The following is a 128,461-nucleotide window of genomic DNA, read 5'->3' on the forward strand; positions in this document are numbered from 1 at the left end:
AACTGTTATAATTATCCATTCATCTGACAGGATTCAGCCATGTAACTAATACAAACCATCTCCTACCTGCAGACTCTGCTGGTAGACACTGAGCTATTGTCATTCAAATAAATCAAACGTAGTACTTACGTGACTGTGATAGGCAGGGAGGGATCCTCCCTCCAAAGGGGGTTTTTGAAAAGGACAATAGAAAGAATTATTGAGCTGGGAGAGGGACAAATTGAATGTTACATTTGCTCAGTACATCCCATGGGGAGGACAGTCAATACAGAATAATCAGCCCCCCAAAATTACTTATCCTCAGGATGCAGAATCCTGTGGAAAACTCTGGGTCAAGATCTCTACTTGTAGAGACTGTAGGGATCCAACTTTTAACTCAGCAAGAAACCAGAAGAAGAGAGGGTATTTTTCTCCTTAGCTCAGGGATTTAAAAGAAGGCACTCTCTCCTCATCAGTTCTCAATCAGCAGGCTTTTCTTGACTTTTCAAAAACTGCCTTATACAGTTGACCCTTAAACAGTGCAGGAGTTGGTGTGCTGCTCCTTTGCAAAGTCAAAAGTCTGAACTTACAGTCATCTCTACACTTGCTTCCTCCATATCACCTGTCTGCATCAGTGGCTTCAAACAACCTGAGAATTGTACATACTGTGGTACATATTTGTGGGAAAAAATCCATGTATAAGTGGACCCAAGCAATCCAAACCCTTGTTCTTCAAATGTCAACTCTATTTCAATCAGGAACCCATCTGTGTCGGTGAAGCAACTTTCCTCCAGTTCTCCATTGGAAAGTGGATATAACTGAGCAGGGTAGACTCAGACAGGTCTGCTTGGTTCGCTGCAGTGCCTGGACCTCCCCTTTCCCCAAATCCTTTCCCACCTCTCCTTCTCCCTTTTCTCAAAGTCCTATATTCCTAGTTTCTTCATGCAGAGAGCAAAAACTGATAAATCGCTAATACGATGTTGATTTAGTTTACTGTGTTACTCCTCTTGGCTCTGTGTATGATTTAAAAGAGGAAACCAAAATAATGTACAGATCTTCTTTGACTTACAATGGGTTCGTGTCAGATAAACCCTTCATAAATGGAAAAGATCATAAGTTGAAAGCACCTTCAATACACCTAACCTACCAAACCTCCTAGTTTAGCCTGCTTCTGCTGCTGCTGCTGCTGCTAAGTCGCTTCAGTCGTGTCCGACTCTGTGTGACCTCATAGACGGCAGCCCACCAGGCTCCGCCGTCCCTGGGATTCTCCAGGCAAGAACACTGGAGTGGGTTGCCATTTCCTTCTCCAGTGCATGAAAGTGAAAAGTGAAAGTGAAGTCACTCAGTCATGTCCGACTCTGTGCAACCCCATGGACTGTAGCCCACCAGGCTCCTCCATCCGTGGGATTTTCCAGGCAAGAGTACTGGAGTGGGGTGCCATTGCCTTCTCCGAGCTTAGCCTAGCCTAGCTTAAGCATGCTCAGAAGAGTTACACTTGCCTACGGTTGGACAGAATCATTGAACAAAAAGCCAACTTTATAATAAAGTGCTGAATATCTCATGTAATTTATTGAATACTGTACTTAAAGTGAAAACCAAAATGCCTGAATGGATGCAGGATGGTTGTAAGTGTATTGGTTGTTTACCCTGATGATCACAGGGCTGATTGGGAGCTGACTGGTAGCTGCAGCAGCTACCCTGCTCAGCATCACAAGGTGGTACCACACTGGTGGTACCACATAGCCAAGGTGGCTAACCCTGGAAAATGTCAAAACTCAAAATTTGAAGTCTGGTCTCTACCGAATGAGAAGTGCTTTTACACCACTATAAAATAGAAAACGTCCAACTATCGTAAGTCGAGGACCATCTGTATTCCCCATAATGGGGTTTAAGGAGGGAATGTCCAGGGACGGGGGAAGGGGAGAGATGGTCCCCAGTCACATCCGTGAGTTAGTATTCTCAGACCCCAGAACTCAGAGCCATGCTGTTCCAGTCTCACTCCATGGCCGCGCATGGCACTCAGCATCCCCACCATTCTATCCAGCCAGGCACGGCTCTGTCATTGTTGACCTCTGGTCATTTCTTCTTTCAGAAAGAGCCCACTCTCACCATCTACTCTGGAGCCTTCCCATCTCTGCCCCACCCCCCCAACTGTTTCCTGATGAAGAATTCACTTTTGGCTTCCTAAAATTATTAAGAGTGACATAAATATATTTGGCTTGGTGCAGGGAAGGGAAGCACTGAGAACGTAAGTCCTTATTCAAGGACTATGGCCAAATTTTCTTACTCCCTAAGAAGGAATGATGCTAAAGCTGAAACTCCAGTTCTTTGGCCACCTCATTCAAAGAATTGACTCATTGGAAAAGACTTTGATGCTGGGAGGGACTGGGAGCAAGAGGAGAAGGGGACGACAGGGGATGAGATGGCTGGATGGCATCACTGACTTGATGGACATGAGTCTGGGTGAACTCCGGGAGTTGGTGATGGACAGGGAGGCCTGGCGTGCTGCAATTCATGGGGTCGCAAAGAGTCGGACACGACTGAGCGACTGAACTGAACTGAAGAATTTCTCTAATTACCATATCTTTTTTAAGACTTGACTCAAATCTTATCTTGACTCAAATCTTATCTTCTCATGGGGTCTACCCAGAGCAATCTTACTGAAAACCACACCTGTTCCTTACCCCTTGCCCACACTCCCAATTTTCCTTTCCTTTCTGCCATAACATTTACCAGTATTCAAAACACAGCAAAATCTACTTGCACATTTTGTATATTGTTCACATCTTTCTTTTCCCAATGGTTGTAAGCTTTATGTAGTTTAGTCACTAAGTTGTGTTCAATTCTTGTAGACCCAATGGAAAGTAGCCTACCAGGCCCATGGGGTTTCCTGGGAAAGAATATTGGGATGGGTTGCCATTTCCTTCTTCAGGGGATCTTCCCAACCAAGGGATCGAACCCAGGTCTCCTACATTGCAGTCAGTCTCCTGTATTTTCAGGTAGACTCTTTACTGACTGAGCCACCAGGGAAGCCCATAAGCTTTATGAAGGCAGGAATATTTCTTTTGTCCATCAGTGTATGCCAAGTGTGCCTGACACACAGGAGGTATGTTTGCAGTTAATACTAATAATCTAATAATATGCATGTGTGCTCAGTTGTGTCCAACTCTTTGCAACTCCACAGACTATAGCCAACCAGGCTCTCTGCTGATAGGATTTTTCAGGCAAGAATGCTGGAGCGGGTTGCCATTTCCTCTTCCAGGGAATCTTCCAAACTCAGGGATCGAACCCCTATCTCCTGCGTCTCTTGCATCATCAGGACAATTCTTTATCACTGAATTACAGTTGACCCGTGAAAAGCACAGGTTTGAACTGTGTGGGTTTACATATACACAGATTTTACTTAATAGTAAATACTATAGTACCACACCATCTGTGGTGTATGGATGTGAGGGTTGAACTGTGAAGAAGGCTGAGCGCAGAAGAACTGATGCTTTTGAACTGTGGTGTTGGAGAAAACTCTTGAGAGTCCCTTGGACTGCAAGGAGATCCAACCAGTCCATTCTAAAGGAGATCAGCCCTGGTTGTTCTTTGGAAGGACTAATGTTGAAGCTGAAACTCCAATACTTTGGCCACCTGATACGAAGAGCTGACTCATTTGAAAAGACCCCGATGCTGGGAAAGATTGAGGGCAGGAGGAGAGGGGGGCGACAGAGGATGAGATGGCTGGATGGTATCACCAAATCAATGGACATGGGTTTGGGTAGACTTCGGGAGTCGGTGATGCTCAGGGAGGCCTGGCATGCTGCAGTTCATGGGGTCGCAAAGAGTCAGACACGACTGAGCGACTGAACTGAACTGAACACCATCTATGGTTGGATGAATCTATAGATATGGAACCTTGGACATGAAGGGGTGACTACAAATTATACATGGATCTTTGACTGTGTGTAGTGTTGGTGACCCAACCTTGGTGTTGTTTAAGTGTCAACTGTAATGATATAATTTAGGTTGCTAATAATAATAATAGTTGTGTGTTATTGATGGGGCTTCCCTGGTGGGTCAGATTGTAAAGAATCTGCCTGCAATGCAGGAGTCCCAGGTTCGATCCTTGAGTTGGGAAGATCCTCTGAAGAATGGATTGGTTCCCCACTACACTATTCTTGCCTGGAGAATTTCATGGAGAGAGAAGCCTAGCACAGTCCAGGGGGTCCCAATGGATAATAAGTAATCTTAAAAGCACAGCTGTAAACCGGAGAGCCGAAGGAGCAGGGATGACCACCCTGTGCTGGGCACTGCACACATTTTCTTGCTACTGCTCAGTCACTAAGTGGTGTCTGACTCTTTGTGGCTTCCTTTTCTTTCACTGTCTTCCGGGGTTTGCTCAAACGCATGTCCACTCAGTCAGTGATGCCATCCAAGCTTCTCATCCTCAGTCACCCCTTTCACCTCCTGCCGTCAATCTTTCCCAGCATCAGGGTCTTTTCCAGTGAGTTGGTTCTTGCATCAGGTGGCCAAAGTATTGGAGCTTTAGCTTCAGCATCAGTGTTTTCAATAAATATTGAGGGTTGATTTCTTTTAGGACTGCATGGATGCCCATGTTTACTAATACAGAGCTCCCCATCCCCACAGAACTTCTAGAACAAAGACCTTTAACTGACAAGACATTACCTAACAGTTAGTCTTAAAGTTTGGTCTGAGTGGTAGCAAACTAACACACCTCCTCCCTAAGACCCCTGGAAATCTCTACAGGAATAAAAACATACTTCCCTAGTGGACTTACACCCCATATGCTCTCCTCCACCACTGCACTCAGTTCATTAAGAAAACCTTCAAGGTGTTCAGAAACTCAAGCAGCTCTTGGTCAGGAAGCCCTGGGGAGCTGCTGTCTGCTCACCGAGGGCCCTGCAACAGTCCTGGACACCACTAGCAAGTCCATCACCACCTGCCATAAAGTAAATAAATCCACTGTGGTCTGGACAATTAAAACTGCATTAAAAACAATATATATGGGCAAATGGAGCCCATGAGACAAGAGCAGGGCTGCTGGAAAAGTCATTGGCTCAGAACAAGGGACTGGGTTTGGCCGGTGCATCTTACCAGGCCTTCGTCAGCCCCAATCATTCAGATCCTACTTGTCTCCTAAAATCTAAAACGGTAGCCTGAGCACTTAGGATCCTCCCTTCTTCTGAGATAGAAGGCAGCCTGTCCTGGAAAAAACTCTGGAAGAGCATACACTCAATCATTAACAACAGTTGTCCCTGAGACAAGAGCTCCCAGGAGAAGCTTAGGGGCTGACTTTTTTATTTTTAACTTTTTATTTTGTACTGGGGAAGGGAAAGGCTACCCACTCCAGCATTCTGACCTGGAGAATTCCATGAACTGTATAATCCATGGGGACACAAAGAGCTGGACACGGCTGAGCAACTTTCCCTTTCACTTTCTTTTCACAGCTGATTAACAAACAATGTTGTGACAGTTTCAAGTGATGCATGGATCCATTCTCCCCCAAAACCCATTCCCATCCAGGCTGCCACATAACACTGAACAGAGTTCCCTGTGCTGTAGAGTAGGTCCATGTGGGTTATCCATTTTAAATACAGCAGTGTGTACCTGTCCATCCCAAACCCCCTAACTATCCCTCCCCCTTCCCCCAACCATAAGCTTGTTCTCAAGTCTGTGAGTCTATTTCTGTTTTTTAAGTTCATTTGTATCATTTCTTTTTAGGTTCCACATATAAGGGATGTCATATAATATTCCACAGAAGGACTGCTTTTAAACTCATGTATTTCTGAATTTTATAAAGGTGTCAAAATAAGTAAATATTAGGGTGGAGGTAGTGAGTATGAGGATTAATGGAACAAGTCTGTATTACTTCTGTAATTTAAAAAAAATCCATCACAAGTCTCTTTTTTTAGGGGTTCTATATGGGAGGATAAAAGTAGACAGAAGTGCCATGACCGTATGGAAATTCTCAGTGAGAGGCGGCTCCAGCCTGCTCTGGTGGGTAGCGTGGAAAATACAAATCTCTTCCACTGGGGGACCCCGGAGCCACATCATCCCAGGAACCAGCGTCTCACCTCTCAGATGGAGCTGCACACCTGGGATTCTTCTGTGTGTCTTAAGCCTCAACGAACCCTGTCCCTATCCACTCCTCAAACAATTCTACCCCAGAAGGCAGCCTACTGTGTCCTCTGCCAGTCAGCCTGCCCAGGAGCGGGGCTACTCCCAGTCTATCTCAAATGATCCCTTGTTTGCAGGACACCCAGATCTGCTGAACAAACTGGTTTAAGCCCTCAAGTCTTGTTCCAACGGGATATAGCAAAGCAATTTATGAGAAGTCGTGTCTGGAGGCAACAGGAAAATGTGGGTCATAGAAGCAGCCTCCTCCAGGGGCTGGCTGTGGCGTGGAACTAGACGTCTGCCCCGGGGCCAGGCGGGGGACGGGGCTGGGCTACCTGGGCTCCACAGAACCACAGCGGGCCCCATTCACAAAGCCACACCCCGCGGCCCAGAGCCTCCGTGCTGAGGGCACCTTTTCCAAAGTGTGGCAACTCAGACATGCAACCAGAAGGAGTCTGCATTTCCCTGTGGTCAGTGTCTGTGACTGAGAAGGAGGCAAGGCTGGCATTGCACAATGACTTCCAGAACTGGAGGCGACTGTGAGGTGGAGTCAAAGGGGGATTTCAAACTGGGCTCCACAGAGGCCCAGGGGTCAGAGCAGGTATCTCAGGGGACAAGGGTGAAGCCGAGGGGTGCTCTGGGCTGCCTGTTTTGGCTTCATCGAAGGCCGATCACTATTTTACCTGTTTTCTATCTGACTTCTCCCCTGTAAATGCCAGCCTGCCTTGTGGTCCAGCCTCAGCATGGAGTCGTGTTCAAAGAAACTACTGTCCATCAAAAAAATATATATAATCCAAAGAATCCAAAATCTTTACTCAGCCTCTAAAGAAAAAGCCAAGGGGCAAAGTGCATTCTTAACGAACACCAAGGTGCCTTTAAAATCCATTATTCCTTATCTCTGCCATGTTCAATATCCTCAACATTCTCAACACAGATAGCAGCTGCTTTCTGAAATCTTACCGGCCTTCCTAGTCCTAAAGCCAGGTCAAAAACTTTCCACAACACGCAGCCTGCATGGTTCACCCACCTCTCCCCTCGCTCATGCGGTTCAGTTCAGCACTCTGTATCTCAGCTTAGTCTCCAGCTCCACTGGCTGGCACTTGGGGTTTTTCCCCCCTTGCACTATACAGGAAAGCCCAGACACTAGTGCAATAAGTATGAATCCTTCTTCCTTAAAAGGCAGGGGAAATGGAGACAGACTATGAATTACAATACAGTGTGTTTTTTTGTTTTTGTTTTCTTTTTTGTTTCAAGGCCCCACAGAAATATTCATTTTTAAAAGGATGCCACTGATCTTGTCCATTCTAAATGGAGCCTCTGGGACAAAACTTTAACAGGTAAGCACTCTCCTCTATACATTCAGTGACAAGGAGTTTATTACTTCACAAAGTAATATGCATAATTTGGGGCCAGTTTTTATTTATGGAAGGCCTTCCTCAGCCAGATTTTTGGCAGGGTTTGAGGTCTGGCCAAAGCTCTTTCTGCTTCAAAATATTTCTCCCCATCAACCAGCAGAAATGTCACCAGTCTAATGTTCCCGCACTGACTTCCCAAAGACTGGGTAAATATAAATATATTCCCTAAAACAGGTAAAACCTTCAGTCGCTGACACCAACCTCATTCTCTGAACTCAGTTCTTAATTTAGCTAACCAGGCAAGCAGCCATGCCCTGAGGCATTATGTGAAGCGTGAAGAAGGAAAAGATTCCAAAGTGTGAGGTGACCAGGAGGCAAAGCCCAGAGAGAACGCACAGCAAAGTGGAGGAGGGCCTGGAGCAGTGGGAAAGGAGTGATCCAGAGATGGGCCACGTGAGAGACCCCAGCCCGAGCCCCAGCCCCCAGAGCAAAGGCCTGACCCACCAGACACGACCACCCGAGAAGCCTTGAGCTCTCATTATTAGGCAACACTACAGATCCAGGTGTAGTTTTTTTTGTCTTTAACTTTTTATACAATTTTGAGAGGTTATTTTCTAGCTATAGCTATTATATTGGGTATATTCCTCATGTTGTACAATATATCTTTGAGCCTATTTTACATGCAATAGTTTTTACCTCCCCCAACCCTTTATTGTCCGCCCACCCCCCCCCCCACCACTGGTAACTACCAGTTGGTTCTCCATATCTGAGTCTACTTCATTTCTGTTATATTCACTAGTTTGTTGTATTTTCTTAGACTCCATATGTAAATGGTATCTTATTTGCCTTTCTCTGTCTGACTTATTTCACTAAGGTTAATACCCTCCATTTTGCTGCAAGAGGCAATGTTTCATTCCTCTTTTGGACTGAGTATTCCATTGTGTAATATGTACCACATCTTCCTTATTCATTCATCTGTTGACTGATACTTAGGGTGCTCACATATCTTGGTAATTATAAATCATACTGCTATGAACACTTGGGTGTGTAGATCTTTTGGAATTAATGTTTTGGGGTTTTTTTTGGCGGGGGGTATATACCCAGGAGTGGAATTACTGGGTCATATGGTAGCTCTGGACTTCCCAGGTGGCACTAGTGGTAAAGAACCCACTTGCTAATGAAGGAGATGTAAGAGATGCAGGTTCGATCCCTGAGTCGGGAAGATCCCCTGGAGGAGGGCATGGCAATCCTCTCCAGTATACTAACCTGGATAATCCCGTGGACAGAGGAGCCTGGCAGGCTAGAGTGCATGGGTCACGAAGAGTCGGACACGACTGAAGCGACTTAGCACACACACGTGCATGGTAGTTTTAGCTTTACTTTTCTGAGAAACCTCCATCATGGTCTCCACAATGGCTGCACCAGGTATACTTTCGAGTGAAGAACTTCCTGTGGGCACGTCCTCAGCAAATGCTTCAGTGAACACACCAACTCTTCTCTCTTCTCCTCTAACAACCCCGCCTGCCCCCTCCTCACCTGCTTCCAAACACCGCCCCACCCTGTTATCCCTGGTCTGTCTCCCGCTCCCACCTGCTGCACCCCCTGGTGGGCTCCAGGGCCTTGTCCTGACCCAGGCAGACTGCGTCCATGCCCAGTGCTCTGGCTCTCCTGAGACTTTCCCCTCGACCAGCCTCCGTCCTCTCCCACCGGTCTCTAACTGCCCCTCATCACTAGACTTCTTGTCCTCAGCCGCCAACGAACTTTAGCTACTGAGTAGTTTGCCCAGAGACACCTTCTCTGCCGAACATCACCAAACCCCACTGCTGCATCCTTTCATCCCCAGGGTTCTCTAAATGTGTTCACTGAGTGAGTGAGTAAATGAATTATGAATAAATGAGAAAAAATATGAGAATAAATGAGTGCATGAATAAATGAATGAATCATTGAATGCTTTACAAAATCGGGCAGGGGATGTTGTAAAAACTACCAAATAGAGGTTCCCTTGAGTGACACAAGTGTTCAACAGTAGCAACAACAACAGCAGAAAATATCTAATGAGGTTAATGCCCATTATGTAGCCATCCTTGGAGCCCTATCTGACTCAAGAACTATGGACATTCATTATTTTTGTCCAGTTGGCATCCATTCTCTTTCTTTTGATTTTCCTCAGGGATGGGCAATCAAGGCAAGGGCTTCTCTGTGGCACCATGACCAAGAGATGAGCTGATGGTCCAGTTTGGCTGTCCAGGTTCTCCCCACTTGCACTGACCCAAGACTGGAAATAATTGGAGCAAATTCCTCCAGAAGTCTGTACCCTGTAGAGACTGGCCAGTTGTTTAAGAGACCAGGTGGCATCACATGCCCTGGATCAAACAAGGATCTACCACTTATTATCCATGTGTCTTTGGTTTAGAGTTATTTAACTCCTCACCGCCTCAGTTTCCTCTTCTATATAAAAGCAATATGCAATGCCCATAGTGAAAATATAGATTCAAACTCACAAGACAGCCATAGGCTCTATAGTTTGCATCGGTTTACTCAGAACCATATCAGATGTTTTTCTTCAGCCCAGAAGCCCTGACAATAATCCACACAGAGAGTTCCAAGTACAAGGAGCCAACAACTACTCCAGGCAGGAATTTCTCTGGCTTGAAAATATCATGACCTCCCCTTTGGAAGCTAGTAGTTTCTGTAACAATTCCTTAGGCATAGCTTACAAGTTTCCACAGAGAGACATGCCAGTTGTGAGAATTCAGAGAAACCCAAAACGAGAGCTTCCTAACAGGTACACACAGTTCTCCCAGTCTGGGCCATTTACCAATCAGGGGTCATTTTTACCTGAAGTTATGCTGCCTGGCATTAGGCTTGACACAAATCACTGTATCTGGTCTTCAGAGTGGCAGTTAAGCAAAGGTCAGATTGTCACATTGTGAGGGAAGTTGGTTTTCTGAAAACTTTCACCCAAACAATAATAACAGTACCCACCTTACAGCATTGTGGGGAGGGTCAGATGAATTAGTACATGCCTGGGGCTTAATAAGGGCTGGAACACAATAAGCTCTCAAAAAAAAAAAAAAAATGCTTCTATTACTGTAGATTTGGGTATCTGTTTGAGTTTCTCTCTTTTCCAAAACATGATTATTCCATTTTTTTCTTCTTTTAGACAGCAGTAATCCTTCCAGTAAGCTAACATTTTGCCTCAGTTGATCAGCGTAACTTTCTACTGTGATCAACTCTGGTTACCCCAGAGGAACCAGACGAAAATGAGCCTGTCTGAACCAGGTGGTCTAATGTGACCTGACTCTCAGGCCCTCTCCTAAGTGCCAGATTTCTAAAATGACCACATGAGGGACTTCCCTGGGCATCCCGTGGCTATGACTCCACGCTCCCAATGCAGGGGGCCCAGTTTCTATTTCTGATCAGGGAAGTAGATCCAACATCCTGCAACTAAGAGTTTACACGGCACAGCTAAAGATCCTGCATGTGACAACAAAGATAGAAGATCCTGCATGTCACAACCAAGAGCCGGTGCAGCCGTGTGTGTGCGTGTGTGTGTGTGTATATATATGTATATATACATGCAGTTTGAAAAAATAAAAAAGACCGCATGAGAGCCTGAAACATCCAATGTCCTGCTGGTCCAAAGAGACAGAACCAGAGCATAAGGCGCCTTTGTCATCGAGGATGAGAAAGGTAGAAGCGCCTTACTGGGCTTCCCTCCCTCTGAGGTTTCAGGCCATTGTGTTTCTTAGTGACTTGGAGGCAGGATGTTATCAGAGAGCACAAGTCTCAGGAGAGAGTCACTCTGGGTGGGTGAGTTGTTGGAGCAGCTCACTAAGGAGCAGGAAGTGAAAACTCAGGCAAAGGAGCCCAAGATGCTCCCCCTGGTGTCCTTCGGGCAGAGCAAAAACCTCAGTCCAGGGAGAGGTCCATTACGGTAAACCTGTCCCTAGAGGAGACACAACACACACGCCAGGTCCATTTCTTTCTCCTGCCACTCAGAGGACAGGAATGAACGAATCAACAGACCTGTGACCCCTCCATTTCAATGAAGTAACCGAAGCAGCATGACTCACTTGAAAGCATTTCTCCTCTGTCTCCTTTTCACAGTCATGGTGTCTGGGTTTGGAACTGATAATTCCTCCCCTGGCCCCAGCATCCCCATGTCCCTTACCTGACACCCGGCGTCAGGTCTGGCTTCCATCTTCCTGCCTCTGCCCCTCTGACTCAAACAAACAGGGCGAGAAACCACTGCAGCTTTCCTCTCCTGTCAGGTTGGGTGACAGAAGGGTATTTCTTATTAAAGCAAGTTTTCATGCCTGCTCTCTGAGTCTAAGGAACATTGCCTGATGACCTATTTAGAAAAGGTGAGAGGACAAAACGATGTAGAAAACTAGCATGTGTCTTAATACAGGCTGAGTCTCCATCACCACCTTTCCCTTCAGAAAGTCAACCAGAGGCAGCCCACCTGTGCAGCCCACCTATTGGGCTCAGACTTCTTCATTGTCACACTGTCCTTCCTGGTAGACACTGGTGCTTCACAAGTGCCACACGTTTTCTTCACACAGATCTCTTTCAGTATCCACAGGGGATTGGTTTCTGGACCCCCGGGCACATACCAAAATCCATGGATGCTCAAGTTTCTTATATAAAATGACATAGTATTCACATATAATCTCCACTCTACTTTAAATCAGCTCTAGATTACTTATAATATCTAACACAATATAAATGTTATTTAAATAGTTCTAGTAAATACAATGTAAATGCTATGTAAACAGTTGTAAGTACACAGTAAATTCAAGTTTTGCTTTGGGCAACTTTCTGGAATTTTTTCCCAGATATTTATATATATGGATCACTTTGGCCCAGATGGTAAAGAATTTGCCTGCAACACTGGAGACCCAGGCTCCATCCCTGGGTCAAGAAAATCCCCTGGAAAAGGGAATGGCAACCAACTGCAGTATTCTTGTCTGAAGAATCCAATGGACAGAGGAGCCTGATGGGCTTCAGTCAGTCCACGGGGTCGAAAAGAGTCGGACATGACTGAGTGACTAGCACTTTCACTTTCACATTTAATAAACACAATGTATTTATTGTATTTGTATTTATTTCACATGTAATAATACAATGCAAATGCTAAGTAAACAGTTGCAAGTACACAACAAATTTGAGTTTTACTTTGGGGAACTTTCTGGAATGTTTTCCCAAAGAGAGAGAGAGAGAGAGAGAGATAACAGCTGATACTCAACTTATTAAAAAGGTTGATTTAGGCATCAGCAATGGTGACTTCCACCTCCTCCTGGCTCAGTATTGATGAAAGTGATCTGCTTGACAATCTCAGAAGGACTGTGCAGGCCCATGAGTCACTTGTGGATCCTCACCTGGAATCGATACCAAGTCTTAGAACCTTCACCACACGGAGTTTTCCTTGTAGTTATTCTCAGTCTTGGTAGGCATCGGAACAGGTCCTTTCACTTGGAGATCCCTTTCCTTTGCGCCTCTGATCAGGTTAGCACATACCTTCTCCAGAGATTTCACGTCGCAGCTGGTGATGGTGATCTAATCTGGTGAATGGCCACCTCTGGCTCCACGGGAGTCTTGCTCTTGTCTTTAATGGCCATGGATGCTCTGGTTTCCTGACCAACTCGTTCTTCTGCAAGAGCGAACAGCGGTGAGTCAGGAGCAGAAGTGGGTGGCCCAGCGTTCCACCGCAGCAGAAACCGTGTTTTCCTCAAAGAGCTCCCAGATACTTTGATCTGAGGTTGGTTGAATCTGTGGATACAGAACCCTCAGATACAGATTGCTATCTGTTCTATTAGTTACCTATTAATATCGTATTCCAAAATTATCATCTATCCTTTTAAAACATATATTCTTCCTTACCTTCTCCAAATTCAAAAGATTCATGCAGTCATGAGTTTAATGTACTATTTTTATTATTTCCCTAACTAACACTTGAAGATTTCTCACTGTATATCAAGTCCCTCTCTAAATACTTTATCAATATTAGCTTATTGAATCTTCACGACAACCCTCTGAGGTAGAAGCTACTATTACTCCCATTTTACAGATGAGGAAATTGAGGCTTAGACTGATGAGCAGGAAATCACAGTAGTTAGTAGGACTGGGATTGGAGTCCAGGGAGAAGGGCTCTAGAACTTGAGTTTCACCTGAGTTTAAGTTAACTCCTATGCTATTCTGCTATATCCTTTTTTAATACAAAAATTTTAAGCTATTAAAAAGTTTTCATTTTAATTCATATACTGTCTCAAATCATCTCATAGACCACTCAGTTTTACATCAACACTTGGAGAAATACCAGCTGAGTGTAAAAGAATTCTAGATTCAGAGAAGACTTGATTTCAATTCCCTTTTCACTCCTTACTTGCTTTGCAGCCCTGAGCAAACTTCCTGACCAGTGTAAGTCTCAGCATCCCCCCATGGGGACCTTAGATAGGAATTCCTACTTCTCTCACTGGTGGTTGTAGAGACTGAAGAAATCACGCCACTGCAAATGCTTAGGGAAACATTATGGCCGCAAATCAACATCATCCCCTCTAATGATGAAGAAATGTTTAAAATTAAGGAAATGGCGCCCCTACTTTTTCAGTACAAGCAGCCCCTGCTGGTTGAAAAATCTTTCGAATAAAAAAGTAGATCCTTACGTTTCCTTTGTGCTGTAGAGGCTGTTGCTGCTGCTGCAGATCCAAAATAAATTACTTGATGAAGTAAGGTCTGTTTATATTATCCCACTACCTGATGACTTCCTGTGTATAACATCCAAATACGAGCATCTCAGCCAAAGGTCCATAAAGCCACTTCCCCCACACTTTACATTTCACCATGCTCAACATCTGCTTTTCTTGGCCACCTGAGTTGATGAGTTTCACTTTGCACCATGGTGAGGTCCAGGTGTCAGGCGAGGACCCAGACATTTTCTTCCCTCATTGCCTCAAGCAGGGTCCAGTTTATAGTCCCATTTCCCCCACAAGAGCTGGTGATGAGGGAGACACTGCAGCTGGGCGTCATTACCCTCAATCAATGGCCGTGACATTTTTTTGAAGGTAGCAGGCAGGGCTGAAGAAGGTTGCATTCTCACATTTTCAGCCAGGTTGGAGCTGTGGCCATCTGGAAAGATGGATATGAGTATAAACTTCAGTGAGGGAACTTCAGTTTTTCCTTCTTTGGGAGCTCCTACAACTTAAAAATTCCTGGTGTCCTCATCCTGGGCGGAATGTGTTTCCTAGATGCAACCTGCAAGAGTAGATGGGGTCTCATCTCTGTTCCTTCTGCTCCTCCTCATGATCCATACGAAGTGAGATAAGGAAGGTGATGCTAATGGGGTGTTTTGATATCTTGGCAGGAACAGTTATATGCGATGAATCAATGAAACTTGACATTACAGATGCCTTTGGGGGGGGTCCAGGGGGGTCTCCTACCTGATAGCAACAACCCTTCAGTATCAAAGGATTTGAGTCCTGTGTCCATTCTCACTATGGGGAGCACGTCTCTGTATAACAGAGAGCTTCACCTGATAACTGATCACCGTGAATGAGAGGCAAGATACACACAGAGGAAGCATCTCCTAAATTCCACCTGGCTTGTCCCTGTGTGTCCATCTGTCAAACCGGAGCCTCCCAACATGCAAAGACAGCAATTCTCTTACTGAAACAATCTGGATCGTACCAGAGTTTATTAAAAAAATGATTCAAAATGTGCTGCAGCTATACCAACACACTGATATCCCAGGCACAGCCCTTCACAGCATTTTATTTAATAACACAGGGACCTTCATGGTTTGATAACGTCTCAAAGGATGGTGGTACAAATGGAAAATGGACCAAGAGTGCAAGCTTACATTCTCTCCTGAAAGAGATCCGTGTACAGGGTACTGCCTGTCTGATGCAGCTCTGTCCTGCATTCAGTCAGGTCCTGCAAAGAACTGTCCTCAACCTCCTCCACTGCCATGAGAACAGATCATTTTTTTAATGGTCCTGGTTGACTATTAATAACTCTGTTCATTTAACTGCATGGGATTTCTTCTTCAATTGTCCCTTTATTGCTGAGATAAATTAAAACTGGATTTTTAAAATTGGCTTCAAAAATGTGACCTGTCCAGGAAGTTCTCCAGTGGTGTCCAGTGGCTAAAACCCCGTGATCCCAGTATAGGGGTCCCAGATTCAATCCCTGGTCAGCAAACTAGATCCCACATGCTACAACTAAGACCTGGCACAGCCAAATAATTTTTTTAAAAAACGGGTCTGTCTTTTTATAGATACAGTGGGATACTACTCAGCCATTAAAAAGAATGAGATACTGCAGGAACATGGATGCAGCTAGAGATTGTCATACTAAGTGAAGCAAATCAGAAAGAGAAAGACGAATACCTTATGATACAGTACTTACATGGGGAATCTAAAACATGGCACAGATGAACCTAGTATCTGCGAAACAGAAATAGACCCACAGACATAGAGAATAGACTGTGGTTACTAAGTGGGAGGGAAGAGGGGAAGTGGGACAGGGATGGACGCGGAGTTTGGGGCTAGGAGATGCAAACTGTAATTTACATACAGAATGGATAAACAACAAGGTCCTTCCGTATAGCACAGGGAACTATATCCAATCTCCTGGGATAAATCATAATGGAAAAGAATATTTTACAGAAGAATGTGTATACTGAGTCACTTTGCTGTACAGCAGAACTTAACATTGCAAATCAACTATACTTCAATTAAAAAATCTTTTTAAAATGTGAACTCTCCTTCATATCACCCAATATCACTCATTTTTTCACACCCCCTTTTTGCTACTGTGGTTTATATTCCCAGGCTATGGCCCTAGAGAGCATCCCATCCCCAAAACCTTCAGGCTTTAGATTCAATCCACCTTTATTTACAAGGGATTCTGCTTCCGGTGCTGTGTTAGATGTCTCTGCATGCACTCCCTCATTTGATCCCCAAAGTTTTAAGATAAGCAGAATGTCCCCATTGCACAAGCAGGAAAACCCAGGCAGGTGGGGGAAACAGACCTTGCAGTGGCTGAGCCAGGACATACTTCCAGGTCTTCTCCAAGTCCCACACACTCTGTGTTAAATAGAGAACTTCAGCTCCTCTTCCCTCTGCTCTGAGCTACCTCAACCAACATCACGAGGTACTTACTCTCCTCTCTGTAGGAAGGGTTCTCTCTCTTTTCCATCCATGCTTAGAAGTCCAACCTCGCCGGGCTCCTGCAGGACCTGTCTTCCCTGTAGCTCATGTTTCCTCCTTTCCACTGACTCCTCCATTTCCTTTTCTATTGCAGTCAGATTCCTAAAAAAACCACATTGTTCGATTCCTACCTGCTACTCTCTCCCTTAAAATTGCCCACCAGAAAGACAGTTTCAATTCACTGCTGGTCTTTTCCTTTATTTTTACCATGTTCTGATTCCATCTAGATTTCAGCCAGACAAGCATATGCTGATCTGTGTGCCAAAAGGCGATATATCCAGATATACACTCTTATCCTCAAATTATTTAAAGCAGCTTACTAAATATTTTTCCAGGTCTTTTGTTTCCCTTTTAATTGTTAAACTAGTCAAGCTACCTCGAAGTAAGAATTATGTCCTCTTGCTTCCAGTAGTGAGCGCAGGACATGCAGGCAATCAAATCAGAATTAAACAAGAACTAGAATTCAAACCACTTTTACAAAACAAAATCAAATGCACTTGATCTCCAAATACCAAAGCTCCCATAACATCAGAGAACAGAAGAAGAGTGATGTTATTTAGGAAACAAAAAAATTTTTTGCAAGTTGGCTAAGGTTACATGTGAAATTGAAAGTGTTAGTTGCTCAGCCACATCCGACTCTGCAACCCTATGGACTGTAGCCCACCAGGCTCCTCTGTCCATGGAATTCTCCAGGCAAGAATACTGGAGTGGGTAGTCATTTCCTCCTCCTCCAGGGGATCTTTCCAACCCAGGGATTGAACCTGGGTCTCCTGTATTGCAGGCAGATTGTTTACTGCCTGAGCCATAGAAGCCCCACTTTCCACAGATGGAGGAGAGATGAAAAGAAGAAATTTCAAATTTTAAATTCTGTTAAAAACTTGAGGTAACTGTGTTAGCAGGAATATAGAGGGCAAAACACTCCGGTGCATTGCTGGCGTGAGTGTAAATTACTAACACATTTTCAGGGGGAAAAAAATGTATTAATCTATATGTTAAAATAAAAAATGCATATATTCTTTGACCTAGCAGTTCTACTCATTTAAAACTAATTCCACAGGTTTACTCATATCTTTTCACACAGAAAGGTATGCTGTAATATTGCAGCATTTAAAAAATGAGGCAGCTTAATATCATATGAAATGATCTCCAAGATAAGATGTGCAAAAAAGGAATATGCAGAACACGTGTATAAGGTGCTAATGATTGTGAAGGTAAGACACACACACAGAGCTGCATTTGAAAAAACTGTAAACCCACATACACATTTGGACTTGAAAAGACTGTCTCTGGCAGCTTATACCAGAATATTCTCTTAGTGCTTGTCCTTGGAGAGAGGAATCAGGAACTGGAGACCTGGAGTGGGAGGAAACTTTCTTTCCTTCTACATTTTTATGTGGTGACTTAAAATATTTCTTTGTGCCAGCATTAAAGTTTTTTTTTTTTAAGCGAAAAGAATTGTTTTAAAAAGTTTTTTAAAGCTTGAGTTAACATGACTTTTTTTAATCTCCAATTTGGTGTTAAGAATGGCTGTAATTTAAACATTTGCAGTTATGTGTGAAGAGTTGCTGTAAAATTTGTAAGGCATGCTTGGGCCAGCTCTGAGTTGAGGTGCGCCAGCCACGAATCTAAGATGAAAGAGAATTTCCTGTTGCCTCCCATTGGTTTTGAGCTTCACTGTTTATAGAACTTTTCGATGAAGTGTTACTATAAGAAGGCAAAAATTACTTAATCCAGAGGCAAAAGCCAATCTCACTAGTTCACATTCATGTCACTTTGGTCATAACAATGATCATCGGCTATACTTGAGAGATGTTTCTAGAGACAATCTCACTGTTCCATGAAACACATTTCTGTCTTACAGGTTCTGGTTCTCAGGATGTAAGCAATAACATCTACCAGCCATAGGCCAACCTGTCTTTATAGCAGGTAGAAGGAGGCATCTTAAGGTCAATAAGGCTCAAGTCAGTATCACTCCATCATTTCAGCTATGTCTTCAAGCTCTCTCTATTCCCGACACTCAATCGCAAGTTTATGGCACCAGGACAAGTCCAGACCTTCCGTTTCTGGCTCAGAATAACTTTGCTATCCTCCCTCAGGGTCCCCCTAATACAACATCTTCTCAGCAATCAACCTCACACCCCAGGAAAGAAGGGGGAATTCCGGAGACCAGGACCCCCTGAACCACCCAGGAGGCACCAGAAGACAGCCATCAGCAGACATCCTGGGACCTCAGGTAGTTCCGGTCCTCGTCACGGGAGTGATCGGAGAGGCAAGTTTACAGCAGCCACTGTTGTCAAGTGGAAATAAATTTTTAATAATAAGAATAGCAGCAGTGGATTGACACTTCGGCTCTTCCAGAACAGCTGTCCAGGGATATTCCAGCCTTAAAGTGTTATCCATTAAAGCCAGAATTGATATTTCCACCCCACCGGGGAACAGTTCAGCCCTTAATCTCTTGCAAGGAGCAATCGACTTGAGAACCAACAGCAGCTGAGGGCCTGGCCAAGGCCAGGTAACCTGTGAGTGAGTGACCACTGAGGAATTGAGAGGTTTCTCAGTGTCTCTGTCTTTCTCACTAGTCTTTCTTTCCAACTTCCCTGTAGGTATGGTAAATCCAAATGCGTAGGTCTCAGAAACGGTAACACATTTTCTCTGGGCACCAAGCAATCTTAGCATGCTAAGATGCTTTTAACCACCCACTGTTGCTTCTTCACCAGAGCTTCTGGCATCAATCAAGAAAAGAGACCACCTCATATGCCCTCCTCAATCTTGTTATGTGCCGTCCAAACACACCTATGGGAGGAGAAATACTCGCAGGCACACGATGTGAATTATGTCTTTACACACCTGATCTACTGACTATTCCTGAGCCCTCGTGCAATATGAAAGAGAACACAATGCAAGTCAAACCTGAATTGATTTTAGCCGGATTTTTCCATGAACAGGGGCTTATAAATCACTATATGTGTCAAACTCTGCCCTTTTCCCTGATTTGGTAATCACTCTCTTAGTAACTTGGGAGATCTAAACTAGATATGTATAGCTAGCATGGGCTTGACTGGGTTATTTATTTAATTCAGCTGAGAATCAGGGATGTTAGGTTCTATTAATTCACTGACAAACTATATTGAAGTTAATGCTTCAGAGCCAACTTCTTTTCGAGATGTGCAGTAAAAAGTAGTTCTCCATTTCTGGTTTCACTTTGTTGTTGTCCTAACTATCCACATAAGAAAACAAAACCGCTCAAATGCTCTCAAGTTTCACAGACATATTCTTCTGTGTATGTTTACTCAGAAAAGAGTCCAAGCCTACAGTTTCATTTTCATATTTTACATTAACAGCCAGAGGAAGATTCCAAGCCAATCCAAAAATCCTAGTTATTCTGAATTGAAGCTACAATTATGAAAACTTGTTATAACCATAAACTATGTCTGGCTTTTAAACTCTCTCCATTGCACAGAAATAATTTAGCCACACTTTGTGTTAAAAGAGTTTTAATGATTTTTAAAAGAGGGTTTGTGTCTCTTCTTCCCTTTTATTCCGACTGACTTGTTCAAGTTCTGTGGTGCTGAGACCTGGAGTTAAGTGAAATATTGATACTATATTATTCATAATGGACTTTGAAAAATTCCAGTGCAAGAAGAGAATAAAAGCTCTCCAGTGTTTGCCTATTGAAGGAAGAGGAGAAACGAATAAGCAGTCAAAGCTTTATGATTCAAAACAATGGCATGTAGTAAATTCCTCATAAACAGGTAAATTCTCAAGGATCACCTTTTAACCCCACAACTAGAGGTTCGTGATCCCATGACTCAGAAATACCAGCCTGCTTCAGTCACATTGCTTTCCCGCATCCATATCTACGTCTCCATCTTTTAAAAAGCATACATTTCTTTCTTATTTTTACCACTCAACTTCAAATGCGCTCTTTTGGTCTGAGCTACAAGATCAACAAAAACTGGTCAGAACAGACTTTTCAGATGTTTTAATTTTTTTTTCTCCTTATCTTTGTGAGGATGCTCTGATAAAAAGGAAAAACACATGGCCTCTGAAAATCATTCGAGAATTTTATGGTCCTCCTCCCAGAATGCTCCTTTTACCTTAGATGGTGCTCCCTCTGCATGTCCAAGTCCTTCCCACCCTCCAAATTACATTAAGGATGGTTCTAATGACATTCCTTCCCCTTATGTGTGTGCTCAGCCACAGTCATGTCTGACTCTTTGTGACCCCATGGACTGTAGCCTGCCAGGCTCATCTGTCCATGGAATTTTCCAGGCAAGAATACTGGAGTGGGTTGCGATTTCCTACTCCAGGGGATCTTCCCCAACAAGGGATCGAACCTGCATCTCTTGCGTCTCCTGCATTGGCAAGCAGATTCTTTACCACTGTGCCACCTGGGAAGCCCCCTTTGTCCCCTAAGACCTAGCAAAAAAGCAACCCCACATGAGCACAAATGGGACTGTGAGGGGCGATGCTATGCTTTCCTGCTCTGGAGGGAGCTCTAAATCACAGTCTCTTGTGGCTTTCATGTCCCCACAGGATGAGCTCAAGGTGAGGCAGAGGCTAGATAAGATGACATCCAGAGTAATAACACTTAGTCTAAAGCCTAGCTGTAATTCTTTTCTCTGAGGCAGTATGCCACGCACACCTGTGGTTCAACAATGGCCTCTCTTCATTCTTTCCCACTCATCCTTAAGGCTCTACGTGGACGTTTCATCCTGACTTGTTGGAGTTGTCCAAAGAGGAAGCTACTCAGCAGCTTCTTTTCCTGAAAGTATAGTCTATTTCCCAAAACAAAATATCACTTTAGATAATCAAACATATATAGGTGTAGGAAAAAATTGTAAAAGACATTGTAACGGTGCCAAACAACCCTTTGGACTGTAGCCCACCAGGCTCCACCGTCCATGGGATTTTTCAGGTAAGAATACTGGAGTAAGTAGGTTGCCATTTCTTCCTCCAGGGGATCTTCCCAACCCAGGGATTGAGCCTGAGTTTCCTGTATCTCCTGCATTGCAGGCGGATTCTTTACTTTCTGAGCCATGAGGCTGTCTTTAATTTTGAGCTATTTTGTAATTTTGTAAGTTGTGGATATCTGTGGAATGAGCTCCTTTTGCATCTACTTGTAAATTTATTGCTGCATTATTTCCTGGTCTTTGAATCTTCCTTTGAATCAGTTGTAATATCTTACTCATGCGCTCATTCATTAATGATTTAAATAACATCACTAACTCATGTTCATTTTGTATCTGAGATTCATGATGATATTCTATTTTGAAAATTATTCTTTAACAGGAGGAATCCAGAGGACAGTACAAAACTTTCCTTTCCTTTTCTCATTGAGTGATAATCTACGGAGCTCACCTCAGGGAGGCAGCAATGGCCACCCCCCGACTCTGGCCTCTATGCTTGTTCTCTGCCACCCTCATCCCTAAAGACTTCTCCTTATTTGTAGTCATTTACCCCCACAATGGGCTCCCAGCCAGTCAGTTCCATTGAAGGCAGGAGAGAATATTCTGATGCTTCAGTTTCCTCAGCATATGACAGCTACAGAAAAAATGAACTTTCCTATTGCTAGTGTTAATGAGACCTAAACTCCAGTGGATTATACTAATTCCAATTTTTAGAGATTCCCTCCAAGAAAGAGGGTGAGAAGGAAGGGCCTAAAACTCCACTGTATTACTCTGTATTACCTTTCTTTTCCTGTTAAAAAGGTATGTTGCTCTAATAACTCATAAGGGAAAAGAATCTGAAACAAACATATCAGTTCAGTTCAGTTGCTCAGTTGTGTCCAAATCTTTGCAGCCCCATGGACTGCAGCATGCCAGGCTTCCCTGGCACGCTGTGCTTCCACCAACTCCTGGAGCTTACTCAAACTCATGTCCATTGAGTCAGTGATGCCAACCAACCATCTCATTCTCTGTCATGCCCTTCTCCTCCCGCCTTCAATCTTTCCCAGCATCAGGATCTTTTCTAACAAGTCAGTTCTTCGCAACAGGTGGCCAAAGTATTGGAGCTTCAGCATCAGTCCTTCCAATGAATACTCAGGATTGGTCTCCTTTAGCATTGACTGGTTTGATCTCCTTGCAGTCCAAGGGACTCTCAAGTCTTCTCCAGCACCACAGTTCAAAAGCATCAATTCTTCGGTGTTCAGCCTTCTTTATGGTCCAACTCTCACATCCATACATGACTACTAGAGATACCATAGCTTTGACTATATGGACCTTTGTCAGCACAGTAATGTCTCTGCTTTTTAATATGCTGTGTAGCTTGGTCATAGCTCTTCTTTCAAGGAGCAATCGTCTCTTAATTTCACGGCTGCAGTCACCATCTGCACCATATGCATATACTGAATCATTTTCCTCAACACCTGAAGCTAACACAACACTGCAAATCAACTAGACCACAATTTAAAAAGTGGGGAAGAAAGATCTGTTGCTAATTAGTCTTCCCATTAATGAAGAAGGTTTCTGTGGCTCCACTCTACGCTTTCATTCTGTTTCTTTCATGGATGTTAACCAGTTCTGTGAAACACTGAGTGTTTGCTGGATGGCAGGATTGTCCTATCTACTAGAAGTTCACAGATCTCAAAGGGGTCCCAATTTTGAGAGAATCACCTCCACGTGAACAGAGTCTTAACACAATAGAGACATGCAGCCACTAAGAAACCTACACACTTTTAGGGTTTCTATCTTAAAGACAATGTCCAGCCTGTGGCAAAATCACACAACCAAAGGCTCAGCAGAGTAGTCAAGCCTAAGGTTCTTGACTTCTTTGACAAAGATTTGAATAAACCCAACAGTTTCAGGCTTCCCTTCTGGCTCAGACTGGTAAAGAATCTGCCCACAATGCAGGAGACGTGGTTTCAATCCCTAAGTCAGGAAGATCCCCTAGAGAAGGGAACAGCAACCCACTCCAGTATTCTTGCCTAGAAAGGCTGCTGAGTTACAGCTCATAGAGTTGCAAAGAGTCAAACATGACCGAGTGACTAACATGAGACGACAGACAATCTCAGACCAGAACCAATCTGAACACAGGACAGTAGAGATCAGGTACTCCTGATGGCTAATTATCAAGTTACTACTAACAATCCTTTTATTGTGCCCATCTTTTTATGAAATTTTCCCTTAGTATCTCTAATTTCCTTGAAGAGATCTCTAGTCTTTCCCATTCTATTGCTTTCCTCTATTTCTTTGCATTGATCACTGAGGAAGTCTTTCTTATCTCTCCTTGCTATTCTTTGGAACTCTGCATTCAAATGGGTATAGCTTTACTTTTCTCCTTTGCCTTTTGCTTCTCTTCTCAGCTATTTGTAAGGACTCCTCAGACAACCATTTTGCCTTTTTGCATTTGTTTTTCCTGGGTATGGTCTTGGTCACTGCCTCCTGTACAATGTCATGAACTTCCATCCATAGTTTTTCAGGCACTCTGTCTATCAGATCTAATCCCTTGAATCTATTTGTCACTTCCACTGTAAAATTGTAAGGGATTTGATTTAGGTCATACCTGAATGTTCTAGTGGTTTTCCCCACTTTTTTCAATTTAAGTCCATTGGCAATAAGGAGTTCATGATCTAAGCCACAGTCAGCTCCTGGTCTTGTTTTTGCTGACAAAGAGCTTCTCCATCTTTGGCTGCAAAGAATATAATCAATCTGATTTCGGTATTGACTATCTGGTGATGTCCACGTGTAGAGTCTTCTCTTGTGTTGTTGGAAGACGGTGTTTGCTATGACCAGTGCATTTTCTTGTCAAAACTCTGTTAGCCTTTGACATTTGAAGCATCACTACGAACAAAGCTAGAGGAGGTGATGGAATTCCAGTTGAGCTATTTCAAATCCTAAAAGATGATGTTTTTAAAGTATTGCACTCAAAATGCCAGCAAATTGGGAAAACTCAGCAGTGGCCACAGGACTGGAAAAGGTCAGTTTTCATTACAATCTCAAAGAAAGGCAATGCCAAAGAATGCTCAAACTACCACACAATTGCACTCTTCTCACAATGCTCAAAATCCTCCAAGCCAGGCTTCAACAGTATGTGAACTGTGAACTTCCAGATGTTCAAGCTGGATTTAGAAAAAGCATAGGAACCAGAAATCAAATTGCCAACATCCTTTGGATCATCAAAAAAGCAAGAGAGTTCCAGAAAAATATCTACTTCTACTTTATTGACTACGCTTTATTGACTACTTCTGCTTTATTGACTACTTCTGCTTTATTGACTACTATTGACTGCGTGGATCACAACAAACTGTGAAAAATTCTTAAAGAGATGGGAATGCCAGACCACCTGACTTGCCTCCTGTGAAATCTATATGCAGGTCAAGAAGCAACAGTTAGAACTGAACATGGAACATCAGTCTGGTTCCAAATTGGGAAAGGAGTACATCAAGGCTGTATATTGTCACCCTACTTATTTAACTTATATGCAGAGTACATCATGTGAAATGCCACATTGGATGAAGCATAAGCTGGAATCAAGATTGCTGAGAGAAATATCAATAATCTCAGATATGCAGATGACCCCACACGTATGGCAGAGATCGAAGAACTAAACAGCCTCTTGATGAAAGTGAAAAAGGAGAGTGAAAAAGTTGGCTTAAAACTCAACATTCAGAAAACTAAGATCATGGCATCTGGTCCCATCACTTCATGGCAAATAGATGGGGAAACAGTGGAAACAGTGACAGACTATTTTGGGGGCTCCAAAATCACTGCAGATGGTGACTGCAGCTATGAAATTTGAAGATGCTTGCTCCTTGGAAGAAAAACTATGACCAATCTAGACAGCACATTAAAAAGTAAAGACATTACTTTGCCAACAAAGGTCCATCTAGTCAAAGCTATGGTTTTACCAGCAGTCATGTATGGATGTGAAAGTTGGACTGTAAAGAAAGCTGAGCTCCAAAGAATTGATGCTTTTCAACTGTGGTATTGGAGAAGACTCTTTAGAGTTCCTTGGACTGCAAGGAGATCCAACCAGTCCATCCTAAAGAACATCAGTCCTGAATATTCATTCGAAGGACTGATGCTGAAGCTGAAACTCCAATACTTTGGCCACCCAATGTGAAGAACTGACTCATTGGAAAGGACTGTGATGCTGGGAAAGATTGAAGGCAGAAGGAGAAGGGGATGACAGAGGATGAGACGGTTGAATGACATCACCAACTCGATGGCCATGAGTTTGAGCAAGCTCCAGGAGTTGGTGATGGACAGGGAAGCCTGGCATGCTGCAGTCCATGGGGTCGCAAAGAGTCGGACACGACTGAGTAACTGAACTGACTAACAATCCAAACAATGTCACTGCTTAGCTTGCCTTTCAGGATGACAGTTTGTGAAATACAGGGTTAAGAAAGCTATCTCACAGGGCCTGTGAGTGACAGGGACACTCTGCATTGAGACTCCACAATTGGGGGGGGGGGGGCGGGAGCGGCTGGCAGTTCTGGTTGGGGATCCCCTCCTAAAGTAAGTGGGCAATATATTCTGCGGACCTCCAAGAGGCTTCCAGAGTTTGTCATGTTTTATGAGTCCGTTTTAGAGTACATTCTAAACCTCCCTCCCTTTCCAAGGTCTCAGGCTTCACGGGGCTTTTAAACTTTTTATTTTGTTACAGTACAAACACCACTACTAGCCGGCCTCCTGCTTCTCCCCTCAGGCTATGCGGAATTATTCATACTCAAGGTCTAAAGTGGAAAGAGAGCATGAAGGGAAAACAGACCAGGGAGTGAAAACAAATTAGCAATCCAAACAGCCCTCTCCCTGCCTGTCACAGAGAAGGCCTTTGGTGTCTCCTCCCAGAGTCAAGGGGTTTTCTGAGTCGAAGATTAAAGGATACATTTTCAGGATTCAGAGAACAGATTCTGAAATGTATATCCACCCAAGGCGACCAGGACAAATCACACATCTACAGAACCAGGGTGTGCCTTCAGCTCTGCAGGAGTCTCTACGCTGGATTAGCCTGGCGTGAAAGTTTAGTATTCTGCACCCACCAGCAACAAGCCAAAAAGCACAGTTCATAGTTTCCTTCATGCTTAGATAGGAAGAAAGGAAATGAAAGGAAAGACCAGAAAAAAGAAGAAAGACAAGCCATTAAGCTCTCTTTGGGTGAGTTGTAAAACCTTATCTTAAAGCAGTGATTCTCAATGGGGGTGATCTTGCCTCCCCAAAAGAAACCCTTGGCAATGTCTCAAGATATTTTGGATTGTCAAAACAGGGGGACAGGAGGTGCTTTGGCATCTAGAGGGTAGACAACAAAGAGGATGCAGCTAAGCACCCTTTAACGTCCAGGGTGGCCCCCACAGTCAAGAATGATCCAGTCCATGTGTCAATAGTGATGAGGTTTAGAATTTTGCCTTAAAAAGACTAAGCAGTGAAAACAGAATTTTTAAAAAGCTTCTCTCCCACTTCCTCTCTCTCTCTCTCTCTCTCTCTCACACACACACACACACACTTCACCCATGTGAAGATGCACAGGCCCCCACACTCAGAAGAGCCACTATACTTGTTAGAATCCAATGCTGCTGCCAGGGCTTCTCAGGTGACACTAGAAGTAAAGAACCCGCCTGCCAATGCAGGAGACATAAGTGATGTGGGTTCGATCCCTGGGTCAGGAAGATCCCCTGGAGGAGGAAATGGCAACCCACTCCAAAATTCTTGCCTGGAGAATCCCATGGACAAATGAGCCTGATGGGCTGCAGTCCATGGGGTCGCAAAGAATCAGACACAACTAAAGAAGGCAATGGCACCCCACTCCAGTGTTCTTGCCTGGAGAATCCCAGGGACGGGGAGCCTGGTGGGCTGCCATCTCTGGGGTCGCACAGAGTCGGACACTGAAGCAACTTAGCAGCAGCAGCAAAGCTCAACTGAACACACACGCACCCTGCTGCCCATCTTGAAATTCTTAATAATTTTGAGTAAGTCCCACATTTTCATTTTACCCTGAGCAATGCTTTACTGCAGCAGAACCATGTGTTCTCCACGGCACCCCTTTGCACCCCCAACATTCTTCTTCAACATTGCAGTGTGTCAATTTGTATGGAAATACAAAAAACCTCGAATAGCCAAAGCTATCTTGAGAAAGAAGAATGGAACTGGAGGAATCAACCTATCTGACTTCAGGCTCTATTACAAAGCCACAGTTATCAAGACAGTATGGTACTGGCACAAAGACAGAAATATAGATCAATGGAACAAAATAGAAAGCCCAGAGATAAATCCACGCACATATGGACACCTTATCTTTGACAAAGGAGGCAAGAATATACAATGGATTAAAGACAATCTTTAACAAGTGGTGCTGGGAAATCTGGTCAACCACTTGTAAAAGAATGAAACTAGACCACTTTCTAACACCATACAAAAAAATAAACTCAAAATGGATTAAAGATCTAAACATAAGACCAGAAACTATAAAACTCCTAGAGGAGAACATAGGCAAAACACTCTCTGACATACATCACAGCAGGATCCTCTATGACCCACCTCCCTGAATATTGGAAATAAAAGCAAAAATAAACAAATGGGACCTAATTAAACTTAAAAGCTTCTGCACAACAAAGGAAACTATCAGCAAGGTGAAAAGACAGCCTTCAGAATGGGAGAAAATAATAGCAAATGAAGCAACTGACAAACAACTAATCTCAAAAATATACAAGCAACTCCTACAGCTCAACTCCAGAAAAATAAATGACCCAATCAAAAAATGGGCCAAAGAACTAAATAGACATTTCTCCAAAGAAGACATACAGATGGCTAACAAACACATGAAAAGATACTCAACATCACTCATTATCAGAGAAATGCAAATCAAAACCACTATGAGGTACCATTTCACGCCAGTCAGAATGGCTGTGATCCAAAAGTCTACAAGCAATAAATGCTGGAGAGAGTGTGGAGAAAAGGGAACCCTCTTACACTGTTGGTGGGAATGCAAACTAATACAGCCACTATGGAGAACAGTGTGGAGATTCCTTAAAAAACTGGAAATAGAACTGCCTTATGATCCAGCAATCCCACTGCTGGGCATACACACTGAGGAAACCAGAAGGGAAAGAGACACGTGTACCCCAATGTTCATCACAGCACTGTTTATAATAGCCAGGACATGGAAGCAACCTAGATGTCCATCAGCAGATGAATGGATAAGAAAGCTGTGGTACATATACACAATGGAGTATTACTCAGCCATTAAAAAGAATACATTTGAATCAGTTCTAATGGGGTGGATGAAACTGGAGCCTATTATACAGAGTTAAGTAAGCCAGAAAGAAAAACACCAATACAGTATACTAATGCATATATATGGAATTTACAAAGATGGTAACAATTACCCTGTGTACGAGACAGCAAAAGAGACACTGATGTATAGAACAGTCTTATGGACTCTGTGGGAGAGGGAGAGGGTGGGAAGATTTGGGAGAATGGCATTGAAACATGTATAATATCATGTATGAAACGAGTTGCCAGTCCAGGTTCGATGCATGATACTGAATGCTTGGGGCTAGTGCACTGGGACGACCCAGAGGGATGGTATGGGGAGGGAGGAGGGAGGAGGGTTCAGGATGGGGAACACATGTATACCTGTGGCGGACCCATTTTGATATTTGGCAAAACTAATACAATATTGTAAAGTTTAAAAATAAAATTAAAAAAAAAAAAAACATTGCAGTGTGTGTTATTCTGTTTTTAAGACCTCTTTTTGGCTTATGGTGGAGCTGAAGCTGGAAAATATCCCTGTGCCATGGATTTCAAATTGCCTGCAGATTGCCCTCTCTCACATCACACTGTCTAGGAAATGCACACAAGGCATCCAGGGCCAGGCAGCGAATTGTGTGACATAAACAGACATTTTCTCAAGGAAGAGAAGCTGTAGGAACTAGCGAGGGTGTTCTTTCCTGCAAGAGCCAGAGGGCTCTGCTCCAATAACCCTTGTAGAGATGACAAAAACCATCCAACCTGGGCAAGCATCTCAATACCTGTAATCAAAATCAGCTTTCACATCTATCCTCCTCCTGTGGGTCATGTATGTATGTATATATGTGTGTGTTAGTCGCTTCAGTCGTGTCTGACTCTTTGCAACCCCACAGGCTGTAGCCCACCAGGCTTCTCTGTCCATGGAATTCTCTAGGCAAGAATACTGGAGTGGGTTGCCATTCCCTTCTTCAAGGGATTTGCCCAACCCAGGGATCAAACCCAGATCCCCTGGGAGATTCATTACCATCTGAGCTATCTGGGAAACCCTGTGAGTCACAGAACATATAATGGTCTCCATTGTTAACAAACCTTTGAATGTGCTTAAAACACACTATGAAAAACCCCAGTGAGATAAGAAACATCTCTTTGTTTCTCGTTAATCGCGTTTATCCTACTCCCATAGGTCCACCAGCAACAATTTACAGAGCAGCTGTGAAGGGGCGGAAGATCCTGTCCACAAGTAATCTTGTTCACTTTTCCAAATGGATCCTTTACAAGGTCCTGTTTGTGGGATTATCTGTGATGCTTACATGGAAAAAAACAAGAACAACAAGAGCAGCAAGAAATTCAGTTTTGTTACCGGGCCAGGCTGAGAAAGCCTGCCTAAGAGGTCCGGGTCCCTTCGCAGGGACCTGCATGGTGTGTCTCTGCTGCCATCGTCTGGTGACACATCCAATGTCCATTAGGAACTGCCACTCGGGGAATCCACCTGAGCACTTAAGAGCTGCAGTTACAGAGCAAATGGGCTTTGAAAAAATACTAAAGCACAAATCACAGTCGCTGCCACATTAGTAAACAGTTGAGAACATCAATAACAATTTCCAGATTCACAGGCAATCTGACTTAAAACCACACAAACAGAGCAGAGCTCAACCCTGTGGTCTGTGAGCAGGCAACCTGGACTCCAGAGGACCCACACCAGGACAGAAGGGAAAGCCCAGGGAGAGTCCACAGGCTCTGATCATAGTAGCTCGAGGTCTTCAGAGGTTTTTGTTTGTCTGCTGCTATGAAGCAGAAAAGATGAAAAGCCATGAGCCCACTTTTCCAGGTAAAGTAGAAATATGGTCCATCGCCTAAGACATACCTCACTCTCCTTTCCCTTTGTACACAGCAACCCAGACCAGATTTGCAGTAGTAGTAATAGTGACGATGATGTAGATTCCACACGGATATGGACTTGATTCCACCCACTGCTGTATTTCCAGGACTAGGACACGGTTCATAGAAGGTGCTTAAAACATGTACCTACATGTATATCAAAAAAAAAAAATGGCCATAGCTGTCATTTACTGAATGCCATATTTTATGCCCAGTCCTTTACCATTCTTATTTCATCTTTATAATAACTTATGAGATATGTATTACTATCCTTTCATTATTGATGCAGAAAGCGATATTAAGCAGATTTGGTAATAGCCAGACAGAACAGAGGGAAAATTCATATTATATTACCAGTAGCCCACAAAGAGGTGACTGCATAAGAATAATAAGATTGTAGCATTATCTTCAATAGCCAGGACATGGAAGCAACCTATACGCTCATCAATAGATGAATGGGTTAAGAAGATGTTGTACATATAGACAAAGGAATATTACTTGGCCATTAAAAAGGAACAAAACTGGGTCATTCGTAGAGATGCAAATGGACCTGTAGTCTGTCAGAGAGAGTGAAGTAAAGTCACAAAGAAAAACAAATGTCATATATTAATGCATATATATGGAAACTAGAGAGATGGTACAGATGAATGTACCTGCAGGACAGGAATAGAGACACAGATGTAGAAAATGGATGTGTGGACACACGATAAGGGCAGAGGAGGGTGGGATGAATTAGGAGATTGAGATCAATATATACATGCTTCCATGTGTAAAATCATCATGGGAACCTGCTGTATAGCACAGAAAGCTCACCTCGGTGCTCTGTGGTGACCTAGATGGGTGGGATGGAGGGTTGGGTGGGATGGGGATGGGGTGGGAGAGAGGTCCAAGAGGGAGGAGATACATGTATGCTGTTGCTGCTGTTTAGTCGCTAAGTCATGTCTGACTCTTCAAGACCCCATGAACTGTAGCCCGCCAGTCTCCTCTGTCCATGGGATTTTTCAGGCAAGCACACTGCAGTGGGATGCCATTTTCCTCTCCAGGGGAGCTTCCCAACTCAGGGATCAAACTCTAATCTCCTGAATTGGCAGGCACATTCTTTACCACTGAGCCACCTGGGAAGCCCTGGATATATGCATACATATAGCTGATACACTTGCTGTACAGCAGAAACTAACACCACATTGTAAAGCATGCCAGGATGGTGCTCAGCATTAATCTTATTTACTCCTAAGAACCACTCAGTGAGCTAAATATATCTGGATGGTGCCATTTAGAGAAGAGGATCAGAAAGTTGAGCACTTTGTTGGGATTCGACACAGGACTGCCTCGCCGACATATCCTGACTCTCAGGATACACACTGGGCTGCACACCTTCCTCCAGGATGTCACCCGTAAAAGTAACAAAAACATGAGCCATCTCCTACATGGAATTCTCACCAGCTGACTCACTGTAAGATACTACTTCCCCCCAACTTTAGAAGCCAGAATAAAGAATAGAAAGAGTCCTGAGAGGTGGCAGTTCTGAGGACTCAGGTTGGTTGGTGTACTGGGGAATGGAGTCTCCTTAGTACAATGATGAAGGTCAAAAGGCTAGAGGAAGAAAGCACAGACCATGGCAGCAACTGGACTTCTGCAGTCTGGGAACACTGCAGATTTCATAAATTTAAACAAAACTCATGGATACCCACACTAAAACTTGTATGCAAATATTTATAGCAGAATTATTCATAGTCATCAAAAAGTAGAAATGATCCAAGTGCCCAACAGTTGATGAGTGGTTAAATACTATATAGTATATTGATACAGTAGAATCTTCAGTTCAGTTCAATCAGTTCAGTCACTCAGTCGTGTCCGACTCTTTGCCACCCCATGAATCGCAGCACGCCAGGCCTCCCTGTCCATCACCAACTCCCAGAGTTCACTCAGACTCACGTCCATTGAGTCAGTGATGCCATCCAACCATCTCATCCTCTGTCGTCCCCTTCTCCTCCTGCCCCCAGTCCCTCCCAGCATCAGATTCTTTTCCAGTGAGTCAACTCTTCGTATGAGGTGGCCAAAGTACTGGAGTTTCAGCTTTAGCATCATTCCTTCCAAAGAAATCCCAGGGCTGATGTCCTTCAGAATGGACTGGTTGGATCTCCTTGCAGCCCAAGGGACTCCCAAGAGTCTTCTCCAACACCACAGTTCAAAAGCATCAATTCTTCAGCACTCGGCTTTCTTCACAGTCCAACTCTCACATCCATACATGACCACAGGAAAAACCATAGCCTTGACTAGACGAACCTTTGTTGGCAAAGTGATGTCTCTGCTTTTGAATATGCTATCTAGGTTGGTCATAACTTTCCTTCCAAGGAGTAAGCGTCTTTTAATTTCATGGCTGCAGTCACCATCTGCAGTGATTTTGAAGCCCAAAAAAATAAAGTCAGCAACTGTTTCCACTGTTTCCCCATCTATTTCCCATGAAGTTATGGGACTGGATGCCATAATCTTCGTTTTCTGAATGTTGAGCTTTAAGCCAACTTTTTCACTCTCCTCTTTCACTTTCATCAAGAGGCTTTTTAGTTCCTCTTCACTTTCTGCCATAAGGGTGGTGTCATCTGTATATCTGAGGTTATTGATATTTCTCCCGGTAATATGGATTCCAGCTTGTGCTTCTTCCAGTCCAGCGTTTCTCATGATGTACTCTGCATATAAGTTAAATAAGCAGGGTGACAATATACAGCCTTGACGTACTCCTTTTCCTATTTGGAACCAGTCTGTTGTTCCATGTCCAGTTCTAACTGTTGCTTCCTGACCTGCATACAGATTTCTCAAGAGGCAGGTCAGGTGGTCTGATATTCCCATCTCTTTCAGAATTTTCCACAGTTTATTGTGATCCACACAGTCAAAGGCTTTGCCATAGTCAATAAAGCAGAAATAGATGTTTTTCTGGAACTCTCTTAGAATCTTAGTCAACAATAAAAAGAAGTGAAATACTGGTACACTTTACAACATGAATGAACCTTGAAAACATTATCCTAAGTGAAAAAAGTCAGACACAAAGGCTACATATTAAATTACTCTACTTACACCAAATGTCCCAGATGCATAAATCTATAGAGACAGAAACTACATTAGTGGTTGCCAAATTGGTAAAGAATCAGTGGTAAAGATTCTGTCTGCCATTGCAGGAGACACAGGAGATGTGGGTTTGATCCCCGTGTTGGGAAGATCGCCTAAAGGAGGAAATGGCAACCCACTCCAGTATCCTTACCTGGAGAATCCTATGCACAGAGGAGCCTGCCAGGCTAGAGTTGGACATGATTAAGCACACATGCACAGTGTTTGGGGTGGGAGAGGAGGTTCTGATGTGAAGAACTAGGAGGGAGTGACTGCTAAAGGGAACAGGTTTTCCTACGGAGGAAAGAGAATATCCTAAAATGATTATAGTGATAGTTGCACAAGTCTGTGGATATACTATTAAGAAAAACCATTGAATTATACACATTCAACGGGTGGATTGCATGGTATGTGAATTATGTCTCAATAAAGCTATTACCAAAAAACAATATTCTATATGCACTTCAAAACAAAATGATCTATTTAATTATTGAGGGAAAAAAACTTCTGGTGCTCCATGAGAACTGAGCTAGCGCCTTCCTCCAGTCTTCCTTATCTCAGAAATGGCAGCACACTCGTGCATAGCCAGAAAGCTATGAGTAATCCTGGACATCTCCTTTTCCTGTACCATTTCCAAAATCCAAGTCCATCATGAATTATTGTTCGTTATATTATCTCTAAATTATATTTTAAATTTGGCCCATTTATCCCCATCCTTACAACCTCCACTCTAATCCAAATCATCAGTCTCCTTGCTTTCAAATGATCTTGCTTCCATTCTTGCCATCCTCCAATCCATTCCCTACAAATTGCCAGAGTGATTGTCTTAGAGTGGAAATCAGATTGTGGCTGTCCCTCCTGCAGACTCCTTCAGCGACTTCCCTATTACTGGGACACAACATCCACCTACACCGTGGTCTCAGCACTCCATCCCTTAGGATGCTCTGGACACACTTCCTCATAAGCAGTGAGATGCTGAGGTCACAATGTGGGTGGCTCTTGTGTCTGCCTTAACAACAACATTGTGTCCTTAACACAACATTGTGAGTCAACTGTATTTCAATTTTAAAAATTAAGTCAAGACCAAATTTCAAGAATCCTCCTATGCAGGATTGCACAACTAACAGAGAAAAGAGAATTTTCCTCTTTAATTGGGTGATACTTGTTGGATATATTTCTGTGTGTCCCTGAGAAAAGATTGTGGCCAGTACGTATTCTACAATGGCTTGTACTAATGGGATATATCACTTTTTTGGTAACGATTCAAGTATTGGTTAGTCAGCAATGCTCTCTCAGAAACATGACATTTTAATATTTAAAACTTTCATTACTGAAAAGGTGAGCATATAAAACTGCTTAAATTATCTCCTTTGATTTTATATAAAATCTATGGAGGAGACTGGTAGGCTGTAGTCCATGGGGTTGCTAACAGTCGGACATGACTGAGCGCCTTCACTTTCACTTTTCACTTTCATGCATTGGAGAAGGAAATGGCAACCCACTCCAGTGTTCTTGCCTGGAGAATGCCAGGGATGGGGGAGCCTGGTGGGCTGCCGTCTATGGGGTCGCACAGAGTTGGACACGACTGAAGTGACTTAGCAGCAGCAGCATAGATACATAGATTCTTGTCCAAATAAGTTTTTAAGTTCAGTATTCAGAAAAAAATGCAATCATAACAAAAAGTGCATTATTTTTCTAGCTTGTCTTCCCCTATGTCCTTCAATTATACCAAACCCTTTATTAACTTCAGGACTCTACTCTTGCTATTTCCTCTGACGGGACCCGTTGTCCTTCAAATCTTTGCATGGCTGGCCGCCACTCATCCTTCAGGTCTCAAATGTCCTTGCTCGGAGATGTTGCTGATTAACTTACAGAGAACAGTCTCGCCTGCTTCCATGTTTCCTTACCCGTGTTCAGTTTCACAGTCTTATTGTCATTTGTAGTTACTTTGTTTGTCTTCTCTTCCCTCTTAGAGACTAAGTTTAATGTTTTCTTTATAGTATATTTATAATTAATTGAACATTTGTTCGTAATGAAGGAGTGACTGAAAGCCCATAGAAATCCCTACATTTTGAGGTTTATTGGAAAGGGATCCAGCAAAGGACACTGAGAAAGAGTGTTCCTGAAAGTTCCTGAAAACATCACCAGCAAAATAAAAATTTAATGGGAAAATCGGGATTATTGGATGCCTGTGAAACTAAAAAATCTTACAATGATTTTTAAAATATTTACTGAACTAAAACAATAACAAAAGCATACAAAACAAAAGGATTATCAGTAACATTTTGCAGAACTGAAATTCATAATGTTGGGTATAATATTGGCACAATTAATTTCCCCACTTACTATCCTGGTTTGGATTCAACATTTTGGGATTTCCCTCACATAATTCTAAAGAGAATCTTATACATTTCTTCTGTTTGGTGTTAATATAATATGGATTAAAGAAGCACTTTTCTTCTGGGTGTGGTTCTCCATGCAGAGCTTGGATGCTTTTCTAATATTGAATATCTCAGAGTCAATGAGTCTCTGTTCCCAAGTTATGACTCAAAGATGCTAGCAACTCATGCATATTCTTCCAAAGTTCTTACTTTTGCAGAAAAAGGATAGAGTTTTGAAGCAGCATCAATTGTTTAAGGAGAAAGGGTGTCCATACTTCAATTAAATGAGAGGCAAAGAACCAACGATGGAGGACCAGAAGTAGTTGGGTAGATGTCCTGGAAGATTCAGATCCACGACTGCCCATGTCCCTGTTTTTTATCCCTCCACCATGCCAAACTATGCTGAACCATACTGTTTCACACTGTCTCAAGATTCTGACTCGAGAGGTATGCAGGGAGCTTTAGAGAGCTCTATATAACTCCGAAGACATTCTGACACGGAGTCAGGGTTGGAAAACACCATTGTGAGCCAGGCACTGTTAAAAATTTGGGTCACAGAAACACAAAAATGACCAGATGCTATCCTAGAGGAATTCTCTTCTGGGAGCAAGTTATGCAAACAAGTATTCCAATGCAATATGATAAATGTTCTGAGCACATTGTTCTGAAAGTACAGAGCAGGAGCTGTCTCGGAGTCATATTTGTGCTGAAGAATGAGGGAATTCTGAGCATTAATATGAAGCAAGCGCTCTCCAATATTATGTGCAATGTTCTATGTTTCCAAATAACTTTTAGTGATCTGCCTTTGAGAGAGACACCTCTTTACCATCCATCAACAGATCATAGAGAATTCAAAACTGGTCTTAAGAGGCCCATGTACCTTTAGTGCTCAGTTTGCTAAATTACTTCCCCAGTGGTTCAGATGGTAAAGCATCTGCCTACAGTGCGGGAGACCTGGGTTCAATCCCTGGGTCAGGAAGATCTCCTGGAGAAGGAAGTGGCAACCCACTCCAGTACTCTTGCCTGGAAAATCCTATGAACAGAGGAGCCTATAAGACCATGGCATGAAAAGAGCGAGATGCAACTGAGCATACATGCATGTGTCTCAACATGATTTAAAAGACGTGTATAAAAAGCCTATAGCAAACACCATATTCAACTGTGGACATCTGAAAACTTTTCTCCTAAGATCAGGAACAGAGCAAAGATGCCTACTCTCACCATTACTATTCAACATATTATTCCCATATCCCATATATTATGGGATTCCTAGTCAGATCAATCACGCAGGAAAAAATTATACAGGCATTCAAATTGGAAATAAAGAAGTAAAATTAACTCTTAAAAGAAAGAAACTGATACAAAAATGATCTTATTTACAAACCCCAAGTGTGAGCTAATTGACATTCATGCATCTACGTCTCTCCATTTTCTGCCAATTGTCAAATGTTCTGTAGAAAAAGACCACCTCTGGAATTTATTAAGAGAAAAAAAACCCTTTAAATCAGTCATTAAAAGAGAAGAAAATTAACAGAACTTTGCATATTTACTCAGGCTTATTTCTTTTTCTTTAATTGCATCTCCTGGCAGAGACCAGAGTAAAACCCGACGTTAACAGACAACAGAGTGAGTCAACAGCGGCATCTAGTGTTCAACCAGATTCTTCCAGCAAAGCCTTTGAATAGCGACTGGAGGATCTGCATGTTACTGTAAGATGCAAATTTGTTACTTTTAACCAACCAACCAAGAGAGACCATCCAGAGGCACTCACCTGAGTATTTACCGTGCTGTTTCTACAGACGTTCACAGGGAAAGCAGGCAGGTTGTCCTAACTCCAGAGACACCCAGCACCTGGGAGCCTTGGCGCAAACCTGGAGCTGAGGCATTGGTTCATCTCTTCTGCCTCAGCCTTCTCTGTTTGTATTCAAAGACAGGATGATGAGAGAGTCCCAGGGCTAAGAGCCCAGGGCCATTGCTTAACAGACTTGTCTTGGAGTAAATGGAATAGATCTCATTTAACTTTGGGAAATAATCTTGGTTTTCCATTAACTTTTTCTTGACATCTTGAACTTCTCAATAAATAGCAAATTCTGAGGGGACTCATTTAACCTATTGCATTCTATAATAAGGGGTTATTTTTTATCTATGCATGCAGTGGTTTTCCTCTTTTTCCGCGTTTTTTGAAATATAATTGACATCCAGCACTGCATAAGTTTAAGGTGTACAACATAATGATTGACTTACATACCTTATGAAATGATTACCACCATAGGTTTAGTGCACATCTCATATAGATACAACATTAAAGAAATAGAAAAAAAATTTTTTCTTGTGACAAGGCCAGTGATTTTCAATATTTTTTTAACTAACTGTGGAACCATTTCCGAGAAAAATAAAATATTTGGAAAGGCAATTTGCAAAGAATAGATAAATTAGATAAAATAACCCTTAACCCTTAAAATAATCTTAACCCTTAAGATGTGGTTGTCCCTTTGACCACCTAGGGTATCACCAATCTTTGTGGTGAAATTACAGCTCCCTCCCACCCCTTCTGCCTCTGCAAAGCCACAGCCAACACGCTAAGACTATGACCATTGCTGTAGAAGGCACCGACCTTGCACACAGAGCTCATGCTTATGAGCCATCGATGCCACTGGTACCAACACTGCAGACATCTCCCAGTGTCCCATGGGGGACACAGAAAATAGCTTGTGTAGCTTTTTCTCTATTTTTTGCATCTTCTCGCTTTAAACTTCAGAGATGAGGCCAGAGTGAGGAAGGAGAAGGCAAATGGCAGTGGCAAACCTAGCGAGGCTCAGACTGCCTCTCCTCCATCATTAACCCTTTGTTCTTGAAGCAAACTCTGCCTCTCGACTCTCTCATCCCTCAGAATGCAAGCTTCCCTCCTTCATTCTCTCCACTGACATTAACTTAATATCTTCCATATGCCAGCCATCCTACTAGGCACAAGGAACATATCAATGAGTAAAGACAGATGTGGTGCCCACCAGCGTTGTGGGGCTAGCATTTTATGGAGTAGGCAACAATTGATTTAATAATCACATAGCCAAATCCAAGATGATGACTGGGCTAAGAACCATGAAGAAAAAGTGCATGTTATCCTAAGAGGACATTTACAGTGGGGTCTAAGTTAATCTCTAAGGTCAGGCAAGGTTGTGTTGATGAACTTGGATTGAACTGAAACATGAAGATCTAAAGATCTAAAGAATGAATGGAAGTTAGGAGCAGTAACAAGCTGAGAGGGAGATGCCTGCAGGGAGCTGGAGAGTATTTAAAGAACACTTTAAAATTCATCTCTGAATTTTAAAGTGTTCTTTCCAAAGAAAGAACACTAGATGCTCAGGCTAAGAGGGAAGAGAGAGCAAAGGAGTCTCTGCCATTAGAAGGAGGCCACTGTAGCCAGCTTGCAGAGTGGAGCTGAAAAGCAAGCAAGGTCCAAAACCACAGAACCTCAAGGACATGTTTAGGAGTTTGAACTTTTTCCAAAGGATGTTGCTTTAAGCAGGAGAGGACATGAACCTCTTTGCATTTTTCAGAAAATCACTTTGCTATGGAAGAATGGAAAGAAAGGGTATGAACAATTTGCAGAATATAAATACATTGTTGGTGGCAGCTCTGGGAAGCAGGTACTGCTGACTGCCCACCTACCAGCCACACTCCCCTTCTTGCTCACTCACAGAATTATAGTTTTTTTCAAGGTGCCCAGTTAAAATTACTCACCTTCTCAGATTCCCCTGTATTCATGGCTGGCCCAACGACCCAGTTCTGGACAATCCCATTTTATAAGCAGAACTCTTTTAGATTAACAGGTACAGGTAACACGCCCTTTGTTCCTTTGCTCTTGTGCCTTCTGCTTCCCTGGATGTAGACACTAACTCTTGAGGTAGCAGCCCTCTTGGAGCCATGAGGATGAAAGTCATAGTTAAGGATGAAGAGCTGGAAGTAAGCTATAGACAACTCAGTTGATCCATGGACCGCCCCACCCCAGACTTTTTTGTTGCATAATACAAATAAGACTTTCTGTGTAAGGGTCTCTGTAACTCACAGTTGGGGAATTAGGTTAAAAAAAGGGGGGAAATATGAATAAAGTATGGACTTTAGTAGATAATAATGTATCAGTATTAGTTCACTAGATGTGATAAATGTACCATGTGTCAGATGTTAATAAAATAGCAAAAATGGGAGTTGGGTATATGAAAACTTTCTGTACTATCTTTACAATTTTCCAATAAATCTAAAATTATTCTAGGGCTTCCTTGGTGGCTCAGTGGTAAAGAATCTGCCTGCCAATGTAGGAGACACAGGTTCGATCCCCGATCCAGGAAGATTCCACAAGCTACGAAGCACCTAAGCCCGTCCACCACATCTACTGAGCCTGCTAGAGCCTGTGTGCCACAACTGCTGAAACCCACATGGCCTAGAGCCGAAGCCACTGCATTGAGAAACCCGCATACTGCAACTGGAGAGTGGCCCCCACTCGGTGCAACTAGAGAAAAGCCCTTATGGCAGTGAACACCCAACACAGTCAAAAATAAATATTAAAAATAAATAAAACTATTCTAAAGTTAAAAGTATATTAAATAATATTCCCAGTCTCCATGCTAATCCTACAGAATCACACTATCATGAGTGGAATTCAACCACCTTTGTACTTAACAAGACCCCCAAGTTTGGAAAGTACTAGTTTAGGCCGAATCTGAGATCCCTGCTACATTTGAGAGGCAAGACCCTATAGGCCACTTCCTTGGCTGCCACAAAGAAAGTTGCAGACTCTTCCACACACAGGGATATTCTCAATACCCAAAGTAAACGTTCAGCTTCTAGAACAATGCTGGCAATTCCTTTTTTGTGTGTATTTTATTAGCATCAAATGCCTTTGGATAGAAATTACGAGTTCAGTGTTTTGCCCCCAGATTGAATTTGAACCTCTGCCATAATGATGCTAATAGAGTTACCCCTAATAAAACATCTAGGCGGCAGTTTTGTGCTTCTGTGATTAGTAAAGCAAGCATTTGGAGATTTAATTTTTCTTACTTCTTGGCTCCTACTCTTACCTGCATAATCTCTTGGAATAAAAGAGTAATAAAACCAATATTTATAAAGGTTTTCCATGACTCTGTGAAAATTTTTCAACAGGTTTGAAAGAGCGAAATAATTACTTTCTGTAATGGATTGCTGACGTGAGCATACAGATATGCAGTCATTCATTAGTTGAATTCAGATATATCAGGATCAAATTACATTACAAACTGTAGCAACACCAGCAACAATAGAAGAGGAAGGCGGCGTGGTGAAATGGAAAGGAAATTAAACCAGGGGTCAGAGGCCTAAGTAGTAGACGGTGGTGCTGTACTGGCCAGTTGTGTGGTTTTGGAGAAGCGATCTGGACTCAATTTCATATCAACAAAATGAGCAGTTTGGAATGGACAACTTTTAAGACCCTTCTGAACTCTGAAATTTTGAGTATGGACTCTCAAAACCAAGAGTTAGTCTAATGCCTAATAACACAGTATTAAAACCTGCATTTATAAACTCAAAACTATTCATAACTGATAATTCAGAAACCAATCCCAAAATATAGGTGTCAAACTTCAGCCATCTTAATCCTTGAGATTTATATCCCACACAAGAAAGAGACACAGCCAATATCAAAGCCGATTTAAAGATGCCTTTCAATTCATTTTGCCACTGTTACGGATGCTGCCATGTGAGACAGTGAAAACGCCCAGAATGAAAGCTGACAACAAGGAGAGAAAAGAAAAGCCCCATAAAACAGATGTTTTAAACATGAGCCAGGTGTTGATGTTTATTTATACCTTGCTTTATAGCTTGACATTGTTACAATTTCAAAATAGGAGTTCACCCTGTAGACAAAGGGCAACAGAAGCAAATAGACCAATCACAAAAGAAATAAAAGTGGTAAAGAAGCATATGGAATAATGCTCACTCTAACAAACAGACATGCAAATTAAATCAACAAGGAGGTACCGTTATTTTTCTTTGCCATTTTTTTCTTGGTACATTCCTGAATGATGATGATATGCTGAAACTATATTTTCATATATCATTGCTGGAAAAAGCATAAATTGGTACAAACTTTTTGGAAAATATTTAATGATGTATATAAAATAGAATTTAGGTATTCCTGTTCTAATTCTGTAATTCCACTAAGAACACAGGAGAAAGCAATGCATATGAAGACGTTTATTGTAGAGAAAAATTGCAAAAAACCACTACATATCCAAAAATAATGAAAGATTGTAAGTGTCTGATTCTGCAACCCCATGAACCACAGCATGCCAGGCCTCTCTATCCATCACCAACTCCTGGAGTTCACCCAAACTCATGTTCATTCAGTCAGTGATGCCATCCAACCATTTCATCCTCTGTCATCCCCTTCTCCTCCCGCCCTCAATCTTTCCCAGCATCAGGGTCTTTTCCAACGAGTCAGCTCTTCGCATGAGGTAGCCAAAGAATTGAAGTTTCAGCTTCAACATCACTCCTTCCAATGAACACCCAGGATTGATCTCATTTAGAATGGACTGGTTGGATCTCCTTGCAGTCCAAGGGACTCTCAAGAGTCTTCTCCAACACCACAGTTCAAAAGCATCAATTCTTCAGCGCTCAGCTTTCTTCACAGTCCAACTCTCACATCCATACATGACCACTGGAAAAACCATAGCCTTGACTAGATGGACTTTTGTTGACGAAGTAATATCTGTGTTTTTTAATATGCTGTTTAGGTTGGTCATAACTTTCCTTCCAATGAGCAAGCGTCTTTTAATTTCATGGCTGCAATCACCATCTGCAGTGATTTTGGAGCCCAAAAAAATAAAGTCAGCAACTGTTTCCACTGTTTCCCCACCTATTTGTGGTGAAGAGATGGGACCAGATGCCATGATCTTCGTTTTCTGAATGTTGAGCTTGAAGCCAATTTTTTCACTCTCCTCTTTCACTTTCATCAAGAGGCTCTTTAGGTCTTCACTTTCTGCCATAAGGGTGGTGTCATCTGCATATCTGAGGTTATTGAGATTTCTCCCAGCAATCTTGATTCCAGCTTGTGCTTCTTCCAGCCCAGCGTTTCTCATGATGTACTCTGCATAGAAGTTAAATAAACAGGGAGACAATATACAGCCTTGATGGACTCCTTTTCCTATTTGGAACCAGTCTGTTGTTCCATGTCCAGTTCTAACTGTTGCTTCCTGACCTGCATACAGATTTCTCAAGAGGCAGGTCAGGTGGTCTGGTATTCCCATCTCTTTCAGAATTTTCCACAGTTCATTGTGATCCACACAGTCAAAGGCTTTGGCATAGTCAATAAAGCAGAAAAGGTGTTTTTCTGGAACTCTCTTGCTTTTATGTTGGCAACTTGATCTCTGGTTCCTCTGCCTTTTCTAAAACCAGCTTGAACATCTGGAAGTTCATGGTTCATGTATTCCTGAAGCCTGGCTTGGAGAATCAGGAGCAGCAGCTGTGCTTTGCTGGAGCAGCCATGAAGAGATACCCCACGTCCAAGGTAAGAGAAACCCAAGTAAGATGGTAGGCACTGAGAGCGGACATCAGAGGGCAGACAGACTGAAACCACAATCACAGACAACTAGCCAATCTGATCACATGGACCACAGCCTTGTCTTACTCAATGAAACTAAGCCATGCCATGTGGGGCCACCCAAGATGGACGGGTCATGGTGGAGAGGTCTGACAGAATGTGGTCCACTGGAGAAGGGAATGGCAAACCACTTCAGTATTCTTGCCTTGAGAACCCCATGAACAGTAAAATTGCTTACATCTACTCAATATGCAGCTTTGTAAAAATGATGCTTTCAGAAGGTACTTAGTAATGGAAAATATTTATGATCTGTGAAATGTGGTAAGCTGTCCATTCATATATATATATATATGTGTGTGTGTATATACACATACACACATATATATATATATCTTTGGCTTATGTGATGTTTTTAAATTTTAAACTTAGTAACCATATTTTAAGATGGATAAAATTTACATAAAAATCATGCTTATTTGGATCTTGCCAAAAAATCAGAATTACAAACAGAACTGAGCCCTTATTCAATGACAACAATCATTTGAAGCTAAGTAGTAGCTGTTCCTTTTTATTTTTAGGTAAGAAGTGAATTTTTTTAGAGAGAAACACTCTACAGAGTGTATGTGGGCTGTCTTAGGAGACTAGAGACTGTAAGTATTTCCTTTAGAGTAAAGTGAAAAGTGAAAATCACTTAGTTGTGTGTGACTCTTTGTGACCCCATGGACTGTAGCCCACCAGGCTCCTCTGTTCATGGAATTCTTCAGGCAAGAATACTGGAGTGGATTGCCACTCCCTGACCCAGGGATTGAACCCAGGTCTCCTGCATTGCAGGCAGATTCTTCAGCGTCTGAGCCACCAGGGAAGTGCTGCTTTAGAGTTAGGAACACATAACTCTCCTTGACCCACAGTTCCTACGCAGTTACCCTTGGAAGCATTTGCGCTCATTACCCTTGACCTAAATTTAATAATCAGGACAGAAAATAAGTATATACAAATTTCAAATATGCCCATAAAAAAGGAACCAGGGCTTCCCTGGTGGTCCAATGGTTGGGGATCTGCCTTGCAATGCAAGGGACACTGGTTTGATCCCTAGTCCAGGAAAATCCCACACGTCTCAGAGCAACTAAGCCCTAGCCCCACAACTACCGAGCCCATGTACATTGAAACCCAAGAACCTGAGACTGCTCCGAGCAAGAGAAGCCACCACGATGAGACGCCTGCACACCACAGTGAAGAGTAACCCCAGCTTGCAGCAGAGACCCACCACAGTCAAAAAATAAAATAAATAAATCTTTTTTTTTTAATGTGAACCCTCCCAAAATGGTTTGAATAGTCACATTAGAATTTTGAGTACCATGGTTTTGTTTTTTACTATTTACCTTTATATTTTTTATATAAAAAGTATTGTACTATTACTTTTATATTTTTAAAAGACAGTAGAAGTTGAGTTAAATCACTGTAACCTTTCAGCAGATGTCCAGTCTTTGAGTAAATATCAATAATCTCCAGCAATTACAAGAAAATTAAGGCTGTAGGTCAACTGAGTGAAAGCAGATCTTGGCCCAAACTCTTCTAAAGATACAACACTCATTAACCAGGAATTATGATCAGCTTCCTGTAATCCCAAAGAAGTCTCCCTTTTTTCTTAACACCCACAATACTGAAATAAACATTTGAAAGACACCTGAGTGAAAGTTTCGTTCTTAGGCAGACACAACAATATTCCAGTAACAAAGTGGAACAACTTGGTGTGAAGATTTTGAAGTAGACAGACAAAGGACAAAAAGGTGCTCTACTCCTCAGCACTGTTGGTTATAATGGATTCTTTTTTCACTATTATTAATTAATTTTAATTGCAGTATAGTTGCTTTACAATGTCATGTTAGCTGCTACCGCACAACAAAATGAATCAGCCATGTGTACACATACATCCCCCCCCTTTTGGACTTCCCTCCCATTTAACAGGACACCACATTAGGTAGAGTTCCCTGTGCTGCACAGTCTGTTCTCATCAGCTGTCTACTTTATACACACTGTCAGCAGTGTGTATGTGTATCTATGTCTTCATCCTGCAAAGAGGATAGAGGTCAGTCAGTCTTTCTAGCTAACCACTTGAGTGGTTTCATAATTCATAAGTGGAAAATCAGTTTTTAAATGGAAAATCATTCCTAACGCTCTTTATGCAACTTGATGAACTTTCTGGTGTAAATTTTGATAAAGATGATTGAAATGAGTAAACAACCCTATTGAAAAGTAGTTTCCTGATTAGGATACTTCAAATGCTTAATACATATCTCTAGGATATATGATAAAACGTTTACTTACACATTTCACACTATTAACGTGGAAGAATTTTTTAAAGTAAATTGCTACCTAAAAACTACTGCTGTTGGTTTTTGAAAGAGTACTGATCTATATGTACATATAGTACTATATGTCTGTGCTTTATTTAGCTCTTATAAATCTCACAATTTTATTTTTGTTCTTTTTGTAATATAGAAATATATTAATATGTTCACATACATATGTACAAAAGACTGCTCTTTCTAAATTTAACATCACTAAATACTTAGAATAGAGATGAGTAGCAAAATTAGATAAACCTTATTTACTTACTAAATGACTAAACGATGAAAATCAGGTTAAGACTACAAGAAAACCATACAGGGTTCTAAACACATCTGATAAGGAAATTGAAAATTGAAATCCCATATGTCCAGTTGTTTCCTGTCAAAAGAAAAATATAGAATAATACTCTGCAAGCTAATAATAACACTCCTTGAAACACTGTAAAAGAAAGTTCAAAGTGGCTGGCCATTTTCACTCTATACACAGTAATGATTTAGAAATTATGAGTATGCTCCTTTCAATGCAATTTAAACAGATTTTCTGTGTAAGAAATCACATAGTTTCTGAGGCTGTCAATGCAGTCCTTTTCCAGAAGTTACTGACTTTAATGTCTTAGGTAAAGAAAAGTTAACTTTTATGATGATCTTTAAAAATGATTCAACTGGGCTTCCCTGGTGGTCCAGTGGTTAAGAATCCATCCACCTTGCAATGCAGGACACACTGGTTACATCCCTAGTCTGGGAAGATCCCACATGCTGCTAAGCCCATGCAACACTACTGAGCCCCTGCTCTAAGCCTGAGAGCGGCAACTACTGAGTCCATGCGCCTAGAGCCGGTGCTCCACAAGAGAACCACTGCAATGAGAAGCCCCCACAGTGCAACTAGAGAAAATCCCAGGCGCAGCAACGAAGACTCAGCACAGCCCAAATAAATAAATAATTTAACCATTTATGTTAAGTGAATTTACTAATAACTACTTAATTAACCTTTTAAAAAACAATGCCTTAATACCAAGGATAGATACCTGTTTAATACATTTTAATGACTCATAATGAAGTAATATGTGTTTCAATAGATAAATGCTCCAGTATAATTCCACTAAAATTAACATAGAATCACTATGAATGTGTTAGCTACAATTGCAGACTTGCATATTGTATTGTTGACTCAGATACTGTCAGGATGTGGTTTCCTGAGAAAAAGATTCTGAAATGGAGATTGGCCTGCAAGAAGTTTGCAAGCAAATACGTACAGCAGGGTTGGCAAAACTGCTACTGAGATGTTGTCGCAACAAAAGTCTCCGTCAATCTATTGGGGAGCTCCAGAGGTAGGATAACCCTTCCCACCCCTGCACCAGCTAAGTCATCCATAGAGGCAGGATGGCCCGAATGGGGGGACAACCTTGGACAAGGCAGCTCTCACTGGTTGATGGCAATTCCTACAGAGAAACCTGGCTGAGATCTCAGACACCAATATCTCAGACACCAGATCTCAGACACTGCCAGCAGCAGAGGGGATGGATATTTCTGTCCCAAAGCGGGCAGATTACAGCATCTCCGTGCTGCCTGAAGTGCTTGCTTTTCATGGCACGTCCTGGGAGAGGCTCCTCCTGGAATCTGGTGTATTTCTTTTCCTGAAGAAAGGCTAATTGGATGACTTACAGCCCCACTGCCACAGTTGGTCTCAAAACCACACCAATACTTATCATCTTTCCTCTCCTAGATTCCTGAACTGCTGCTACTGCTGGTAAGTCACTTCAGTCGTGTCCGACTCTGTGCGACCCCATAGACGGCAGCCCAACAGGCTCCCCCGTCCCTGGGATTCTCCAGGCAAGAACACGAGTGGGTTGCCATTTCCTTCTCCAACGCATGAACAGCACTTCTCAAAACCATCAAGATCACCAAAAGCAAGGAAGGTCTGAGAAACTATCACAGGCTTCCCTGGTGGCTCAGACGGTAAAGAATCTGCCTGCCGTGCAGGACACCAAGGTTCGATCCCTGGTTTGGGAAGATTCCCTGGAGAAGGAAATGGTTATCCACTCCAGTATTCTTGCCTAGGAAATCCCATGGACAGAGGAAACTGGCTTGCTAAGTCCATGGGATCTCAAAGAGTTGGACACGACTGAGTGACTAACACTTTCACTTCCTTTCAAATGCAATACCACGTCCTGGATGGGATCCTGAAAAAGAAAGAGACATTAGGTAAAAACTAGGGTATCTGAGTAAACTTGGACTGTAGTTAATAATGCACTGATAATGAATTGTTCACTAGATATAATAAATGTACCATTCTTAGGTACTATTGTTATTGTTAGTTGATTACTCATGCCTGACTCTTTGAGACCCCATGGACTGTAGCTTGCCAGGCTCCTCTGTCCATTGGATTCTCCAGACAAGAATATTGGAGTGGGCTGCCATTCCCTACTTCAGATCTTCCTGACCCAGGGATCAAACCTGCGTCTTTTGTGTTTTCTGCATTGCAGGTGGATTCTTTACTGTTTGTCACCACGGAAGCCCCAGGTACTATACTATGTTAATAATAGAAACTTGACATGAAGCATATGGGGATGCTCTGTACTACCTTTGCAACTTTTCTGTAAATCTAAAACTATTCTAAAATTGAATAGCTTATATTGAAAAACAGAAAAAATAGATTGCTGTTAGATTTGACCTTACACTTTCATGGGTCTGACAAAAATCCAATTCATGATGAGCAGTTTTTCAAGTAATGTGTAATCATCCCTTGAAAATGGCATGGCCTTACTCCAGGACTCTTGGAGTCTGTATTGTCATTTTCCTATTGAACTGTCCATAAATTCCACATGGCATCGTTTTTTATCACCAACTTTCAATACCAACAGGTCTGTAGGGTCCTAAGCTACAAGTGTCAGGCCACTTGGCCACAGCCTTGGACCTGCTTGGGAGCCCTTTCCTGCCCTGGACCTCATTCAGAGCTGGCAGCTTTTCACATCATCCAGTTAAATGGGTTGAGTGGTAGTTCCAGGTGGCAACACAGAGATGGCCATCTAGCATTCTGGTGGCACCTTAGAGGTGTACAATGAAGTAACTCAACCTTCCTTTTGAGGGGATGTTTCAGCACACCGCAGACCACTGGATCCCTAAGAACTGCAATGAATTGACAGGCTCCTGAGACTTTGTAGAATTTCTCTCTCATCCTCTGAACTGTCTTTCTTCAAGGCCTCTGAGGCATTTTCCACTTTGCATTTATCAGATCTAATGTTACCAATTTATCTAATTTTACCATTTATCTAATGCTACCATATAATAACCGAAGTGATACTCTGCAGAATCCAGAGGGTCCAGATCCTTTTTATTATAACAAAGGGTAGGAGAGTCTTAGCTCTGGAGCAATACCAAAATGTGTACTGTTGTCCGTCTCAAGTGAATGCAGTTTCTGACCTTCCTTTCTGATGGGTATGGAGAGAATGCATTTGCCAGATCAATACCCACATGTAGCTGAGACTTGTTAATTTACTCTCACCAAGATCCCACATCTAGCTCAGCAGCTGCAATTAAGGCTTCTAATTAGTTGAATTTTCAATAATTCACTTTCATTCTCCAATATCCATCTAGTTTCGGGGTCAGAGTGGTGAATTGAACGGAATTATAATTAGGACCAACACTCCTGCATCCTTTGGGTCTTTAAGGGTGCTAATCTCTGTTGTCTTTCTGGAATCCAATGTTAATTTGGGTTTACTATCTTGGCCAAGGAGTGAAGCAGTTTCAGAGTCTTCTACTTAGCTTTCTCAGTAGGTTGGTTTTTAACCCATCAGCCAAAAACCAAATGTTGGTTCTGCCAAGTCCTGAGTATGTTCCATCCCAGAATTTAATCTGGAACTGGGGAGATGACCACTGGGTAGACCCATGAACTCACCTGACTGACTGTGAGTTAGATGTGGGGTAGGACTCCATTTATTATCTGCATTTCACGTGCCCCACTCTAAACAGCACACCGTAATGATACTCTTGTCCCTGGGTATCTATGTCCACTTGGACCTAGTGTCCTCTGTCTGGAGTGTGTCTGTGTAGACTCCTTTCTCTAGTGTAGTTATCCCAGTAAATAACCTCCTTTTGAGGGAGGAATAGAGGAAGCATTGCCATGACCCCTTGCAGTGGTGTTTCAAAGTTTTCCTTCTTAGGGATCCAGTCTTTCCTTCAGTCTGTAGTTTCTGGGTCTGGAAAATATCAAAGTCTGGAAAGCTAGCAAGAGATCATAAGTTTTTATTAAACTGGCTGTGTCTGTGCCCTACTTATCTCTTGATCATCCATCCTTGAGATTTTTTTTTTAATCTTTTTCTTAATATTCATACATTTTTGGCTGTGCTGGGTCTTCGTTGCTATGCAAGGGCTTTATCTAGTCGCGATGAGCGGAGGCTACTCCCTAGCTGGTAGCACAAGGACTCTCACCTCAGTGGCTTCTCTTGTTGAGGAGCTCAGGCTCCAGGGTGCATGACCTTCAGTAGTTATGGCTCTCAGGCTCAACTGTCCCATGGCATGTGGGGATCTTCCGGGACTGGGGATCAAACTGGTGTCCTTTGCACTGCAAGCTGGATTCTTAACCACTTTATCACCAGGGAAGCCTTGTCCTTGAGATGTTTTGATGGTAAAGTGTGAGGAGTATTCTTATTGGCTGCCCATCTATTTTGCCCCTAGAGAGGCCATGTTTCATCAACCATCTCCAAATCTCTCTACAGGTACTCTTCAGATCTGGTCACTCATTATAATTGTGCCACTTGGCTTCTGACGGTGAAGCCTTGCCACTGAGCACCTCTTCTTCCATCCCCATTGCTACCAGTGAGTGCATTTCTGGAACAGCCCCTGCCCTACAGGGATACACCAAACTTTCAGTGATGGTAGTGACTCCTCACCAAAGCATTCTTTATCACTTTGGTCAGTGTGTCCACTCTGCCTTCCTGGGGACCCCTTTAAGGAAACACAAATACTTTTTATTGTTGGTTGTAATTATATTCATGGAATAGGAAATCTCGTGTTCTATCTGCTAAATTACAGCCCACCACCCCCTTGCTGCTGCTGCTGCTTAGTCACTTCAGGCATGCCCAACTCTGCAACCGTATGGGGTGCAGCCTGTCAGGCTCTTCTGTCCATGGGATTCTCCAGGCAAGAATACTAGAGTGGGTTGCCATGCCCTCCTCCAGGGGATCTTCCCAACCCAGGGATCGAACCCAGGTCTCCTGCACTGAAGGCAGATTCTTTATTACTGAGCCCCCAGAAAGTCCCCACCCCCTTGCTTCCTTGGTGCATGTTAAAATAAATAACTATTAATATAAAATTTTCCATCCGTCACCTGAAACTGCCCTGCATATACACACGAACCCCTGGATCCTGTTCCTGCTGAGCACCCTGTGACTTCTGAAGTGGTCACTCCCGTCACCCTCAAGCCCCTCTCACATACTTCTCAATGGACTTGAGCTCAGACTGGCCCCTTGACTGGCTTTAGAACAACCAGAGGTCCTTAAGCCCATCTCTCTCAGCCTCTTTACCTTTAATTTAAAGGGATTAAGGAAAGAATATCTGTTTCCTCTTTATTCTCGGAAATATAACACACATTCAACTGAAAAGTAAATATAGAAACTTTTTAATTCTTTGCAATGAAAGTTTCCTGGATAATTCCATGAGTTTTTATAATCACAGAGACAGTTTTAACCTTACTTATTCATTACCAAAAATAAAGACTATCGTTACAACTTATTCTCTATAGAGGCAAACAATCTCCTCTATTTTGACATCAAAAAAGGCAAAGACAAAACACAAATTCCATGGACAAGGATGAAAACAGTATGATCTTCAAATGTATTTTGTTAATTTATTGTTTCTTTTTGGTTTTGTCTGTCTGTCTCACTGTATGTTTATCTTGCAAGAGCCTACAGAAGTGAGAGAAAATATCTGCAGGCTAATTTTAAACAACATGAGAGAGGTATTAAGAACTAAACAAAACAAAATAAAAATGTATTATTTATTTTAAAAAATAAAACTTTTTGTTTACTTATTCAACTACAAAAAATTTTACTGAAACATGTCAGTTAATTGGTCTGCAATGCACTCATAAATGGATAACATGGATCTCCTCTGACAAATATTTTAAACAAAGTATTCACTACCAAAAGAGTTAGTTGGGGTAGGGAAATCTTCAAGTCACAATCCCCTGCACAGACTACATACAAGTTACTTTTAAACCTGAAGTCAGAAAAGCAAAATCTGTAAAAGTAAGAATACTGCGATTATTTTCAACAATCTACTGATAAACCTGAAAAGCTCTTTTCAATACAATGAACCCTGATTTCATGACAAGCTCCTTGCTTAAGGGGCTATAACTTTTGAAGCTGAGCTACTCAACCTGTGGCAAACTGTACTAACAGAAATGCTCCATTCTGAAAATCATCTTCAGGATGGAAGCAAGTCCAGCAATGACTTTCTTCAATGCAGCACGGCCTACAGAGTTGCAAATATGCACGAGAGGACTCTGGGCAGGTGTAACTTTCAGTCAATAAGCTGGAAACAGGCTAAAGAGTAGAGAAGACAGTGAAGGTAAAATATGCCTGATAAAATATCAGGCAGGGGCTTGTGGCCCAGAGCTGGACACTATGCAAAAATGACATAACCAGATCTCAATAACGTTAAGAATTTGAGATGCCTGTACCACAACTGAAGACAGAGCTTTTTACATGGAGTTCGGCTTGGGATCATTCTACTTAGGACTCCCTCCTGAGCAGCACTCCTAGATATTTCTATTATTTGGTACACCTAAACTTCTGGATATTCTCCAACTGATGCTCTAAACACCTTCGAGGTTCTGTAGGTGCTCCAAAATCAAGGAAGGTCACATCATGCCTGGTAGTGTTTTGGTGTTAGCCTATATTATATAACAGTTATTTAAAAATTGGTAATCCATATTTAGGCTCAATGATGGCTCCAGGAATCTTATTAACTGGAATATCCCATTCTCCCAATAGGATCAGTGGTCAGAGCTCATTATACAACCAAAACCAAAATGGGGGCAACAGAATCTAATCACCCATGATAAAACAGCCCACTGACCAACTCTCTGATGCAAGATCACCACGATGTTTCAATGCAACTTCAACATTTCATAGAGTTTCATGATGACCAGCTATCCAAACTCTTAGGTTTTAGTAGGATTCAAAATCCTTTTTCTCTTAGCTAGCTCTCTCCTTGCTCATTCTCGTTTGCACGCATTTGCCCAACTTTGGTTGGCTGTTGAGGTCCAGCGGAAGAATTCCCATTCTGCCTCGTAGCTTCTCCTTTAGGGACTTGGAAAAGGAAAGTAGTGCAGTTCTTTCTGGCCATCTGCCAGGCATGGGACCCCAGCCTTCTTGGGGTAAGTTCGACTGGCAATTTTAAAGAACTCTTCCGCAGCATCAAGTGCAATGAGACGGTCCTGCCAAAAAATTAAAAACAAAACTGTTGTCAAAATGGAAACAAAGCCATGTCTGTGGCAAAAATTCATCTAAAAATCACATCCATCTAGAAATAACAATGAATGAGTAGAACATTTATTAAATTTTTCTCAACAAATTTAGAGACACTCCTTAATGACTTACATTCTCCAGAAAACATTCCCCTGCTCTTTGAGTCCTTTCAAATCATTTTTCAATCTTAGGCTGTATACCCACAATTTCTCACATCTCTTTGACCTAAAAATGGCTCAAAAAACTGACTACCAAACAAAATTGGCTGAAAAACACAGATTCTTGAACTACAACCCAAGTCTCAACTGGTCTAAATGTATTCCAAAAACCTGAATTTTTAAAGCCCTCCAAGTGATGATGATGTGCTGGCTACTGAACACCAAGGCATAAGATGCCAGCACCATCTCCCACACTTCATACCATGGTGAAGTTCATGGGGTCAGAATGATGAATAAGTACATGGACTAACAGAGAAGCAAAAATTTAAAGCAAAATCGGGAACCCAAATGTCCATCAATAGAGGAATGGATAAAGAAGATGCAGTACATCTATACAACGGAATATTACTCAGCCATAAAAAAGAACAAAATTGGATCATTTGCAGAGATGTGGATGGACCTAGAAACTGTCACTCAGAGAGACGTAAGTCAGAAAGAGAGAAACAAATATTACATATGAATGCATATATGTGGAATCTAGAAAAATGGTACAGATGGTCTTATTTGCGAAACAGAAATAGAGACAAAGATATAGAAAGCAAGTGTATGGGCACCAGTGAGAGGGAGAGGGGAGTGAGTGGGATGAACTGGCAGGCTGAGATCGACATACACACACTAGTGACACTATCATAAAATAGACTAACTAATAGGAACCTACTGTATAGCGCCGGAAACTCTACTCAGTGTTCTACCAACACAACATTTTAAAGCAGCTATGTGAGATAAGTTGCTTCAGTCGTGTCTGACTCTGTGCAACCCTATGGACTATAGCCTGACAAGCTCCTCTGCCCATGGGATTCTCCAGGCAAGAATACTGGAGTGGGTTGCCATTCCCTTCTCCAGGGGATCTTCCCAACCCAAGGATAGAATCTGGTCTCTGAAATCTTCTGGATTGCAGGCGGATTCTTTACCATCTGAGACACCCTCCAAAAGGACAAAAGCATCTATACTCTAATAAAAATTAATTTTAAAAAATTACTAAAAAATAAGCAGATGGACACTTACCATAACAAAGAGATATCTCTCCGAGAGCTCCCAACTGGTAGGGAAAATACTGGTCTCTTCAGCCAGTCTCAACAGTATTTCCCGAGCTTTCCTTGTGTTTTTAGAATCACTGATGGTGCTCAGTTTTGTCACGGACAACAAAGAGTCTGCTTCTCTTTGAAAACCTGTGTAAAGAAATTAAACCCTCACGTGAAGCAGTCACAAGGAGACAACAGCCTGCAAGGGATGAGGGGACCGGCGACGGCTGTGGAGCAAATACGAGAAAGCTGAAGCCCAAAGCACTGCTCCCTTTGCTGCCCTGCAGCTCAGTGAGGTTGGTCGGGTCTTTAATTAAAATGCTTTTGCGGTTTCTTCGTATCAAATTTTCTTTGTCAACTTTTCCCTCCAAGTTAAGCCTCTGCTACTCACCCACTGACTGCCTGCCACCCACTTTATCAGTTTGGAAACCCTCCTCCCATCTCCTACTCTTCACCCCCTCCCCTGTCCCCAGAATTCCTACTTGTCCCCTCAACCTGCAAAATGGTCATCTTCAGGTCCAGACTCCTCCAAGCCCAGGTTCCCTCCCCCAGGGCAATATCGTTGGCTGGCTAAATTACTTATACAAAGGTCTAAAAGACTCATAGATTTAATACAAGCATAATATAAGCAACAGGGGATAGCAACTTGGTACCCACATTTGCAAAGTTATAATGCCAAGGTGTAATGTTCTGTTTCAGAGGAGAAGGACTGAGGACTTCAAAATTGATAAATCCATTTTTTCTGAACATGAAAACAAGCTTCTTTATAATGTGAGGGCCATATTTACTGAATTACAAGCCTGGCAGAATTAAGAAAAATCAATACCAAATAGCTACTCTAATACCACAGGTATTTGCGGTCTCTCTTACAAATAACATTTCTCCTAATCTGCTCTATCTTATAAAGCTATGAGTAATTGGCCAATCACTCCATTTAAATCAATCAATGTACAATGCCCCCAAATTCAATGATCTTGATTGAACGAATATCCCGTATGATTTCACTGCCCTGTCCTACTTGATACTGAAGACAGATGGGGTAACACATGGCAAAATATGTCCTCAAGACAACGGCTGATGATAAGAGAAACATCAGATGTTTATGCTGGAGGATACAGAGAGGATGGTATTGGGAAAACAATTAGTACACAGTAGCCTTAATCATCAGTTACTGACATTCCTTTTATAAAAACCAGGCTGGAGAAAGTAGAGAGGAATAACCACAACTGGTTATTTTTGCCATTTTATAATCACTTTTAGACTCACCTAAATCTTCTAAAATATGTTTCCATCTACTTCTCACTTCCCTTCGAATCTGTCGCAGGGTGTAGATATCATAATTGAGTTTTTGCCACTCCTGTAGGAAAAATTAAACTTCAGTTTTATTTTTACACTTTGGTCTAAATCTCTATCTAATTCCCAAAGTTAAGTTGTTAATGCATGCAGTTCTCCTCTTCACTAATCTTCAAGGCATATCCTAAAAGAAGAGAAGGAGCTGGGTGAGATGAAGTCAGCAGGAATACATCACCTCCATGTCTGGGATATCAGCTATGTACCAGGTGATGTAACATATCTCAGAAACTATCCTAATTAACCTCTTCACATTATCTAATTTCCCAACTACAGTGATAGCACCTATAAAGTGGGGATAACAACAGTGAATATTCCGTTTAAGGATGTTATAAAGATTAAAGGTATAAAAAAACTTTTATATACAAAATACCTGCACACAGTATTACTAAAGACTTTTTATAGATAAATAAACTGACGCCCAGAAAGTTTACCTAGCTAATACAGTATCATCCAGCTAATAGGTACCGGACTTGGTATTTGAATCCAGGTCTGACTCAGAAGTTTCTGAGAAAAAATGAGACCCAAAGAATTTGTATCTTCCTTTGTTATCAGAATACAATGGAGTTGGGAATCCCAAGTTTCTTGATTTTCAGCCAATGTTTCCTTTACCGTATTTCAGCATTGCTCTCTTTCATTTGTATTCCCAAGACAGGATAAATTTTCAAGCACTCAGCAGAACTATTAAAAGGTTATCTTTTTGAATACTTCAACCTTATGGGTAGTAGGTCATCTTTGTTGTTGTTCAGTCACTCAGTCATGTCTGACTCTTTGCAACCCCATGGATGCCAGGCATCCCTGTCCTTCACCATCTCCCGAGCTTGCTCAAACTCATGTCCATTGAGTCGGTGGTGCCAACCAACCATCTCATCCTCTGTCATCCCCTTCTGCTGCCATCAATCTTTCCCAGCATCAGGGTCTTTTCTAATGAACCAGCTCTGCACATCAGGTGGCCAAAGTATTGAGCTTCAGCTCCTCAAACAGAACTTAAATCTTCCAGGAACGTAAGAATCTTTACTGCAGAGAAGGAAATGGCAACCCACTCCAGTGTTCTTGCCTTGAGAATCCCAGGGATGGGAGAGCCTGGTGGGCTACTGTCTATGGGGTTGCACAGAGTCGGACACAACTGAAGTGACTTAGCAGAAGCAGCAGCAGAATCTTTACTGAGCTACGGATTTCTTTTAAACACCATGGAAATATGTTTTCAAGGAGCCTTATCTACATGAAAAATTCGTTTTATAGAGTATACCTTTTCTGTGCTAAAGTACAGCTTAAAAGAGCATCATTCTAAACGCTCAATTTGAGACTCAGATTATATGGTATTTTGATTCCTCTAACTGAAAATGTTTCAGTGATGCCAGGCTTGCCTTGCTCATCCCTAATCAACTTTCATGACTGGTTAAGAGAAATCAATTTAGCTGCCATTCCCAAACATTTATAGATACCACTCTAAGAAGGAAAAACTAGTAAAATAGAGCATATTTGGTTATGATTGCATTTTAAATCTTGTATCTGAAGGTACAAAGCTATCAGAAGGTCATGGGTTTCACAAAACTATAATTCAAAAAGATACACGCACCCCTATATACAGAGCAGCACTATTCTCAATAGCCAAAACATGGAAGCAAACTAAATGGCCATGGACAGAGGAAGGGATAAAGATGATGTGGTACATATACACAACAGAATACTGCTGCTGCTGCTGCTAAGTCGCTGCAGTCGTGTCCGACTCTGTGCGACCCCAGAGACGGCAGCCCACCAGGCTCCCCCGTCCCTGGGATTCTCCAGGCAAGAACACTGGAGTGGGCTGCCATTTCCTTCTCAACAGAATACTACTCAGCCATAAAAGAGAATGAAATAATGCCATCTGCAGCAACATGGATGGACCTAAGTATTATCACATGAAGTGAAGTAAGTCAGAAAGACAGACAAACACTCTTTCGTATCACTTACATGCGGAACCTAAAGTATGGCACAGATGAATCTATCTATGAAACAGAAACCAAACTGTGGACATAGAGAGGAGACTGGTGGTTGCCAAGGGTAGGGGGTGGGAAGGGGTGGATCAGGAGTTTGGGGTTAGCAGATGCAAACTGGTATATACAGAATGGATGAACAAGGTCTCACTGTATAGCACAGGGAATTATATTCAATATTTTGTGATAAACCATAATAGAAACGAATGTGAAAAAGAATGTGTGTGTGTGTGTATATATATATATATATAAAATGAATGAACTGCTTTGCTGTACACCAGAAATTAACACAACATTGTACATCAACTGTACTCCAATAAAACAGAACTGTTTTTAAAAGTTCATGAATTTCAGCTGTTGTTTATCAGTCAGGAAGTGGTGAATCTGAGTGCTCTTGCCTGGTCCTCTGTTTCTGACCAAAGGTGTGTATGCACATGCATACGCATGAGTGTGCAGTGACTGGAGTCAGGGTAAAGCCTGTGACCCTGGAGGGCAACGTAAACTGGGTCATCTCAGAAATGCGCAATCCTCACCATGTCCTCAGCACCATGTTAAAGCACTCCTATCCAATGCCCTACAGACTGTCTAAGTATTCAGTAGAGCACTGCCATTTTCACTGGATGTGCCATTCAGTATACACAGCATCTTGGAAAAGGGCACAAAGGGGTTGAATTCCAGTTCCATTACTCATTAAGAGCTTAACTTTGGGCAGGTTCATAAAGTGACAGCATGTCACTGGCCTACTCTGCAGTATGGGATAATAATATTGGCTTCCTCTCGGGCTTATTATGAGGATCAAATGCTTTCAGGCAAGCCCTGAAAATACAGCTTGGTGCACATTCTCCTCCAAAGCAGTGCAGCCACAGCTACGAAACAATATTCCAAGACTCAGGATTGATTTCTATTACAAGGACTGAGGACATTATACATGGCATGAGGCAGTATCTCATTGGTGAGGACCTTCAGAAGAAACATTTCTCTGTTCTTCACATCAGGTAGGATTTTGCTTTTCCCAAAAATTATTTCACTGTTCTGAACACTGAATTTTTATAACTGATCGGTTTCCATGCTTTCCTGAAAACGTAGAGTCCTATCATGGAAAATGTACAGAATCTCGAAAATGTTTTTTAATTAACAGAAGTTTTTACTACTTTTTACATCTTTTTTTTTTCCCTCTTCTAGTTTGTGCTCTCTCACAGTAGTTTCATATAAGTTAACTTAACTCCTTTCTGATTTTAAAAAAGATTATAAATATATAAAAGATTACACAGAGCACCGCTGTGCTTCTTCTCAATGAAACTGACCCTCCTTGCCGGACTAAATGATAAATGATCAAAGTCCTATTCATGCTTGATAGAGACCCGCTCAATCAATTTGCAAGACACTTTATACATTCACATAACCTTAAATTATCTAACAAACCACTAGGTGGCTTCACTACCTTGCGATGAAAAGTCTGCTAATTTTCCTTTAGCTCCTTGGGCTGATGGTCAGAACTTCTGTCCTGAACTAAGTGTAGCCAAATCTCTCTTTTTCAGACACCCATTCATCATTGGGTAATCTAGGCTTCAGGTTTTTTAAATCTTTTCTTGCTGTCCATATGTTGGTTATTTTGCTATTCCTAAACACTAACAATGCTACACAATCTCATTGCATTTTACTGTCCGTTCCTCTGATAAACTGTCAAAGGAGAAGCAACGATGCAACGTTTTAAAATCTGCCGAGTATGGATGCATGTGATAAGTGCCTATTAAGATTAACAGAATGAAACTCAGCATTTCATAAATCCACATTTCTTCTTTTGACACAATAGTCATGGATAACCATATATGAAAGCATTCTGAAAGCTTTGTGCAAAATGTAAAGCTCTAAAACCAGAAGTAGCTTGGGCAGAGTTTTAACAAAGAATTGGCTTTTGAAAAAATAAATGATGATAAGAGAGGATTTGAATTTTTTCTTAGCATATGATCCCAAAGAACAGAATCTAAATGTAGCAAATAAAGAAACGATGATGAACAAAATCTTACCCACAACTAAAGAAACTAACTCATTTATTCCTTAGTATTAGAGAAAAACAAGATTTATGATGTCCTTCTACATTTTAAAAATTGCAGCAATTTTCTTCAGACAAATAACTTGAAAATAACAAGTCAAATATTCTTCACAAATGACCTGACACTCAAATCTACTAGACATCAAAAGTTAACACTCTTACCTTCTAAAACAATCTTTGTTTACTCATAATTTCTGAAGTAATGCAAGATGGTCATTGTGTCACTGTGGCCTCCAAGTTGAACAATGAGTACATTAGCAGAGGTGTAATCAAAGAAATCATGCAAATTTAATTTCATAAGGTATCTGGGAACCAAGTCAAACCGAAAAACATCTGATTGAAAAAGAGCAACTGAAGATACTTAGCTGAATCCTTGAGGATTTTCTCCTCTCTAGTTGTTGGCCAGATCAGATTAGAGCTGCTAGATAAGAAGGCTGAGGTCAAACATGAACAGTCGAACAAAGAACAATCGGCTTCCAGTCAGGAGCCAGCTCTCCTGCGGCTTCTCCATCCCATGAGCTGGTCTTGACCTTGAGCTCTGATTTAAGCTCCAGGGGTCATCTTCTCAGACATAAAATTAAAACATTTTATTCACACCTATTCTGTGTTACTGTGAGGTTGTAGATACATGGCACAGTTAAAATATACTTCTTACTTCTTCCTAAAATGGAGATTTGTACATTTGAAGAAATGTACTCTAACAATAGATGACATATACTTTAAAATCATCTTATACTTTTAGGAGCAACTTCAAAAGAGATTAATTTACTTTTAACTATACAAATATAACTAATATATAATTAATATAATCACAAAGAAATAAAAATTCAAAGAGAACAGAGGGCATAAAATGAAAACTTGCTGCATCTGCTTGGCTTGAGTTGGGTTACGTGCCCATCCTTGAGCCAGGGGGATATGCTGATTGGCTTATGTTATTGGATTTCAAGCCAAGCACCCCTTCAAAGGATTCTGATTTTGTTGCTCTGAGAGATAGGTCCCACACAGATATTTTAAAATAGTCCCTTATTGGTTCTAATATCCAGCCAGGGTTGAGTTTATTAGCTTAAGCCAATCAGTGTCCTGTTTGAGCTGTGGTGCTGGAGACTCTTGAGAGTCCCTTGGACAGCAAGGAGATCAAACCCGTCAAAATCAGTACTGAATATTCATTGGAAGGACTGATGCTGAAGCTGAAACTGCAATAGTTTGGCCTCCTGATGCAAAGAACTGACCCACTGGAAAGGACCCTGATGCTGGGAAAGATTGAAGGTGGGAGGAGAAGGGAATGACAGAGGATGAGATGGTTGGATGGCATCACCGACTCAGTGGACATGAGTTTGAGCAAGCTCTGGGAACTGGTGAAGAACAGGGAAGCCTGGCGTGCTGCAGTCCATGGGGTCACAAAGAGTCAGACACGACTGAATGACTGAACTGAACTGAATCAGTGTCCACTCTTAGAACTGAGAATGTAACTGTTCTCTCCAAAGGAAATTTGGGACAAACTTGATAGATTGATGAGAGAAGAGGAAAACAGGTCTTGGAGAAGCGAACATCAAGCATCTGCTTGTGGCAGACAGATCAGTTACCCCAGGGTCTGTATTATGTCTTTCTTTTTTGCTACTGGAACCCAGATTTCACTGGGGGCTGCAATGTGCCAGCCCCAGGGAACAGATCGTGATCTGTGCAAATGCTAGTGAGACTCTGTGTCCCCACTTGTCCTCCTCCCTTGCAATGAGAGACAGAGAAAGATGGAAGAGCTATATTGCCCCAAGTACCAACATGTATCATACACTGTGTATATCCCTATGGGAATTTCCACTTCAACTCAACATCCACATTAAAAGAAGACTCCATACGACTGTAGCTATAACAACATTATATTGCTAATATTAAACATCTAACTCAAGGAACTATAAGGTGCAGAGTAGTCAAATACTTTTACTTGAAAGTGATAGCTTTTTGATAAAATGAATTCTTTGAATATTGTAACTGCTATCTCTTTCCTTTCAATTTTCACCAATTCGTAACATCTTATGCTACTTTCTATTCAAAATGGAGTTTCCAAAAGATACTTAAAATATATATATATTGACTGCTTCTCCCATTTCATTTTCTTTCATTCTGCAGGTAGATAAGTAAGAAAGACATGTGATATATGGGGGTGGAGGAATATCTGCATTTTAACAAGCCTCTAACGGATTCTCTCATGCTTGCTTTTCACAGAGAAATGTGAAGTGGATAACACAGACTAAGGTAGTCTTCAAGCTACTGAAGAGCATTCAAAGCTGTTGACGTCAGCTTGGAGGAAGGTTTTTAGTGACACAGGAAAGGGCTTGGTTTCTGAGCTTAGCCATCATTTTCATCAGGTACTGTATGGGGTCAAAGTTCACAAAAGTAGCAGCGATGACTAACACAGGGAATGTAAGAATCAAGGCTTGAAACCTTAACAAATAAGGCCTATGATATAAAATCTACAAGTTGAAATTTATTAGCAGCAGTTCATGCAAAAGACACGTCCCTGCATCTGGTCCTTTGGCTATGTTGACTTTTTTCAACCTAAGAGTTGGGTGCATTTTTATTTGCTCCTAATAACAAGAATTAATAACTTTATTTATTCCTTGTTCCAGTAAGACTTGTTCGTGTTAGTGGAAGCCACAGAAAGATCGATATTAGATGGGACTTTTCACCCAGGATGAAGGTTTTCTAAGAGAATGGGCTCTCCATCACTGGAGCTCCATGTGATAGCTGCTATACTTTAGGGGCTTCCCTGGTGGCTCAGACAGTAAAGAATCCACCTACAATGCAAGAGACCTGGGTTCAATCCCTGGGTTTGGGAGATCCCTAGAGGCAAGCACGGCAACCCACTCCAGTATTCTTGCCTCGAGGATCCCCATGGACAGAGGAGCCTGGTGGGCTACAATCCACGGGGTCGCCAAGAGTCAGACACGACTGAACGACTAAGCACACAGCACGGTGAAAATACACTATATAATTTATCATTTCTAGAAATATAACTTCTGTAGGCTCTTTCAACATAATATATTCCTTCTGTGTCACCTGGAAAAATTAGAAAAGGATTTGAAGGCATTTACAAAAAAAGAGAGTCAGACAGACAGTAGACAGATATAGATAGATAATATTGACAGAGTACCTATAACTTCCCAGGTACTACTCTAAGCTCTTTATATGTATTTATTTAGTTAATTCTCATAATATGACATGTATGAGATGGATTTTCTAAAATATTTTTATTTATTTATTTGGATCTTATTTGCAGCAGGATCTTTAGCTGTGGCACGCAAACTCTTAGTTGCAGTGTCTGGGATTTAGTTCCTGGACCAGGGATCGAAACCCTGGCCCCCTGCATTGGGAACGCAAGGCTTTAGCTACTGGGCTACCAGGGAAGTCTCAATGAGATGGATATTATTATAACATTTGAAAAATGAGGAAACTGAGGCTCAGGGAGATGAAGTACTTGCCCAGGTGTACACACTAGTAGATAAGGAGCTGAGATTTCTGACCCAGGCAGTCTGGTTGTAGGGCCAACATGCATAGCCACTGTCTACCCTGTCTCTTCAAACAGGAAAGTGCTGGGAGGTGGGGGGTGTGGGGAGGAGTTGGTGCATGAGCAAGGTAAGAAGGCAGTTAAAGACAAAAGAGCAGATGATTAGAACAGAGGTCAACCTGAAGGAGGAACAGAGAAAACACAATTAAAATCATGGAAGAAAAAAGAACTTTTCTAAAAGCAAAGTATCACCAGGCTTTAGGCAAGAATGCAGCCACGCAAGAACATCCTTCTCAAGGGTTGACTCCCTGGGAGTCCTTCCTTTGGGGACTTCCGTTCCGTCTCCCCTCCTCAGAGCAGGTGGAGGGACCTCAACCCCCTCAACTACCCCTCTCCCACACCCTCCTGTCCACCTGGCTACTGTCACCTCTGAGGAGTGAGACAAAGGCAAAACCACTCCCTTCAAGATGCAGATGGGGTGGGCAGTGAGGGGTGGCAGAAGCCAAGGTCTGAGATTCCGAGGACAGAGGAGAAAAGGTCAATGTCTGGGATCGGGCTGTGCTTGTCTGCAAGGCAGAGACAGCTGAGAAACTGCCCACACTTTTCTGAAACTAGGCTTCGAAACTGAGAAAGGCCCCAAGGTTCTTAGACTCATCTACCTACTGGATACTTCCTTTGCTCTTCCCTTGAAGCCCCATCACTCATTTCAGAAGGAGACAGGTCACACTGTCTCCCTTCCCTTGGAAAAGTCCCTGGAAAGCCAGCAGCCCTCTCCTCCCAGGCTTTCAAGATGACTGGGTCACAGGACATCTAATTCAGAAACCCGGCCGGGGCCCCAATGGGCTCACAAGACCAACCACAGTTTCCCTGGCTCACGTGGCAGACTTCTTCCTTCCAGAGTGCATGGGCTGGCATCTCTGAACAAACACCCGAACGCTTCAACCCCAGATGCCAAATCCAAGAAATGGATTTCTGCCAGGAACTAGCTCCCTCTTCCTGAGAGGTCAGAGGGTTTCAGTGACGCACTACCAAGACGCCCTTCCCTTTACCCTGCTTCCTCTAATGCCACGTGGTTCTCCACCCTCCCTTCTCGGCTACGTGGTTTCAAAGGGAGCTTCCAGAGCCTTCTCTCTTCCTCCTCATCCCCTTACTCATCAGCGCCTGGCTATCAGCTTTTCAGACCTGCTACCCACGGCAAGTACCAAGGTCCGTCCCCCACCTCCTCAGCTCAGGAGTAACCCAACAGGAGTGTCCTTTCCTAAAGCATAGGATGCTGATGTGCCCCCCACCCTACTTCTTCCCATGCCTCCCCAGGTCTCTACGGGAAAGAAGCAATAAGCATCTACTAAGTGCCCTTCAGGACACCTGGTGGGGTAGGGTGGACATTAGTCCCCCCATACGGCAGTAGAAAGGTCTGGTTCTTGCCTGGAGTCAGCCAGCAGGAGGTCAGAGGTTCAGACTCCCTGCCTCTAAAGTGCCTCCTCCGGCTCCACTTCCTCACTCTCCTCCCTCCCTCTGCAGGTCTTCTTCCTCCTCTGCCTCTTCTTGTGTGGTCCTCTCCCAAGGCTCTGTGTCGGGTCTTTCCCCTTCCACCTACCTGGATGATTTCCTCTAACGCCCCACCTCTGCTGTCACTACTTCTCGGCCGGTGACTCCCAGGCCTCCTTCTGGGGCCCTGAACCCAAGCCCCAGGTCCAGGTTTCTATTGTCCCCTTTCTGTCAGATGCCTCCACATGGATGGGTGGCTGACCCGGCCACTGGACAGAGCCCAGTCTGACTCCCCACCGGCCTCCACCAAGCCAGCACAGGCCCTCTGACACTCCCAACGTGGCCATCTACCGCTCACTTCCCTTCCAGCCCATCTTCTCAATGCATCCAAATCAGTCACCCAGTCCTGGTCCTTCTGCCTCTGTCACAAGATTCCTCTCATATCTATCGCCACTGTCTCAGCCTTCATTGGCCTAAACAGCTCCAGTAAAGGTCCCTCTGCTTCCAGAAGCTAACTACTCCAGTCTCCTCCCAACCAGCTATCTTTTTAAAGGTCAGACTGGGTCATTTCTCTCACAGAGAACTCCAGTGGGTACCACTTACTGAAAAAGCAGTGTCAGTCCCAGACAGGCTCTCCATCTTGACCCTGTCTGCCTCTGACCACATTCTACTGTCATCTAAATCCTACCCTGTCTTCCAGGATGATGCTGTGAAAGTGCTGCACTCAATATGCCAGCAAATTTGGAAAAACTCAGCAGTAGTCAAAGGAATGGAAAAGGTCAGTTTTCATTCCAATCCCAAAGAAAGGCAATGCCAAAGAATGCTCAAACTACCTCACAATTGCACTCATCTCACACGCTAGTAAAGTGACACTCAAAATTCTCCAAGCCAGGCTTCGGCAATACGTAAACCGTGAACTTCCAGATGTTCAAGCTGGTTTTAGAAAAGGCAGAGGAACCAGAGATCAAATTGCCAACATCCACTGGATCATTGAAAAAGCAAGAGAGTTCCAGAAAAACATCTATTTCTGCTTTCTTGACTATGCCAAAGCCTTTGACTGTGTGGATCACAATAAACTGTGGAAAATTCTGAAAGAGATGGGAATACCAGACCACCTGACCTGCCTCTTGAGAAACCTGTATACAGGTCAGGAAGTAACAGTTAGAACTGGAGATGGAACAACAGACTGGTTCCAAATAGGAAAAGGAGTATATCAAGGCTGTATATTGTCACCCTGCTTATTTAACTTATATGCAGAGTACATCACGAGAAATGCTGGGCTGCAGGAAGCACAAGCTGGAATCAAGACTGCCGGGAGAAATATCAATAACCTCAGATATGCATATGACACCACCCTTATGGCAGAAAGTGAAGAGGAACTAAAAAGCCTCTTGATGAAAGTGAAAGAGGAGAGTGAAAAAGTTGGCTTAAAGCTCAACATTCAGAAAATGAAGATCATGGCATCCGGTCCCATCACTTCATGGCAAATAGATGGGGAAACAGTGTAAACAGTGGCTGATGTTATTTTTCTGGGCTCCAAAATCACTGCAGATGGTGACTGCAGCCATGAAATTAAAAGACGCTTACTCCTTGGAAGGAAAGTTATGACCAACATAGACAGCATATTAAAAAGCAGAGACATTACTTTGTCAACAAAGGTCCGTCTAGTCAAGGCTATGGTTTTTCCATTGGTTGTGTGTGGATGTGAGAGTTCGAGTATTAAGAAAGCTGAGCACCAAAGAATTGATGCTTTTGAACTGTGGTGTTGGAGAAGACTCTTGAGAGTCCCTTGGACTGCAAGGAGATCTAACCAGTTCATCCTAAAGGAGATCAGTCCTGGATGTTCATTGGAAGGAGTGATGTTGAAGCTGAAACTCCAATACTTTGGCCACCTGATGCGAAGAGCTGACTCACTGGAAAAGTCCCTGATGCTGGGAAAGATTGAGGGCAGGAGGAAAAGGCGACGACAGAGGATGAGATGGTTGGATGGCATCACCAACTCAATGGACATGGGTTTGGGTGGACTCCGGGAGATGGTGATGGATAGGGAGGCCTGGCGTGCTGAGGTTCATGGGGTCGCAAAGAGTCGGACACAACTGAGCAACTGAACTGAACTGAACTTCCAGGCACAGCTAAATGCCGCCACCTTGAGAAGGCTTTGCTTTTCTTACCAGCTCAAAGGAACTGCTGCTTCTTTTGAAATTCCTCAGCCCCTTTATGGGAACTGCTGTAGAGTTATTTACTGTCAAGACATTGTCATATAGGGGTTTCCCAGGTGGGTCAGCAGTAAAGAATCTGCCTGTCAATGCAGGAGACACAAGAGACATGAGTTCGATCCCTGAATCAGGAAGATCTCCTAGACAAGGAAATGGTAATCCACTCTAGTATCGTTGCCCAGAGAATTCCATGGACAGAGGAGTCTGGTGGGCTACAGTCCATGGGGTCACCAAGAGTTTGATGCAACTGAGCACACACGTTGTCATCCAGGCACTTGTAACATCTCTTTCACTTCTAGACTGTGGGCTTTGAGGTTACGAGAGTCTGAATTCATCCATGCCGTACACAGTCCTCTGCACACAGCAGGCGCCCAGTGGGCTGGCTGAACCCAAATGAAAATGACAATTCACAGAAAGGCCACCTTCTGCTGATGACTGAGTGCCTGCTTTGAATCTGGAAAGCAGCACTAAATTTTATCAGAAAAAGCCACATGAGTTCTACTCCATGTGGATTCTCAACAAGGGAGTTTTATATAATCAAGGTATTTTGATCCCCATATTTTGGGGAAGCAGAATAAATTCAAGAAAGATGAAATAAAACAAAATAACCCATTCACCTCTCCTGCTGTGTGCTGATCAAGCAGCTGACATTTGAAACGTACTTTTCACATAAGTCTCTTTAAATAACAATAGATATTGAGGCTAGACGGTGAGGCAGGCCCTGTCCTGAGCACTCCACATGTGTCCTTGTTTTCATTAGAAAATCTGATGAGCTGGGTTTGTGGATCCTTTTCTAGAAGTGTGTTAAGTGAGACCCTGGGAGGTTAAAAAACTCAGCTGCGACCTCACAGCTGTTAAGTAGGGAACCTAAAATTTCAACCCAAGTCTCTTTGACTCCTTAACCCAGGCTTCTCCCAGTATCCTAAGCTGCACCAATTAGGCCCAAATTTAGCTCACTCCATGGCCCTTCCCTGTCACCAATGTGGAAACTGGGACACAGAGAAAGAAAGGGAACATAATGTAGGGACTTTCACTGCTGAAGCGGCTCTGGCAGGGCCACTAGGATCCAGAGGACAGACAGGCCCTGCCCTGCTCTCCACACCCTGGACCACACCCCCCTCACTGCCCAGCAACCGGGTCGCAGTGCAAGGGGCCAGTGGGGAGAGGAGGAAAGAGGAGATTATGCAGAAGAAGCTCAGAGCTTGGTCTGGACAGAGTCAAGGCCACCCACCCAAGAGAGGCACCCTCTGTGGGGACTATAAAAGCCCGTTCTCTCCACCCTCCACCCCACGGTGTGTGAGCAGCAAAGACAGGACTGTATTTCACTGTTCCTAGATTGCCGCTCCACTCATCAGCTTCTGCTTCCACCTCAGCCCAAGATCAGATGAGAAAGTCGGTGTGATAGAGGAGAAACCGCAGACCAGATGAACACTGCAGGAGGTGGCAGTAGGGAGCAGAGGCCAAGAAGGAGCCAGTGCCTGGGGCCCTGGTGCTCAGTCCTTGGAGGCTCCAGAATTTGGAGGGCCCTCCAACAGCTCCCAGCAAGGCTTGGCCTGATCGAGGCAGGAGAGAAGGGGACAGGACACAAACTTTAAATGAATGACGTAGTGGGGCTTCCCTGGTGGCTCAGTGGTAAAGAATCCTCCTGCCAATGCAGGAGACACAGGTTTGATTCCTGTTCTGGGAAGATCCCACATTCCTCAAAACAACTAAGCTGTGTGCCACATCTATTGAGCCTGCGCTCTAGAGCCCGGGAACTGCAGCTATGGAGTCCGTGTGGCAACTATTGAAGCTGGCATGCCCTAGAGCCCGTGCCCCACCACAAGAGAAGCCACTGCAATGAGAAGCCCGCCCACCTCAATGAAGAATGGCTAGCTCTCCCCTCACCACAACTAGAGAAAAGCCCTTGCGGTGACGAAGACCCACAACAGCCAAAATAAATAAATAAAATTATTTTTTAAAAAAAGAATGACATAGTTGTTCAGGATGCAACATGAACTGGTTAGAACCTAACAGGCCCAAGATGGCAAAAGATTTAACTTCCAGTAGACCTTGAGCCTCATTATATGCTTATTATAATACATTAGCATATGCTAAATGACACACCCACCAGCACCATGACAGTTCCAAAGCCAACCATCAAAGTAAGCACTGGCCCGATTCCTGGAAATCTCTGCCCCTGCCCTAAAATAATTGGGATAATCCCCCCACTCATTAGCCTATGAAATTACCCAGCCCATAAAGAATAACCAACCTCACACCTCGTGGCCTCTTAACTTCTGAAACAGCCCACACTCTGTCTGTGGAGCATATCCCTCCTTGAATGAACCTGCTTTCCCACTTAGCTCTCAGGGCAGAGCCCTCCTGCCTGCCCATTTGTGTCTTTCACAAGCATTCTATATCATTAATAATAAATCTACTTCTTGCCTATCACTTGGCCTCTTGCTGAATTCCTTCTGTGCTAAGACGTGGGGTTTCCTTTCTTTCTTTTCTTAATATTTATTTGGCTGCATCGGGTCTTAGTTTCCAGCCTGCAGGATCTTTAGCCAACTCTTAGTTGCCGAATCTAGTTCCCTGACCAGGGATCAAACCCAGATCCCCTGCATTGGGAGCATGGAGTCTTAACACTGGACCACCAGGGAAGTCCCAGACTGTTTCAACTGGGAGACTGTGGGTTCGAGTCCCCTTCTAAGCCAGAGATTGTGGGTTCAAGTCCATCTCACGTGCGGCTGAATTCCAGTCCCTTCCAAAGGAGAGAAGTTAGAAGACTTGGGCTCAAGTCCCAGGTGAGGTGAGCCTGGGATCGGGTCCCAGTCTGAAGTGAGTAGTTTCATTACTGCTTCAGCCCAGACATCTCGCTACTCTGGAACATCCGCTCCACACAAGACCTATCGGTCGGTAACTAAGGCCTATGGAAACGAGCCTTTTCAGTTGGGAAGGTCAAACTCTGATGAGGTTCTCTCTCCCCTAATCTCCTCAGACCCACCGATCCAGGGAGATAAGAACAAGCCTCTGGGGACTTCCCTGTCATTTCAATAGTTAAGACCTCACTTTCCAAGGCAGGGTGTGTAGGTTCCATCCCTGGTCAGGGAGCTAAGACTCCCACGTGCCTTGTGGCCAAAACAAACAAACAAACAAAAGTTGAACAGAAGCAATACTGTAACAAATTCAATAAAATTTAAACTTTTAAAATGGTCCGCATCAAAATAATCTTTAAAAAAAATAAAGCTCACATTAAAAAAAAAAAAAGGGAACAAGCTTCTGACTTACAGGTTTCCATCTCTGAGCAAACTCTGGGAGATAGTGAAGGAGGACAGGGGAGCTTAGCGTGCTGCAGTCCATGGGGTCGCAAAGAGTCAGACATGATTGAGCGACTGAACAACTCCTTCCTCCTGACCTTCCAGAGCCATCTACTTGCCTTCTCTCTGAATCCCAGAGAAAGCTGGGCCTTAGTTGGGTAAGCTTGCTGCACAAACTGCTAGGCTCTGAGACCCCCACCCCAGATGCTCTAGTTAACAGGAGTCCCCAGGCTCCAGGCTGCAAAGTAGTACCTCCTGTCAGATCAGAGGTGGCATTAGATTAGAAATAAGTGCACAATAAATGTAATGCACTTGAATCGTTCCCAAACCATCCCCCGATCCCTGGTCTTTGGAAAAACTGTCTCCCACGAATTCGGTCCCTGGTGCCAAAAAGGTTGGGGACCTCTGCTCTAATACTTAAAAGACAATAAAGTGAAACTTGCCCAAGGTCTGGCAGCTTGGGCAGTTTGACCCGACCTACCAGGCAGAGCCTCAAACCCCAAACAGCATCCTGCAGTTCCTGCCTGAGGCACCATGGAAAAGTACATCCTGAGATGGTTGGGTGGCATCACCGACTCAATGGACATGAGTCTAAGCAAACTCCAGGAGACGGTGAAAGACAGGAGAGCCTGGTGTACTGCAGTCTGTGTGGTCGCCAAGAGTCAGACACGACTGAGCTACAGAACCACCACTACCCCTGGTTGCTAATGTAGATCCACTGCCCTCTGCGAGCTCTTGTGTTAAGACCTAGAACCAGGGCTAGAAGTCGGACCCAGAACAAGTCAAATGCAAGTACCAAGTAATGCTTTGCCAACTCTCCCTGCTGATTTATATTCCGCAGTTCGGCTGGAGTTCTGGAAACAGACTGCCTTGCAGCCAGTGGCCACTGACCTAATTCTTTTTCTGGTTTTAACCAGATTAAGCCGAGGGATAACTTGCAGCTCCGGCTGTGGATGGATGCCAGCAAAGCCACGGATGGGGCCGTTAAGCAAAGAGATTTCAAGTCAGTCCTGTCGAATTTGCGTGGTTCCAGCCTACACACAATTTTAGCAATGGTAGAAGGGCCCCACTCAGGAGGCGATGTGGCCAACACAGCCAGTGCAAAGAACTGGGCCTCGGTGTTTTCCTGTGACACTATAACTCACTGGAACCCATTCTCGGATCTGCTGCTCAGGCCACAGCGAGAAAGAGACAATTAGTTGTTGTCACTAAAGGCATAGGATAATAAGTCAATTCCTGTGCATGGAGTGGAAAGAGGGGCTTGAATTTCTGGCAAGACAGAAACAGCCAATTACTTTAAGTGTGTACCTTCAAGGAAGGCAGCATCTTCAAATTACCTAGCAAGTCTGGATGTAACCATGGATTGTCTGCGTGCAGAGTCTAGAGGGCATCGCAAAGGTCAGCCACCCACCCTCAGCCTCTAGCCCTGGGCTGTGCAATATGGCAGCTGCTGACCATGCCTGGCGAGTCAGCACCTCCAGTGAGGCTCACCCAAATGGAAAGATGCCATAAATGTAAATACATGCTGAAGAGTGGCAGTTTGCAAAGGACACCTCTTTATCCAGACCTTACCAGAAAACATTTCTATGTGGGTCCGTAAGAACTGCAGGTTCTTTCCAGGTGACAGTCGGGGGAGAAGTCACTGCCCCTATCATTGGTAGCGTGTCTTTCACTGTCTAAAAATGCTTTTGTACCATAATCTCATTGAACTGATTCCTATACCTGGGCAAATGTCATACTACTTTGAAAGACCTCCAAGGCAACAGAAAAATATATAATTTGACTAAATAAAAACCTGAAACTTAGTCACGGAGAAAAAATAATATTAAAAAGACAAGTAACATAGTGGAAAAAGCATTTGATACAAGTATGGTTGTTTAGTCACTCGGTCGTGTCTGACTCTTTGTGTCCCCATGGACAGAAGCCATGGATAGATAATTCATGAAAGGATCAATTAGGAAATAATTATCTACCCTTCAGGAATTCTCAATGAAACAATAAATTTTGTCTTGTTGTTGTCTAGCCAAATTGTATAAGGGCTTCCCTAGTGGGTCAGATGGTAAAGAATCTGCCTGCAATGCAAGAGACCCAGGTTCGAGCTCTGGGTTGGGAAGATTCCCTGGAGAAGGGAATGGCAACCCATTCCAGTATTCTTGCCTGGAGAATCCCATGGACAGAGGAGCCTGGTGGGCTAAAGTCCATGGGATTGCAAAGAGTCGGACACAACTGATCAACTAAGCAACCCTTATGAACCCTTACAATTAGCCAAATTATCTATTAAAAATAAAAGAAAATGAGAACATCCAGTGCTGGGAAGGATGTGGTGAAAGGCGCTCTTTTGTATTGAGAGTTATGAAACTGGTGTTACTTTATTTTTTTCACAGATAGTGAAAACTATTTGGCAGTATATATCAGAGTATATAAAAATGGATAAAATCTTTAATCTATGAATTACAGTTTGAAGAATCTAGCCTAAGGGAATAATCTCAAATGCAAAAAAGGTCAATGCAAATAATGTGCTTTAAAGCACTAATTAAAAGATGATGGATGAAAAAAGACTTAAATGATACATTAGTGATCAGTGTTAGTTAAAGCAGACTATATATATTTATCATAACATATTTTTGAAACAAGTGTATATATTCACATTAGTATATATACATTATATACATATATACACACACATAATATACAAGTGTATATGCATAATATATATAATACATATATATATGTATGTATAGTCTATATACATAATATATACACTATATATAATATTATGTATATATGTAATATTATGTATAGTGTATATACATAATACATATATATATTCTCCCTTCTGGAGAAAGGAATGGAAAATATTCTTGCCTGGAGAATTCCATGGACAGAGGAGAATAACTACATACATGTCTGTGCATATCTATATATATGTATATTTTGTCTCAAAAAAAGCAAAAGAAAAATGCAATAAAGTAGTATAATAGTGTTTAATCTAAGGATAAGATTATGTGTAGATGATTTTTTTCCCTATATGTTCCAAATTTTCCATAATGATCATGTACTTCTTTTATATTCAGAATAGAAACTTTAAAACTTTAATATCCCCAAGAATTATTTTTATTGATTTTTGTTATTTTTAATGATTTCCTTTATTAACCTAACCAAGTATCTAACTGCTTCAAAAATAGAAAAATCTAGCTATGGGTATTACTGTAAGTCGAATTTATTTTTAAAAGTATTTACCGTGTTCTGGATTCAATGCACAGACCTTAGGTCACCTGATGCTGAAGTGAAAAGCCTGTCAATAAGTCTGCAAGTTCCTGTGCATGTTACAATATTTAGCTGAAAACACTGTTGCTTCTGTGGGCATTTACTCTGAATTCAGGATCTCTGCCAGCTTCAAAGAGAAGGAAGAAAAAGGGGAAGGAGCAAGGACAATACGATAACCCGGAAGGGGGTGGCCGGTACATGCAAAACTCAGCAGAGCCAGGCAGACAGACAGCAGAGAGGAGGAAGGAGAGAAAGGAGGAAGCTGTCATTTGCTTTGAAAAACTAACAACCCCCCAAATCTGACCATTTTCTACTTTTTTTAATGAAAATAATTGTTTATAGTGATAACCCTTTCTGTAATTACTCTTTTTCCATACTTTATTACCAGGAACCCAAATTATAATTGTCCTTCCTTTATTTGAAAGCTGCCAAATTGCTTTTATTTCTGCCTAACCCTGAATAATTCCACTTTTTTATACCTTTAGGAGTTAAATAGCTGGCCTGTGGTCCATTTACTGGCTATGTGTATATGTGTGTGTGTTGAGGGTAGGCGTGGGTAAGCCTCCCCAAAAAAGGAAAGAAGGCAGGTGTGTGCATTCATGCTATGTTGCTTCAGTCATTTCCGACTCTACGTAACCCTATGGGCTTCCCCAGGTGCTCAGGAGTAAAGATTCTGCCTGCAGTTCACAAGCCACAGGAGACACGGGTTCGAACCCAGGGTCAGGAAGATCCCCTGGAGAAGGGAATGGCTACCCACTCCAACATTCTTGCCTGGAGAATCCCATGGACAGAGGAGCCTGACGGGCTACAGTCCATGGGTCACAAAGAGTCGGACACTACTGAATTGATATCATGGACAGTAGCATGCCAGGCTCCTCTGTCCATGGGGATTCTCCAGGCAAGAAGACTGGAGTGGGTTGCCATGCCCTCCTCCAGGGGATCTTCCCAACCCAGGGACTGAACTCGCTGCATTGGAAGGTGGATTCTTTACCATGAACACCACCTGGGAAGCCCAAGAAGCCAGGTAAATCTATCTGATTTTCTTATCAAGTGAACCTCCAGGTAACTAGACTAACAGTATTTGCTAGGAAGAAGGTTTGACTATAGAATACCCTTAGCAGGATGTCTCTGGCCATAGGATGACTTGGACTCAAGACATCAAATATCTTTGGGGTATAGTCCCTGGAGAATGTCACATATTCTACAGAATAATGAGGGGGCATACACCAGAGCTCTTTCATAATTTAAATGCTTTGCACTGTTTGAGGTAACCCCATGGACCTCATCTAGTATTCTGAGTCAGGGGTACATGTCCTGTGGGGTGCAGGGGGCCCTGGGAGACATTCTCAGTGTGCCAGACTTCTCTCTGCTTCTCCCGAGCCTCTCAATTGTCTGTGTCACTGAAAGTGCTAGTAAAGCCTGGAAGAGGTGGTGGTTTAGTCGCTCAATCGTGTCCGACTCTTTGCGACCCCATGAACTGTAGCCTGCCAGGCTCCTCTGTCTATAGGATTTCCCAGGCAAGAATACTAGAGTGGGTAGCCATTCCTTTCTCCAGGGGATCTTCCTGACCCAGAGATTGAACCTAGGTCTCATGCATCACAGGCAGATTCTTTACCAACTGAGTTCTCAGGGGAAGTTTGACGCTGGGTAAAATCTATGATCCGTGTGAATCTGATTTAACAATCTGCGTTCACCCCACCTCTCCCTCACTTGACTCCTACTTTCTAATTTTTCTGTATTTTCATTGTCTACTCCAGACCTGCTCTAAGTGATCTATGTATGTCTTTTTGAAGACACGGACCTGTAAACTGAACCACTGCCCAATCACTCGAAGAACATCTCCAGCACAGGCACACCACGGAGTCACAGAGACCCTTTCAAAAGAGGCACAAAATGCTTGCTCTGTCAGCTGTCAATGACGACAGGGTTCCTATAACAATCGGAAGTTATTATTTAGAGTCAAGCCTTGTAAAATATTTTTACTTACAACTCCAGTATCTCGCCTGCTGTCCATGTTTTACTCCTCTACCATCTTCAGCAGAACCCAAAGATGACGCTCCCCCATTCAAGTGTTTGGAGGTGACTCTGACAAAGCCCCTAGCGTGATGTAATGCCTCCGCCTCAAGGCAAAATAATGGTTTAAGTGGAAGCAGTCCTGTAATTGCCCAGAAACACACTGGTTAACACATGGTTTATAATTACTTCAGTCTTCACTGGCTGTCATAAACACATGGATGACCCTTTGTCAAGCCAATTAGGAAGCTGCCTTCATGAATCCTAAATTCGGCAACCATTTCCAGTTTTCCAGACCTCTGCCTTGTCAGTCACCTGCCTGTTTCCTTATTAACATGGCAGGCTTTAATTAATTCAAACAAAGCCCCTAAAACAATCCCTCTGCATTTAAAATTCTCAGATTGTTAAAACAGTGGCACCCATCCATGGTAAAATTAACATGTTTAGAAATGCTAGGTTGTTTTTTAAAATGTTGACTAATCTAACATGATACATAATTTCTAGGCATTTTTCAAAAGAAAAAAGCATCAGGAATTGACAGCTGTTTTGCACCCATAAATGAAAAGGCTCAAAGGGTCTCTCAGGTTCCAGAGAGGATGTCTTCTTCCAAAGTATCATCAAGCAGTGGATGTGGGGAGCCCTCCTCAAGGGGCGTTGATTATGTGTCCTTGTTGTTTGAAAAATTATATCTGCCACACAAGCATTTGAGCCAAGTATGTTGCTGTTGTTTGGTTGCTAAGTCGTTTCCTACTCTGGGACACCATGACTGCAGCATGCCAGGCTTCCCTCTCCTTCACTATTTCCCAGAGTTTGCTCAAATTCATGTTCATTGAGTCAGTGATGCTATCTAACCATCTCATCCTCTTCTTCCCTCTTCTCCTTTGGCCTTCAATCTTTCCCAGCATCAGGGTCTTTTCCAATGAGTTGGCTCTTTGGATCAGGTGGCCAAAGTATCGGAGCTTCTGCTGAGCACCAAACCACAAGCAAAGCTTGGATGGCATCAAGCCAGATACTAAATATTTTAGGGTTTACAAGACACATTTAATGGCTTTTCATATTTCACAACACATATTTGACAAAACATATTTCATATGTTTACAAGACGTATTTAATGGTTTTTCGAGTAGTCATGTATGGATGTCAGAGTTGGACCACAGAGACAGCCGAGTGCCAAAGAACTGATGCTTCTGAACTGGGGTGTTGGAAAAGGCTTTTGAGAGTCCCTTGGACTGCAAGGAGATCAAAGCAGTCAGTCCTAAAGGAAATCAGTCCTGAATATTCATTGGAAGGACTGATGCTGAAGCTGAAACGCCAATACTCTGGCCACCAGATGCGAAGAGCTGACTCATTGGAAAAGTCAGACACAACTGAGCGACTGAACTGAACTGAACTGACAGAACACAAGGTCTCCATCACAATTACTCATCTTTGTCACTGAAGCACCAAAGCATCCAGAAAACACATATAAACAAGTGGGAGTGTCTGTGTTCCAATAAAACTGGAATTTGGCCCGTGGACCACAGCTTGCCTAGACTGTGGAGAGAGACACGTGGCATGGAGGAATCCAGTCCACCTGACTTACTCTCAGAAACACTCCCACCCCCATTTCCACAGTGCACACATCTCACTCAAAGGAGGTCTGAATCCTTAAAATGCAGGTACCCAGGATGACAGCACTTAACATTTCTTACATTAAAAGCCGCGTCAGTGCTCCATGGTTCACAGGCCATTAAGCAGAGAAACTTCTGAGACCATGTCCTCACCTTGCCCTCTAAGTTCTTGCCTTTCCTCAGACCAGGGCAGTTTCAATTAGATCTGTTTTCTGGTAGGTTTCATGGAAGAGGGAAGTGTGAAGAGTTCCAAAAATAACAGAAAAAAAGTTTAAAAACCACACACATACACCAAAGCATTGACCCATGGTCAAACTTTCAGTCATGATGCCAACATGAGAACTATTTTAAGGGTGTTGAGAATTGTCAAGCATCTGAGATTTGACTCACAAGCTTAGAAACTAACATGGTCTTCTGCCACAGTTTCATGAGTGTTGGAAAAAGACACAAGACTCCAGGGTCAGAAACAAAGACTCCAGCAGGAGCAGATCAGCATTCTTCAGGCCAAATCCCACCCAGTAGTGAGAAGAGAGCTAAATGATGCCTACACGTGCAGTAGGCTACATTACAGGAAAGGAACCCTAAACTCAGGGAACCTGACCTTTTATAATGGGAAAGACCCACCCACCCTTTGCTCCAGAAGGAGACCTGGCTCTACCTCCCAAGGCTGTTCACTGTAAAACACCCTGACAAGACAGTCCAGACAAAGGGCAGACAGTCTCTGCTCAGGGTGTGTGCAGAGATCAGGGTTCCCGTGGAGACGTATCTCCCAATGCGGAGGAGAGGCACAGTGCAAGGCCAGGCCTGCTCGGGACTCCCAGGGAGTGCAAGCTGCCCAGAATAGAAGTAACTGGGGCCAGAGAAGAACAGATCTTGCAAAGGAACAAAGTAGCATTTCCTATTTGATTAATTCAAAAGCCCTCCCTACCCCTCTTAGAATTCTAAACCCTCACAGAGCCTATCAGGCCTGAGGGGTCTGGTCCTTGCCAGTCTGCTCAGGGTCGTGCAGCACAGACCGTCCCCTGGCTCCCTCTGCTGCAGCCACGCTGGCCTCCTTGCTGTCCCGGCACACCGTGCTCATTGCTGCCCTGAGCCTCTGCACGTGCTGTCCCTCTGCCTGGAATGCCCTTTACAAGGCTCAGTTCCCAGCCCAATCAGGTCTCTGCACTGAGCCCAAAGTCACTTTCTGTTCCCTCATATTATCTTATTTTTCTTCCAAATGCTTATCACAACTGAAAGGGGAGAAGGTTTTGTTACCCTAAAACATATCTCTTTGGCATAAGGATTACTGGGTTGGCCAACAAGTTCATTCAGGTTTTTCCATAAGATGTTCCAGGAAAATTTGAATGAAGTTTTTGGCCAACCCAATATTTGAGGGTAAAGGCAATCAAAACCCATCAGATTTAAGAAAAGTCAACCACCTAAATTTATATTGGAAAGGTGGCCTGTACCCATAATTATTTTTTATCTAGGAAACGTATCTGCATAACAGGGAAACTTGTTTTTCAAACATCTCCTCTGCCTTCCCATGAATGGCTTTCCTCCAACTTTGAACCCCCAGACTTCCACACCCCTTTTCTTCATTCAGGATGTTACATAAACTTCAATTATGTGGTTGCCCTTTGAGTCTTCATATCTTTATGAGAATCTCATATGTACATAATTAAGTTTATTTTTCTCCTGTTAATCTGTCTTATATCAATTTAATTATCAGTCCAGCCAAAGAAGGGAAGAAAGGAAAATTTTTCCACCGCTACATAACCTTGTGTTGTTGCTCAGTCACTAAGTTCTGTCCAACTCTTTGTGACCCCATGGACTGCAGCACGCCAGCTTCCCTGTCCTTCACTATCTCCTGGAGTTTGCTCAAACTCATGTCTAATAAGTCAGTGATGCCATCCAACCGTCTTCATTCTCTGTTGCTCCCTTCTCCTCCTGCCTTCAATCTTTCCCTGCATCAGGGTCTTTTCCAATAAGTCAGCTCTTTGCATCAGGTGGCCAAAATATTGGAGTTTCAGCTTTAGCACCAGTCCTTCCAATGAATATTCAGGGTTAATTTTAATCTTTAGGATTGACTGGTTTGATCTCCTTGCTTTCCAAGAGACTCTCAAGAATCTTCTCCAACACCACAATTCAAAAGCATCGACTATTTGGTGTTCAGCTTTCTTTATGGTCCAACTCTCACATCCATACATGACTAATGGAAAGACCATAGCTTTGACTATACGGGCCTCTGCAACCAAAGTGATGTCTCTGCTTTTTAATACACTATCTAGGTCTGTCATAGCTTTCCTTCTAAGGAGCAAGCAAAACCTGCATTATTTGTTGTCAGTGTCCTTTTAATAGAATGTAAGCTCCCTGAGGGCAGGCTCTTTAAACACTGCTATAACCACATGGTCTACATCTGATGACCAAACAAAGTAACTATTTCTGGTCCCCACAAAATTTGTATGCCAAGTCCTAACCCCCAGTGCCTCAGAGTGTGACTTTATTGGGAAACAGTGTCTCTACAAAAGTGATCAAGTTAAAATGAAGTCATTAAAGTGAGCCCTAATGCAACATGACTGATGAGCTTGCAAGGAAGGTGACATGTGCCAGAAGCACACTGTACACGGCCACGATAGGTTGAAAAGGTGACAGACAGCGCCAGACGTCCCTGGTGATCCAGTGGCTAAGACTCCACACGCCCAGTTCCAGAGGCCTGAGTTCAATCCCTGGTCAGGGGACTAGTCCCACATATCACAGCTGAGAGCTCACACCCCACAGTTAAAGATGTCATGTGCCTCAACAGAGATCAAAGGTCATGCATGAGGCAACAAAGACCAGGTGCAGTCAAAGAAATAAACACTTTTAAAAAAGAAAGGAAGAAAGGAAGAAAATAAGTCACTGCAGTGAAAAAAGAGAAGCAGCAATAGTAACTACTCTCCACCCAACAGAGAATGGTCCCTCTGAAACACTTCTAGTGTTTATGTTCAAAGTGTTAGTCATTCAGTCGTGTCTGACTCACAGCGACCCCGTGGACTGTAGTCTGCCAGGCTTCTCTGTCCGTGGAATTCTCCAGGCAAGAATACTGGAGTGGGTTGCCATTCCCTTCTTCAGGGAATCTTCCTCACCCAGGGATCCAACCTGGGTCTCTTGCATTACAGGCAGATTCTTTCCTGTCTGAGCCACCAGGGAAGCCCAAATATGTTTGAAGATGCTTTCTATCCCCTAAATGTCACTTTAAAGCAGGTAAAAGATAAACAGCATGTCATGGATCAAAATATGAAGGTGAGAACTGAAGCATCAATGAAAATGCTGAGAGTTCAAAAACACTCAGCAATGAAAAACCTAGATACATGTGGGCTTGAGCCAGTTCCTATCAGTGACTAAATCTAAGCCCGCATCGGCCGAGACGTTCACTTTAAATGCAAGCCCAGACAAGGGTGAAAATGTGAGCAAGCAAAATGCAGAGAAGGATGGACAAAAAAAATCAGGTTCTGCTTGTTTCCCTGCTGGGACACATTACAAAGCCCTGCCCTCTGCTTTCCATGGCTGGAAGAAGAGCCAGGAGCAGGAGAAACCAGAGAGGAAGGAAAGACCTTTCCAAACTAGGGCAGAAGAACAGGCAGAGTGAGTGGTGTGAACGGCAGCCAGTGTTTCCACATCAGCAGAAGATCTGCCAGCTCGAAGGGAGATGATGTTCAAATGTCCCTGCCTTACCTGACCTCAGTCAGATGGCTAGCATACCCAGGCACCCCCAGCTCACTGTCCACATTCTTATGCAGCTCAAGGCTGGTGCTTGCTGTGCTTGATGCTGACTGCCAGTCTATGCCAAAGTCCACTCCTTTCAACAATTCAGCCCTTAGGCCCCACAAAATCCTCTGGGATAAGAGGCAGACTGGCTCATCCAGTGCCCTGACCTCCATCCTCAGGGACCTCAGACAAGATTCTGTCCCTACCCCAGGAATCTCACATGGCATGCGTCTGGCAGTGTTTCCAAGGTGATAAGGTTGCTCCAACCCTAGTTCAGGACCAAAAACCACAGTGACAACAGGCATGAATACATCTGGACGCCCAGCAAGAAACCACCACACTGAGGGACCTCTCTGCTCAGAAAACCTCCGCTCTTTCTCACATTTCACCAGTGATGATGAGTTCAGGATCACACATTTCCTCCTTCAAGTCATTCATACTCTTCACTGAATTCCTCTAGCTTTGACCTAATACTTGTTTCTTTTTAAATTTCCAGTTGAGCTGAGCCTACAGAGAGTAAAAGGATGTTGAATTGGGTGGAAAGATGGGAGGAAAAAAATGTTAGTGATGGGATAACTGGGGGTAGGGGGCCCAGGCTTGGTGAGGAGCCAACAAAAGGGGCATGGCCAGAGGGTACCATGAGAAGAATCCTGGCGGGGGCAGGGGGCGGGGGGTCAAGAAGTCAATGGGGTCCCAGAAAGGCAGGGAGAATAGTTCTGCACTCGAAGGTTGCCCATCTTGGGAGTGACAAATACATCCCTGGGTAGCTCAGTCTTACTTCAAGCAGTCTCCTGTTTGCACATCACCTTTTTCCTCACACCCCATCACCCTTCCCTCCAGGCTTCTGCCTAGAGGCAAATGGATGATGGCTGAAGAGCATGGCCTACAGTCATTTCCCAGAAGGAAAAAATACAGAAACCACACTGACTTTAGACAGATGATAGTCTATGCAGTGTAAGATGACAAGAGGGCATTTTAAAACTTATTTTCGCACATTGCCTAGGCTGGGCTGGAAGAGCAGACACCCTGACCAGTCCCTGGTCTGAGGGTCTCTCTCTTCTTACAAGCTGTGGACACTCCCATCCATAGCTCTCCTCGGAGTCCACCAAGCTTTAAGTGACTGCTGGCAAAGAGTCAACAGATAAAAGCTCGTGTCCCTGAAGCATGTCCTGTGTTTAACAACAAACTCAACCACAGGGACATTTTACTTCGACCACTTGTACATGGTTTCAAAACTTCCTGGTAAACTCGCCAAGGCTGGCAAAAACAAGTAAGAGTAAAAACTAAACTCCGAGAGACTGAGGTGCATTCAACTGCACAATGAAACAAAAAGTATCCTGGTGGGTCTGTGAGCCCTTCCTCCTGCCTGGCCCCTCCCTGATGACTGCCCAGCATCTGGGCCTGGGGAAGCGGCAGGAGCACAGGATCTTCTGGTTCTTGGATCCACAGCCAGGACAGATGACGTGGGGCCCAAACACACACTGCTCATTGCGTGTGGCCTCCTACCGCAAACCACATCCATCGGAGAAGGAACCAGGTAAACTTGACTCAGGTCCACTGAAACTAGTTACAAGTTATTTACTTTTTTAAGGTTTTGTCTATGTTTACTTAATAATAATAATAATATCTCGGAGCAAGTTTCAGTGGATTTTTCTTTTTAAATCTTTGTTTATGCTTACCTACCTACTCCAGTTATGCCTTAAATCAAATCCCTAATGATTATACAGTGGAAGTGAGAAATAGCATATTAAAAAGCAGGGACACTACTTTGCCAACAAAGGTCCATCTAGTCAAGGCTATGGTTTTTCCAGTAGTCATGCATGGATGTGAGAGGTGGACTCTAAAGAAAACTGAGCACTGAAGAATTGATGCTTTTGAACTACAGTGTTGGAGAAGACTCTTGAGAGTGCCTTGGACTGCAAGGAGATCCAACCACTCCATCCTAAAGATCAGTCCTGGGTGTTCTTTGGAAGGACTGATCTGAAGCTGAAACTCCAGTACTTTGGCCACCTCATGCGAAGAGCTGACTCATTGGAAAAGACCCTGATGCTGGGAGGGATTGGGAGCAGGAGGAGAAGGGGACAACAGAGGATGAGATGGCTGGATGGCATCACGGACTCAATGGACATGAGTTTGATTAAATTCTGGGAGTTGGTGATGGACATGGAGGCCTGTCATGCTGCAGTCCATGGGGTCACAAAGAGTTGGACACGACTGAGCAACTGAACTGACTGATCCACTCCAGTACTCTTGCCTGGAGAATCCCATGGACAGAAGAGCCTTGTGGGCCACAGTCCATGGGGTCACACAGAGTCAGACACGACTGAGCAACTAACACACACACACACATTTAATTTTCAAAAAATATTTTAATGTTGTTGGAGTATAACTGATTTACAATGTTTTGTTAGTTTCAGGTGTACTGTAAAGTGATTCAGTTACACTTATGCAAATAGTCATCACTTTTTAGATTCTTTTCTCACATAGGTTATCAGATAATGCTGGGTAGAGTTCCCTGTGCTATTCAGTAGGGCCCTTCGGTCATCTACCTTATATATAGCAGTACTGGTGTGTGCATCCCAAACTCCTGATTTATCCACACATCCCTCAACATTTCCTCTTTGGTACCCGTTAAGTTTTTTTTCAACATTTATAAATCTGCTTCTGTTTTGTAAATGAGTTCATTTGTATCTTTTTTAAAAATTAGATTCCACATATGAGTAGTATCATATGGTATTTGTCTTTCTCTGTATGTCTTCCTTCACTTGGTATGATAATCTCTAGGTCTAGGCTCCAAGTTATTTAATAATGACAACAGCAATGTGGTAAACAAGCTTGGGAGTGACTTTACCTCACCTCATTTCTAATTAAACAGAAGGATTATTTCAAGAGGGCAGAGCCAGTTTGTATTCATTCATAAGCCACCTGACCTGCCTCTTGTATTGCAAACCCATCAAAGGGCACAGCTCCCTCCAGGGTTGCGGGGACAGCATGGTCACATGGTCTAATTATGATGTAAAAACAGCTACCCAGGGACTGAATACCTAAATGGAAGGTTGGTTTCATTTCAAGAAAAATATGATCTCCTTTCAGAACACTCTGGGGATTTTAGGGCGGAGAAACGACAGATCTGGGCCCCCAACATAACTGGGCGGGTGCTGCCATCCACCCCGCCTCCCTGCCAGCTCCCACTCCCTGCATCCACTCAAAACCAGAAAGCTATTCTTACAGAGGACTCCCCGTAAGCCTTCCGAGATTCCCCAGCTGAGCACATTCACACCCTGCAGTCCCAGCGCACCAGTATCCAGGGCTCTGGCAGGCTCTGTGCAATTAAGAGCCGTTTTCTGTTACTCTAAGACAACCAAGACCAATCAAAAGAAGTGGTGGGGGAGGGGCAGTGGAGAAGGTGGGGGTGGGGAGGGAGCAGACAACCACAGCTCTGTTAATTACCATGTGAATTCACAGGCGGTTGGAGGGGAGGTAAGCTCCAGAGAAAGAGCCTGCTTTATCAGATGAATCTTAGAATGTTAAAAAGATAAATACCAACTGACTGCTTCATGCACATTCTGCCCTTCAGTCCATTTTGGCAGGATTCCTCAAAGCGTGCTCCAGTTCCTCCTAAGGTCTCTCTCATTTTCTCTTCTAATCTCTTGTCTCTCCCTTCCTGTCTCTCTCCTTCTTCCCACTTCTTCCCCTTTCTTCAAACATACCCACACCAAAACAAGACAGATTAGAAAGACCCAGGGAAATAGCCTCCACAAAATGTGCTGTGAAATAATTATTTTATACCAAGTAGACGTATACAGATGGAGAAGGAAATGGCAACCCACTCCAGTGTTCTTGCCTGGAGAATCCCAGGGATGGGGGAGCCGGTGGGCTGCCGTCTATGGGGTCGCACAGAGTCGGACACGACTGTAGAGACTTAGCAGCAGCAGCAGCAGCAGCGGCAGCAGTATACAGAAGCAACACAAACGTATGCACTGCTGTCAGACAGTACAGAAGATCGTGGAATTCAAAGAGAATGTATCCTTTTTTCCACCCACTTCTACTCCCCAGAGGTCACCAAGGCTTAAAAAAAGTTCACAGGTGACCTCCCTACAAAGAAATTGTTAGTTATATATTAGCATACATATACTTTTATACAAATGGGACATTTTTCTACACATATACATACCCACTTAGCAATAGATCATAACTATCTTTCCAAGCCAGGATCTGTAAATCCTACCTCATTATTTTTCTCAAGATAAATATTTTAATGCAATATTTTTAAAAAACAACATAAAAAAATACACAATGAACAAATAATAACATTTTTCAATACAAACAGTATAACTGACCTTTCTTTTTGCCTCAAGCTTCAGACTGGCTCATCACAAGCACTGCTTTCTTTTTTTTTTTTTAACCTCATTATTTTTTAACCATCAAAGATTTTTATTTCAGATGTTTACTTTTCAAAATACTACTGCAAAGAACACGTATCTTTGTTTAACGGTAAAAGAATATGTATAGGATGGACTGCCAACAGCAGAACTGCCCTGTGAGCTGATGTAACTTGGATTTGATACTTAGGGTACTCCACATTAAAAGAATTTCAAGCCAATGAATGGGGCCAAAAGGACTGATGAGGAAGCAAGGAGCTATTTTGATCACAAGGGATACCACTCAGAGGCCACCACTTCCCCTGGGCTCTCTCCTTTCTGCCAGAGGAAAACATATACTTTGCTGAAGGCTGCCACAGTCTATTTAGGCAGAGATTCCTCAAAGCTCAATAGCCTCCTCAATTTCTATGCTCTCAGTCCAGCTTTATATATTAAATAACAAATTAAGAAAATGAATGTGTCTTCAATTTTAGAAGTGTAGCTGTCCATAGGCAACACGCATGACATCACTATTGGACTGAGAAAAGAGTCAAGGGGTTCCATGGGAGAAAATGGGATAGGGAGGACTTGCCGAGCCTTGGCAATGCATTAAATCATATCTGCAATAAACCTACATAGATTATTTCCCTGGAACTGAAATGTCTAGAGATCTTACCTTCCATTACTAATTTGCTGGCTCTGTTGGGTATCTGCCTAGCCTCTTCAGTTTAAAATATCTGAAATATCTCCCTTGCTCTCTGGAGAAGGAAATGGCAATCCACTCCAGTATTCCTGCCTGGAGAATCCCATGGACAGAGAAGCCTAGAGGGCTACAATCTGTCGGGTCGCAAAGACTCGGACACAACTTAGTGACTAAACAAACAGCCCCTGCTCTCAGTCTGCTGCTGCTGCTAAGTCACTTCAGTCATGTCCAACTCTGTGTGACCCCATAGATGGCAGCCTAGATTCATCTAATATTACATTATTCTGGATCTCCCTTGATTCCATATTCTATTGCCTGCCCTCCCAAATCCCTGCTTATGTCCAGTTCCTGAAACTACAAGTCACCTGGAGGTGATGTTCAGAAACCTCTATCCACCACCATCAAGGGGCCAGGTGTCCTAACCAAATCAGAGGAATAACTTTATACCGGGGGTGAAAGTTCTAGGTTATCAAATCTGGAGGACAACAGCTGTCAACACGGTATATGGATGGCTTCCCTGGAGACTCAGTTGTAAAGAGACACAGGAGGTTCAATCCCAGGTCCAGGAAGTACCCCTGAAGAAGGAAATGGCAACCCACTCCAGTACTCTTGCCTGGAAAATTCCATGGACGGAGGAGCCTGGTAGGCTACAGTCCATGGGATCGCAAAGAGTTGGGCACGACTGAGCAACTTGACTTGGCTTGGCCTGGAGAAGAAAATGGCAACGCACTCCAGTATTCTTGCCTGGGAAATCCTATGGACAGAGAAGCCTGTCAGGCTGCAGTCCACGGAGTTGAAGAGTCAGACATGACTTAGTGACCGAGCTCAAGCACAATGTCATGTACTGAGAGCAGCACTGGGTGCACAGCAAGTACTCCACTGATGTCAGTGCCGCTGATCTCTGATCCCTCTTCCCCAGGCACCTTCCAGTATGGTCACTAGTTTCCTTTACATATTTCATTATATGGGAGAGGCTGGACAGATTAGTCAACTTTATGGCCCATCAAATGGTTACATACATTCGGGTTTACATGGCAGTCTCTTGCAAATTTGGTTAGTGTTAGTAAAATCCTCTATGATGGTTCATCTGTGTGTCAAGTTGGCTGAGTCACAGTGCCCAGATATTTGGTCAAATATTCTGGATGTTTCTCTGAAGGTATTTTGTGTAAGAGATTAATATTTAAATTATCACACTGGGAGTAAAGCAGATTACTCTCTATAATGTGGGTGAAGTCAAAGTCACTCAGTCATGTCTGACTCTTTGCAACCACATGGACTATACAGTTCATGGAATTCTCCAGGCCAGAATCTACTGGAGTGGGTAGCCTTTCCCTTCTCCAGGGTATCTTCCCAACCCAGGGATCGAACCCAGGCCTCCCACATTGCAGCCGCATTCTTTATCAGCTAAGGAAGGAAGCTCAATGTGGGTGGGCCCTACCTAATCACTTGAAGGTAGTGATTAAAACAAAGATTACCCTCCTCTCTGCAGGAAGGAATTCTGCCTTTGAACTTGAATTTCAACTACCCCTAAATCTCCAGCCTCCCCCATCAGATGCTGACTCACCAAGTCTCCACAATTGTGTGAACCATTTCCTTTAAACAAAAAAATGTAAATAGGTAAATATGATAGAATGATAGAGACAGATAAGATAGAGAAGTAGAGAGAGATAGATATAGGGGTAAATATACAGATATAGAGATATAGATACACACACACACATCCTCCTGCTTCTGTTTCTCTGAATAATATGCCCCCTAAGTTGAAACAGCTCTGTGTGCCCTGAGAAAATCAAGTGCAAGACCTGCAAAGCTGATTACTAGATCTGGGGCGGAAGTGACACACCCAGGGTATCATAAGCCTGTGAGATTTGCATGAGCAAACAACCAGGTCCCCTGGCATACATGCCCAACATGTTGACCTAAGAACAGTTGTGAAATTGAAAGTGGGTCCTTACTTTGATGAAAGCAGAAATTCTAACTGCATGGCAAATAGAAATCAGTTTGTCCTTATACTGAGTTGAGAGGAAGGAGATGCAGGAAGAGCATAAAGGAGTTTTCTGCATTGTTAACACTAAATAAACATCAAGACTAGAAAATACTTGATTCTCGGGGATATGAAGAACTGAAAGTACTCATTTGAAATCAAGCTTGCCTAACTGAACATTAGACACATTGTTTTTAATAAAATTAACTAATAAATAGGTTAGACACATTAGGCAGAATTTTGTTGAAACAAACCCTAAATAGCAGATACCTTGAAAAATTAGACACACTGGTATTTTTTGAAGAGGGAAATAAGCTGCAAAGTGTTTTACAATCTTCTGTATAAAGTTCTAGGGCCATAGACTTATTTTACCACATGATTATTTTTGCTCCCATTTAAAATATAGAACAGAGACAATCATATAGCTATCTGCCCTAAATCCTCAGATCCTGTAGCTCTGCTTCTCCTCCCCAGAGGGAAGGGCGTCGAACCCTGAGTCACAAGCCCATTTCTAGATGCTATCAGGAAGAGAAAACCTCTTAGGGTCTCTCTCTCACATTCTTTTTTTTTTTTTTGGCTAAACAGGGTCTTAGTTGTGGCATGCAGGATCTTTAGTTGTAACATGTGGGATCTAGTTCCCTGACCAGGGACTGAACCCGGGGCCCCATGCACTGGGAGCTCAGAGTCTTAACCACTGAACCACCAGGGAAGCCTCTCTCACTTTTTTTAAATAACTCATTTATATCAAAAAACTGCTGTGAAAATCCAGGTATTCTGTGGAGGAGTCTCCCTGACTCTACACAGGCAGGTATTTCTGATGATCTCACTTGTTCAAGGAAAAACCAAAGTCATCACAGAAGTAGTTCACTGAAGGCTTAATTTGCTGATAATCCCTCATGTTTCAAATTTATAACTAGTTAACTATAACTTAAAAAAATACAACTTGAGGCACTTGGATCACAACAAACTGTGGAAAATTCTTCAAGAGACAGGAATACCAGACTACCTCACCTGCCTCCTGAAAAATCTGTATGCAGGTCAAGAAGCAACAGCTAGAACTGGACATGGAACAACAGACTGGTTCCAAATCGGGAAAGGAGTACGTCAAGGCTATATATTGTCACCTTGCTCATTTAACTTATATGCAGAGTACATCATGCGAAATGCCAGGCTGGGTGAAGCACAAGCTGGAATCAAGATTGCCGGGAGAAATATCAATAACCTCAGATATGCAGATGACACCACCCTTATGGCAGAAAGTGAAGAAGAACTAAAGAGCCTCTTGATGAAAGTGAAAGAGGAGAGTGAAAAAGTTGGCTTAAAGCTCAACATTCGGAAAACTAAGATCTTGGCATCTGGTCCCATCACTTCATGCAAATAGATGGGGAAACAATGGAAACAGTGAGAGACTATTTTCTTGGACTCCAAAATCACTGCAGATGGTGACTGCAGCTATGAAATTAAAAGATGCTTCCCCCTTGGAAGAAAAGCTATGATCAACCTAGACAGCATATTAAAAAGCAGAGACATTATTTTGCCAACAAAGGTATGTCTAGTCAAAGCTATGGTTTTTCTAGGAGTCACGTATGGATGTGAGAGTTGGACCATAAAGAAAGCTGAGTGCCAAAGAACTGATGCTTTTAAACTGTGGTGTTGGAGAAGACTCTTGAGAGTCCCTTGGACTGCAAGGAGATCCAACCAGTCAATCCTAAAGGAAATCAGTCCTGAATATTCATTGGAAGGACTGATGCTGAAGCTGAAACTCATCAATACTTTGGCCACCTGATGCGAAGAACTGACTCACTGGAAAAGACCCTGATGCTGGAAAAGATTGAAGAAGGGAGGAGAAGGGGACGACAGAGGATGAGATGGTTGGATGGCATCACTGACTCGATGAACATAAGTTTGAGTAAGTTCTGGGAAATGGTGATGGAAAGGGAAGCCTGGAGTGCTGCGGTCCATGCGGTCACACAGAGTTGGACACAACTGAGCGACTGAACTGAACCGAAGCGAACTGAGGCAGCTTTATGGTTTCTGTTTCTTCTCAGGCCTAATTGCTTTATGCAAGTTGTAGAAAAACTAATGGAGAGATACAGCTCTTATCATCAAATGATCCTGCACATGAGCACCAATAAACATGTGGTCTGCCTTCTGGAAATTCACCAGCACAAGCACGGTAACTTAGGAAACCCAAAAATGCAGCCACTAGTTACTGCGACAGTGAAGTTCTAGTAATGGAAAGAGATGGACAGCTCCCTGCCCTTCTCCTCCAGGCACTGCATCTTCCTGGAGGTCCCCAAGGCATTGTCCATCTTCTCTGTCACTGACCTGTCAGTACTCCCAAGGTGTATTATCTACTACCTTTCTGGAGCTCCAAGGAGAGGAGGCCAGTAAGGACAATCTAAGGAACAGGAATAGAAAGAGGGCCTGGCCATTACACGTTAGCATGTGGATGCTTACGAAAAAAACAGAACTAAATTCACATACAAAGAGCTCTCCCAGTCTTCTCATCCTCTATTTATCTTCCATGGACAAGTGGCTCAGAAGGAGGCTCTGCTAAGACATCAGTTTCTTCTGGGTTTATAACCCTAATGCTAATATTCAGTGGTGGTGAATGGTCCACAGCTGCAACTGTCTCTATCTGGATGTGAAAACTGATCAATCTGAAGTCATCAGCTGTTTCACTGACCAGTGTGGAGGTTAAGAAAGGTGATCTTACTAACAAGTGTTGGTGAGGCTGTGGATAAATTAGAACTCTCATGCTTTGCTATTGAGAAAATAAAATGGTACAGACGCTGTGAAAGAGTATGGTGATTCCTCAAAAATTAAATACAGAATTATGGTATGATCCAATTACTCCACTTCTGGGTTTGCACCCAAAAGAATTTAAATCAGGGACTCAAACAAATATTTGTATACCCACATTCATAGCAGCATTACTCACATTGGCCAAGAGTTGGAAGCAACCCAAATGCCTGCTGACAGAAGAATGCATAAACAAAATGTGGTTTATACATACAATAGGACTTCCGCGGTGGCTCAGATGGTAAAGCGTCTGCCTACAATGCAGGAGACCTGGGTTCGATCCCTGGGTCAGGAAGATCCTCTGGAGAAGGAAATGGCAACCCACTCCAGTACTCTTGCCTGGAAAATCCCATGGATGGAGGGGTGTGGTAGGCTACAGTCCATGTGTATTCTATACACACAATAGAATGTTATTCAGTTTTAAAAAGGAAGGAAATTCTAACACATGCTACAACATGGATGAACTTTGAGGATCTTAGGCGAAGTGAAGTCAGCCAGTCACAAAAGACAAATATTGTATGATTCCCTTAATACGAGGTACCTAGTATAGTCTCATTCATAGAGACAGAAAGTAAAAAGGTGGGTTTCAGGGGCTGTGAAAGGGTAGGAGGGAGTTATCGTGTAAGGGTTATACAGTTCTACTTTGGGAAGATGAAAAGTCCTGGGGGTGGATGGTGATGATGGCTGCCCAAAAATGTGAACGTACTTAGTTGCCACTGAACTGACATTTAAATATGGTTAAAATGGCAAATTTTATGTTATTTATATTTTACCACAATTTTTCTAAAAAGTGATCATACATCCCAGTTTATCTAGAGCAGTTTCAATTTCTATCTTTGGCCTGGCATACTTGGCTCAGTGGTAAAGAATCCACCTGCTAATGTAGGAGACTCAAGAGACACGGGTTCGATCCCTGGGTTGGGAAGATCCCCTGGAGTAGGAAATGGCAACCCACTTCAGTATTCTTGCCTGGAAAATTGTATCACAATAAACTGTGGAAAATTCTGAAAGAAATGGGAATACCAGACCACCTGACCTGCCTCTTGAGAAATATGTATGCAGGTCAGGAAGCAACAGTTAGAACTGCACATGGAACAACAGACTGGTTCCAAATAGGAAAAGGAGTACGTCAAGGCTGTATATTGTCACCCTGTTTATTTAACTTATATGCAGAGTACATCATGAGAAATGCTGGACTGGAAGAAACACAAGCTGGAATCAAGATTGCCGGGAGAAATTATCAATAACCTCAGATATGCAGATGACACCACCCTTATGGCAGAAAGTGAAGAGGAACTCAAAAGCCTCTTGATGAAAGTGAAAGTGGAGAGTGAAAAGGCTGGCTTAAAGCTCAACATTCAGAAAACGAAGATCATGGCATCCGGTCCCATCACTTCAAGGGAAACAGATGGGGAAACCATGGAAACAGTGTCAGACTTTATCTTTGGGGCTCCAAAATCACTGCAGATGGTGACTGCAGCCATGCAATTAAAAGACACTTACTCCTTGGAAGGAAAGTTATGACCAACCTAGATAGCATATTCAAAAGCAGAGACATTACTTTGCCAACAAAGGTTCGTCTAGTCAAGGCTATGGTTTTTCCAGTGGTCATGTATGGATGTGAGAGTTGGACTGTGAAGAAGGCTGAGCGCTGAAGAATTGATGCTTTTGAAGTGTGATGTTGGAGAAGACTCTTGAGAGTCCCTTGGACTGCAAGGAGATCCAACCAGTCCATTCTGAAGGAGATCAGCCCTGGGATTTCTTTGGAAGGAATGATGCTAAAGCTGAAACTCCAGTACTTTGGCCACCTCATGCAAAGAGTTGACTCATTGGAAAAGACTCTGATGCTGGGAGGGATTGGGGGCAAGAGGAGAAGGGGACGACAGAGGATGAGATGGCTGGATGGCATCACTGACTCGATGGACGTGAGTCTGGGTGAACTCCGGGAGTTGGTAATGGACAGGGAGGCCTGGCGTGCTGCGATTCATGGGGTTGCAAAGAGTTGGACACGACTGAGCGACTGGACTGAACTGAACTGAACTGAGGAGCCTGGTGGGCTATATTCTGTGGGGTCACAAAGAGTCAGACATGACTGAGCACACATGCCTATACATATTCAATATTAGGAAACTTCTTTCTTCTTCTTCTTTTTAAAAATTTTTTGGCCACAGCATGCAGCATGCAGCATGCTGGATCTTAAGTTTCCCGACCTGGGATCGACCCTCCGTTCCTACACTGGAAGCAGAGTCTTAACCACTGGACCACCAGAGAAATCCTCCCCCTGTCCTCTTAGTTTAAGACCTTGCGATCGTGTCCCAAATTGGACAATAAACAGTAAGAACTCCCTGAGGTCAAATAACTGACTATTCAGTGTCATCTCAGGACATGGCAGAGGTATGCCTCTCATCCCCAACTGTCTAATTCCAAAACGCATGCTTTTCACCACCTCACATCCTACTGAATATCTAATGATTTTCCCTTTGCCTGCTTAATTTTCTGTCTCACCTTTGTTGGCTTACATAGAGTTTTGATGTGCTACCTACTTGCTAAGAAACACGTAAGACCTTAATGCTAATATCCAAAATGCTTAGATTTTTTAAGTCAGGGGTGGGCAAAGAATAGAAAAGAACATTACAGACAGACAGACAATGTCTTTGGTGGAGCCCAACAGATCTTTTGTACCCAGAATGGTGCCCGAGGTGTTAAAAGTTCCCAGGCGGCAGCACCTGGAGGCTGCTGCGTGCACTGCACAACAGAGGTTTGCTGTTTTGTTAGTCTCTCAGTCGTGGCCAACTCTTTGTGACCCCACAGACTGTAGTCCACGAGGCTCCTCTGTCCATGGGATTCTCCAGGCAAGAATACTGGAGTGGGTTGCCATTCCCTTCTCCAGGAGATCTTCCTGACCTAGGGATCAAACCCAGGTCTGATACACCACAGGCAAATTGTTTACTGCCTGAGCCACCAGAGAGGCTGATACTAAACAAATACCAACATCATCCACTCTGTGATTCAGCTGGTGCAGGGTGAAAAACAGCTGACAAATACACAGCCCAGGGCAGCTACTTTGGCAGGAAGTCAACACCCATTTGGCTTCCCTACTGGCTCAGATGGTAAAGCATCTGTCTGCAATGCAGGAGACCTGGGTTTGATCCCTGGGTTGGGAAGATGCCCTGGAGAAGGAAATGGCAGCCCACTCCAGTACTCTTGCCTGGAAAATCCCATGGACGGAGGAGCCTGGTAGGCTACAGTCCATGGGGTCGCAAAGAGTCGGACACAACTGAGCGACTTCACTTCCCTTCACTTCAACACCCATTTGATTAACACCCATTCACTTTGTGTTTGACCAAAAACATTCCACTGAAGCTCTTTCTAAGCTCAAGAGAGAGATGGCAGCAAGTGTTTCTGTTCATAGAGATTTCCAGGTCATACACACAGACTGAACTACCATCCCAATTGTCCCACTCTCAATGCCTTGGACAGATGGTCAAAGTCTCTGATCTTATGTGTCAAAACCCCTTCTTCATAGGGTTACTGTGAGGCTTGAGTTTTTGTCTGGAGCACACACATTAAGAAGGGCGCTTCTGCTCAGCACCCAGCATGAACCCCCATAAATATTATTACCTAGAACACAGAGGGTAAGATGGCTTGATTCTCAGATCCTAATGAGTGTTTTTATTCTCTCCCCCTCTAACCCAAACAGTCACTAGCAAAGTCAAATAAAGAATGCTTGCATGCCTGGATGGGAGGGGCGTTTGGGGGAGAATGGATATGCATATGTGTGGCTGAGTCCCTTCAGTGTTCACCTGAAACTACCAGCATTGTTCATTAATCGGCTGTACCCTAATACAAAATAAAAAGTTAAAAAAAAAAAAAGAATGGTTACATTAAACCATCTGGATCATCTGCATCCTAAACAAAGAGGCCGTTTGAGAAGCCCAGAATCATCTAGAGAATCGCTTCCATTTTCCACTGTTATTTTGCTCCTTGACTGCTTGACTTAAAACTTACAGTCCTATCGCCAACTGTAGCCAGTGTTCACCCACGTGCAGAGAAGTCAGAGGGCCCGACCAGAGCAAGCCCCACCCAGCACGTGAAGACTTGGAGGGAGTCATGCAGAGCCCAACCAGAACATCCCCGCTCCAAGCGCTTCCAAGTGATGTGGCTGGTACCCAATCAACTCAACCCTCTCTCCACCTCCTCACATCCTCTGACCAGATATTCCACTTAACTCTCTTTTGTCCTTTCTTTCAGTACCAGGGATATGACAGGCTGAGCGTATAATCCAGACGTTGCACACAAACCCCTGGGAACATCTGTCGCTCTTTTAAACATTTTATAGGAACTGTTTACAATGCCTGGCAACACTCTGCCAGCAGGGAGTCCTGACACACAGGAAGAACAAACAAATTGTAAACAGGAACATTTTATGTTTTTGCCTGTAAAGTTCTGAAAAACAGTAACATACAGCCCATTCTCTGGGGCTCAGCAGAGGGAGATTTTCAAGTTTTCACGGGATTCCTTGAGCCACATAGCATCTGGTGTTCACATGGCTCCTGACAGCGCATAAACACTACTTCACTCAGTGATAGAAGCTCATCATCAGAACGAGGTGTGTTTCCGAGTGCGTAATTATTTGATAGATTTAAAAACAAGCCTAGCACTTCTATCACCGATTGTGCCAAATAAACATTACCTATTTTGAACCAAAATAGTCCTTAATCGTTGTTTATGACAACGGTTTGATTTTCAGCACTCACATTCTTAATAAAAAATGTAAGTATTTTTGAACAGAGTAAAAATCTTAAAGCCATGCACAGACTCCTAAAAGATCTATTACTGAACCATCGAAAGAGGCACCAAATAACAAGAGAACACTAAACAAGATGAAGAATCTTGGAACTAATAAAACCGAAACACTTGGTTGGAGTCTTAACCAGCTGTACTTAACCAGTCTTAACCAGCGTGTAGATCCATAATGTGGGAAAGGTGGATTTAGACAGGGACCACTTTATGAACTTCGGTCACAATCCCCAAACCACACACAGTTCTCATCCCACTGATGTGAGACTACTTTTCACATCACTGGTTTCAAAAAGTCACAGAAATAGACTCTGGATAGATTCCGCCCGCGCATTCTGAAATCTTCCTGGAATCACAGACAATATCTAGTCCTCTCTTACAACTTCAATCATGGTGCTCATTACATTTTGCATCTCTAGATTCACAAAGTCCAGATTCAGATCCTGGCTCCACATTTCAACGGTGTGGCCTTGAACAAGGTGATTCAAAAAGAAGTAACAATGGCATCCACCTCACAGCTGTTGTGTAGAGGACTTAATGTATGTCAAGCAGCTCAACAGTGCTTGGCACGGTTTTCATTATTATCTTAGAGGGCAGGGTGGGTCAGTATGATTAGAATTATTTATAGAAAACAAATAAATAAGGTGCAATGATATTTCATTAACCATTATTAGGCCCCCTAGAATACAGAGTATACAGCTAGGTTAATGAGAATGAACATAAGGACAATGATTTATTGACATGATTTTGTGGTTGTTTACTATTTAAAAAAATTTTTTGGTGGTTTGGAATGTGGGGTGTTAGTTAGTTCCCCAACCAGGGATTGAACACATGCCCCTTCCATTCAAAGCACACTGGACCGCCAGGGAAGTCCCTATTGTTTCTTAGTTAAGCATAAAATATTTTCCAAAATTAAAGACAAGAGCAAAATTTTTCCACTACTTGGCAGTCTATAAATGTGTCAGTTCTTCTGCTGTATTCAAGCTTTTGAAGGTTTGCGTAAATGAAAGTGGATTGTGTTAGAATTAACTAATGTTACTATTTTATTTTCTGACACTGCAAGTAACTTTAAATTCAGGCCATGTTTCATTATTTGCCCTCCTATATATCATCTTCTCTGATTTTTTTTCCACTTTGGGACAACACTGCAAATTTAGCCTTAACTATACTCATAAGACCTTCTCCCACCAGCTCCAGATTCAGTAAGGGAATGTCGGTGATACATACACTGTTTTGAAATTACTCTTCAATTTTCAGAGAATTCCAAGTACAGACGTTCCTAGGTTTTTCACGCTATTGCTGCTCAAGGAAAAACATAATGTTCAATTTTCCTTAATGCCTTGCTTGAGTTTCTAAATCGTCCTCATGCAAAAATGTCTAGGGTTCCTTATTCCTTAGTAGGTGGAATTTGTTTTTCTCTCAAAAAACTAAAATGCTCTATTTTATTAAAATTTGTGCCAATTATATCCTGCATGAAAAAGAAAATAAGCAACAGGTACACCTACCACCAGCTTTCTACTTCTGCCTTCTAAATTCACAGTTAGTTCATTTTTCAATCCTATTGAACAAAGTAACAATGATATTGAATAGTAGTAGTCTATATTCTTGTCTGGAGAATCCCGTGGACAGAGGAGCCTGGTGGGCTGCTGTCCATGGGGTCACACAGAGTCGGACACGACTGAAGCGACTTAGCATGCATGCATGCATGCATTGGAGAAGGAAATGGCAACCCAATCCAGTGTTCTTGCCTGGACAATCCCAGGGATAGAGGAGCCTGGTGGGCCGTCTATGGGGTTGCACAGAGTCATATGACTGAAGCGACTCGGCAGCAGCAGTCTGTATCGTAAACATTAAGTATATAGCCCATAAACATATTTTGTTTAGCTGACACATGTTTAATCTGAGCTATCATTTAATAATCTGTACATTTTATATGTAAATTTAGGGTTTTAGTTTCTCTTAAAAATCCAGAGTTCTGGCACTTCCAGATCCACAGTCTCAGCAAGGCAAACAGCTATCTAGAGATCAGCAGCTGCTCCTCTTAAACACTGTGTGAATTTCCAGTGCTAGTCAGTTCTGCACCCTAAAGTGTTTTTCCTAGGTTCTTCCACAAAGGAAGCACTAAGACAATTCCTACAATTTAAATACACGTGTACTCTCTGATCCAGTAATTCTATACCTGAAAAAGCAACTAAAGATCATACAAGTATATATGGATACCCACTGAGGCATTGCTTCTGTTCCTAACAACAAAAAACCTGAATCAACCTAAACAACAACAGGGACTGTCTGAATAAATGATGGGAAATCAATGCAAGAGAACAGAGAGCCCCTTAAAACAATAAGGGAAATCTACACATGATGAAATGGAAATATGTCCAAAATATATTATTAAATGGAAAAAAAAACAAAGTACAGAATGATATGTAATATATGATCCAATCTGTGTGGAGAATGATGCTGGGAAAGATTGAGGGTAAGAAGAGAAGGGGGCAACAGAGGATGAGATGGTTGGATGGCATCACTGACTCAGTGGACGTGAGTTTGAGCAAATTCAGGGAGATAGTGAAGGACAGGAAAGCCTGGCGTGCTGCAGTTCACAGGGTTGCAAAGAGTCAGACACGACTTAGCAACTGAACAACAATCCTTTTATATGCATATCATACTTTTGGTAGAAAATAAACTTTTTTAACCACGTGTATATATATTCTTGCCTGGAGAATTTCATGGACAGAAGAACCTGGCGGGCTACAGTCCACGGGTCGCAAAGAGTTGGACACGACAGGACAACTACCACTTCCACTTTCTTTTTCATATATTATGTATGTATGTACAGATGCTGCTGCCGCTTAGTCACTTCAGTTGTGTCCGACTCCATGCGACCCTATGGACTGCAGCCTTCCAGGCTCCTCTGTCCATGGGATTCTCTAAATGACAGTACTAGAGTGGGTTGCCATGCCCTCCTCCCAGGGATCTTCCCGACCCAGGGATCGAACCCAGGTCTCCTGCATTGCAGGCAGATTCTTTACCACTGAGCCACCAGGGAAGCCCATATACCTTAAAATACATACTTTATAAACACCTTTATATGTGTAGGGCTTCCCTGGTGACTCAGCTGATAAAGAATCCACCTGCAATGCAGGAGACCTGGGTTTGATCCCTGGATTGGGAAGATCCCCTGGAGAAGGGAAAGGCTACCCACTCCAGTATTCTGGCTTGGAGAATTCCATGGACTCTATAGTCCATGGGGTCACAAAGAGTCGGCCACGACTGAGCGACTTTCACTTTATGTGTATATATGTGTATATATTTATGTATACACATAGATATAACGTGTTAGTCACTTCAGTCATGTTTGATTCTTTGTAATCCCATGAGCTATAGCCTGCCAGGTTCCTCTGTCCATGGAATTCTCCAGGCAAGAATACTGGAGTGTATAGCCATTCCCTTCTCCAGGGGATTTTCCTGATGAAGGGATTGAACCCATGTCTCCTGCACTCCCGGCAGACTCTTTACCATCTGAGCCACCAGGGAATATATTTGTATACATATTTTACACCTAAAAAGAAGGAAGCACTATGAATAGACATTTCACACCATTTCATCATCATCATCACATCTTCATGTTGTTGACCTGATGGCCTGTCCTGGTTGCAGGGTTTCTTTCTCTAGAGTTAAACTTGACTTTACTTCTTAGGCAAGCCTTCTGGAAGGCCCTTCACACAGGCCCAAGAGCAGCATAGAACGACACAATGGCCTCTTTGGAAGCTGTGCTTCTTCAGAGCGATTTGCAGCTCACATTGCTTCCTGCACTGATTCAATAGCAAAGGTAAACAGGGCAGAGAAGCTGGAGCTCCTCTGAGAGCTGCCAGGCCCAGTGCAAACACCCTTCAAGCCCCTCTCCTAGTTGGCATGAGACCCTGTGGGGGAGAGAGAGAGGAGTACTATATGTTTCATTTCCCTATTACAGCTTTGAAGAGTGTGGAAAGAAAAGGGAAAAAAGAACTGGTTCCATTCTCACCAGCAGAAACCCTAGCTGGTCAGCCCAATACAGTAGGGTAAGGACTATCTCTTCCCATTAAAGGAAAAACTAGGTCATGCATGCATTCCCGTCCATATGCTCAGGAGGGGCAGCCAGGATGGCTGTTCCTGGCCTAAGCAGCCTGTACGATGTCTTTCGAACGTTACCAGTGGAGGAGGGGATTGCAGCGGGGATAAGGGAAGCCGGGGTAGCAGGTGCACGGCCACTAGTAGGATGCTGGTGGTGGTGGTTTAGTTGCTAAGACATGTCCGACTCTTTTGTGACTCCATGGTCTGTAGCCCGCCAGTTCCTCTGTCTATGGGATTTTCCAGGCAAGAATACCAGAGTGGGTTGCCATTTCCTTCCCCTAGTCTTTGACTTAAGCCCTGTGACCAATATTTTGTAGAAGTGGTCCTCAGCAAGACCCCACAGCCAATAAAGGATGCTCATCAAAGCCACTGGGGGACTCTCCAGCTACCCTTCCCCAAGGTCTTAAGAACCAGAGGCAATTGTGATTCCTCACTTCTATGTCTACCTCCATCCCCGTAAGGTACTCCAGGTCACACCAGAATAAAAGGACTGGGACACGCGGCTCTTCTAAAAGTTACTGGGACTTCCCTGGCAGTCCAGTGGTTACAACTCCTCACTTCCACTGCAGGGGGTAGGAGACTGATCTCTGGGCTGGGGAGCTGAGATCCTACAAGCCATGTGGCCAAAAAAAAAAAAAAAAAGTTATATCCTGCTACAGCATGTTTTGGAGAAAAGACAATAATCAAAAATATAAAGAAACCTACATAAGAAACAGACCTCCCTTGCCATAACTGCCCCATACACACACACTCTGGTACTTTACTTCAAAACAAAAGCCTGACATTTTAAATCTCCCTATTCTTCTCAATTACTATAAAATACAAAGGAACACACAAAGTCATATCTAATATAGGTATCTACTCAGAACTAACAGTTGAACACAGAGGTTAGAAAACTCAGGCTGTATTATATGAAAAAAAACACCTATAACATTATACTGTATTGTTATAGTATATAATACTACTTTTGGAAAAAAAAGAGAAAATAAAATATGATCCCTTTTGCTGTTTTCTCTTAATTTATGAAGTCATCTCCTTTTCAATAGTCTAGTGTTCCTGTATCAATAACTTTGATTAAAAGTCCATTAAGAGTGATTTCAAGCCTTATTACACAAATCATCTCAAATACGCCAGATACACTATTTGATCAATAAGCACAATTCAAGAAGATAAAACAGAAAAAAAAAAAAATTCAGGCTCCATTAATTCAAAACTGGGGATAATGCAAAGTACCCTCCAACCTTCAGTTTGAATGTTGAACTGCGGCTGGCCAAACAACTGGAAAGATTAGACATGGACTGGTTAAGCTATTTAAGACCATAAAGTATCTTCATGATCTGAACAGCACTGCCTTGCTTTTTCTATACAGTTGTAATTTATATCATTAAAGCAACAATTAGAAATTAGTCTTATCTGTGTATTAAGCAGGTATACCAAGACCAGCTATAATTCGTGACTAGATGCTGCTAAAAGACCTGCCCTTCGTTTCACACATATCACGCTTCATTCTTTTCTCTACTTCAAGCTGTTCTTCTCTATCATTGCTCTCTTTTGCTGTGCATTACCATCTGCACATAGCAAGATCTCAAAAGCTGCTTACCTCTGAATCTTTGGCCTGCTGATTACGAACGACAATCAGGTTGTACAGGATCCTGTCGTCGTCTGCCTCTGTGTGGGACACGTCGTGAGGCATGCTCCACAAATTCTTTTCATCATCCCTGGCCAGCGTGGCTCCAAACGAAGAATATGGATTGCTACCACTACGGGATAAGAAAAGGGGGAATAAGGGCTTTGTAATACATATTACATGTAATACATACATCAGGCTTCCCTGGTGGCTCAGTGGTAAAGAATCTACCTGTCAATGCAGGAGACATGAGTTCAATCTCTGGTCTGGGAGGATACACATGTCACAAAGCAACTAAGCCCAAGAGCCACAACTATGGAGCCTATGCTCTGCAACAAGAGGAGCCGCACACCGCAACTGGAGAGCAGCCCCTGACTTCCACAACTAGAGAAAAGCTGTGCAGCAACAAAGACCCAAAATAATCAACTAAATATATATATACGCCACATGTAAGTAACACATAAATTAAAATACATTACGTATTACATAATGTAATGATAGTTTACGGTGAACAGTGCCACTGGATTCGTGGTCTCCAAAGGAGAAGATTTAACCCTGGGACCAAAGACAGGTCTCAGTCACTCAGAGCTTTGTATGCACAATTTTATTTAAAGTGACAGGACAAAGAAAGCTTCTGACATAGACATCAGAAGTGGGTAGAAAGAGTACCCACCTCACTAGTTTAACAGGGCATTATATACTTTTCTGCCAGCTGCTGAGAACAGAAAAAAAATACCTCAAGGCTGTGAGAATTTTGTCCAGACTGTTTCCCATAACATACGTCCTAGGATGACATCAGCATGAGATTAGCCAGAAGAAACAGGTTAACTCAGAGCTCAAGGCTGTGAAAGTTTTTACCCAGATTTTCTCCCATAACATACATCCAAAGCTCAAAAAAAGGCAGGTCCTTGAACAAGAGATACTGCTGCCTATGAGGCCTACTTGTCTAAGGCAAAAGAACGTGAAAAAGAAAAAACGTTTATCTCGTCCTTAAAGGGGCCTTAGGCTTGGACTTCTTATCAACCTGCCTGTTAACTCTCCTTAATGCTTGCTCCTTGGAAGAAAAGCTATAACCAACCTAGACAGCATATTAAAAAGCAGAGACACTACTTTGCCAACAAAGGTCTGTCTAATCAAAGCTATGGTTTTTCCAGTAGTCATGTATGGATGTGAGAGTTGGACCATTAAGAAAGCTGAACGCTGAAGAATTGATGCTTTTGAACTGTGGTGTTGGAGAAGACTCTTGAGAGTCCCTTGAACTTTCAAACCAGTCAATCCTAAAGGAAATCAGTCCTGAATATTCAATGGAAGGACTGATGCTGAAGCTGAAGCTCCAATACTTTGGCTGCCTGATGTGGAGAACTGACTCATTGGAAAGGACCCTGATGCTGGGAAAAATTGAAGGCTGGAGGAGAAAGGGACGAGAGAGGATGAGGTGGTTGGATGGCATCACCGACTCAATGGACATGAGTCTGAGCAAGCTCCGGGAGTTGGTGATGGACAGGGAAGCCTGGTGTGCTGCAGTCCATGGGATGGCAAAGAGTCGGACACGACTGAGTGACTGAACTGAACTGAACTGAACTCTCTCAGTAACATGTAATAGTTGTGGTGGCAGGGTTCACCTGCTGTGGAGCACAGGCTCTAGAGCACAATGGCGCTAATGATAAAGAACTTGCCAGCCAATGCAGGAGGCTAAGAGATAGGGGTTTGATCCCTGGATCAGGAAGATCCCCTGGAGGAGGGCACGGCAACCCACTCCAGTATTCTTGCCTGGAAAATCCCATGGACAGAGGAGCCTGGTGGGCTGCAGTCCACAGGGTCGCAAAGAGTCAGACACGACTAAAGCAAGTTAGCATGCACACACAACATATAAACATATATTCCAAGCAAAAGAATCTGCACTGATTTTAATAATGAAGCATAACACAACAGAACAATTAAAAGTCACTTTTAAAACAACAGAGGACAACTAAAATAGGATACCTGGCAGAGGTAATTTTACCATGTTAAACATGAAATTTATCATGAATACCCTGGCAGATAAGACAAAAAAAAAAAGGAATTCCAATGAGGAATACAATTCTCATGTGATTAAAAGGAGCAAACAATTCATACAAAGAGATGAAATTTTTACTGGTTCTGAATTCAAGGAAATAAGAGTGAATTCAAAGTACAATGGTATGTATTAATATTATCTATCAAATTCCTTACAACAAGAAAATTAAGGAATAAACATGCACATCTGAATACTTTCAATAAGCAGTACTGGATGTTGAGTAAGGATTTTAGGAGCCACATGCTGACACCTGGGTCATGATTTACCCTTGATGAGGCCGTATCTATGTTTACGAGGAGCTGAGTGGCAGAGTGTCATACCTAGGACATGCTTGTACAAAGACCTGGTTAACTTCTGTGGGACTGGTCAGGTCAGGTCATGCTGGGGTCATCCCCTTAATCTGATGCTAATAATATGTACAAGTCCCTGACTCCACGTTACTCACAGGGCTTATAAAATTGTGAACAACACAGACGTGGTCCCTATCCTTGGACCTTGGAGTCTAGGGAGGGACAGAGAGTAATGAATGATCACATGACAGTATAATTAAAAACAGTGGTAACTGCTATAAAGGGGGAATTCAGGGAGCTGTTAGAGGCAGTGGGGGTAGGCATTAGGTAGGCGTTGTGAAAAAGGGATTTAAATGGGTTTTAAGCTGAAAGACAAGAAACAGAGTTCCAAACAAAGGAAATGGCATGTTCAAAGGCCCTGGGGTAGACTTAAGCAGGGCCAAGGTAGTAAAAGAAGGGGGCTGTTGGCTCGTGAGTGAAAGAGAAGCTGAGGAGACAGCTGGGGCCAGATACTCTTGGCTCTGTAGGCTGTGTTTTCTAACATTCTTTAGAAATGTGGTCTTTATTCCTAGGAGCTAGGTAAGATGCAGAAGGGCTTTAAAGCAGGACTGCAATGTGACATGAACAACATTACACCTTTAAAGATTTTTCTAACTTACACACCAAAAAACTAAGAACATGGCATCTGATCCCATCACTCCATGGCAAATACAGGGGAAAAAGTGGAAACAGTGACAGATTTTCTTTTCTTGGGCTCCATCACTGAGGACGGTAACTGCAGCCATGAAATTAAAAGACACTTGCTCCTTGGAAGAAAAGCTATGACAAACCTAGACAATATATTAAAAAGCAGAGATATTACTTTGCCAACAAAGGTCAGTATAGTTAAAGCTATGGTCTTTCCAGTAGTCATGTACGGATGTGAGAGCTGGACCATAAAAAGAGCTGAGCACCAAAGAATTGATGCTTTTGAACTGTGGTGTTGGAAAAGACTCTTCAGAGTCCCTTGGACTGCAAGGAGATCAAACCAGTCAATCCTAAAGGAAACCAATCCTGAATATTCACTGGAAGGACTGATGCTGAAGCTAAAGCTCCAGTACTTTAACCACCTTATGTGGAGAGCTGACTCATTGGAAAAGACCCTGATGCTGGGAAAGACTAAAGGCAAAAGGAAAAGGAGGTGGCAGACGATGAGATGGTTAGATAGCATCACCAACTCAAAGGACATGAATTTGAGCAAACTCTGGGAGACAGTGGAGGTCAGAGAAGCCTGGCATGCTGCAGTCGACGGGGTTGAAAACAGTCGGACACAACTCAGCGACTGAACAATGACAACAACAAAGAATACTCAAGTTCATCGAGTCAGAAAGTACACTGGGGACTTTCCTGGTGGTCCACTGGCTAAGAATCCCAACTCTCAATTCAGGGGATTCAGGTTCTATCCCTGGTCAGGGAACTAGATCTCAGATGCTGCAACTTAGACCCAGCCCAGCCAAATAATAATTTTTTTTTTTAATAAAAGAAAGTCATTGGTAGATGAGAAGGGCCAGAAGTGGGAGGAGGTGGGGAGCAGGAAGGGAGTCTTAGTGTTTAATAGGGATAGAGTTTCAGTTTAGGAAGGTGAAAAATCCGAGAGGTGGATGATGGTGAGAGTTGTACAACAATGTAAATGTGCTTAGAGCCACTGAACTGTACAGTTAGATATAGTTAACACGGCTTCCCTGGTGGCTCAGATGGTAAAGCGTCTGCCTGCAATGTGGGAGACCCAGGTTCGATTCCTGGGTCGGGAAGATCCCGTGAAGAAGGAAATGGCAATCCACTCCAGCACTCTTGCCTGGAAAATCCCATGGACAGAGGAGCCTGATAGGCTACAGTCCATGGGGTCACAAAGAGTTGGACACGACTGAGCAACTTCACTTTAACATGAGAGTGAAAGTCGTTTGGTCGTGTCCAACTCATTGCAACCCCATGGACTGTACAGCCCATGGAATTCTCCAGGCAAGAATACTGGAGTGGGTAGCCTGTCTCTTCTCCAGGGGATCTTTCCAACCCAGGGATCAAACCCAGGTCTCCCGCATTGCAGGCAGATTCTTTACCAGCTGAGCCACAAGGGAAGCCCAAGAATACTGGAGTGGGTAGCCTATCCCTTCTCCAGCAGATCTTTCTGACCCAGGAATCGAACCGAGGTCTCATGCATTGCAGGCAGATTCTTTAACTGAGCTATCAGGGAAGACCATGGTTAACATAGTATGCTTTATATTATGTGACTTTTACCACAATTAAAAAAAAAAAAAAAAGATCTTTCTGGCTACAGTGTGGAGAATGCTTCAGAGGGGTGAAGAGTGGACCTGTGGGATTCATTAAGATGGAACTGAAGCAACTCAGGTGAGACAGGATAGGTATTACCCACATAATCCAGGAGCAGGAGAGGGTAAAAGCTCTCTGGCTTTTCACCTGCACGGTGAGTGATGCCCTCGTCTGAGGCAGAGCTACAGTGCCCCACAGCCACAGGGTGGCCAGCACATCTGCAGGTGTGATGGGAGGGAATGGCAAAGGAGGACAGACAGTGGGCGCCTGATAAGCAGACAGCATCTGGGAAGGAAGGATAAGAGTAACCGACAACTGGGCTGAAGGTAATGTTAAGGCTTAAACCAACATGAAATATTCAGAAGTTGGCACTAAGGAGATGTTGCAACAGGAAGCAAAGTTTGGGTCTCCAAACTGGTGTTCAGCACAGCAACTCTCCCAGCTAGGGACGGACTCCAGCACTTGAGTGATGAGGTCTGGGTCAGGCTTGGGAGAGCCAACCACGGCCGGCTCATGAAAACTGGGACAGAGAGGGGATGGGAGCTTGGAGCCAAGGTCTACAGGAGGCCAGCTACCTGAACGGATATTGAAAAGTGCTCTTGAAGTCTCTCCAGTTCAGAAGTGCAGGGGCTGAGACTGGATAGAGTGATCAGAATTATGGAGAAGGAGCGACTTTCAGGGAGTCAGACACAGATCAGCCACAAGATTGTCAGAAATGCCCTGTTTTCCCTTAGCTGCCTGACACTGCAAATGCTGAACAGAGAGACCCACTACTCACTCCTTTTAAGAATGATGACTTGTAGAATAGAGTACAATCTAAATAAAAAAAAAAAAAAAAAAAAGAATGATGAGCCAACAAATAGGGAGGCAAATGATGCCTTGGTGCCCATGTGAGCTTTACCAAGCATGTCTATCTCATTCATTCATTCATTTATTCAACAACCATATACTGCTACTGGGCTGGATGCTCTAGAAACTCACAAATAAACAGGGCATTGCCCCTGTTGCTGGTGTGACTATAATGCAAGGAGGCAAGTGAATTTTAAGTGCAAACAGAAAGTTGTAGGAACAAAGAAAGAGAGACACATTATGTGTGATGAGAAGGAAGTTGAAGACAGGTTACATGGAGTAAATACTAACCCAGACCTGAGGAGTACAGCCTTTCTCCAGGAAGAGAGGCAAAGGGAATGGTGTTCCTGACAGAGGGAACACCACCTACAGCGTATGGAAACTCAAAGTGTCCGCAGGGTGGGGGAACTCCCAAGTGTTCACGCAGGGCTGACCACACAGGCTCCCAAGGAGGGAAATGGACAGACAGAAAGAAAAGGACATTTGGGGTCTGCTGGAGTTCAACTTTTGTTCTGGGAACGGTGACAAGTTATCGAAGCGATTTTGAGCCTTGTCAGGTCTGAGTTTTACAGCAACAACTCTCGATAAAGAAGGAACAGGGCTTAGGAGGCTGTCACAATCAACGGTCACAAGAGGGTAGGTGTGGCTTTCCTGCCGTGGTCTTCGAGTTCCTAGTGTCAGGGGCCTCGGGGCCACTGTTGGGGAGCGGTGGGGCAGGAGATGAGCAGGGCTGCTTGACAGAGAGAGGAAGATGCTCATAAACCAAGCACAACCACAACAGCTGGTTCAATCTATAATTCGTGAGAGTTACAGAGAAGATTCCTTTGGGGCATAGGAAACGTGGTGTCCTATTGCTAAATCAGTCCACGTTTAATTCGAAACATTTTGAGATACTGGTTGGGGCACGAGTGAAGGAGGGTGCGGGCTTGAGGAACAAGAGGAGGGAACAGCAAGCATGGGTTCCTGCAGCATCAGAGACTCAGTCATGGCTGCCCTATTGACCCCAGATGGGTGACACGGAGGTGGGAGGAGGGGAGTCAGTGCTGACCACGTGAGGGTGATGCTTTTACGGAGGATGGGAGGAGCCACAGCTGACCTGCATACCTGCAGGACATGCAGAGAGCACTCAGGATCTGGGCTTAGGACCAAGGACAGGGCAGGAAACCTAGATGTGGGAGAAACGCTCATGCATCTCCATCACCGCAGAAGCCAGGGGAGCAGAGGAAGCATCTGGGAACAAGGAGGAAGGAAAGGGAGGGAATGAAGAAGGACCTCAGAGGAATGGAAAAGGAGACTACAGAGAGCAGGAGAGCCCAGGGAGCGAGAACGCTGGACAAAGAGGAATTCTCCAGAGCAGGCGGCACCGGACAGTGTCAGAGCGTGAAGAGCATGAACTCCAACGTCTTTATGCCCAAACAATTTTGCGGCCAGTAAAACCACACAGCACTTTACCCCAGGCCCTCCACACTCTATCCCTCCCTCTGTACAACCATCTGAGGTCTCAGGGGGGCAGGTGACAGTGACGCTATCCCACTTGGCAGATGCGGACGAGACTCCACAGTTGTTTGACTTCTCCCGGGACAGGATGGTCCCCACCCTCCAGCACAAGGTCCTTGATGGGACATCTCTAAGCACCCACAGTCATAGAGTTCATAAAGTGCGTCCAAGTGCTGTGATGGGATGGGTCCTCAAACATAGGGGCTCAGATACTGACTCCAGGTGTGAAGTGGTTCCCGACTTCCCTGGGAAGCAAATTCCCCTGGGACTTCTCCTCAAGGCATCTAAACTCCGGGGGCACAGTTTTCACCAGGGCAGTACACATCCCTCTCAGATCCTGAAACCTGAGTTACATTCCAGAAACTCAGTCTTTCATTTTTCCCCAAATCTGTTTCATTTGTTTGTCTCAACAAGTTGATAGGTTCCACTCCTCTAAGGTAGGGATGAAAAGTGAAAGTGTTTGTTGCTGGGTCGTGTCCAACTCTTTGCGAACTATGGACTGTAGCCTGCCAGGCTATCTGTCCATGGGATTTCCCAGGCAAGAATACTGGAGCAGGTTGCCATTTCCTTCTCCAGGGGATCTTCCCAACCCAGAGATCAAACCTGGGTCTCCTACACTGCAGGCAGATTCTTCACCATCTGAGTCACCGGGATGTACTCAGTATTTCTTCACAACCCACATCACCTGGTGAGGGCGGGCACAGAGAAGCTGCTTTACAAGTACTTTTAAAAGTTACAGAGCTGTGACCTCAGTATACTAAAGGAAATCCCAGACATAACTCATTACAAGTTCCCTAATGCAGGAGGTTTAGACATTAGCCAGAATCCACTTGAATGAGTGTGTGCTTAATCGCTCAATTGTATCAGACTCTCTGCGACCCCATGGACTCTAGCCCACAGGGCTCCTTTGTCAAATGGAAATTTCCAGATAAGAATACTGGAGTGGGTTGCCATCCCTTCTCCAGGGGATCTTCCTGATCCAGGGATCGAACTTGAGTCTCTTGTGTCTGCTCTGGCAGGCAGATTCTTTACCACTGTGCCACCTGGGAAGGTGATAAACAGCATCTGACCTTGAATAATCTGGCCACTTTTGGCTTCATAAGCCACAATTTCCTGGCTTGTTTTGAGAAGATTATGACAAGTGCCTTCTTGGCCAGTCTCTCATTGTTGTTTAGTAGCTAAGTCATGCTCTTCTCTTTGCAACCCCATGGACTATAGCCTGCCAGGCTCCTCTGTCCATGGGATTTCCCAGACAAGAATACTGGAGCAGGCTGCCATTTTATTCTCCAGGGAATCTTCCCAACTCAGGGATCAAATCCGCGTCTCCTGTATTGGCAGGTGGATTCTTTACCACCGAGCCACCAGGGAAGCCCCTTGGCCAGTCAAGTCAGTCCTACCCTCTCACCATCAGTTAATCAATATTTCTCTGTCTTCTCTCTCTTCTCCCCACCCCACAAGCACATACACATACACACAGACACACACATACGACTCCAGCCAACATCTAACAGTACCACCCATCCTTAACCTAAAATCCCGAAGGCAGCTGTGTAGGAAGGTCAACACTGGCCTGCTTGGATGTCTCCAGACAGGCAGTGCCTCTCCAGCATCCCCTAATTAGGAGCAGTGCTCCCCTGACAACCCCAGAGTCTCAGACTCTGCCTGCCTAGTCACTGATCCTCTCCCCAGGGGACAATATAAAACAAGGGAGAGAACCAAGGGCTTCTGCCCAAGGGTGAGCAATGACTCTCATCCGAGTGATGCTCTCAAGCTCGGGATCTGGGCGGTTGTTCTCCTCTGCAGAGCAGCCCCCTACTCCACTTGGCTGCCTTCTCACTTGGACCTCACTCCCACCACCTTCTTCTTATCTATTCAAGTTACAAACCTGGTTTCTTTGAAGGCCTAGAGAGGTGGGGGCACACCACTAAATAAATCATTAAGTTAATAATTTCACGAAAACACCAATCAAGGTAAAAGTGAACGAGGGCTTGAACTCATAGAGAAGGACCTGTCAGACCAGCCTGGTTCCCAAGATCCCTGCTCCCCATTCCTTTCATCCTGCTCCACCACCCAGGCAAGGCAGTATCTACTTTGTTTTAAAACTTTGAACCCTTAGTGTGGAGAGTCCAGAGTGAAGAAAAACCTAAAGCGAACTAAAGCAGCAGCTCGGGAAACCTCTGTGCACGCAAGCCTGCAAAGCACTGTGGGATCTTTGTGTAAAGAGAACTCCGTGCGAAGGCCCTGGGGTCTGGGACAGAGCCCAGGACGACAGATGGCAGGGAGAAGAGGGCACTGGATCGGAGCTTCATTCTCCCTCCCTCCCTCCCCTGTGAAATGATCTCTAAAGGTTCTGAGGAAAGTGAGAGAGCCCGTTTTGCCCCTGGCCGCCATCTGCTGATGATAAATATTTTATGAACTTAGGGCATCTGAGAGGTGACTCTGAAGTTACACACGAAGCGAAGCAAAGGCTGTTTTTTTCTCCCAGAAGGTAAGATGAGCAAAGTTTCAGCTTCCATCCCCAACCCCACCGAGGGTGTGAGGCCAATCCTCTCGGGATTCTTTTCTTCCAGTACCAATAGGGCTAAGGGAGACTCCAGGCTTAGAAACATCAGTATTAATCCAATGTTTGAACATAACTGAACCCCAAGTCTAAACATCGTCCCAAGGATTCTGGCACTTTTCTCAGTGTTTAAACACTTGGTCTTATGACATCCTTCAACAGCAGAGGTATCTACCTTCTCAATATGTAAGAAGAAAACTCCGGGTGCTTTTCTGGGCCCCTCTTGCTCCCTGACATGCTCTCACCCTTCATGCCTTCCCATCCCAAGGCTGAAACAGAGTCTCACATCATCACGGGTTTCATTCACTGCTTTAAAAGCCTGAAGATGGTTCTGACAAGAAGTCTGTGAAGAAGGCAGGGGAAGCCTGATTTTTCTGCCAGATGAGGAAACACTGGGGCTCGGGAAGATTAGACTCAGCCCTTGGTCTCTGCCTTGTTTACACTAACTAACTCCTCGTCTCACGGCTTTAAATGCCATCTTCTTGAGGAAGATTCTCAAATCTGTAACTGAATCCCCAGCTCAGACCACGTTCTCAAGTCCCAGACTCCTGCACGGCCTGCCTTCTTCCCTTCTCCATGAGGATGCCTGGTTCACAGCTCAAGTTCAACATGGTGCACCAAGCCGCTGACCTTCCCTCCAAACCTCCCCACCAACAGTCTCCCCACCTAGAAGATGGGAAACCTATCCTTCCTCAGGCCAAACCCTTCAAGTCATCCTTGGCTCTCTCACTCCCAACATCTAATCCAACAGAAAATCCTACTGACCGTACATTAAACAAATGCCCATCTCTACCAGTACCACTCCTCAGGTCAAAGAAGAATTCCTGCAATTTTTTTTTTCCACTGATCTACCTTTTTCCAGGTTTGGAAGATCCCATGGAGAAGGGAATGGCTACCCACTCCAGTATTCTTGCCTGGGAAATCCCATGGACAAGAGAAGTCTGGAGGGCTACAGTCCATGGGCTTGCGAAGAGTTGGTCGGACATGACTGATCGTCTAACGCTTTCTTTCACTTTCACCTTTTTCAACCACTGTCTCTACCAATTCTCTTCTTAACACAATTAAAGTGATCTTTTCAATATGTCAATCGATTCCTGTCACCCCTCCCTCACAACCCTCCAGGGGCTTCCATCTGACATAGAATATAAGCCCAGGTCACACTGTGGTCTATAATCCCCACATGACATGCCAGCCACTCTGGTCTCTTTGCTGTTCCCTGAACCCACCAGTCACGCGGCCATTTCCAGGCCCTTGCACTGGCTGATCCTTCTACCTATGATCGTGCTCCCTCCCCACCCCCACCCCTATATCCACATGCCTCGCTCCCTCCCCTCCTTCATATCACTGTTTAAATATCCCTTCTTCAATGAGGCTTACTCTGACCAATCTATTTAAAACTGCATGCATGCTCTCCTGCCCCGACTCGATTTATGGGGTCTACATCCCTGGGTTGGGGGAGGTGCAGAGCAGATGGTGGTTTTTGGAATCAACTCCCTGCAGATACTTAGGGATGACTGTATTTGTTTACCTTCTGATTTATTTATCAATACTATGTTTACTGTTTGTTGTGCTCCCCTAAAACCATAATAAAAGCCCCTTGAGGATACAATCTGTATCTCTTTTGCTCAATGATGTATGTGGAGTGCTTAGAACAGGACCTGACACTTAATGGATGCTCAATTTGCTGAATGAATGAATGTTGACTTCCCAACATCAGAGGACTCTGAATGGCAGAAACGAGGCTGGAATCCCACTCTCCAGACTCACAGACAAGCTCTTAACATCTTTGAGCTGTTTAAATTCATGAAGGTGGGGCTCAGAGTCTTCCAGACGAAGGAGACAGTAAGCATATATATTCATGTCTGGTGGTGATCAGCCTCTGAAGGAATAAGGGCCAGAGTGAGGGTGAAAAGTACTGTTTGAAAGAGTGTGGTCAGGGAAGATCTTTCTGATAAAAGAACTTTAAATAGAGACCTGAATTGAGGAAGGGAGTTTCCCAGGTAAGTGAAGAAAGAACACGCTAGGCAGGGAGGGCGCTAAGAGTGTATCTGAGGACCCAGGAGGAGGCCAATGTGACTGAAGAATGAACAATTTGCCCCCTTGTGCTGACTTTAAAATCTATACCATGTGTAATAGCCCCAAACTGGAAACCACCCAAAAGTCCACCAACAGAAGAATGGGTGAACCAAAGGGAATACACTATAAAATCCACTAACAGAAGAATGGGCCAATCAGTGGGAATACACCATCAAGCAGTGAGAACCACTGCATGCCCCAGCTGGGGCCGAGCTCACAAAGTCAAGCACACACACAGTTTGACTCTAAGTATGTAAAGTTTAAAAGCAGGCAAACTAAAGTCCATTTTTAAGGTGCATACATAGGCGGAAAAGCTATCAAGAAAAGCAAGGAAATGACTATCACAAAAGTCTAGATATAATCAGGGGTGGGGGGGTGGGGTTGCCCACAGCTATCTCTTGCCTTGGGTGGTGATTATAGGAGTATCCATCTCGTAGTTGTTTTTTTTTTTTTAAAGTTTTTTTGTATGTGTGTGTGTGTGTGTTTTAATGTGGACCATTTTTTAAAGTCGTTATTGAATTTGTTTCAATATTGCTTCTTTTTTATGTGTTTGGTTTTTGGCCACCAGGCATGTGGGATCTTGGCTCCCCAACTAGGGCCTGAACCTGTACCCCGCGCACTGGAAGGCAGTCTTAACCACTGGACCACCATGGAAATCCCTGTAGTTGTGTTTTACACTGTATATGTGCTTGTATATTTTCAGTCTTTGATATACAAACACAAGATTTTAAAAGTTAAGAAAAAAATAATGAGAGGCAATACAGCAAACTCTTAACTCCTTTCCAGGCAGTACAGGGGTTCTTTAGATATATACAGTCTCACCAAAATTATTTTCCAAAAAAAAAGACACCAAAGAACAGAGTGCAGGGCCTATTACTGGTTGCAAAACAAATATGTACTGTTGTTGTTCAGTCGCTCAGTTGTGTCCGACTCTTCACAACCCCACGGACTGCAGCATGCCAGACTTCTCTGTCCTTCACTATCTCCCGGAGCTTGCTCAAACTCATGGTCATCCAGTCAGTGATGCCATCCAACCATCTCATCCTCTGTCAACCCGTTCTCCTCCTGCCTTCAATCTTTCCCAGCATGAGGGTCTTTTCCAATGAGTCAGTTCTTCGCATCAGGTGGCCAAAGTACTGGGAGTTTCAGCTTCAGCATCAGTCCTTCCAATGACTATTCAGGATTGATTTCCTTTAGGATTGACTGGTTTGATCTCCTTGCAGTCCAAGGAACTCTCAATAGTCTTCTCTAACACCACAGTTAAAAAGCATTGATTCTTCGGTGCTCGGCTTTCTTTATAGTCCAACTCTCACGTCCACACATGACTACTGGAAAAACCATAGCTTTGACTAGACAGATCTTTGTCAGCAAAGTAATGTCTCTGCTTTTTAATATGCTGTCTAGGTTGGTCATAGCTTCCAAGGAGCAAACGTCTTTTAATTTCATGGCTGCAGTCACCATCTGCCATCAGCTATAAGTATACATAAAACCCCTCCCTCTTGGACCGCTCTCCCACACTCTCCCTATCCCACCCCCTAGGTCATCACAGAGCAACAAGCTGAGCTCCCTGTGCTATACAACAGTTCCCACTAGCTGTCTGCTTTACACATGGCAGTGTATATATGTCATCCCCAATCTCCCAAACGATGCCACCCTCCCCTTTTCCCACTGTGTCCACACATCTCCTTACTACGTATACGTCTCTACTCCTACTCTGCAAATAGATTCATCTGTTCCATTTTTCTAGATTCTACATATATGCCTTAATATACAGCTATCAAGTTTGTGGCAACTTGTCACAGCAGTCCTGGAACCGAATAACAGGTACCCCACTGTTTCTTTTAATTAGCAACATGAAATCTTGGGTCAAAACGTCATTCGCTATTTTACAGACAAATAAATAATGATCCAGCCATTCCAAAATGATCCATTTGCATCATCGTCCTGTCCTCAGCACATATGGATATTTTGTTGTCACTGTGATCATTACTTACTCTACTTGAGAAAAACAGTGCGGAGAAGAATGGCTTTCAGAACTTCAAAATTTACATAGATGATGGACAAGATGAACATTCCATGATTCATTCCTAAACCTGGGATGAATGTGAGGAAATAAATAGTGAGACTGAATAAAACCTTTGGCTTTTTTATCACAGAAGCCTGGTGTCAAGCCCACATCCGGCCATGGATCATTTCTCCAAGCCTAGACTTGTTCTAAGCTTCCTGGTGTTAGAAATGCCTACTCACATATTTGCTGGTGAAGCCGATCTTGGCAGCTGGATCACAGTCATGATTCACACATCGTAGGCCTTCAGGCTCCTTCCCAGGACTACACACAACCTTGATGCCCCTGTATTCCATGTCAAACAGAATTTCAGCTGACATAAGGCCACAGAAAGAAGACAGTCTGCATCAAGCCTGGAACAGCGCTTCAAGGCTGCACCTTAAAGTCAGATGCCTTCCTTGGACAGAAGAAGAAACTAAGATTCAAGGAAGTTACAAGACTTCCCCAAAGTCCCACAGACAACTAATAGTTGGGACAAGGACTCAGGTATCTTAACTCCCCCTGGGCTTGGCTCTCAAGGTGAGGTTGCCCCTGCATCCAGGCAGAAGAATTAAACTAAGGAAGGACAAAGAAGAAAGGAAAAGGAGCAAAGAGTCACCATGGGCAGGAGCTAAAGCTAGTGACATCTACCAGTGTCTACGATATAAACACCATCAGTTCAATTTGGAAACTGTTTGGTAGCTTTCTAAATTTTCTGCAATGCAAGGAATAAACTCTGAAGTCAAACAGACATGGATTCAAATTCTGACTCTCCAACTTACCAGTTGTGACTGTGAACTAATTATTTAAACACTCTAAGCCCTGAGTTCCTTATCTATAAAATGAGGAATAAATAACACCTATTTTATCTGGTCACTATTGCTGTTCAGTGGCTAAGTCGTGTCTGACTCTTTGGGACCTCATTAACTAATTAACTGCAGCACGCCAGGCTTCCCTGTCCACTATCTCCCAGAGGTTGCTCAAACTCATGTCCGTTGAGTCGATGATGCCATCCAACCATCCCACCCTCTGTCGCCCCCTTCTCCTCCTGCCCTCAATCTTTCAGCATCAGGGTCTTTTCCAGTGAGTCAGCTCTCCACATCAGATGGCCAAAGTATTGGAGCTTCCGCTTCAGCATCAGGACTTCCAATGAATATTCAGGGTTGATTTCAATTTTTAGATCCTGGTTTGATCTCCTTTGCTATTCAATGGACTCTCAAGAGTCTTCTCTAGCACCATAGTTCAAAATCATCAATTCTTCAGTGTTCAGCTTTCTTTGTGGTCCAACTCTCACATCCACAGATGACTACTGGAAAAAACTGGAGTTTGCTCAAATTAACGTCCACTGAGTCAGTGATGCTATCTAACCATCTCATCTTCTGCCACCCCCTTCTCCTTCTGCCTTCAATCTTTCCCACAGTGACAGAGGACAGAATGCATGGCTTGTAATCTTTCCCATAGCAACAAATGACAGAATGCATGTAAAAAACCTTATACAATAGCACAGTATAGTATGCGCCATTTATATAAGCTTGAGAATGCTAAACACAGATTTGGTGTAGAGGTTACTTATGCAGGGCAAGGACAATGCAGTCATGGATGGATACACAGGGGGGTTCCACTCTACTGTTAATTTTTTTTAAGGTGGGTGCTGGTATGTGGGTATCTGTTCTGTTATCCTTTATAACATTTTGTTCCAAATATATTTTTTAAAATTACACATAGGAAGAAATTCATAAATTAACAGCTCTTATAATTTTTATTAATCAAAAAGTATTTATTCAGTTCTGACTCCACGTGGAGGACTGTGCTGGACACAACAGGGGATGCTAAAGTAGTAAGATTCATCCCCCCCAATCTAGATTAAAATCTACAGTCTGACAGGGGTCACAGCCCCCACCTTACAAGTGAAATAATACCAGGGAGAGTGCAGTAAGGGACTTGAGGGGTAAACAGAAAAAAAAGAGACACCATAACTGTCTGGGGAGACTTTCTAAGACTTCATCATATAGGCGGCAACTGAAATGGACCTTAAAAACCAAGCAGAATGTTCCACAGTAGAGCAAACAAAAAGATGTCTAGCTAACAATTATGCCATTGACAGCAACACCAGAAGGGAAACCAGCAGGATTAGATGGATCACAGGCACAGAGACGAGAGAATGAGAAATCAGAGGCCAGAGAAGGAGGAAATAGGAAATCAGGCCTGGATGGTCAGCACAGGGGCACTCCATGTACACCGAGAAAAGAACAGCAGATTTCTTTCTCTTGTAACTTTCAAGAGAAGAGTTCTCATGTAGTCATGCAGGGGAAGGAACCAGATCTCATGATGAGTGGGAGGTGAAGGAGGAGGTGGGGGTACAATTGACTGCACTTTAAAGACATCTGCGCCCAACACAAGGGAAAGCAGAGGATGCCAGCTAAAGAAAACAGCAACATGGGGATGAATTTATAGTCAGGGGAGGCCCCAGCATACTTCAAGAGAAAGGGCAAAGAAAGAACTCATGGGACAGAGAAAAATATAGATGCAAGCCAGACAACTGACAGCCATTCCCTTTAGGTCCAAAATTCCAGAAAACGCAAACAAAGCAAGATCAAAAACACAGGGACTTTCCTGGTGGTCCAGTGGTTAAAAATCTGCCTTGTAATGTGGGGGACACCAGTTGGGTTCCTGGTCAGGGAACTGGAATCCCACATGCTGCGGGGCAGCAAAACCCATGCACTGCCACAACTTCCAAGTCTGTGTGCCCCAACTGAGACTCAACGCAGCCAAATAAATCAATAAATATTTCTTAAAAACCACAAGCGGCAATGTCAGATTGGCATAGGAGCTGAGATTAAAAACTAGTTTTGCTGAACTAATGAGGTTCCCTGGTCCGTTTTGGGAAAGGACTGCAGGTGACCACGCACACAAGTGACGAATGTCTTCCTTTTGACCATACCTCTTCCAGCACTATTGCCTTGGGGTATGACATAAAGCCTGATAACCACTGTTTTATGATGGAATAAAGGATTCAGCTGAGGGCAGGCAATGTCTGTACAAAATCTTTTTTTTATAAATGAAAAAAAAATGACATGAAGAATGAAGTTCTTAATAAAATAAAAATTAAGACCATCTGGCCATATGACTTCACCACGTCAAGATTTCAAACCAGTCACTTTGGAAAACAGCCTGGCAGCAACTCAGAAAGTTAAAATGTAAAATTTACTATGTGACCTAGCAATTCCACTTCTAGGTATATACCCAAGAGAATCAAAAACATACGTCCACACAAAAATTTGTACACTAATGTTCACAGAAGCATTATTTTAAAAGCCAAAAAGTGGAAATCACCCAAATATCTATCAATTGATAAATAAAATGTAAAACATCTATGCACTGGAATATTATCCAACAATAAAAAGAGTTAAGTGCTGATAAACCTACAACATAGATGAAACTTGAAAACATTATGCTAAGTGAAAGAAGTCAGATGCAAAAGGCCACACATTGAAGGATTCAGTTTATACAAAATGTCCAGAAGAAGTAGATCTCTAAAGACAAAAAGTAGATTAGTGGTTGACTGTGGGCCTGGGGGATGGCAGGGAGTGGGCAGGGAGGGGAGGGCAGCAAGTGACTGCCAATGAGTATAGTGCTTCTTTTTGGAGTGATGAAAAATGTCCGGAGTTAAGAGTGTTGATGACTGCACAGCTTTGTGAATGTATTAAAAAGCACTGAATTTCACATTTAAAAAAGATTTCAATCTAGACCTTCTAATGATTTGGGCAGGAAAGAACATGCAGGTATCTATACACTGCATCCTTCTGAGGTACATACTATTATCATTCCCATTTTACATATGAGGAAATTAAAGCACAAAAAGTTTCATAACTTGTACCAGGTCACCCAGGCTGGAATTTAACCCCAGGCAATCTGGCTCATGAGAACCATGCTCTTCTGCCTCAACTGACTCTAAAGCCTTAAAATCACTTGAAAATTCTCTGACTTACAATGTAAACCAAGGCAGGAGAGGGTGGAGACTTTTTAAGACAACCAAAACTATTATCTTAAATAGCAATTCCCAACAGAATATTGGAAAGACCCAAGGCTCTGAGAATGAGACCAAGCTGAAGGCTGTTATTTCAAGTTATTATGAATATTGACAAATTGAGGGTATAATCCAAGCCTGAAATTCCAGACTGCGAGTCTGAGTGAACTCCGGGAGTTGGTGATGGACAGGGAGGCCTGGCGTGCTGCGATTCATGGGGTCGCAAAGAGTCGGACACGACTGAGCGACGGAACTGAACTGATCCACTATTTTAAGACTAGGGGTAGATTACTGGGTTTCTCCCTACCCACAACAATCTAATAATCGAAGTGGGAACACCATTGCAGGAGCAAACAAAAACATTGTGTATGGTGTGTATGTTATACACAGAAAGCAAACAGGACATACATGTTTATGTATATATGTGCTCACTAAACCATGAGTAGCAGATAGCAAGTTCTAAACCCTAAGTCATAGGCGAGAAAGATGAATAAGGACGAAAAAATCAAAGACTGACTGACTGAGGGGGACTTGAAAACCAGCATTTAAGAACAGGCAGGAAAAATAAAGGTCACCACTTTGAACAAGCTTGGAGGGAATAAGAAGCTTAGATTGTTCCTAGAGCAGTAAGGATGCCTGTCTGATTAAATCAAAGAGTGCACAGCGTGTAATATACCGGAAAACAGGAGTGGACAGGAGGGAAGGGGTTATGTAAGATCTCAAAAGTCATGGGGAGTGTTTGGACTTGACAGAGTAAGAAAAGGTAAATCGTGTTTTTAAAAAGTTGTGAAAGCTTTATCATATTAGTTGCATATTTCATAAGAAACACTGGCTTCCATGTTTTTGCCTACAAAACCCTGGAATTTTGCCTCACCTACTATTTCCTAATTTCATTTCAAATATTTTGTTTCTAACCTACCTACCCCCAAGTCATGCCGAAATGAAACCTTGATTTCAGCAGTCAAGATATAAAATAATTGCTTACAATCACAGCCCTGAACAAAGCCGTGTTGTATGGTCCCTTCACAAAGGCCCTTAGCGCATTGCTAACGTGCATTAATTTCCTCACACTTAATAGCTTAATCTGTCATGAATCAACGTTCCAGTGTCCCCTGAGAAAAATATGTACTTTTTTTAATGTAAAAAATATTTCCTTGCTCTCCATCACTGTAAATGTCTTCTCTTCCTAATAAAATTGAGCAACTTTTTTCCTGGGTGAAAGAAATTCACAGTCGCCCATTTCACTGAAATATGCCTATGAAACAGACAATCACAGTTGTATTTAATAGGACCCCTGTGCAAACTTCTCTCCGGTAGTTCTCTGCCCGGGGAACTGCACCCGAGCTCTTGCCGTTTCCCACACACATCTTCTTGGGTCCCAGGCGCCTCCAAGAATTTGTGCATTCTGGCAAAAACTTTACCCAAGGAACAACCCCCAAGGACCAGGATCTTCTTTAAGGAACCAAGGGGCTTAGTCTGTGCCTCCGTGTGAGCTTAAAACAAGCGCACCTCCCCAGCTCAGAGGAGCACATGGGAACCCCGAGTCCGTGATGCCCGGCGGCGGCCAGGGAGCCCCAGATTACGGCCGGGACGTGCGCGGCACCCACCTGACCAGAGGCTCCTTCTCCGGCACGGCGGGCTCCTCCAGGCACTTGCAGGGGCAGCAGCAGCATGCGGTCCTCAGCCAGTCCCTCAGCCCCATGGAGAGCGAGGTGCCCCGCCGGCGCCGGGCCACTCTGGGGGAGCCGCGGCGGCGAGCGAGCGTGACTGGGGCGCGGCCACCCGACCGGCGTCCAGGTGCGGGCACAGTGGCGGCCGGGGCGTCGCGGGTCGGTCCGTGCGCATCCCGCCGCGGCCGGGGACGCGAGCGAGGCGGGAGGCGCCTCCGCTGCCCCGGAGCTGCGGAGCCGCGCGCTTTCCTCCACTTGGGTTTTGTTTGGGGCGCGGGTTTCGTTGGGGCTTTTCTTCTCGCTCTTTAATTCCCCGGGCGCAAATTGGGGCGCATGCGTCCCCGAGACGCTCCGCTGCTGCCCTCTAAGGAGGAAGCCGGGACTCCAGCCGCCAGATGGCAGAATCCGAGGGCGCAGCTGGGGATGGGGCTGGGGGAGGGAGGAGCCCGCCCCCGAGTCACAGAGCACGAGGTTGGGCTGGATCTATTCATACGTTTTATTGGCTTCACTGCCCGAGGAAATAAAAGGTCCACCTTCCCACCCCCACCCCTTGCCTTCAAAGCAGAGGTTAGGGCATATTTTTAGCCTGTCAGCGCCACTCGGGGTAAAAGTTAGCAAAAATGGATTCATGCATTATAGAAGTGAGCTTTTTAAGTACAACGTTCACAACGAATTTTAAAAAATTGTTTACAAGTCACCCAGCCCTTGAATAATTTTCTGAAAAAAAGGCAACCTCTGTCATTAGCTTTTTGACTTCCCCAGTGGCTCAGTGGTCAAGAATCCGCCTGCCAGTGCAGGAGAGGCTGGAGAGCCAGGTTGGATTCCTGAGTCAGGAAGATCCCCTGGAGGAAAAAATGGCAACCCACTCCAGGATTCTTGCCAGGAAATCCCATGGACAGGGGCCCTGTCCATGGGACTGGGGGGCTACAGTCCATGGGGTCCCAAAGAGTTGACTGCGACTGAATTTTTTACTATTTTCCAGATTTTAAACACACACACACATACACTTAATGCTTATGCAAACATGTAAGTATAGGCACCCATAGCCTTTTCCCTTTATACTCAGTGCCATACTCCACACATTTCTGTCCCTGGCTTTTTTCACTCAGTTTACAACACAGACTGTCCCACCAGCACATGAAGAACTTCTTCTCTATGATCTTTAACAGTTGTATTTATGTAGTTGATGCCCTTATGTTTTTTTAACCAGATGCCAATGGATGAATAACAAGTTCATTACAGCCATTTATTATTAAAATAATGCTGCAGTAAATATCCTTGAACTATGTGTTTGGACATGTATATCTCTTGAATAAATATTTGGCAGTTGAATTTCTAGGTCACAGGTAAGATGCCTTTTTAATTTTCGATGGATCTTGCCAAAAAGTGAAGTGAAGTGAGGTCGCTCAGTTGTGTCTGACTCTTCGCAACCCCATGGACTGTAGCCTACCAGGCTCCTCCGTCCATGGGATTTTCTAGACAAGAGTACTGGAGTGGGCTGCCATTTCCTTCTCCAGGGCATCTTCCCACCCCAGGGATCAAACCCGGGTCTCCTGCATTGCAGACAGACGCTTTACCATCTGAGACACCAGGGAAGCCTGGATCTTGCCAAATTGCCCTCCAAAGAGGTAATTCCAATTCACACTCTGACTGGCCACATCTGAAAGTATATTTCCCTAGACAACCACCAATACTATGGAATTTTCATCTTTATCAATCATGTTTATTCAACAAATGTTTATCAAACATCTGTAAGTTCCAGGCATGTTGTAGGCTCTGGGAACACTGCAGTGAATGAAAGAAATAAAAATCCTTATTTTTTTGAAGCAAACATTCTACTAGGGGAGTTAGACAAATGAAATACATTATTGAGTGTGTTAGAAGGTGATGTGTACTATGGAGAAAAGAAAGGGGATAAGCAGTGCCAGGAAGGCGTGTGTGTGTGTGTGTGTGTGTGTGTGTGTATGTGTATGTGTGTGTAGTGTAGTGTACTGGGGAGAGGAGTGGTGGCTGAAGTTCTAAATGGGGTGGTCAGGGAAGGCCTCCCTACATGGTGACCTTTAGGGAAAGATTGAAAGATGATGAGCAAGCTAGCCCTGGTTTCATGGGGAAGAGTATTGCTGGGAGAGTGAAGGCTGCATGCAAAACCCCAGAGGAGAGAGAATAACAGTAGGGTGCCCAAGAAAGAGCAGGGGTTCCAGGGGCCAGAGAGAGGATTGGGCCAGGAGGAAGAGTAATAGGAGATGATAGAATCAAGTGGCCTCTTAGGACGTGGTAAGAACTCGATTTTGTCCCATGTGAGTGAGCAAACCTTTGGAGGCTTTTGAGTAGAGGGAGAGATGTTGTCAACATGGATGGCGATAGGATCCATTGACTGCTGTCTTGAGAAGAAACTGGGTAACAAGGATTGTTTTAGAAGAGGCGAGTGGAGGCCATTCTAATGACCCACGTGATAAATGACCATCATTTAGACCAGGGAGGAAGCAACTAGAGGTGGGAAGAAATAACTGGACTCTGAATGGAGTTTGAAGGCAGAGCCAATGAGATTTATAATGGATTGGAAGTAAAGTATAAATGAAAGTCAGCAGTGAGTCCAACGTTGGGGGCTCACAATTTATGAGAGTAGAATTGTGTTATTGATTGTGATAAAGATGGATGTCTCGTGGGCAGGTTTGAAGAGGCAAGGAAGAAGAGCAAGAGTTTATTTCCAGAAGTGTCAATTCTCATGGGCAGTGTGTTCATTTAAAAGTGTGTTACTACACCTAAGTTTATCCTGTTCTGGCTACATTACGAGGCCAAGGGAACTAATCAAGTGCATATTCATTGAGAGGCTGACTACTGAGAGTTAAGGAAGGATAAGAGAAGTTTCCTTAGAGCTCTGACTTAGCTGGGGAAACAGGATAGGGACCCATCATGAAAAGTTAAGAGGACATAACAGAATACCAGTTGTCACCAGGGAGCACAGGGCTGTGGTATCAAACCCAGCACCGTGTCCTTGATCACTTACCGCTGTGCCAGGATGGAGACTGTTGTTCTTGACAGCAGACTTGCTAGCAACTGGGCAGTCCCTTTGGTGGATGAACTTTGTTCTGAAATTGGACGTTGGATTGAGTTCACTCACCTACGTTCAAGTAGAAAGTGGACCAAGGGGCTGCTAGCAAGAAGATGAAAGCCAACATCGGACAACTTGTATTAACTGCTGAAGTTGGATTTGTTGAGAATGGAGAAATCAGAGAAGGTGTTTAGTTCCTGGAAAATACAGGTTCTCTGCCCTGTACTAACCTTGATTTTAGATAAGTCATTTAATCGACCTTTTTTAAGAAGTTTTATTTATTTACTATTCCTTTTTGGCCGTGCTGGATCTTCATTACTACACTCAGGTTTTCTCTAGTTGCGGAGAGTGGGGGCTACTCTCTAGATGAGGTGCGCGGTCTTTTCATTTTGGTGGCTCCTCTTGTGGAGCACAGGCTCTAGGGGGCAGGCTGAATAGTTGTAGCGCATGGGGTTAGTTGCCCTGGAGCAGGTGGGATCTTCTCAGACTAGGAATCAGACTCTGGTCCCCAGCATTAGCAGGCAGGTTCTCAACCACTGGATCACCAGGGAAGTCCCACCTCATTTTTCTGAGCCTCAGTTTTCTAATTTGTGAAATGGAGATGCTGAGTCGTGAGACTCAAATGAGACCATTGGAAACCCATAAAGTACTATAGGAAGTCGTAGAATTCAACACAGTTGACTAAATCCAAATAGTAAGGCCTGCTGAGCAAATGTCAGTTCCAGTACTACTTTGCTGACATATGACAATATTTCTTTTCACATTTGTACCTCTGCAGTGTGTGGGCATCTTTCATGTGGCCCGTTTCAGACTGGATATTTCTGGAAAGCCATAGAACTATGTCCATTTTAACAAACTTGATCAGAAGGTTAATGCTCTTCCTTACTAAGGATTACATCTAGTGTTTGCTTGCTCTAACAACTATTAATATTTTTAATTAATGTTAACTGTTAAAACTTTTAAATGAAATATTCCTCTAGAAGACTGAAATGTTACAAAGTTCCCCGTGATCACTATCCACAGTCCTGTCTCCTTTCTAGCCTCCTCAGGGTAACCATTATTATCAGTATGCTACAAACCTTTTTTTGGACACACACACACATATGTTCCCTGTAATGTATATATACCATCATTGTGTGTGTTGTCTTTTTTTGGCCACACCATGAGGCATGAGGGATCTTAGTTCCCCAACCAGGGACCAAACTCTCTCCCCCTGCAGTGGAAATGCAGTCTTAACCACTGGACCACAGGGGAGTCCCTATCCATCATTTTTGGTAGTGAGTTTGGTTTTAATATACAGGGCATGCATTCATCTACCTGCAAGCTTTCTCCACTTAATGTCTTGGAGACATAGCCTTTTAGTACACATAATATTACCTCATTCTTCTTAACCGACGTGCATCCATGCTCAGTCGTTCAGTCATGTCCAACTCTGTGCGACCCCATGGACTGTAGCCTGCCAGGTTCCTCTGTCCATAGAATTTCCCAGGCAAGAATATTGGAGTGGGTTGCCATTATCTCCAACAGGGTTAAAAGATGTGGATGTTCTATTTATTAGTTTTCTAAAGATTATCATATTGGTGTTCTCAAGTATTAATCTTCCCAGAAGTTAAATACCTTCATGATTTCCCTGGTTTTGTTTTGGGGTTTTTTTTTTTTTTTGGTAACTTGAGGAATGACAGTGTTACCAAACGCTGCAGCTTCAGCTAGTAGATAGCTGAGACCACATTTTGACACCCCCACTTCCTGTTTCAGATTTCATTAGCAGGAGAGCAGCAAGCTTTCCTTTTTTTAGAGTGATGTTACATTGTTCCTCCTGTCTAAATTGACGCCTACACCACCCACCACTGGCAGCAACATCTGACATTTACCAAGAGCCCTTGAGCACCTGATGTTGCAGGAGTGGGCAGTCCCCTGGAACAACTGGTGACTCAGAGACCCATCAGCTGCTTGTTACAAGACAGAACTGCCATCCTATAGTTTTGGATTTCTCCATGGCAGAGAAAACTAGAGTTTGCTTTGAAAACAAGAACTGGACACAACTGAGCAACTAAACAACAGTATAGTTTGAAGTCCTATTTCTTTAAGAACTTACTGAGAACTGGAGGAAAAGGCATACTATATGCAGGGTGGGGAAAATTTTTGCATTCCAACACCATACGATTAGCATTCCACAAAAAAGCTATGCTTGCAGCAACATAGCTCAAGTTGGTATCATTCCGTTATTCATTCAACAAATATTTATAGAGTCCAGTACTAGGATACAATGGTGAACTAGAATGTAGGTTCCACTCATGAAGGTGGGGATATTGTTGTTCTTTGCAATATTCTAGCATCTAAAATATCAATAACCTCAGATATGCAGATGACACCACCCTTATGGCAGAAAGTGAAGAGGAACTCAAAAGCCTCTTGATGAAAGTGAAAGTGGAGAGTGAAAAAGTTGGCTTAAAGCTCAACATTCAGAAAATTGTAGATCATGGCATCCGGTCCCATCACTTCATGGGAAATAGATGGGGAAACAGTGGAAACAGTGTCAGACTTTATTTTTGGGGGGCTCCAAAATCACTGCAGATGGTGACTGCAGCCATGAAATTAAAAGACGCTTACTCCTTGGAAGGAAAGTTATGACCAACCTAGATAGCATATTCAAAAGCAGAGACATTACTTTGCCAACAAAGGTTCATCTAGTCAAGGCTATGGTTTTTCCTGTGGTCATGTATGGATGTGAGAGTTGGACTGTGAAGAAGGCTGAGCACCAAATAATTGATGGTTTTGAACTGTGGTGTTGGAGAAGACTCTGGAGAGTCCCTTGGACTGCAAGGAGATCCAACCAGTCCATTCTGGAGGAGATCAGCCCTGGGATTTCTTTGGAAGGAATGATGCTGAAGCTGAAACTCCAGTACTTTGGCCACCTCATGCGAAGAGTTGACTCTTTGGAAAAGACTCTGATGCTGGGAGGGATTGGGGGCAGGAGGAGAAGGGGACGACAGAGGATGAGATGGCTGGATGGCATTACTGACTCGATGGACATGAGTCTGAGTGAACTCCGGGAGTTGGTGATGGACAGGGAGGCCTGGCGTGCTGCAATTCATGGGGTCGCAAAGAGTTGGACACGACTGAGCGACTGAACTGAACTGAACTGAGCATCTAAAATAGCACAGACCTATCACAGAGAATAAATAGAAACATATGCTGTATCACAACTTTTAGAACAATGTAGGTATATGGTAGACACTCAATAAGTGTGTTGAATAAATGTGTGTATGAAGACAGAAAAAGAGCTAATGAACCGAGAGTTTGCATTATGCCCTTTTGTGAAGAATCTGTTAACGAGCTTCCCGAATCCAGTAAAGACTTCAAAAGCATTGTCTTCCTTAGAGAAAAAAGACATCTTCTGAAACACACGAGCACTCCAAGCCAAGGCCAGCATTATCATCCTCCCCAAGGGGCCCAAGATGGACAGCCCACATACCTCCTATGGGACTCTGCAAAGATCCCGTCAGAGAGTGGACTGGATGTCACCAAGGTAAAGCCAGCCAAGGGTTCCTCTTGGGTCTGTTGTTTCTGCCACTGCAGTGTGCCTCATCCCTCTTTTGTTACCAGCTCTTCGTTTTCCTTTGAGGAACACCCCCCCCACACACACACACCTTTCAATTACATGAGCCAGGCAGACAGTGAAGGCACTTTCCCCACCTCTCAGTCCCTGATCCCCAGTGAAGGATGAGCCTGCGACCAAGATAGACCAATCAGACACTCTTCTTGAAATTTGCAACTTAAGGGCAAGGACCCAAAGGAGGAAAATAATTGAGTTGAGATGTGAATTATTTGGGGGACATCATCTTGAAGAGGAGGTCCAACAGTAATGGACATATTTATACCTGTAGCATTTATGGTTCTATATTTTCCAAAATCTAGCCATTCTAGCTCTTTAGTTTTCCCATCATTCTGAGGGTTACTCCATAACTTGTGGATCGATAGTTCTTTTTTTGCTTAAGTAATTAAGAATCAGATTCTGTTGCCTTCAGAAATAAAGAGTTTTACAAGGCAAAAAAGGGTAATTGTGACAGGAGAGAGAGAATTAAAGAGTTCTCTTCCAAGCCAAGCACAACAGTCCACTTTGATTTAGTCAGGTGAGACTTTTATTTCTGTTTCTCTGCTTGGCTTCTCTCTAAAGAGAAACATTCATTATCCACTATCTGAGAATTTGTCAGTTATATCACTCTGTGGTTTCCCATAAAACTTTCTAAATTTTGAAACTATTTTTATTTGCTATAGTTTGCTGGTCAGTTTCA

At 43.4% G+C, this 128,461-nt stretch overlaps 1 protein-coding gene and 1 pseudogene across 1 annotated transcript; both read right to left on the reverse strand.

The window, feature by feature from the left end:
* Positions 1–12,726: 12,726 nt before the first annotated feature.
* Positions 12,727–16,918, reverse strand: LOC133228610 (small ribosomal subunit protein uS10-like; annotated as a pseudogene).
* Positions 16,919–51,734: 34,816 nt separating this feature from the next.
* MREG (melanoregulin) lies at positions 51,735–121,601 on the reverse strand. The gene is made up of 5 exons (XM_061384274.1): positions 121,052–121,601; positions 101,712–101,871; positions 56,109–56,199; positions 54,826–54,989; positions 51,735–53,571 (listed from the first exon to the last, which is right to left on the reverse strand). The coding sequence occupies exons 1-5, from the start codon at positions 121,144–121,146 to the stop codon at positions 53,437–53,439; spliced, it is 645 nt and encodes a 214-aa protein (XP_061240258.1). The 5' UTR covers positions 121,147–121,601; the 3' UTR covers positions 51,735–53,436.
* Positions 121,602–128,461: the final 6,860 nt, after the last annotated feature.

This window comes from Bos javanicus, chromosome 2 (genome assembly GCF_032452875.1).
Source record: "Bos javanicus breed banteng chromosome 2, ARS-OSU_banteng_1.0, whole genome shotgun sequence".
Taxonomy (NCBI): domain Eukaryota; kingdom Metazoa; phylum Chordata; class Mammalia; order Artiodactyla; family Bovidae; genus Bos; species Bos javanicus.

Bases quoted from the DNA above. Each gene is read 5' to 3' on its own strand.
- MREG (XM_061384274.1), bottom strand. From the start codon at position 121,146: ATGGGGCTGAGGGACTGGCTGAGGACCGCATGCTGCTGCTGCCCCTGC. The intron at 56,200-101,711 runs GTAAGCAGCTTT...TTTTTCCTACAG, and splicing joins AGCAGGCCAAAGATTCAGAG to GAGTGGCAAAAACTCAATTA. The intron at 54,990-56,108 runs GTGAGTCTAAAA...TTCTTTACACAG, and splicing joins ACATATTTTAGAAGATTTAG to GTTTTCAAAGAGAAGCAGAC.